Source organism: Lagenorhynchus albirostris, chromosome 12, assembly GCF_949774975.1.
Source record: "Lagenorhynchus albirostris chromosome 12, mLagAlb1.1, whole genome shotgun sequence".
Taxonomy (NCBI): domain Eukaryota; kingdom Metazoa; phylum Chordata; class Mammalia; order Artiodactyla; family Delphinidae; genus Lagenorhynchus; species Lagenorhynchus albirostris.
In genome coordinates this window covers 57,100,407-57,222,302 of record NC_083106.1, presented here as the reverse complement: position 1 = coordinate 57,222,302, position 121,896 = coordinate 57,100,407, and the positions used below count along the sequence as shown (strand labels likewise).

At 40.0% G+C, this 121,896-nt stretch overlaps 1 long non-coding RNA gene across 1 annotated transcript; it reads left to right on the top strand.

The window, feature by feature from the left end:
* Positions 1–9,814: 9,814 nt before the first annotated feature.
* On the top strand, positions 9,815–114,873 carry LOC132530560 (uncharacterized). The gene is made up of 3 exons (XR_009543819.1): positions 9,815–9,926; positions 81,429–81,542; positions 113,719–114,873. It is a non-coding gene; the product is annotated as an uncharacterized LOC132530560 (long non-coding RNA).
* The last annotated feature ends 7,023 nt before the right edge of the window (positions 114,874–121,896 follow it).

Below are 121,896 nucleotides of genomic sequence, written 5' to 3'. Positions count from 1 at the left end.
TCCACTGAGGGTGTCGGTAAAGGTATTAAGAGATCAAGCATTGTTGAGGAAAGATGAACATCCCATTGTGACACAAACAGAATACATTCTAGAAATTAAGGTCTTCACACTTCAAAGAACTGAAGAAGTAATATCTTTAGATTGAAATAGGTGGAAATGGTTTTCAGATCACTGTTTTATACTTCACACATGGAGTAAATTATGAGCCAAACTGTTACTCAATTTATAATATCAGAGGTGTATTTTACTTTCATGTATTTAATGTGATCACTCTAATGCCTGTGGTTACATTTGTGCTAAATTTACTGTTATAAAATCTGATTTTCAGCAGAGTAAGTTTAGCAATAAAATGTTCTCTGTACCCAAGAATAAAAGGAATGTCCTCAGGCAATAAGGTAATGGTATTTTTCCTTAAAATTTGTGTTTTTCAGTTTACTTAAACTAAAACAAAAAAACCCAAACAGTTTACCTATTTCTTCCACACCTCAACCCGCACCTCTGGCAACCAGCAATCTATTCTCCGTATCTATCAGCTTTTTGAAAAAATATTTTTAGAGTCCATGTATAAGAGAGAAAATACAGTATTGTCTTCTTCTCTCTGACTTATTTAGCATAATGCCCTCAAGCTCCACTCATGTTGCTACACGTGGCAAGATTTCATCCTTTTTTTAAGGATGAATAATACCCCATTGTATATCTATATCACATCATCTTTGCCATTCATTCACTGATGAGCACTTTGGTTGCTTTCATGTCTTGGGTATTGTAAATAATGCTGCAGTGAACATAGGGGTGCATATATCTTTTTAAATTAGTGTTTTCATTTTCTTCAGGTAAATACTCAGAAGTAGAATTGCTGAATCATATGGTAGTTCTAGTCTTAATTTTTTGAGAAAGCTCCATACTGTTTTTCACCGTGGCTGCACCAATTTACATTCGCACCAACAGTGCAAGAGGGTTCCCTTCTCTCCACATTCTCACCAACACTTGTTATTCCTTGTCTTTTTGATGATAGCCGTTCTGACAGGTGTGAGGTGATATTTCATTGTGGGGTTTTTTTTTGTTTGTTTTGTTTTGTTTTGTTTTTTTTGCGGTACGCGGGCCTGTCACTGTTGTGGCCTCTCCCGTTGCGGAGCACAGGCTCCGGACGCGCAGGCTTAGCGGCCATGGCTCACGGGCCCAGCCGCTCTGCGGCATGTGGGATCTTCCCGGACCGGGGCACGAACCCGTGTCCCCTGCATCGGCAGGCAGACTCTCAGCCACTGCGCCACCAGGGAAGCCCTTCATTGTGGTTTTGATTTGAGTTTCCATGATGATTAATGATGTGGAGCATCTTTTCGTGTACCTGTTGGCCGTCTGTATGTCTTCTTTGGAAAAATGTCTATTCAGGTCCTCTGCCCATTTTTAATCAGATTTTTTTTGTTATTGAGTTGTATGAGATCCTTATATATTTTGGATGTTAGCTCCTTATCAGATACATGATTTGCAAATATTTTCTCCTCCTCAGTAGGTTGCCTTTTCATTATGTTGGTGGTTTCCTTGCTGTGCAGAATATAGTGTTTTTTTGAGTCATTGTGTTTTCAAATGCATTTGGTTATAATAAACTCAACCACACATGGTAAAATATGACAACTGCTTTTTTATTGTTAGTATTTTCATCTGTAAGTAAGTTTGACATTTAGCCAACAGTTGTTCTTGTCAAGATGCCGAGAAGTGAAAGACATCATAAAAATGGTTTCTTTCTCACAGAAAATAACACTGTGTCGATCATGTTTAAATTTCTCTGAAAAAATAACAAAGAACCAGTCCTCTGTTTTCCAAGGGAACAAATACTGGTGCTTCCCTCAAATGGTGACTATTCCTTGTTCCACCGCTGCGTGGTGCTGCTTGCTTTTAAATTGTGTGTGTGTGTGTGTGTGTGTGTGTGTGTGTGTGTGTCTTTGCTTTTTACATTTAAGAAGCCTGATGTTAAAAGCATACCATACATTCTCATTTGGAAACATCAAGTGCTGGGATTCTATTTACTGAATCCGAGCACTCTATCTGACTATGGAGATTCAACTTTGCCAAATGATGAATAGTTATCTTAAGTCTGAAATAGCATGTATTTCCTGCTAAACAAATGCCCAGCATGATGGTAGCAGAGCTCAAACTAACCATATTGCGAATTCATCTGATTTCACACAGACATAGATTTGTTGTAGAAACATGACAAAAAAAGGCCTTTCAAAATCTGGAAGCATTTAACTTTGTTTCTTCCCAACTGAGACTCCTTATGTTTCACTATTTTACTGAAAGAATGATTAAACAAACAAATAAGACTGTTCTATATGGGTGATAATGTAGACTTGCTAGTTAGAGTTTGGTTAAAAAGAAAAAAAAAACCCACAAGCCTACCTGAACTGGCTTAGGCAAAAAGTGAGGGATTTAAGGGCTACAGGAATAGGTGAAGGAATCAAAGGAAGAAAATACAACCTCCAAGATGGGTGCTGAGAATCAGTCCTCAGGAAACAGTGGAACTGCTGTCTCTATTGCTCTGAAGCCACATAGCCTCTTACCTGTTTTTCTCTCTGAACTTCTTCATTTACTACTCAGTGTGGGTTTTCCCATAACATTCAACTTGCTTGTGGCTTTCACTTGCTGCATCACTAAGTCTGGCTCTGCTTCTATCTGACCTTTCAGCTCAACCCTCAACCTCCAATTTTCTTTAGTGTACCCGTGTCTGTGGTCAATTTCTTGGTGGAGAGAATCTGGCCAATCAGCAGGTTGATAGGCCTATGTGACATGTCCATCCCTGGTCCAGGAGCCTTGGTGGCTGGGGGAGCAACGAGGCCACCTTTCTGTTACATAGTCATCATGAGACCCTTAAAAATGCTAATCAATTAAGCAAAGTTCAACAAAATGTATTAAGCCATCAAACTGAAATGAAGAAAAAGACCTGAGTAGTATTAGAATACTTTTTTAAAAATATTTATTTATTTATTTTTGGCTGCATTGGGTCTTCGTTGCTGTGCACAGACTTTCTCTAGTTGCTGCGAGCGGGCGCTACTTTTCATTGTGGTGCGCGGGCTTGTCATCACGGTGGCTTCTCTTGTTGCGGAGCACAGGCTCTAGGCGAGTGGGCTTCAATAGTTGTGGTGCGTGGGCTCAGTAGTTGTGGCTCACAGGCTCTAGAGCGCAGTCTCAGTAGTTGTGGTGCACGGGCTTAGTTGCTCCGCAGCATGTGGGATCTTCCTGGACCAGGGCTCGAACCTGTGTCCCCTGCATTGGCAGATGGATTCCTAACCATTGTGCCAACCAGGGAAGTCCAGTATTGGAATACTCTTGATAATATAGTTCATCCCCTTATGCTGGAATAAGATCATTCCCAGTATGCATAAATCCAGATTGTCTATTCAGAGTGCGGCATCACTTAATGTAAAGAAATGTATTAGGGAAACTCTTTAATTTTTACCTCATGGGATTTTTTTTTTGTTACATTTTATTTTAAAAAAAATTTTATTTTATTTATTTATTTTTTAACATCTTTATTGGAGTATAATTGCTTTGCAATGTTGTGTTAGTTTCTGCTCTGTAGCAAAGTGAATCAGCTATACGTATACATATATCCCCATATCTCCTCCCTCTTGTGTCTCCCTCCCACCCTCCCTATCCCACCCCTCTAAGTGGTCACAAAGCACCGAGCTGATCTCCCTGCGCTATGTGGCTGCTTCCCACTAGCTATCTATTTTACATTTGGTAGTGTATATATGTCCATGCTACTCTCTCACTTTGTCCCAGCTTACCCTTTCCTCTCCCCATGTCCTCAAGTCCATTCTCTACGTCTGCATCTTTATTCCTGTTCTGCCCCTAGGTTCGTCAGAACGATTTTTTTTTTTTTTTAGATTCCATATATATGTGTTAGCATACAGTATTTGTTTTTCTCTTTCTGACTTACTTCACTCTGTATGACAGACTCTAGGTCCATCCACCTCACTACAAATAACTCAAGTTTGTTTCTTTTTATGGCTGTACCTCATGGGATTTTACCTTATTTAAATACAAAAAGGAAGGGAGGGAAGCATTTCTGCAAAGGCAGAAATAACCTAGAAAGGACTTCATGATAGGGAAGTATTCTTTGGCATTAGAAATTTGATTCCCTATCTTTGGGAAGACAGCATGGAGGGGGCATCTAATGATTGGAATGATTGGGTTATTTGCCTATTTGCCTTAGGAGTTTGAACTAAGGATTTGGGGACAGAGGGAGTATTCGTTTAAAGAAAGATACCCTACTTTAAAAGAATTTCCAAAGAAGTGCACCATGAGTATGGCTGGGTCCAGATGGTGAATCTGGCGCTGCCTTCTTCTCTACATCCCCCCTTCTCCAGGTTCTGCCCTGGTCCCACTGGCCCAGAAGTGGGGATGTGGGGAGGAACTGCGTCCTCAGCCTTGGGATGACAGAAAAGGTCAGGGACTATGGTTGCTAGTTCCTTCCTGACATTTTCTTTACCCTTGAATATTGATGGTAGAAAGAAAGGAAAATATATACAGTGTTATTAAAAATATAAGCCCATTGAGAGAAGCAGGGCTATGGCCTTTACTTTAGATACTTTCACTTCCGTGAGAGAAGAGGCATCATCCACTTCTAAGAAGAATTCTAAGAAATCGGTGATTCTAATTCTATCCTATCGCTAACAAATGTCATGAACTCAGGCAGGTCCCCTCCTCAACCTGGGCCTCAGTTTTCTTTCTTATTAAAAAAAAAATCAAGTCCCTTCTGGCTCTAATCATCCATGTTTTTATATGTCTTGTTATTCACATGGTGCTCTATTAAAGTGGCTGAACCCATCCCAAAGCAGATGAAAATCACGCATTACCAGCTCAAATCAGGATGGATAAATTCTGAGGAGAATATGCCAACTTTAGATTTATAGGAACCCATAAAACAAACAAACAGCATCCGCCTCTCAAATAGGTTGTGCTTTGGTCAAGCATTTGTTTTGAAAAGGGGGAAAGAGAATCCAGGCAATCACTCACTATTCAATGGAGCCAAACCATTTCATCACCCCCCTTCCCCCACATACACACGATCCCGATCAAATTTTTGCACATCCAAAGCCTATATTTAGAGGCAGGAGAGCACAAAGACCCTGGAGCCAGGTTGCCTAATTTCAAAGCCAATCTCTGCTACTTGCTACTATATGACCTTGGGCAAATTACTTAACCTCTCTGAGCCACATTTCCCATCTGTGAAATGGGGATAATAATGGTACTTTCCTCAAATGGTGGTTGTGAGGATGAATAAAAGCACCCAGGATAGTGCCTGGCACATAGCAAGTGCTCAAAAGCATTGCTTATGATTATTACCTATAAGTATGGGTAAAGATGGGGTTAAGAATCAGTGGGCTTTGATATGGTCTGCGAATGCTTTAAAATGAAGAAAAATAAATTACAGACAAACTTCGTTCAGCTTCCTGGAGGCATCTTTTTTTCCATGGTGGTATGCCCCCAAAGTTTGTTCTTGCCACCAAAACATCATCTGTGTCGTAAGTAGCCTCTCCTCTTCAGTAAGTTCCAAGAACCAAGGATGGAAGGACCTTTGTAGGCAACCCCAGTGATTGCCTATGCAGGTGGGCTGCTCAAGGTTTTGTGCATCCCCCAGTTTAGCCTCTCGTTTCATAGATGATTGCCCACCCACATTGGAGAAAAGGATAGGAAGATGGCTGAAGCAGCCCCTGTTCAGGGCAGGGCAGGGCAGATCATGGAGAAAGCTGTCTCAGAAACTCAGAGGCTGGGGGAAGAGAGAATACAGGAGAGAGCACCGTATAAGCAGGGTAGAAGGAAGAGGCAGAGAAACAAAGAAGTTATAAGAATTTTCCACAAATAGCTCCCACAACAGGTTGCGGTGCAGGTTGTGAGCTGAGAAATGTCTTTGGAGCTGGCGTCTGTCATGTTCTCAGTATTCCCAGCAGCTCAGATGGACGGTGTCCTAGAGACCCAGAGAACTGCACGACTCATAAGGGCCTCACCAGGAAGATGCCCAAGAAGGCAGAAGATATGGGTTGAGATGGGTTAACGCGTTAACAGGGAAGGAGATGTGAAAAAAAAAATGCAGCCGCCAACTGCTGACTCACTTATAGGTACTGTAATTTGTTTGGTGTTTTATTCAGTGTCTAATAAAGCTGGTTATCATTTTGTCCATATCACTTTGGAGTTATTCTCGGACATCTTTCTGTTAAAAATCCTGATGGAAGTGCTCTAATTAGTTTTTGAAGGAGAACTACCTGAATGTGGCTGGATCTCTAATGATCAGCAGCTGGTGGCTCTGCTGGGCCCTGGAGAGAAGGGCTGCCCCTAATTGGATTTACCTGCGTGATTTCATTATCAGAACAGAAGTAAAGAGCTGTTATCCAATAAATATGTGAAATAAGGCCAGGTACACGTGCACAAGAGACACAGTCAAACCTAAATCTTGTGCCATCAGTTGTATTTACAAAGTTATGATTTTAACATGTAAGGTTGGATAGAGTTTTAGTGATCACCTAGCATAAATCCTCATTTTTTTATTTTTTATTGAGTTATAATTAACATACAATATTATATTAGTTTCAGGTGTACAACATAATGATTTGGTCATCACAATAAGACCAGTTACCATCTGTCACCATACAAAGTTGTTACAAATTTATTGACTATATTCCCTATGTGTACATTACATCCCTGTGACTTATTTTATAGCTGGAAGTTTGTACCTCTTAATCCCCTTCACCTATTTCATCTGTCTCCCCACAGCCCTCTCCCTTCTGGCAACCACCAGTTTGTTCTCTGTATCTATGAGTCTGTTTCTGTTTTATTTGTTTGTGTGTTTGTTTTGTTTTTTAGATTCCACATATAAGTGATATCATACAGTATTTGTCTTTCTCTGGCTTATTTCACTTAGCACAATACCCTCCAGATCTATCCATGTTGGTGCAAATGGCAAGATTTTATTCTTTTTTATGGCTAAATAATATTCATATATTATAAAATATTCATATATATTTATATCTATATAAAATCTTCTTTATCCATTCATCTGTCAATGGACACTTAAGTTGCTTCCACAGAGGTCCAGAGTAGTTCAACGCTTGCTCAACGACACTGAGTCCAGTAGGCTGTCTGTGTCCTACTCAGGGTCCCTTTCCACCTTAGCCCACTGCCTCTCCCGGATGCCATTTAATCTGTGTCTTTGCGGGGAAGGAGTTATCTCTCTTTGTTTTTACTGTGTAGGCTGGAAGACTTCATTTTAGTAAAACATAGTAATGAAAGTTACTGTTGGCTATTTCCTAAAAAACAGTTGTCTTAGAAAGAGGGTTTCAAAGATGATCTGCAGTTTGTAGAGTTCTTTATTATTATGTATGAGTCAGATGCCCACCTTGAACATCCCAAGAATCATTTCTGATAGAGAACAGAGGCCGTGGGTAAGGAAGCTGAAGTAAAAGTGATGACATTTCGTCAGAAAGGGAATACGTTGATGAACGAGCTGGTGCAAATATATGAGAAAACGCACACTTAAAAGCTAGAGAAGAGAAGGTGGGTTTGCTTGTCTAAAAATGGCCAAGTAAAGTGTATGAATAGGCCAAGTTACTTATACTTGTTGGAGAGAAAAGGTAGCTTATCCACCTACTTCCAGGGCAGCAGTGTCTCAGTGTTCTGTGACTCTTCAAGTTTGTTCAAGTTTCTAAAATAGGATTACCAAGGAGTCTGACAGCAGTGGGAATAATGAAGTGCCCAGAATAAGCAGTGAGGTGGCTTAGGTCATGTTGTATGCAGTGTCATGGATAAGAGGTGATTTATCCCTTTCATCAGCCAGGCTCTTCACAGGCAAGGAAACATTCAAACTGTGCCCACATCCTAGATCATAAATGAATGTCCAAAGCAACAAAAAGCACCCTTGACCAAATATAACTTAAAATTAGACTGCATTCAGGCTTCCCTGGTGGCGCAGTGGTTGAGAGTCCGCCTGCCGATGCAGGGGACACGGGTTCGTGCCCCGGTCCGGGAAGATCCACATGCCATGGAGCAGCTGGGCCCGTGAGCCATGGCCGCTGAGCCTGCGTGTCAGGAGCCTGTGCTCCGCAACGGAAGAGGCCACAACAGTGACAGGCCCGCGTACCGCAACAACAACAGCAACAACAACAAAAAAGCCTCATAAATTAGGCTTTTATTATACCATCACAAAATTCCTAAGAGGCTTTATTTATTTTAAATACAGAAAAATAAAAAGATATTGCATGCCTGTCTTTACCAAGAAAATCTCTTAATAAGATCATTAAAACAACTTCCTAAATCCACTGTGCTTATTTTTTTTAAATAAAATGAAGGGAAATGCTCTCATAGCCACCTCTGCCCTCTGCTGTAAATTGACCTTGCACATGCCTGTCTGGTATGTGAACCGTGAAAAATTGGGGGGAACTCTTTCAACCCTATCTCTTTACCCGCTGTGTTAGTTAACATCTCCAATGAATGATAACTCTGTACAAGGCACACTGCAACGCCACTAATTCATGAGAACACGTTTTAGAGATTCGTAGGTAGATGGAGGCGATGAGGATCCGTAAGGGTAAGTTGAGGACAGCAGGTCTATGTTGCACCCATTGTTTTTCATATGACAAAATAATAAGGGACATACTGCCACTGCCAATAAAACAATGTTCTAGGGATCTCTTTTCCTAGCTCAATGATTAGTTCTAAAGCCAGCTATTCGCTGTTGCCAATATTATAAAACTACTAAAAAGTTTAATAATTTCTTCCTTAAGCTTTTTTTTTTGGTAAGATTTTTAATGGAGTAACAGAATGAATGCATGATTCAACTGCCAGGTCTTTCTCTCCGTCTTCCTTTTTTATACCTAAAAATTAGACTGCCAACTTGGTTTATCTAAAATCAAAGTCTTTTGACTGTTTAGAGATTGTGAGTTTAAATGACTGTTTCCTCATCCACTATAACTTAGAAAAACACAAAAACAAAACTGAGCAGATTCTTTTAGAACTTCCCTGAAATGAATTTAGGTGCTGTAGACACCAGAAATCACCGCTCAAAGGACAATATGAACCAAGGTTAATCGTCACCAGAAATAAGAATCTTGAAATGGAACTAGAATGAACAACCGATGCTAACAGGATGCTTTTCACTCTGTGGTTGCCCACAGGGTGCTTTCTGGTGTTGGACTCCAGGTGTTTGAATTCTGATCTGCCATTTCCTACTGTATCACTCTGGGCAAGTTGTCCTATCTCGTTAAGTGTCAGAGCAAAATGGAATAATAAGAGCAACTTCCTTATAGGGCTGGGAGGACTAAATGGGATGAAGGCTCCAAAGCTTCTAACCCAGTACCTGGTTTACAGTTACCATTATGCTATTATTATCTAAGGTTGGTGATAGAAATTCATATGATGAAGTTAGCGGCTTATCTTGAAATTCTTATTACTCTAAATATCTGTATCATACTTACCTTGTAAGTCATATTTTATTTCTGTTTTCAGATGAAGAAGAGAGATAGGACAGATAATATGTAATTAATTAATTTTGTCATTGAGTTAAATCTTGAAATATTTTTTAAAGTGTTTCTACTTTTGGGACATGATGACATGATTTGGAATGTGAATCACAGTATCTGTTATGTCTTGTGACTTAACCTGTCAAGAAGCTCAACAACTGCAGTTTTCCCTTCTTTTTTTTTTTTTTTTTTGCAGTGCGCGGGCCTCTCACTGTTGTAGCCTCTCCCTTTGTGGAGCACAGGCTCCAGACACGCAGGCTCAGTGGCCATGGCTCACGGGCCCAGCCGGTCCGCGGCATGTGGGGATCCTCCCGGACCGCGGCACGAACCCGTGTCCCCTGCATCGACAGACGGACTCTCAACCACTGCGCCACCAGGGAAGCCCTTCTCTTCTTTTATTTTTAGCTTTGCAAGGTAAGTTGAACATTTTGCTTTTAAAATTTCATTTGAAAGAAAAATGTCAATACTATGCTTTTTGCAAAGATTTGGCCTCTCTCTTGTATGGTAAAATCTATTCAATTCAGCCAAATACTTTATGGCCAAACTATTTCTCCATACTGGCAAAATGAATGTTGAATCAGACATTTATACTGATAATGATAGCTAAGCTAAGTTACAACTGCTAATAGCTAAGAGTAGCTAAGTTACAAGGGCTTGGTTCAGGAAGAAGAAACCGAGCCAAAAGAGGAGGTAAAGAAATCCCTGCCAGAATGAAATGGGAGCTTATTCCAGTGGATTTTGCATTCATTTCATCACTGTTTTTGCGTTGCACACATATAGAAATGGAAGTGGTTAATTCCTGGAAATACCACTCTGGGGAAGGGATAAAGATGGGCATCCACTGCCTGGCTCCTCCCCAGTGCCTAGAACTCTCTGAGCAATGCCACTGGTAATTACTAGTAGTGCTTAACCACTCTCCAGCAAGTACCTCTCTTTCTCTTCTCCTTTTTTTCCCTCTCATTCTTCTATGTCCTTGATCAATAAATAGCCACTCTCTAAATGGGAGGGTCCAGCTCCCATCCTCAATAAGCTTCTTATTGAATTAGATGTGCCCTGCGTTGAGCTCCATAGACTCCTCCACGTGGCTGTCAATGTCCAATCAAGATAGTCTGGGGCTCCTCAAATTAAACTACATTTTATGGGTCTTATAAGTACCCACTGGGTAGTGCCTTTGTAGTATAAGAATATGCAGAAGGAAAATGTGTATTTGTCCTATGATTACATTTTCTAAGGGAAAACTAAAAATATGCCATTTTATTTTCTACTATATAAAACAATGTTTCCGATGGAAGTGGATTCAGCAATCCAAGAGGGTGTTTGTAAGTGCCAGCAGAGGTCCAGGTTGCTTGGCACTACACATGGGGACCAAAAAACCACATATGGCTGCCATTCCGGGAGATGCTCAGTTCGGAGCAGCCCAGAATAAAGCTTGTGAATGAGGGGTGCAAAATGTGAGGGCGCCACTGTGTTTTATTCTTTAAACAAAAACAAAATAAACAAAAACCGAGCCCTAAGTGTATTATTTTCCCTCAAAAGGGAAAACACCAATAATGGGGTTTAGGGTCGTGGTGCCAAGTTCTCTCAAGTTATATACCACACTGATGCAAAGCAGATGAAATTTCATCTGTGGCTTGCAAATGAAAGCTTTTTAATGGGGGAAAGGGAACCATTTCTGCCCCATAGTTGTGCTGAGGCCTCAGGTTCAATAGAAGTTCAAGTCTTCCTTTTCTCAGCATGCCGGAAGCAGGCATCTCGGTAAACACCATGCCTAGTGAATTCATGGGGACCATACTAAAGGGTTAATGAGAAGGGCTTCTGAAAGCCAAGAAATACAAAAAAATCCTCCAAATGAACAGTCTACTGTATAAGTTTATTTTTTTTAATACATCAATCTAACGTACATAGAACTAAATCTCACCAAATGGGGACTAGTCAATAAAGAGTACCTTTAGTAATACATCTCATCGTCTTTTCATTTGTAGATGATAATGAATTTGGCAACCATCCTGCCCCTTTTCATAAATCTAAGAGCGAGATCCCATGCATCCTTAACTCCTCTGTTTTCTGAGCAGGGGATTTTTAGACCACTGTTGTCCTAGTTACACCTTTCATGCTGAAAGAATTGATAGCATTTGGAAGAGTTGGAAAGGTTAAGTTTTGTCATTCTCTTTCTGTGATTATAGCTGTACTTTTAGTTATTTATTAGTTTCATGTCAATTTCAACTTCAATGAAATAGAGTCCTATCTTCTTTCTCCAATGATTTTGTATTGCTTATGGGAGGTAAAGGTGAGGAAAGAAGAGGGAACTGCATGATAAAGTTCATGTGAGTCCAAGCGGGCACCAGTGAGGAAAATGTGAAAGACCACCTCAGATCAGTGTTTGTGTCACCTGATTCTGAAATGTATGGCTTAAGAGTGTAAAGTGCCGTTAGCCATCAAGATGTGTGTCTCCATGTTCTGCAGTATCCCAAATGGGAGTACTGTAGTTTACTTCAGTTTCTTTATGGAATAAAAGATACCACTGCCAGGCAACTCTTGCTTGGTATGATAAATGTCCAAACGGAAAGGAAGAATCCTCAAGGTGGCAGCACCTTCATAGCTTTCAAATCCTCCCCTGGTGAGGTTTTTAATTAGAAGTAAAGATACGGTAACTACATAATAACAATGGATCCAGAAATAAACATCTAAATGACACCACCAATCTGGAACTCTGCAAGAAGTATTAGATTATTAGTGATCTCTTCTAGTCTTGGATTAAATATACTTGTTTTGGCTTTCCTATGAAAATACTCCCTTCCAAAGAAATATTGCAAGTTTATAGACTTGAAAATAAAACAAAGCATAGAGTTTCAAGAACGAGGCTGTGGCCTGAGACTTCCACGCTAACGTAACACTGTGTGTTGGCCTGTTTCTCATCACCGCCTGGCCTTTCCTGTCCTTCACACCAGCCATGCTGTTCTGCTGTGACCATTGCTCTGATTTCCATGTCCCTGTGCTTAAGAAAGATGCTATTATGGGAGCTTTGAGCCAAAGCAATAACAGTAAAGAAATGATTTAAAACCAGGAGCAGGAAAAGAGAAGGAGTGACAGCTCTCCTGAAGGCTATGAAGGTGAGAAGATCTCCCCTGATGGAAACAGGCAAAACCGCATGCTGTTCAGTGAAAAGCTCTCTTTATTTTTGGCATTTGCAAATGAGCCCATGGAAGATATTTACTCACTGAAAACGTAGCTCAATCAAGTATCTTTTCTGTAAAAGAAGAATATGGAGGAAAGGTTAGCACGTCTCACAACCCCTAATATGGCTCCATCTTTCCAAGTTCATGAACCTAGGTTGCTACAACATCAAAGCCAACTAGGCAAGAAGGGAAATATTTAAAAGCTAGTTGTCTCTCCTATGTACAACTAAACTAACACATATGATTTTTTAAAAACTGGATTTACTGAATTAAATGAACTGACCTTGAGAGACCATAATTTCAATTTTGGGTCATCTCCGAGACAGTTAAGCCACTGTGTGGGTGACACTACTGTCTGTCATTTACTGTCTGTCTATCAATGTCTCAGTCACCCAGGCTCAGAATCTGAGCTTTACATACTGGCCATCCATTGAAACACCGTCCACTGAAAAACCGTTATCTGTCAGACACTGTCCTAGGGCCTGATCTGCAGCACTTTATTTTCCTTTGAACCCTATCATAAATCAGTCCTTCCCTCATGTTCTCAGTTTTGTTTTTCCTGTCTAGTCCCATGGACTCCAATCCCTTAACGAATCTATTACTGCAAAAGCCCTAAATTTTCAGGTTTGCATATGGTTAATCTTTGAGTTAATTCTCTACCACTGCCATTTGCTTGCATGATTCATTTTCACTGCCATAACCCCCTTGTCTACGAGATCAATTGAAAAGTTCCTTTCTCTGGGACTGAAACTTTCTTATCATCTAACCCCTCCTCATGGTAATAACTTTATTTCCCAAGGCTCTTCACTATGTTCTATACCCACCATGCTCTTTTGCCCACTGGCATTTCGCTCAGGTTGGTTTCCCTACCCTCTTGCCAAGCTCCAGACCTCCCCTAACATCCCTTTTCCTTTCATTGCAATCTCTCCTGTAACATTTATTATTTCTACTCCATATTCTACCTTGTCTTACTTTCTAGTTTTTAAACCTTTGTTGTTTTCCCAGAAAGATTATCTTCTTCTGAGAGGCAGATTCTGGATTTTTTATTCATTTTGTCTCACTGTGTTCAGTGCATAGTAGGTGGTCAAGAAATGCTTAGCAAATGGAATGATTTCTCTATAACGATTGGAAATTATTAGATTAGATTTCTCTAATCTCAACTAGGGATGTTCATCATGGTCATTAAATCCCCAAGGGAACACCTTTTAGAAAGACTAGATGTCATTCTACTCAGGAAAGATTCAATTTAAGAATGTTCCTAATAGGTACTAGAAAATGTTGAATCCTTCATGTTGTAAAAGCCACCTTTAGAGGATTACATGATTGTTAATGTAACAGAAAAAGCTTATACTTGATTTTCATTTGTAACAGGAAGGTCAGGTTACTGCAACATCTTCTGTGTTGTTATGACATGTTAATACTGGACAGCCTGACCTCTTACTCTAGCTTAATAATTTTATTTTCTCTAATAACACGGTCTCTATAATGGTGAATTATGATATTTAGAAATGTTTTGAAGACTGCCTGGTATAAAGTGGGTAATTCTGACCGCCAAGGACACTTCTCTGCACTAACGTAAAAGATCGCAAGACAGTTGCCCTTTGCCATCATCCCAGCTGACTTTGGAGAGCATAGTGACACAGCAAACAAGCTTTCCTTCATGGGACTTGTTAAATGTGTATCTTGCCTGTATCTGAGTGTCTCCATTACTGATATTGACTCAGCCTCCTGGGACTCGGGAGAAAGGGGAGAGAGAAGATGATTCGGTTAGTATTCCCAGCTTCACATACAAGTGGTTGCTTTAGAGACACATTTATTTCTGAAGTCGTCTCCTGAAGAAAAAATAGATAGCATAATTAGATATCTTAGGAAAAACATAGGATATTTAGGAACTAACCTTTTTAAGGGTGTTTGTTCTGTTACCACTTGGGACTATTATATATTTCATACTTGGTATGACTACCTTTAATTATAGACAGCCTTCAAATTTACAAAGATTACCTTCCACAGATGAGGAAGTTAACATAGACTGAACACCTGGTACTGCACTGGGATTTACAAAAATGGTCCACAGTGAAAGGTAGGAAAAGCTACGAGCAGAAAAGCCTGAAACTGCCCCAATTCAGTTTTTCTGCCATCTTGACTAAATGGTCTGTTTTGCATAACTAGCATATTCTGTGTTCTCTCAGCGTTAGCAACCAGGAAAATCTTTGCAACCTGCATTTTCTAGCATTCGTGAGAATTATTCCCTGTTCGGTGAGCTTTAATGACATGCTTGTGCTGTAGGCTTCAAAGGGTGCACAAGATGGGAGGGGCCTTCCTCCCACGCCTGTACCCTCTTCTTGAGGGCGATGGCAGGAGGGCGCTCACCTCTCTCCCTGAGCACTGCCCATGCCAAACTAGAGCAATAGAGGTAGATATCTGACACAGCTGAGAAAAGGGACCGTGTAATAATAACGTCCTGGCATTATGCTGAAAGAAGTGGTCATATTATAAGAAATACGGGTGTGTCTACCTATAAATAGTTTACTACAGAGTACCTGAAGAACCTGCCCTCAGCCTTCCCAGCTCTTTGAGAAGGAGGTGGAAGTCAAGACGGTGTAATGTAATCGAAATCCAATACCCTGGCGTGGAGAGATGAAAAGCGTGTCTGGTATTTTCGCTATGAACATCTTTGCTGCAAGCTTTTTTCCTGCACAACTAATTGGCCATAAGACAGTTTTGCTGTAAAAGATAAAATAATGAAGGACTTCCTGGTGGCGCAGCGGTTAAGAATCGCCTGCCAGTGCAGCGGACATGGGTTTGAGCCCGGGTCCAGGAAGATCCCACATGCCGCAGAGCAACTAAGCCCATGTGCCACAACTACTGAGCCTGCACTCTAAAGCCCGTGAGCCACAACTACTGAGCCCGCGTGCCTAGAGCCTGTGCTCCGCAACAAGAGACGCCACTACAATGAGAAGCCCACGCACCACAAGAAGAGTAGCCCCTGCTCGCCACAACTAGAGAAAACCCATGCATGGCAATGAAGACCCAATGCAGCCAAATAAATAAATTTTTTAAAAAATATAAAATAATGAAAATAAAATAGAAGAGAGACATTAAAAGGGACGTAACAAAACATGAAAAATTAATAATGAAAATTTCAACAGATTTTATTGTGAAAAATGAAAATACAAAAAATATTTGAATACACTTAAAATATATGTAGATTCATGGTTATAGTTGTATTCAAGTATATCTTAGGAAAGCAATGATACTTCCTTTCTCAAAGTTGATCATTAAGGATTCAGGATCTAATGATAGATGTAAGTTCTTTACAATATTAAAAAATCTGCTTTAAGTCTCTTTAGATTTCCCTGAAGTAAACTGAACAGAGGAGGGATGCTGGTATTTTTTATCTATATGTCATGTGTATAATTGGTAGTACATATCTGGACTACATTTAAATGCTCCATCACATGCCCAGTCTCTATATTTCACCAAATCGTCTAAGCCAGATTCTGTGCCAAATACCAAAATTCTGTCTACACGATAGTCTCCACTATCAAATAGCAAAAAAATGTTCACCATTTTCAAGAAACTTGTACTTATCAGGAATCAGTAACCATTGCTTTTTGGGATTATAGGAGGAGCTTCATCTTCTTTTGCCCCCAACTTCTAATATTGTGTGATAAATTGGGTAAAGGTGGCATTGGAGGGCAAGCTGCTGTGTCGAAATCAGCCAAAGAATCAGTGATTAATGCTCTTGAAGACTGTTGTCGATTACTGGCTGCCTCTTTTATAGTTTTTACAGTTCTGTAAACTTTTGCTTTTAATGGGTGAGAGGGATTTGCTCACTGAAGGATTTGCAAACTGATATGTTATTTTCTTCTAGTCTAATGTAGTATGCAGGCTGGCTTTACACTATTATTTCACAAATCCAGTAAGTTTTCTTATCACTGTGTTTTTATTAAGTCGATATAAGTAGTTGTTATCCACTATTTGAAGACTGTCATGTCTCCTCGTCACTGTCTTGACCATTATGAGGCCTAAAATGTATACACTATAAAAAATGGGAGTACTGTATTTATGGAGACATGAAACCAAACTGTCAATCAGTTGCAACCAGACTGTCAAACCAAACTGTCAAACCAGTTATCTTCTCTGTTACAGCAAAATTGCCTTATGGCCAATTGGTTGTGTGGTGAAACTGCTTATGGCAAAGATTCTCACTGTAAGGATACCTAGAACCAGTGAACAGGTGGTCTGGACTATCAGGGGAGTTGAACAAGAGGGAAGGAGACAGAGAAGGAGAAAATCCTTGACACGGAGCTGAGATGGCATCACTTTGGAGTGATGGGCAATTTAAGAGGAAAAATACAAAGTTGTTTTGCTCCACCCTCCAACTAGATGTAATCTTGTTTATCTAATAGTATCATCTCCTGTCTGACAATGTATTCTCCATCCCTTCCAAACATTAGGGTATCAAAAATACACACACAGAAAGAGAAACAGAACTCATAAAGTGGCCGGTCACTGGAAGACACAATCTATGAATGAAACGCATGCATTTTCCACAGATGCACCTGGGTGGTATTTCACTCACAGCACTACCTCTTCTTTCCTTTCCTGATGTCATCGCTCAGAACCTACTCCTCTTCATGACCCCTTTCAGGAGCTTTATACTCTACCTTGCATACTTCCATTATGGCAGTAGTTGTACGCTGAGGGGTCCCAGAGAAGACGTGTGTGGAGGAGAGTCTACCCATTCTCTCCTAATCGTTTCTACCTTGCTGTTCCTCTGTACCCTCAAAGTCTACAGGTTTTGCAAAGTCTTTAAGATGTATAAAAGTCATGTATTCTTTCTTCTAAAAAAGTTTATTTCAGGAAATGTATGTTTAAAACTCTCTTACCTGCTCTGTAGACTGCTTGGGGAGATGGGCAAATAAAAAAGTGGAAAACATACCGGAAAAACTCAACAGACAAGGGCAATACCAGCAACAGCTTAGTTCTGCAGAAGCTGCTAGTTGTGAAGTTTTTCGTGGCTCTGTCTCTATGGGGGCCTGAATTGCTTTCTGATGTCTGTCTGAATTAACCCCTGGTTATTGACAGTCAAGACCCATTTGCATGAGTCAAGAAAGAAGTTGTTCTCCTGAACTTGTGGTGGCCTTCAACCACGCAGGAGCAGCCCAGAGTTTCTGGTGAGTGAGAACGCTGATTTTCCTGCTGCTTGTACAACTCACCTTTTCACACTCCAGAAAACCTGGCAGAAAACATGTTGGTGCTCAGGATCAAGTGACTGAATTAAGGTTTCCATGACTCCCTACCTACTTTTGATGCCATTTTCTATCACTGGTGTAAGTGGAGAAAAAACTACGTGGAGAGAAAGCTGTGTGACAAAGAGGGTGTTCTAGTTTGACTCATATGATGTGAAAAATGACCAAGGATTGCATTTAACTCTGCTCTGTAAATCCCATATTAATTTTCAAATGTGTCTTCTACCCGAATGACAGTACTTGAAAAATAAACTTTGCCCTCTAAACCATTTTGGAAGCTATTTCCTTTTGATATTAAATGTTGGAAGACAGAATAGACTAGTAGATGACACCCACTTACCTCTGGGCTGGTACCCACTTAGCTCTGTGCGACCATGAGCAAGCTATACATAACCACCTTATGCCTCTGTTTTACCATCCATAATATGAAGGTAATAATAAATTCTACTTTATAAAATTAGTGTGAGGGTTAAATTAGTTAATCCATAGCAATCCAGTAAGAACAGTGCTTAGGACATGTAAACATTCAAAGACTATTAATTTATTTAGAGGAAATCTGAGACCCATTGGGGTAGAGGTGGCAACATGATTTTTGGATCTTCCCAGATACCACGTAAAAAAGAAATAGACAACTAGATAGCAAGATAAAAAACCCATGAACAGCCCAAAAAGGTGACAAAGTATCCCCATTAACTCCAGAATACAAGGAGATGGGAACAGATTACCAACAGCCGCAAGACCTAGATGTTTTCGGCTTCCATGCGGGGGGAAGCAGAGGGAAAGAGCAGACGTCTCTCAGACCTGAGAATAGGGGAGTCCCCACACCGTCAACAGACATTCGCTAAAAGGGCAGAATGCCCATTTGAGAAACTCAGAGAGACTATGCCCAATCCAATAGGAGTGCAAACAGCCTATGGATAAGGACTGGAGGGACCGGAATGGACCAGCCCCCGTGAGCTCTCAACATGGACTAGTCATGACTCCATTCATAACAGAAGAGAAACAATAAGATATGAATAAAAATTGAGGACTGAGACAATAGAGATGAAGGAAAGAGAAGGTCCGGATAAAAATGGGGCAAGAAAAAGAGCTAGAAAATCTCAACAAAAAGAAAAAAATCTGCCAATTTTTTTAACACTACACAAGAACATGAAGAGAATCTGTGCAGTTATTAACTCTGTCTTGAAGCTTACTTCTTTTTAAACATTCAGGAAAACTAAATTTACATTAAAATGAGCAATAGTAAGTTAAATACTATATACACATTTAGAAGCAAAAAATTATAGTATTTCAAAAAATCTTTTAAAACTTGAGAATATGATACAAGAGATAAGTGAACAATGTAAGTCAGAATGGGAAAAATTTAGACATGAAGTGACCGAACTCAAAAAATGATTAGAAATAAAAGATAATTTTTTTCTTTAAAAATTTTTTTGGATTTTTAAAATTGAAGTATAGTTGTGTATAATATTATATGTTCAAGTGTACAGCATAGTGATTCACATTTTTAAAGGTTATACTCCATTTATAGTTATTATAAAATGTTGGCTATATTCTCTGTGTTGTACAATATGTCCTTGTAGCTTATTTATTTTATACATAATAGTTTGTACCCTTAATCCTCTACCCCTATATTGCCACTCCCCACCTTTCCTCTCCTCGCTGGTAACCACTAGTTTGTTATCTCTATCTGTGAGTCTGTTTCTTTTTTGTTGTATTCACTAGTTTGTTTTATTTTTTAGATTCCACATACGTGATATAATCCAGTATTTGTCCTTCTCTGTTTGACTATTTTACTTAGCATAATACCCTCCCTGTCCATCCATATTGTTGCAAAATTCATTCTTCTTTATGTCTGAGTAGTATTCCACTGTGGGTGTGTATACATATATATACATACACACACATCTTCTTTGTTCATTCTCTGTTGATGGACAGTTGGGTGAAAAGCTAAAAGCTTTTCCTCTAAAATTAAGAACAAGACAAGCATGCCCACTCTTGCCACTTCTATTTAACATAGTATTGGAAGTCCTAGCCACAACAATCAGACGTAAAAAATAAATAAAAGCTGTCCAGATTGGAACGGAGAAAGTAAAACTGTCACTATTTGCAGGTGACATGATACTATATATAGAAAACCCTAAAAAACACTCCACAGACACAAAAAAAACTATTAGAATCAACAAATGAATTCAGTAAAGTTGCAGGATACAAAGTTAATATACAGAAATCTGTTGCTTTTCTATACACTAATAATGAACTATCAGAAAGAGAAGTCAAGAAAACAATCCCATTTACAACTGCATCAAAAAGAATAAAGTACCTTGGAATACACTTAACCAAGTAGGTGAAAGACCTATACTCTGAAAACTGTAAGACATTGATAAAGGAAATTCAAGACAGTGCAAATAAATGGAAAGATATCCCTTGTTCATGGATTGGAAGAATTAATATTGTTAATTTGTCTATACTACCAAAACCAATCTACATATTTAATACAATCCCTATCAAAATACACTTGACATTTTTCTCTGAATTATAACAAATAAAGCTAAAATTTACATGGGACCATAAAAGACCCTGAACAGCCAAGGCAATCTATAGAAAAAAGAACAAAGCTGGAGGTATCATGCTCCCTGACTTCAGACTACACTGAAAAGCTACAGTAATTAAAACAATATAGTACTGGCACAAAAACAGACACATAATCAGATCAGCTTCTCTTAAATCCATTGTTCACAAAGCTGTACTACTCGAGCCTCTATTCTGTTTCCTGATGGTCACTAGCTTGAGCTTGAACCCAAACCAACATTTCTCCTTAAGGATTCTACCTCTCTTCCTCCACTCTGACAATAATAGCAAACACCTCTCAAATTTTTCTAGATAAGTTTTCTAGGCTCCACACTATAATAACTCAGAATTAAACTCCCTGGGCTCTTTGGGGGCTGCTCACAGGATCTAAGTCTTTGAATCTTGTGAGACTTGGCCATGAATAATCTAACGGATCCTTTCACTCAGTAGTTGCCCAACTCACACTGAGCTGCAGCGTCAAATCCAATGTGATCACAGAGATCCACCTGGCAGGCCCGGAGGAAGCTGGCCAGCGCTTCATTTTCCAGCTGGATGATTTGGTTCCTCACGCATCACATCCCTCCTGCCGGGCAATTTGCACAGCACCATGGAGTTCCGGTTATTTTTTTTAAAGCCTTTTGGATATCCTCAGGAGCTGCTGTGGAAGCTTCAGCTGCACAGGAGATAAGTCTGAAACGTCAGAAATAAAAAATACAGGATGAATGACTAGAAAAATACAAACTCTAGTTCTTGACCTGGTAATAGTGTAGAGGGAATCGTGAAAGTGTTAAGCGGGGGCAGTGATCCTAATATAAAAGGAAAGCTTTCTTCTTTATTTCCCATGACCTTGAAGCTGTAGTTAAGGAACAACTTTGAAATGAATTACTTTGGCTATATGATTGCATTCTTCTCATGTGCTTGGCCAAGACACCGGCTGGTCATTCAGAGTTCTAGTAGGTGCTGGAGAGGGCACAGAGGAAGGAAGGAAACTAACATTTATTACATGCCCAACACTGTGTTAGACACTTCCCCTTTACCGATGGGGTCACTGGGGCTCAGACAAGTTACCTCATTGCCGTGCTTTATAGTGTCAGAACCAGGTTGAAGTGCAAAGCCCATATTCTTTCCATACAGCATTTTCTACTCTTAAGGAATTTTAGAGGCTCATGCTTGACTAGCTCTGCCCAAGCACCCTAAGCCTGCATCTTAAATGTGAGCAAATAACCCCAGGTCATCAAAACTTAGGGAAAAGCAACCACAACAAACCATGTGAAAGTGTTAATAAAACTCAGAGGAAAGGTGAAACTCAGAGGCAAATAAAATTTCCCTAAAATCTACCAGTATCCTCAGAAAAGTAAGATTCATGAAATGCATGAATAAATGCCACAAAAAGAACTTTCAGAGAACTAACTAGAATTCTTAGAAATTAAAATTGTGATGACAGAAATGAAAGGCTCAGAAGACTTATGAGATGATGTTCAGGCAGTCCCCCAGAAAGTAGAACAAAAAGACAGCAATAGGAAAGAAAATACAGTAGAATTAGAGCATCATGCAGGAGATCCCCAAATCTTTAAAGTATGAGTTCTATAAAGGGAGAGCAAAGAAAATAGAGAAAACTAATTTTTAAAAATGTGTCAGAACTAAAGGTCAGGAGTTTCATGACGGGAAGTGTCCCCGGCGTGCCCAGCCCCAGGGCTGGAAACAGACCTTCCCTGAGGCACCTCAAGAACCCACACTCTCTGGCACAAAGTGGAATGTGTTAGATCCGGATAAAGAAGAATGTCTGCAGTTAGCAACACCTACCACAGTGTGCCTATCGTTATTACAGGTGTTGCTGGGTCCTAAAAATAGGTGTGAAATGCAATTTTACCCTCAAAGAAGTTTCTCTTGCAGAAGAGATGCTAGCAGAGAGCCGGGAGAAACAAGGAGAGACTGGTAATCATCAGGTGGGGAAGGGCGGTGCTAGCAACAAGTGTTTCATTTCAGCTGCAACAGAACTCCAGCTCCAAATAGAATGAGTGCAAAGGGAAGTTCTGGCCTGTGTAACTGGGAAGTCCGGGGGGGCGCTGCCATGAGCACAGTATGAGGCAGGAACTCGGGTGCCATCAGGATCTGTCTCTCTTGCTGTATCTCAACTCTGCCTTCTCTGTGTGATAGCTTCATTCCACAGGCAGAGTCTCTTGATATGGTGGAGAGATGGCTGAGGGCATCTATAAGCCTACATTCTCACAAGGTATGATTCAAGGTGGAGAGACCTTCTATGTCCTGGTGCCCTTAGAGCAAATCTCATGGAAGACTGTAATTGGCTCTGCTTCATTCCACTAAATTACTGCGCTGGGCGAGTGGCTAGTCTGATTAACCGTCATAGGTCAAGTGCATCTCACTGTGATGAAGAGATGTCATTGACAGCCGCACTTGGACCACCTGGAGAGGGGAAGTCAACTTTGACAAAGAAAAGAATGCTGCTGGGGAAACAGTATATATCTACTAGGGAAGAAGAGGTGAGGCTGCAGACAATATGTAAGGTACAAATGTAAGTAATGACAATGTAAGAGAGATTTGTTTTTATTAACAATTCCCTGCAGCTCTGCTCGATATTTCAATGGAGCACCACAGTGGCTCTAACCTGTTCCCTCCTCTACAGTTTTTAGAAGTTGGGTTCTCTCCCATATCTCTCTCCCTAACTGCGACTGCTCCAACCAGCAGACTGTGGATGAGAACAGAAAGGATAAGGAGTTGCCATGTGGGGAGTTGATGTTGCATAACTGAAAATAGTCTTTCTCAGGTTATTCTTCAAAAACATTCAGTTGCTCAGAAAAGAATTAAGTACCCACTGTGTGCTCAGGATGGCCATAGGCACTGAGGATACCAACGAGAGCAAAGGAACAGTTTCTGTCTTCGAAGGTCTTAAACTTTAGTTGGGGGTTGCTATGGACTGAATGTTCGTGCTCCCCAAATTTGTATGCTGAAGCCCTAATCCCTAATGTGACTGTATCTGAAGGTGAGGCCTTTGGGAGTTAATTAGGTCATGAAGGTGAAGCCCTCGCGATCATTCATGAGTAAGAAGAGATACAAGAGAGATTCTCTCTGTCTCTCTCTCTCTCTCTCTCTGTCTCACTGAGCAGTTATATCTTCTGCATGTGAAGTTACAACAAACCAGGAGGAGGGCTCTCACCAGACATCGAATCTGCCAGCACCTTGGTTTTGGACTTCCTAGTCTCCAGAATTGTGAGAAATAAATGTTTGTTGTTTAAGTCACCCATTCTATGGTAATTTTTATTGCAACCCAAACTGACTAAGACAGGCATGAAAAACATGTACACAAAGGTAGAAATCAATTTGAAGAAATTTATAGAACTGTGGCCAGTGTTCCATAGCCTATAACTAAGTAAGGACTCTTGTCAGTGGCAGGAATGAGAGACATTATGCTTCATGGGGAGCTGGTGTGCCGAGCGTTGCCTGCTACCAGTGCCCAGCTCTGGGGCATCAGTTGAAGTTATGCAGTATTTGACAACGCCTCTAGAATATTTCGCTTTTATTGCAGATACAGCATATCTGTAAAACTACAATTCAACTGTGTATTTGATTCCTTTCAGTAAAGTCTATCCACCTTCTGAATTTCTATGTTGAAAGCCTGTCAAAAGGGCAAGAGACCGTCTCTGCCCTAGTGTTCTTGTATGAAATCTCATGCATGGAGGTTATGCAGATGTAGGCTCTGCAGCCTGAATGCCTGGTTCTATCTTTATCACTCAGTTGCTACGTCAGTCTCAGCAAGACAATAATTTCCCCGTGCCTCACCTGTGAAATATGGTTAATAGTACCTACCCTTAGGGCTGTTATGAATATTAATTAATGTAAATAAAAGGACTTAGAATCACACGTGGCTAATAGCTGACACTGTATGTTAGATAGTATTATAATTTTCCCAATTATTCCAACAGCACAATGATTCTCTCAGTCTTTTTGAATGACTATATATATATATTTTTTATTGAGTTCTGTCATGCCCTCTTTCACAATATCTCTGTCTTGCATTTAATAAACTTTTATTTACCATATAACATGTTCTAGCCAAACTGTGGAGATTAAAAAACAGAACCCTCTTATTAGACACTTCCTCTCCATTCCTATGACTACAGCTATGAAATTTGGACTGCCATAATCAGATCAGCTTCTCTAAAATCCATTGTTTACAAAGCCATCCTACTCAAGTCTATTCTGTTTCCTGATGATCACTAGCTTGAACTTGAACCCAAATCAGCACTTCTCAGTGAGAATTCTACCCCTCTTCCACCACTCTGACAACAATGCTGGTCCGATGCCGTCTCCAGACATCAGTAAGCATACCATGCTTCTTTCTTTCTTTTTTTCCCTTTGTCTTCAATTAGATTCTAAAACTCCTTAAGAGTAGACAATGCTGTTATGGAAAGAATATGGGCTTTGCACTTCAACCTGGCTCTGACACTATAAAGCACGGCAATGAGGTAACTTGTCTGAGCCCCAGTGACCCCATCGGTAAAGGGGAAGTGTCTAACACAGTGTTGGGCATGTAATAAATGTTAGTTTCCTTCCTTCCTCTGTGCCCTCTCCAGCACCTACTAGAACTCTGAATGACCAGCCGGTGTCTTGGCCAAGCACATGAGAAGAATGCAATCATATAGCCAAAGTAATTCATTTCAAAGTTGTTCCTTAACTACAGCTTCAAGGTCATGGGAAATAAAGAAGAAAGCTTTCCTTTTATATTAGGATCACTGCCCCCGCTTAACACTTTCACGATTCCCTCTACACTATTACCAGTTCAAGAACTAGAGTCCAGATTTTTCTAGTCATTCATCCTGTATTTTTGTTTTTTGGGTTTTTTTTGCGGTACACGGGCATCTCACTGTTGTGGCCTCTCCCGTTGCGGAGCACAGGCTCCGGATGCGCAGGCTCAGCGGCCATGGCTCAGCCGCTCCGCGGCATGTGGGATCTTCCCGGACCGGGGCACGAACCCGCGTCCCCTGCATCGGCAGGCGGACTCTCAACCACTGAGCCACCAGGGAAGCCCCATCCTGTATTTTTCATTTCTGACGTTTCAGACTCATCTCCTGTGCAGCTGAAACTTCCACAGCAGCTCCTGAGGTTATCCAAAAGGCTTTAAAAAAAATAACCGGAACTCCATGGTGCTGTGCAAATTGCCCGGCAGGAGAGATGTGATGCGTGAGGAACCAAATCATCCAGCTGGAAAATGAAGCGCTGACCAGCTTCCTCCGGGCCTGCCGGGTGGATCTCTGTGATCACATTGGATTTGACGCTGCAGCTCAGTGTGAGTTGGGCAACTACTGAGTGAAAGGATCCGTTAGATTATTCATGGCCAAGTCTCACAAGATTCAAAGACTTAGATCCTGTGAGCAGCCCCCAAAGAGCCCAGGGAGTTTAATTCTGAGTTATTATAGTGTGGAGCCTAGAAAACTTACCTAGAAAAATTTGAGAGGTGTTTGCTATTGTATTAATATGAGCCAAAAATGCCAAAAGAAATACCTTTCTGAGATGTATTTTCATGAGCTGAAAAGACCAGATATGAGTCTCAAGGGAGGAATTCTTTGAATCGAATATATTGAGCATCATATTAAAAAGTATACACAGTAATTTTATCATATATTGATGTAAAAATGTATTTTGTGTCTTACCTCATGTAACAACCTTGATAGAAAGTATTACGGAATAACAACATGACGCATAGATGGACATAACGTGTCAGTTACTCTTGAATTAGCCTTACTTGAAGTCACTGAGAGTAAATGACACAACATCTGATGTTTTACTCTAGATGTTATTCTACAGAAGAGGTCCTTTCATTTAACATAACCCAAATTCAGGGCCATACCATTCACAGGGAGAATATGTAAGGATTTTTACACATACACACTATTATATATAAAACAGATAACTACTGAGGACTACTGTATAGCACAGGGCACTCTTCTCGATACTCTTGTAATGATCTCCATGGGAAAAGAATCTAAAAAAGAGTGGATATACATATATGTATAACGGATTCACTTAGCTGTGCAGCAGAAACTAAAATGACACTGTAAATCAACTATACTCCAATAAAAATGAGAAGAAAATATTTTTTTCATTTAACGATAAATCTATTTTATCGTAAAAGGAGATTCAGGAGTGAATCCTACGAAGGCAGCGTTGAGTGACAAAGGCAAGTGCAAAGGACATCAGAAGACAGGATATCCTTTCCAAAAAGCAACTAAACTTAAACAATATATCCTTTAGGCATATGCATGATAAAAGGCCTGCGGATGACAGATAATGACAAACTTCAGGACAGTAGCTCCTGTGCATTGGAGCCAGGGGCTGGAGCACGCGGGTTGGTCTAAGTCATTAGCAATGTTCCAGGGTTTGTGTGGGGCTGTGTGCTCACAAGGGCTCACTCTGTTATTGGATAAATAAACAAAGGCATTAAAATGAGACTGTGCAGGAGCCGATAGTGACAAATGCGTTTCAAACTAAGAATTTGGATCAACCCAATTCAGTACACCTGAGGTTCACTTATAAAAAACTTTAATTTTTTTATGAAATAATTCAGGAGGAAGGCACAGGAATTATATATTTTTTAAGTTCAAAAAGTTGGGCTTCCCTGGTGGCGCAGTTGTTGAGAGTCCGCCTGCCGATGCAGGGGACACGGGTTCGTGCCCCAGTCCAGGAAGATCCCACATGCCATGGAGCGGCTGGGCCCGTGAGCCATGGCCACTGAGCCTGCGCGTCTGGAGCCTGTGTTCCGCGACGGGAGAGGCCACAACAGTAAGAGGCCCGCGTACCACACACACACAAAAAAAGTTAGCTACATACATCTTCATCACTAGCTCTGAAATCGTATCAGTGAGGTAGAAGATAATTCTCCTAAAATTATCAAAGCAGCCAGACCTGGACCCACACACTGTACTGGGGGATGGAGGTGGGGAGGGGCTGGGAGGGAGAAGAGGAGGATGAAGTAAGAGAGAAATGAAGTCTGTCCGTATAGATAGGAAAGTGTCCAGAATACAAAGGCACAAATCGAAAAGGTCCATTGGTTGACAGTGGCCTCATCGGCAAGGCCATTGCATAAGACACACACCTAACACGAATATGTAGTTATTTACTGAACACCTATTACGTATGCTAGGAAAGAGATACGGTACCCTCTCAAAGAGGCTTACAGCCTGATGGTCAAAGGCCTAAAAGATTATTAGGTTCAAAGAGATCATTACCTTCCCCCATCCGAGAAAAGAAATAGGGAATAAATGGTGAACATATCAGACTGTCAGCCAGTGATATTTGTTTGGCATAAAGACATCAGACGGAAGTCTGGGAAACTTGATTCCATTTCCCAGAGCAAAATAACCACCTTTTCCCCCTGCTGGTCACAGGTCTTTCTCCCCCGTTGTTTGGAGGCACAAACTGAGCCACAAGGCTGATAGAACACTCTTTGAAACGTGCACTTTCCTCTTCATGTCTATAGGATTTGTGTAGCTCACATCACTGGGTACCTGCTCTAGCCAAGGCATAGAGTTGTAGATGAAGGCTTTCCAACAGGCATTGAATTAAAATGGAGCCCGTTTTCTTTGTCTTTTGTTTTTCTGGAGACTACTGTCAACTAAAGCAGTTTTTAAAATCCAGTCTGTCTGATTTCATTCCAACCAGTCTCAGCATACCCCTTGTGAACATTTAGGTTTGATTTTGATTTGTGATGCCTTGCTAGGAGCATCTGTCCTTGCCGCTTGTGGGTGCCCTCCCCCTTCGGTTTGTCGTATATACTACTTAGGATCGGGCCTGATGGGCATCTGTAACCAGCACTTTTCTGTTCACACACGGCATCTTTACTGGAACTGCAATCTGTTTTGCAATAAAACTTACTTTCTGGTATTTACTGACTTTAGCCTGAAAACCAATTCCAGTAATGAGGCTGAAACCATGGCATGATTGATTTAGAGGGGCTGATGTTAGCTGCTTAGATCGGCACGTTCTAGGGACCTTACATGAAATCATTTTTCTACCAACCGCCATCACTTTATGGTAGGTGAAAAGCAAGGTCCACAGAAGCCCTCTGACATACTTCCAACTTTCGATTATTCATGGTAATGAGGAACAGGCAGGCTGCCCTGCAGTTCCCAGTGGAGCATCAAGTCCTGATGGCCTAGAAATAACAGCAGTCTCCGGCTCCGTGTACCCAGAGGTCAGTTAGGCATTTGTCAGGGGTACTTTCTGCATTTTTCCAGGGTAGTAGGTGGGAGCTTAGAGTAGTAGCCACCTGCTGAACTACCCATTCATCCCCACTGGCCTCCAAAGATGTCAAGATTCTAAAGAGCGCTCCAAGAACCACTTGGAGTTCCAGCATGGATGCAGGCCAGTTCATCTGCTCTGCGGAAACACTGGCAGCCCTGGCATCCAATCCTATCCGAGGGAGGCCTTCCTCCATCCTCTTCTGCAGCTTTTTTCTCAAGGGGAGGCAGACCCACTGACGATGGAGGCTCTGAGGGGTGGTGCAGCAGCTAGCAGCAGGGAGAACCTGCTGTGTGAGGTGGGGCTCAGAAGGTCAGGGATGCAGCTGGTGAAGGGGGCAGGTGGGCCATCCCAAAGGGAACGAGTCTGCTGGCTGCGTCCCTGGGGGAAGATGTGGAGAAAGTACTTTCTCTTCACTTGCTTTTGCTTCTTATTTTGTAGTGTCTCAAAGCACTGTCGTGGCCCAGGACATGGAGCTAGCACACTTGTTTAAGGATTCCTCTTTCTGTTTTCTTTTGGAAAAACCATTAAAAAGGTTTTGTGTCCCATAGTGGGTTGGATGTTGGAACAGATGCGTAAAAACCACTCAGTGGATTCAGGAAAGACACTGAGCCTGGGAGTGAATAACATGCCAAGAGGTGGTCTTAGATTTCAAATAAAAATTGAGGAAAACACTTTTTCAAGTGAAAGCTTATGGGAAACAGCCTATTAATTAGTGCAAATGAACAAAGTGATCTGGGTCATTGACAGTGAATTAGCAATGCCATCTAAGCTTGCACAGGCATGTTTTCCATTGATTGTTTGATCCTAAAATGACCCTTGTCAAGTACGATTGACAAGGTAACAGAGAGGTCGTGTGACTTGCCCAGTTCACACAGCCAAGGAGAGAGGCCTGGGGAGGCAGTCTACATGGTGAAAGGGCACTGGTTAAGAATCAGAAGATCTGTTTTCTGATTTGAACGAACTAATTAATTTTGCACAGTAAGCAAGTAAATCACTTAACTGCTCAAGAGTTTCCTCACTCATAAAATGAGGACGTTTGTGAGAAGATTAGTTGTCCTCAACCCTGTCGGCACTTGAGATCTTTCCTCCCCACTAGAGATTTTAAAAAAAAATTTTATTGGAGTATAGTTGCTTTAGAATGTTGTGTTAGTTTCTGCTGTACACCAAAGTGAATCAGCTATACATGTACATATATCCCCTCTTTTCTGGATTTCCTTCCCATTTAGGTCACTGCAGAGCACTGAGTAGAGTTTCCTGTGCTATACAGTAGGTTCTCATTAGTTATCTATTTTTATACATAGTATCAATCGTGTATATATGTCAATCCCAATTCATCCCAACCCCCCCTTTCCCCCTTGGTATCCATACATTTGTTCTCTATGCCTGTGGTTCTATTTCTGCTTTGTAAATAAGATCATCTATACCAATTTTTTCAGATTCCACATATATGCATTAATATACTATATTTGTTTTTCTCTTTCTGACTTACTTCACTCTGTATGACAGTCTCTAGGTCTATCCACATCTCTACAAATGACCCAATTTTGTTCCTTTTAATGGCTGAGTAATATTCCATTGCATATATGTACCACATCTACTTTATCCATTCCTCTGTCGATGGACATTTAGGTTGTTTCCATGACCTGGCTATTGTAAATAGTGCTGCATTGAACATTGGGGTGCATGTGTCTTTTGGAATTATGGTTTTCTCTGGGTATAGGCCCAGTAATATTTTTAAAAATATTAAATCCCAGACGTTAGACTTGACCCTAGATCAACTGAATCTAAATCTTTGTGTGCTGAACCCTTAAACCTTGTTTGTTTGTTTGTTTGCTGGTTTGTTTGCTTCCAAGCTGCCCAGGAAAACTCCCAAATTGGATGATTTTTGAGGTGACTTCCAGCTCTTACATTTGACATTAATCTGTTTCCAAAGCCCCCTATTTAGAGCCAGGTATTTTTATTTACTTATTTATTTTTTAGGGGGGTGGTATATTTGTTTTACAATGTTGTCTTAGTTTCCACTGTAGAAAGAAGTGGAGTCCCCTGTGCTATACAGCAGGTTCTCATTAGTTATTTATTTTATACATATTAGTGTATATATGTCAATCCCAAACTCCCAAATCATCCCACCCCTCCTTTCCCCACTTGGTGTTCATATGTTTGTTCTCTACATCTGTGTCTCTATTTCTGCCTTGCAAACTGGTTCATGTGTACCATTTTTCTAGATTCCACATATATGCATTAATATACAATATTTGTTTTTCTCTTTCTGACTTATTTCACTCTGTAAGGCAGTCTCTAGGTCCATCCACATCTCTGCAAATGGCCCAATTTCGTTCCTTTTTATGGCTGAGTAATATTCCATTGTATATATGTACCACATCTTCTTTATCCATTCATCTGTCGATGGACATTTAGGTAGCTTCCATGTCCTGGCTATTGTAAATAGTGCTGCAATGAACATTGGGGTGCATGTGTCTTTTTGAATTACGGTTTTCTCTGGGTACATGCCCAGTAGTGGGATTGCTGGGTCATATGGTAGTTCTATTTTTAGTTGTTTTTTTTTTTAACATCTTTATTGGAGTATAATTGCTTTACAATGGTATGTTAGTTTCAGCTTCACAACAAAATGAATCAGTTATATATATACATATATTCCCATATCTCTTCCCGCTTGCGTCTCCGTCCCTCCCACCCTCCCTATCCCACCCCTCCAGGCGGTCACAAAGCACCGAGCTCATCTCCCTGTGCTATGCGGCTGCTTCCCACTAGCTAACTACCTTACTTTTGGTAGTGTATATATGTCCATGCCTCTTTATCGCTTTGTCACCGTTTACCCTTCCCCCTCCCCATAGCCTCAAGTCCATTCTCTAGTAAGTCTGTGTCTTTATTCCTGTTTCACCCCTAGGTTTTTCATGACATTTTTTTTTAAATTCCATATATATGTGTTAGCATACGGTATTTGTCTCTCTCTTTCTGACTTACTTCACTCTGTATGACAGACTCTAGGTCTATCCACCTCATTACAAATAGCTCAATTTCGTCTCTTTTTATGGCTGAGTAATATTCCATTGTATATATGTGCCACATCTTCTTTATCCATTCATCCGATGATGGACACTTAGGTTGTTTCCATCTCTGGGCTATTGTAAATAGAGCTGCAATGAACATTTTGGTACATGACTCTTTTTGAATTATGGTTTTCTCAGGGTATATGCCCAGTAGTGGGATTGCTGGGTCATATGGTAGTTCTATTTGTAGCTTTTTAAGGAACCTCCATACTGTTCTCCACAGTGGCTGTATCAATTTACATTCCCACCAACAGTGTAAGAGGGTTCCCTTTTCTCCACACCCTCTCCAGCATTTATTGTTTCTAGATTTTTTGATGATGGCCATTCTGACTGGTGTGAGATGATATCTCATTGTAGTTTTGATTTGCATTTCTCTAATGATTAGTGATGTTGAGCATTCTTTCATGTGTTTGTTGGCACTCTGTATATCTTCTTTGGAGAAATGTCTATTTAGGTCTTCTGCCCATTTTTGGATTGGGTTGTTTGTTTTTTTGTTATTAAGCTGCATGAGCTGCTTATAAATTTTGGAGATTAATCCTTTGTCCGTTGCTTCATTTGCAAATATTTTCTCCCATTCTGAGGGTTGTCTTTTGGTCTTCTTTATGGTTTCCTTTGCTGTGCAAAAGCTTTTAAGTTTCATTAGGTCCCATTTGTTTACTTTTGTTTTTATTTCCATTTCTCTAGGAGGTGGGTCAAAAAGGACCTTGCTGTGATTTATGTCATAGAGTGTTCTGCCTATGTTTTCCTCTAAGAGTTTGATAGTTTCTGGCCTTACATTTAGGTCTTTAATCCATTTTGAGCTTATTTTTGTGTATGGTGTTAGGGAGTGATCTAATCTCATACTTTTACATGTAGCTGTCCAGTTTTCCCAGCACCACTTATTGAATAGGCTGTCCTTTCTCCACTGTACATTTCTGCCTCCTTTGTCAAAGATAAGGTGACCATATGTGCGTGGGTTTATCTCTGGGCTTTCTATCCTGTTCCATTGATCTATATTTCTGTTTTTGTGCCAGTATCATACTGTCTTGATTACCGTAGCTTTGTAGTATAGTCTGAAGTCAGGGAGCCTGGTTCCTCCAGCTCTGTTTTTCTTTCTCAAGATTGCTTTGGCTATTCGGGGTCTTTTGTGCTTCCTACAAATTGTGAACTTTTTTGTTCTAGTTCTGTGAAAAATGCCATTGGTGGTTTGATCAGGATTGCATTCAATCTGTAGATTGCTTTGGGTAGTATAGTCATTTTCACAATGTTGATTCTTCCTATCCAAGAACATAGTATATCTCTCCATCTGTTTCTATCATTAATTTCTTTCATCGGTGTCTTATAGTTTTCTGCATACAGGTCTTTTGTCTCCTTAGGTAGGTTTATTCTTAGGTATTTTATTCTTTTTGTTGCAGTGGTAAATGGGAGTGTTTCCTTAAATTCTCTTTCAGATTTTTCATCATTAGTGTATAGTAATGCAAGAGATTTCTGTGCATTAATTTTGTTTCCTACTACTCTACTAAATTCATTGATTAGCTCTAGTAGTTTTCTGGTAGCATCTTTGGGTTCTCTATGTATAGTATCATGTCATCTGCAAACAGTGACAGTTTTACTTCTTCTTTTCAGATTTTGATTCTTTTTATTTCTTTTTCTTCTCTGATTGCTGTGGCTAAAACTTCCATAACTATGTTGAATAAGAGTAGTGGGAGTGGACAACCTTGTCTTGTTCCTGATCTTAGAGGAAATGGTTTCAGTTTTTCACCATTGAGAACGATGTTGGCTGTGCGTTTGTCATATATGGCCTTTATTATGTTGAGTTAGGTTCCCTCTATGCCTACTTTCTGGAGAGTGTTTATCATAAATGGGTGTTGAATTTTGTCAAAAGGTTTTTCTGCATCTATTGAGATGATCATATGGTTTTTATCCATCAATTTGTTAATATGGTGTATCACATTGATTGATTTGAATATGTTGAAGAATCCTTGCATTCCTGGAATAAACCCCACTTGATCATGGTGTATGATCCTTTTAATGTGCTGTTGGATTCTGTTTGCTAGTATTTTGTTGAGGATTTTTGCATCTATGTTCATCAGTGATATTGGCCTGTAGTTTTCTTTCTTTGTGACATCCTTGTCTGGTTTTGGTATCAAGGTGATGGTGGCCTCGTAGAAGGAGTTTGGGAGTTTTCCTCCCTCTGCTATATTTTGGAAGAGTTTCAGAAGGATAGGTGTTAGCTCTTCTCTAAATGTTTGATAGAATTCGCCTGTGAAGCCATCTGGTCCTGGGCTTTTCTTTGTTGGAAGATTTTTAATCACAGTTTCAATTTCAGTGCTTGTGATTGGTCTGTTCATATTTTCTATTTCTTCCTGATTCAGTCTTGACAGGTTGTGCATTTCTAAGAATTTGTCCATTTCTTCCAGATTGTCCATTTTATTGGCATAGAGTTGCTTGTAGTAATCTCTCATGATCTCTTTTATTTCTGCAGTGTCAGTTGTTACCTCTCCTTTTTCATTTCTAATTCTATTGATTTGAGTCTTCTCCCTTTTTTTCTTGATGAGTCTGGCTAGTGGTTTATCTATTTTGTTTATCTTCTCAAAGAACCAGCTTTTAGTTTTATTGATCTTTGCTATTGTTTCCTTCATTTCTTTTTCATTTATTTCTGATCTGATTTTTATGATTTCTTTCCTTCTGCTAGCTTTGGGGTTTTTTTGTTCTTCTTTCTCCAATTGCTTGAGGTGCAAGGTTAGGTTGTTTATTCGAGATGTTTCCTGCTTCTTAAGGTGGGCTTGTATTGCTATAAACTTCCCCCTTAGAACTGCTTTTGCTGCATCCCACAGGTTTTGGGTCGTTGTGTCTCCATTGTCATTTGTTTCTAGGTATTTTTTGATTTCCTCTTTGATTTCTTCAGTGATCACTTCATTATTAAGTAGTGTATTGTTTAGCCTCCATGTGTTTGTATTTTTTACAGATCTTTTCCTGTAATTGATATCTAGTCTCATGGCGTTGTGGTCAGAAAAGATACTTGATACAATTTCAATTTTCGTAAATTCACCAAGGCTTGATTTGTGGCCCAAGATATGATCTATCCTGGAGAATGTTCCATGAGCACTTGAGAAAAATGTGTATTCTGTTGTTTTTGGATGGAATGTCCTATAAATATCAATTAACTCCATCTCGTTTAATGTATCATTTAAAGCTTGTGTTTCCTTATTTATTTTCATTTTGGATGATCTGTCCATTGGTGAAAGTGGGGTGTTAAAGTCCCCTACTATGAATGTGTTACTGTCGATTTCCCCTTTTATGGTTGTCAGTATTTGCCTTATGTATTGAGGTGCACCTATGTTGGGTGCATAAATATTTACAATTGTTATATCTTCCTCTTGGATCAATCCCTTGATCATTATGTAGTGTCCTTCTTTGTCTCTTCTAATAGTCTTTGTTTTAAAGTCTATTTTGTCTGATATGAGAATTGCTACTCCAGCTTTCTTTTGGTTTCCATTTGCATGAAATACCTTTTTCTATCCCCTTACTTTCAGTCTGTATGTGTCTCTAGGTCTGAAGTGGGTCTCTTGTAGACAGCAAATATATGGGTCTTGTTTTTGTATCCATTCAGCCAATCTGTGTCTTTTGGTGGGAGCATTTAGTCCATTTACATTTAAGGTAATTATCGATATGTGTGTTCCTATTCCCATTTTCTTAATTGTTTTGGGCTCGTTATTGTAGGTCCTTTCCTTCTTTTGTGTTTCTTGCCTAGAGAAGTTCCTTTAGCAGTTGTTGTAGAGCTGGTTTGGTGGTGCTGAACTCTCTCAGCTTTTGCTTGTCTGTAAAGGTTTTAATTTCTCCATCAAATCTGAATGAGATCCTTGCTGGGTAGAGTAATCTTGGTTGCAGGTTTTTCTCCTTCATCACTTTCAATATGTCCTGCCACTCCCTTCTGGCTTGCAGAGTTTCTGCTGAAAGATCAGCTGTTAACCTTATGGGGATTCCCTTGTGTGTTATTTGTTGTTTTTCCCTTGCTGCTTTTAATATGTTTTCTTTGTATTTAATTTTTGACAGTTTGATTAATATGTGTCTTGGCGTATTTCTCCTTGGATTTTTCCTGTATGGGACTCTCTGTGCTTCCTGGACTTGATTAACTATTTCCTTTCCCATATTAGGGAAGTTTTCAACTATAATCTCTTCAAATATTTTCTCAGTCCCTTTCTTTTTCTCTTCTTCTTCTGGAACCCCTATAATTCGAATGTTGGTACGTTTAATGTTGTCCCAGAGGTCTCTGAGACTGTCCTCAGTTCTTTTCATTCTTTTTTCTTTATTCTGCTCTGCAGTAGTTATTTCCACTATTTTATCTTCCAGGTCACTTATCCGTTCTTCTGCCTCAGTTATTCTGCTATTGATCCCATCTAGAGTACTTTTAATTTCATTTATTGTGTTGTTCATCGTTGCTTGTTTCATCTTTAGTTCTTCTAGGTCCTTGTTAACTGATTCTTGCAATTTGTCCATTCTATTGTCCATTCTATCTCCAAGATTTTGGATCAACCTTACTATCATTATTCTGAATTCTTTTTCAGGTAGACTGCCTATTTCCTCTTCATTTGTTAGGTCTGGTGGGTTTTTATCTTGCTCCTTCATCTGCTGTGTGTTTTTCTGTCTTTTCATTTTGCTTATCTTACTGTGTTTGGGGTCTCCTTTTTTGCAGGCTGAAGGTTCGTAGTTCCTGTTGTTTTTTGTGTCTGTCCCCAGTGGCTAAGGTTGGTTCAGTGGGTTGTGTAGGCTTCCTGGTGGAGGGTACTAGTGCCTGTGTTCTGGTGGATGAGGCTGGATCTTGTCTTTCTGGTGGGCAGGTCCACGTCTGGTGGTGTGTTTTGGGGTGTCTGTAGACTTATTATGATTTTGGGCAGCCTCTCTGCTAATGGGTGGGGTTGTGTTCCTGTCTTGCTAGTTGTTTGGCATAGGATGTCCAGCACTGTAGCTTGCTGGTCGTTGTGTGAAGCTGGGTGCTGGCGTTGAGATGGAGATCTCTCGGAGATTTTTGCTTTTGATATTATGTGCAGCTGGGAGGCCTCTTGTGGACCAGTGTCCTGAAGTTGGCTCTCCCACCTCAGAGGCACAGCACTGACTCCTGGCTGCAGCACCAAGAGCCTTTCATCCACAGGGCTCCTTAATTTGGGATGATTCGTTGTCTATTCAAGTATTCCACAGATGCAGGGTATATCAAGTTGATTGTGGAGCTTTAATCCGCTGCTTCTGAGGCTGCTGGGAGAGATTTCCCTTTCTCTTCTTTGTTCTCACAGTTCCCAGGGGCTCAGCTTTAGATTTGGCCCCGCCTGTGCGTGTAGGTCGCCGGAGGGCGTCTGTTCTTTGCTCAGACAGGACGGGGTTAAAGGAGCCGCTGATTCGGAGGCTCTGGCTCACCCAGGCCGGGGGGTAGGGAGGGTCACGGAGTGCGGGGCGGGCCTGCAGCGGCAGAGGCCGGCGTGACGCTGCAGCCTGAGGCGAGCCGAGCGCTCTCCCGGGGGAGCCGTCCCCGGATCCCGGGACCCTGGCAGTGGCGGGCTGCACAGGCTCCCCGGAAGGGCGTGTGGCTAGTGACCTGTGTTCGCACACAGGCCTCCTGGCTGCGGCAGCAGCGGCCTTAGCGTCCCATGTCCGTCTCTGGGCTCCGCACTCTTAGCCGCGGCTCGCGCCCGTCCCTGGAGCTCTCTCAAGCAGCGTTCTTAATCCCCTCTCCTCGTGCACCAGGAAACAAAGAGGGACGTAAAAGTCTCTTGCCTCTTCGGCAGGTCCAGACCCCTCCCCGGACTCTCTCCCGGCCAGCCGTGGCGCACCAACGCCCTGCAGGCTGTGTTCACGCCGCCAACTTCAGTCCTGTCCTGGCGCTCCGACAAAAGCCGGAGCCTCAGCTCCCAGCCCCGCCCGCCCCGGCGGGCGAGCAGACAAGCCTCTCGGCTGGTGAGTGCCGGTCGGCCCCGATCCTCTGCGCTGGAATCTGTCCGCTTTGCCCTCCGCACCCCTGTTGCTGTGCTCTCCTCCGCGGCTCCCAAGCTCCCCCACTCCGCCTCCCGAAGTCTCCACCCGCGAAGGGGCTTCCTAGTGTGTGGACACTTTTCCTCCTTCACAGCTCTCTCCCGCTGGTGCAGGACCCGTCCCTATCCTTTTGTCTCTGTTTAGTTTTTTCTTTTGCCCTAACCAGGTACGTGGGGGGTTCCTTGCCTTTTGGGAGGTCTGAGGTCTTCTGCCAGCGTTCAGTAGGTGCTCCGGAGGAGTTGTTCCACGCGTAGATGTATTTCTGGTGTATATGTGGAGAGGAAGGTGATCTCCGCGTCTTACTCTTCCGCCATCTTCCCGGAAGTCTTAATAAATAAATATTTTTTAAAAAAAGTATCACTGACTGGATGGCTTAAGCAACAGGAATTTATTTCCTCACAGTTTTGGAGTCTAGAAGTCTAAGATCAAGGTGTTGGCAGAGTTGGTTTCCTATTTTTAGTTTTTTAAGGAAACTCCATACTGTTCTCCATAGTGGCTGTATCAATTTACATTCCCACCCACAGTGCAGGAGGGTTCCCTTTTCTCCACACCCTCTCCAGCATTTATTGTTTGTAGATTTTTTTTGATGTTGGCCCTTCTGACGGGTGTGAGGTGATACCTCATGGTAGTTTTGATTTGCATTTCTCTAATTATTAGGGATTTTGAGCATCTTTTCATGTGCCTCTTAGGGCCAGGTAGTTTTAAGTCCATCTGCTTCTCATTGTGTCAGTTCTTGCGATGTGAAAACTTGGTGAGAGACTCATGGACTTGTTTACTCACAAAGCAAAAATGGGACAGGAATGCGGGATGCCGATGCTTATCCCATGCTATTATTTCCTCTACTATCCCAAAGGCTTCTGAAAATGTCAATCCCATGTAAAGTAAGAACTCACCTATGTAAGAGGAAAACAGTAAATTTTTGCTGAAACATAATATCAGTTTAAGGAAAAGTCAAAACAGAGCAAGGAACAACTGTCATTTTTTAGTTATAAGTAGGTATAACTAAAGTATACATACTTATGTGTACATACATAAGTATGTATCTGGCAAGAAGGATGATCTTTAGGAAGAAATAGAACTTAAAATGGTGCCAGCTCATTGAGGGAAGAAATATTAACGCTCACATCCCTAGGGACACTAGTCCTTTCAACAAGAAACTAATAGTAATTTTAAGGATGTATAAATTTGATTTATAACTTATTGAAAATGCTAAAAGCCTGGGGAACATTTCATTGTTGTACTTTTTCTCAACACGCAAATTTTAACCATCTGGCATTATTTGCTAGATATCAACGAGAAAATTTTCTGAATGGAAGAATATGCCATTTAATGGGGAATCTACATTGTATTTTAAAGTTAGCGCATAATTTGCTCGTCGGAAGGGAGCTCTTTTTTGTGCTGTACTTTTAACATATAGTAATTACACAGATGCTGGTAAACATGCTTTAAGCATTGAAAAAAGAAAAAGCAGTGTTTCTTGAAATGTGTTTTTTGGAATACTATTTCCATCGGGGAGGAAAAGTTTTTCTGAGTAACTGTGGGAAAAACTTGAATAAGTTGTACAAGTTACTTTACATCAAGTCTACTCTGTCTGTAAAATACTAACGCTCCTTGGACATCTCCAGTGATGAGAATACAATGCACCGTTTTCTGATCTCAGAACGATTTTTCTTTTGTGAAGTATCCTACAGGCTTGGGATACTTAGAAGAACTTTGGAAAACAATGAACTAGAACTAGAAAGATGTATCCCTCATAATACTTACATGGAATTTTTCCATTGTAAAGCATCTCTGTTGAATTTTGATATTAAATGTTTGCATAAGGTTACAAAGATTAGAGCAGAATAAGTCATTCTCTGTCTACTTCCAATGTATTGAATGTCTTCCACAGAAACTCTCAGAGGTGATAACCCTAAACACCTACTTAACAACTGAGATGTCATGAAGATAGTACAAATCAAGAAACAAAAAGAGCAGGGTTGCAGAAGGAATAATGGATGCAGTGAAAGTTATCAGTAAGTCACCTAGCAAGGGGCAGATAAGTCAGCCTCTTATCAGTTAAAGTCAGAAATAGTGTGCCATCAGAAGACTTGCTTAACTTAGGGAATGATAAGTATCTATTCAAAGAATGCTCTGTATTTATACTTAGCTGTAAAACAGTTTCGGGTGATGAAAAATATATTTGTAAAACTAAATTGAAACTCAGTTCTGTTTTGATACCATTACCAGTTTAATTAACGACTACATAAGTGATGAAATTATGGGCAGCATATTTTAAATTAAGATTGCCAACCTAAATGTTCGAGAAATAAACACAATTTATGCTTGTTCAGATTTGGCAGGAAGCATTTGAAACTGGTGCATGTTTTGCATGCAACTTTTCCCCAGCTCACAGAGTTCTTCCCTGGGGTTAGGAATCACAAGGATGAGTGAAATCTTCAGATAATTCAAAAGTTTAATTTTAGTTCACAGTTCCAATTCCCTCCTGTAGTAAATCATATCACTGCTGCTAAAAAGTAGGAAACATGACTAATTTTAGTTTTATTATTTTTCCTACTCCTGTTCATACATTAATTTAGTGAGCAATGAAAGTCCATAAAGCAGGGGCACAGGGGAGAGAAGTTTACACACACACACACACACACACACACACACACACACACACACACACACACACACACGAACATCAGGGAAAAGAGTCTACTGGCTGAGCAGTGGTTGCCTGAATTAAACAAAAGAGTACTGGCAAAGTTCGAAATCAAAATCAATGTTGACCGACCGAAATGCCCCTTTTGATGGTATTGTTGAAATACCTAATGAAAGAATGCCCACTTTTTATTCACAGACCCAGACTCCTGGGAAAACACACACACACTACTTAAACTACTTAAGAGAATCAATCAGTTAATACGTGTTAGTAACAATATTCTGTGCGTGGGGCGCTCTGGATCATTCTTTACCTTAAATAAAAGGAACTGGAGGATTCCAGAAGAGGACTCTGAACGCAGAATCACATTGCCAAGCACCAAATCGGTCTATGGCAATTGTCACTGCGTGGACAAAAGGATGACAAATCGAAGAAATGGGGATGTCCGTTTCAGCGTTCGCCTGGTTCTCGTTTTTACGGTTGTTCCATTATGCCTGGCTTCTTCATTTTGTGAACTTCCAAATACCTCAGTCCCTCTAGGACTAGGATCTTCCTTCCCTGCCCTCTATTTTGTCTTGCCCCTGTCCCCTACTGATGGAATTCCCTGATGCCAATTGCTTTCCCAGCTACCTGGTTTCCGAGTCCTGCCTACTCTTGCATCCTGTGTTGCAGTCTTTCTTCTATCATCCTCTGACCGCCGTGTGTCCAGCCGATCAAATCCACAGCCACTGATTTCCTGGGCGCCCCTCTAATGTTCTCCCACTTCCTGCCGGCTTGGTCTGGCCCCGTAGTTCATCTCTGTGACTCCAGCTTCTCTGTACACCCCCAACGCTGGAGTCAACTGAACACGTGCAGGGGTCCTGTCCCAAGGTATCATCATGAATGTGAATTTATTGAAACGAGGTATTTTAAAATAAATACTAACCGGTTGTTCCTCTCCCCCAGCCCCAGTGCCATAAGCACCAAGACAAGTGCGTGGACTTACTCAGAGTTCGTGAAAAGACTCTTCCCATACACCCAGGCCATATAGCCAAGGGAGGGGCTCTGTGTAATGGCAGGTTCCTAGAGGTTCTAGCTCAGGATATCTGGTGGGAGGATTCTGAAGCACAGCCAGGCTCAGGAACTCCAGGGCTACGGGTCATAGTCTTCACATTGAATTGGCTTCCAGACACCAGCTGTGATTCATCTGACTGAAGCAGCTTGGATCTCAGAGCTGCAGTTTCCATTATATTTTACTTCAGGTATTCTGTTACATCTTAGGCTTTCAGAAAAAAGTTTGAAAAGAATCTCACTTTCGAATACAAAATGGTGCAAATGCTGTGGAAAACAGTATGCCGTTAAAAATGAATTACCCCAACAATTAAAAAAAAAAAATCGAATTACCATATGATCCAGCAATTCCACTTCAGGTATATACTCAAAAGAATTGAAAGCGAGGTCTTGAAGAGATATTTGTACACCCATGTTCATAAAAGCACTATTTTTTTTTTTTTTTTTTTTTTTTTTTTTGCGGTATGCGGGCCTCTCACTGCTGTGGTCTCTCCCGTTGCGGAGCACAGGCTCCGGACGCGTAGGCTCAGCGGCCATGGCTCACAGGCCCAGCTGCTCCGCGGCATGTGGGATCTTCCCGGCCCGGGGTATGAACCCATGTCCCCTGCATCAGCAGGCGGACTCTCAACCACTGCGCCACCAGGGAAGCCCCCCATAGAAGCACTATTCACAATGGTCAAAAGATGGAGGCAACCCAAATGTCCATGGATGGATAACTGGATTAAAGAGAATGTGGCATAATACAAAAGAACATTATTCAGCCTTAAAAAGGAAGGAATTCTGATATATGCTACCACATGGATGAACCTTGGGGACATGATACAAAGTGAAATTAGCCAATCATAAAAAGACAAATACTGTATGATTCCATTTATATGAGGTACCTAGAGTAACCAAATTCATAAAGACAGAAAGTATCAATAGAATGGTGGTTCTAGGGCCTGAAGGAAGAGGGACGAGGGGAGTATTGTTTGATGGGTGTAGAGTTTCACTTTTGCAAAATGTAAAGAGTTCTGGAGATGGATGGTGATGACTGTTATGGCAACAATCTGAATGCACTTAATACTAATGAACTGTATACTTAAAACTGGTTAAGATAGTAAATTTATGATAGTAAATTTAAGATTGTAAAAAATGTTAGTGTGTATTTTACTGCAATTAAAATTTTTAAAGATGCTGCTTGCCAAAAAATATTTTTAAATGAGACCCACTTTCCTGGGTTTTGGTTCCCAATTCCTAGATATTGTGTTGCTATATATACAACTTTCAAAGTCAAAATGAACTTTCTAAGCTAAGAGACTATATTGTTGTCAGATTTTGCTCACATAGTATGACATTCAGTTGAGCAACCGCCATATTCAAGGCACTCTATTAGGTACTGTTGGGGGCAGAGTACTAGACTGTATAGGAAACAATCTCGGGCATGGGGAAATTTAAAGTCTGCTTGAAGGGGTAAAATACATACACTAGTAACTACACTGTGGAATTGGAGGCTGTATGAGAGAGAAAATCAAATGCGATGGGAGAACACAGAAGGAGGAGGTCACAGCCAATTTGGGGGATAAGAGATGGCTTCATGGAGAAGGTGACAGCTGATTTGAGCCTTAAGGGCTGGGGAAAATATTACCAGGCAGAAATGGGGTGGTCTTTCCAAACAGAAGGAGCAGTCAGTGGAAAAGAGTGGGCAGCATTCTGAGGACAGGGAATTGGAGGCAGTCAGGCACGGAGGGTTGGATCCACTTTTGACCGAATTTGAGGCAGTAAGAAACCATTAAAGTTTTCTGAGTTAGAAGAATGACAAAAAAAATAAAGATCTTTAAAAAAATTTTAAGATGTAATCTGCAGCTGTTACCTTAGAATGAATTTGAGAGCAGGTGGGATATCAGCCAGGAAGCTATTACAAAGACTGTGAAAATTAAGACCCCCTGGAATACAGAGTGACTGTAGACATCAAAGTAAGGGGAGGGGATGAGCTATCATGAGAGGCATCAGAGACAACCTGGAGGGGTGGAGAGAGCACTAGATTGGGAGTCAAGGGTCCTGGGTGTAATCTCAATTTTTACTAGCCCCTTCTTTGTATAAGCTTGAAAGGTCGCTCACATCTCAGAGCTTCAGGACCTAGAGATTGTCATACTGAGTGAAGTAAGTCAGACAGAGAAAGACAAACATCATATGATATTGCTTATATGTGGACTCTTAAAAAAGGGTAAAAATGAACTTATCTACAAAACAGAAAATAGAGTTACAGATGTAGAAAACAAACTTATGGTTACCAGGGGGTAAGGGGGGGGAGAGGGATGAATTGGGAGATTGGGACTGACATATACACACTACTATATATAAAATAGGTAATTAATAAGGACCTACTGTATAGCACAGGGAACTCTACTCAATACTCTGTAATGGCCTATACGGGAAAAGAATCTAAAAAAGAATGGACGTGTGTATATGTATAACCAATTCACTTTGCTGTACACCTGAAACTAACACAACATTTTAAATCAACTATACTCCAGTAAAAGTTTCTAAAAAAACTTGCAGAGTAGACAGCATAATTTCAATGGTTACTTCCAGCACCAAAGTTCCAGGATTCTAAATTGAAGTTATGGTTTGGGTTCAGTCATCTCAAAACGACTGGTGCCTGCACCCTGATGTCAATAAAATCACCAGGGAGGAGAAAGTCATGGAGGAGATATGAACCATCATTGAAGACTCTTATCTCCCTTCCCTGGATACGGTAAACAGGCTACGTCTGAGCACGATTGTGTTGACAAGGGGAAATGACAGATGAAAACAAAGAGAACGGGCATTTGGTTTAGGGATTCCCACGCACGATGCTCTCTAACACTCAGGTTACACTTTTTCTCCCACGGGAAGTTAATGAAACTGTCTGACCCAGTTTATTTTGTGTCTCTCCGGAAGGTCTGTCTGTCCCTTGTGATGCTCTTTGTGTCCATACCACAGTTGTGAGGCAAATGGGACTGGACGTTGGTCTGGCAGGAGGGCAGCTCCAGGGAGAGCAGCTGAGCTATCAAGGGCGTGTGTCTGTGTTTCATGGCCCCGTTCCTCCTGGCTGGGATGATGGTACCACCATCACGCTGGCAGGTGCAGGACCATTGTTTGCGTCGTCCAGCTCTGCAACAATAAAAGCTGGGCCAGGGAAATGGCAGCTGCTCAGCTGTGCAAGGCCATGGCAAGGGATTGTTTCTAGATGACTTTGCAGCTGACATCAGACACAAATCATTATTGTTTATGAAGAAGCTTTCTCCTGTCATTTAGCATTCCACTGTTGGACAAAAAGATTAAAGGACCAAATGAACACAGTATTTGGTTTGGCGCTGTTCTTATCCAGAGTCTAAAATTTCAAGAAAGTGAAATCTGGAGCCAGCTAATTCGTGCCATGTATTGCTGCTTTTAAGCTTCCGCATTAATGAACTGTCTTCATCCAACTACTAAAGTGGGTCCAACTGGCCAAGACTTCCTTCTTTGAGCTAACAAAGTATTTATATACATTCATTTCACCCCAGTGGCAGTAACACCCTACCTTATAATAGTTTTTCACTGTTGTTAAAATATTGATATGGGCCCTATTTCTTCTCTCAAGTAGGATCTCATATCTATTCCAGTGTAACAAAAATGTCATTCTTAGTAGATCTCAATAAAAAGTCCATTTATTTTTGCTATTCCTGAAATCCCTTTCAGAACATTAGACTTAGGAGGTTATGAAACTGGCAGTTTGGGTTAAAGAGGATCTACTATACAGTGAATTCCATAAGGGCAGGGAATCATTTTCTATTTTGTTCATTAATGCCTAGAACTGGGCCTGGCACATAGTAGGTGCTCAATCATTATTGTTGGATGAATAGAATAGATGGATCGTGATGGTAACCTGACCTTCACAGCAACCTGATTACAGGTCAGAAACTTCTAGAAATTTATTAATATTGCTAGACTAAATATTCAGGACATACTGTCTCTTTCAGAGCTAGAGTTCTCTTTCAGCATCCATAGTTGTGGTCCAGTAAAGGCTTGTTTCAAAGGAAGCCCCTAGTAGATCTCCTAACTCTACGTTCGTGATGACAGTGATGTAGAAAAACTCAAGGGAGCTCAAAAAGCTTATCATAATATTTATATCTAGGGACAGCTTTCCTGGTGACCTCGCAGAAACACAGTTGAGAATGAGGCCTGGCATACTTTTGTGTACTTTATGTCTAGAGATAACAATGTTTATATATATAAAAAATATATAAATATACGTGTTCATATATAAAATAATGTACACCCAAAGAGTTCTAATGTCCATTTGTCCTAATATTACTTAGCTACTTCACATTCTAAATTTCATTATATAAGAGATAAAAGCTATTGATAAAGGTGATTTGTTCTGCCAAAAATGGTTTTTATTGTATTGTTTTAATGTTTACTTAATTTAATGTTAGCCTATTAAGTTCTATGTCTTCCCAGCACCCAGAAGTCCAGATCCAGAAGGAATATTTTCACTCAAGTATATTTAGCAACTGATTGAAAATCATCTTTTCCAATTTCACTGTTAAGTAGATTCATATTAAATGTATATATCAGTTTGAAGACCAGCTTAAATCTGTTCTTCAAAGTGGCACTTATACAATTCAGAAAATATTGCAGTGGATGAAATTTCTTTGACACAATAATTTTTAGTGGGATATACAACCACCCAGAATCTTTAGTAGAAGTACACAGGTGTCCAGAAAAAAATAACTGGTACTTGATAAATTAGCATACAAGTCTATGCAGAGACGTTTCAGGTGGGATAGAGAGGATCATAGTCTTAGAGGCTAAAATATACATGTTCTTTACTATTGTGGAGAATCAAAGCACAATAGATTCCAGACTGTAACAGCACAGTCAGCAAGGTAACCCAAGGAGGAGACCTATTGAATGCTAGTAAAATGGAAGAATTGAATGTGAATTACAGGAAAATACGTGGAGACAAAGAGTCCTGCCAGTATAACCTCTACAGGATGAGGAGGGACAGTATGGCAATGAATAAAGCCAGAGCACTGAGTGGAGTGTCCATGTGCCTGAAAGTTGGATCTGAGGGAAAATGTGACATGAGAGCCATCACGTGAAGTCATCAAAGGGAAAAAAATGCCGACGGGTTTCTTGTACTACAAATCTCTTCTGTTCAGCTGAGAACCTCTTGATAAATCAGTGTGTGATTTCATCCATATAAAACTGTGAAAATCTTATCCTTGGAGGAAGAGGTAAGAATTATAAGTATTGAGATTTCCAAGAGTGAGGAGTATTTATTAGGCAATGGGCGATGGAAATCAAACATGGTATTTCTTAGGCAAGTTCTGGGTCATTAAGTTGTCCTTTTACATTTTTCTTATTTCTCTCTGTGTGTGAAACTGCTGGGTTTTTACTTAAATGGTCCATTTGGTACTTTACTGTTTCATTACCACTTGAAAGAAATGGAAAGACTCTTAAATTTCAAGGTAATACACCCCAGCCTGAATGATTATTACTCATTGCATCAGAAAGCAGTGGAGATCCAGATGGATTAAAGAACAACATAAAAGTAAGTACATACATACATACATAAAGCATATAGGTGAGGGACTTCCCTGGTGGTGCAGTGGTTAATAATGCGCCCGCCAATGCAGGGGACAGGGGTTCAGTCCCTGGTCCGGGAAGATCCCACATAGCATGAAGCAACTAAGCTAGTGTGACGCAACTACTGAGCCCGCGTGCTGCAACTACTGAAGCCCGTGCACCTAGAGCCTGTGCTCTGCAACAAGAGAAGCCACCACAATGAGAAGCCTGCGCACTGCAACGAACAGTAGCCCCTGCTCGCCACAACTAGAGAAAGCCCTAGCGCAGCAACAAAGACCCAACACAGCCAAAAATAAAATAAAAACAAATAAATAAACACACTGCTTAAAATTTAAAAAAGAACAGATAGGTGATATTTTTGTGACCTTGGGTTACAAAATTACTTTCTGTGCTGGGTTGAATAGTGTTCTGCAAAAATTCATGTCTACCCAGAATCTGGATATGTGACCATATTGGTAAACAAGGCCTTTGCAGACATTATCAAGTTAAGATGAAGTCATGTTGGATTAAGATAGGCCCTAAATCCAATACGACTGGTGTCTTTATAAGAAGAGGAAAATTTGGACACAGACACGGACATAGCTGGGAGAAGACCATGTGGAGATGAAAGCAGAGATGAGAATTCCGTATCTACAAGCCAAGGAATGCCACGGGTTGTAGGCAATCACCAGAAGCTAAAGAGAAGAATGGGGACCGACTCAATTTATCCTCAGAGTCTTCAGAAGGAACCAACCATACTGACACCTTGATTTGGACTTCGAGCCTCTAGAACTGTACCAGAATAAATTTGTTATTTTTAAGCCACCCAGTTTGTGGCAACTCGTTACAGGAACCACAGGAAAATAATATACTTCCTAAATATAAAAGAAAAAAACACAAAGAGATTGGTTATTTGACTTGATAAAAAAAATTAAACATCTGCATGTAAAGAAAGGAATGTGAAAAATTTAAAATGAGAACAGAGAGAAATATTTGAAACAATATATGTCAGTTAAAGGGTTAATATCCTTAGTATACAAAGAACACAAAATGAGTAAGACTAATCATGCAACCATTAGAAAGTTGTGTTAAAAATCTGAATAGACAATTAGTGAAAGTAGAAACAAAAATGTACAATAAATGTATGAAAATGCATTCCATATTACTAATAAATAAATATGAAAGAAAATGAGACACTATTTTAATCTACAAAATTTGCAAATAATAATAGCAAGAATGTGCATGGAATTGCTCTAAATACTTCACATATTGCTAACTCATTTAATATTTATAGCAACCCTGAGAGGTAATAGGGTTCTTGTTAGGTGATATTATTATATTCATGTTATAAAGAAAAAAACTGAGCTGCATGAATCTAGCAAGGATATACTGAAATGGCCAGCCACATATATTACAGATTGGAGGGTAATTTGGCAAATTATGTTTTAAAGATAATTGTTATCTTTTGATGCAGGAATTCCACTTTTAGGAATTTGTCCTTAAAACGATAAAACTGGAAAAGAACAAAGCATTAAGAGGTATTATCTCTTTGTGATTAAAATTCATCTTATACTCTTTTGTATATTCTTTATATTTGTTCTGTATTTTCCAAATTTTTTATTTCTAACATGTAGTCTGTGAAATAGTATGCCCTAGTTCGCCAGCGGAGAACTTGGCGGCCCTGATGATTTTTAAAAAGCAGATGAGAATTTCTGGCTGTAGATAATTGACAATCTTCCTATGTTACTGAGAAATCAGACATGGCAGATGGGAGGTCTGAGGGGGATGGGGCAGAGGTAAGCTTTATGGTATGATGCTTTGTCTTCTCTTTAAAGGAGTCACAGTCGTATAAAGAATTATTTGATATTATTTCTCTTTATCCTAGGTAAGTATCTGGTAAATATTTTTTTTATCAGTTTTTGGTGGGGAAAATGAGGCATAGGTTGCCTGCCCTTCCTAGTATTCAAAACTGAGCTTAGAGTCAAATCGGTGACCTGTTTCTGGTCAGAATGTGTGCACACATGGCATACATTACCTTACATATCTTTTTCCAACTTATTTCCTTATCTTTACTTTCTCTTTGAGTTTTTCCTTAATTTTTTTAAAATTTATTTTTAAAAAAATTTATTTAAAATATTTTTAAAAAATTTATTTTATGCATACTGTATGCATCTTTATAGGCTTCTTAAATCTTTTCTTTAGACTATAGCAGAGTATAAATAGAAATGTATTATATTAATTTTTGGAAAACTTGGATCCAATGCTCATTAGTAAAACTGTGGAGGAAAAAAAGAGAAGCCATTTCTTTTTAAACGTCTAGAATTTAAAACTAGAAATAATGTAAAAATGTAAACTAGTTAATAAAATAAAAACTAGTACAAATGACTTTTAGATAAATGTAAAGTCAATGTTTTAAGTTAAGTGATCACCAAGTACCAACGAAAGGCGAATTGTGTCATATTTCGTGTGCCATTCTGTCGTAAGCCCTAGTAAAATCTGCCTCCCTAGGGTTGCTCCTTTCCTTTAATGGCTACACTTTGGAGACAGGTGATGGTATGCTGAATCTCCTTGGCTAAGTGTTTGATTTATTATTGATTTGGGAATATTCTGTGTATGAAGTCAAAAAAGGAACAAATGAAACAATGACATTTGGAAAGCAGTAAAATCTGAGGGTAAGAGTTCAGAAGAAATTAAATATGCCCTGACAGCCACTAAAATCAAATAAGAATTAAAATGCGCAAATGCATTTCAAACAGTTCAAAAAGTAGAGTTTCACATGTCTGAAGAGGAAATAAATCATTTTATTCAATATGGCCTACATCAAGTGGCCCAGGGTATCATATATAATTTTACACTTACCAGAGAGAAACATCAATACCTTGGCTAGAAGCCAAAGGAACCCAAAGAGGGCAACCAAGATGATAAAAGGGTAAGAGGATTGAGTCTGGGAAGAGAGATTAGAGAAAATTGATGTGTAGAACAAAGAGAAAAAGAAGAGAGACAACTGAGAATTGCCCTTAAATATTTGAGAAAATGTACCAGAAATGAACAGTTGGCGCCTCAGACAGGAGCAGGACGCAAACTGGGGCTGCCTTCTCTGCTAGGCTCAGTAGGCATTGAGGATGCCTACGACCCAAGATACTTTTAGGAGCCCTCAAAAATGTTTTAATTCCTTTCAAAATTCCGAAGAAAAATGAGTATTATAACAATGAATATATAACAATGGATCAAGCCTGGATCGTACTCACCTTTACGCCAGCACAGTCACAAAACCTACTTTTCAATATGCTTTTACAGAGGAAGGAACCCATGGGGACAAAAGTGCCCAGGGCTGGTGAAGTTCAGTGTGGAGCCCTGGAGCTAACCCAGGACATTTTAGAGAAATATTGCATCAAAGTAATTTCCATGGAAGGTTGTTAGAGTGTTGAATGATTTGGGGGGCTGGCAGAGAGACACCCTGAATTGAGAGGAGGAGGAGAAAGAGGCTCACTTTCTGCATCTATGAAAATCCAATGGTGCTCTCTTGAGGATGTCTTTCCATGTGTAAAACTCTCAAATAAACAATGCTGGGCTTCCCTGGTGGCGCAGTGGTTGGGGGTCCGCCTGCCGATGCAGGGGACACGGATTCGTGCTCCGGTCCGGAAAGATCCCACATGCCGCGGAGCGGCTGGGCCCGTGAGCCATGGCCGCTGAGCCTGCGCATCCGGAGCCTGTGCTCCGCAACGGGAGAGGCCGCAACAGTGAGAGGCCCGCGTACCGCAAAACACACACACACACACACACAAAAACAAAAAACAAAAAAACCAAAAAAACCCAAAAAACAATGCTGACAAGCTCTGAGGCAGAATTTGTTATCCCTTTTTGACAGATGAGAAAGTCAAAGCTGAAAAGATGCCATATCTTGGCAATGCTAAACGGTTAGAGCTATTCACACCTGAATCTGTGACTCTGAGTAGCTTAAATCTTTTTTCTTTTGCCAAGTTAACATGGTGTCACAATGCACAACTAGAAAGTCAAATGGGCGTCATTTCCACCCAGCCTACAGCCCCCTTAACCCCTACCCCTCATTACTCCACCAAGGTCCTTCTTAGATTCATAATCCAGTGCTCAGTTAATTTTGTCAGTTACATCTTACATATGTAGTTACACCTTTAACACCCATATTTGCAAGTTCAACTTTTCTTTGGTATGGTCTGTTACAAGAAGAGAGGATCTTTGAACAAGTTATTTCGCTGGATGAATCTGCTCCTTTTAAAGGTTTGGATACCGTTGATATGAACTTATGAGATATACAAACTTCTGAGACTTTTCTTCTAAAAAAAAGTGTGTATTCTTGGAGAGTAGAGTGGGGGAATGATGATGGGTGATAAAAGGTTGTTTTCAATCAAGGGTATCTACTTAAAATCAGGTCTTCTACATAGACCAAAACATTTGTGGCAATTTAGACTTTGAAATTAGAATTTTCTGGAATTTATTCTAGGAGAGAACTCTCCAGGGAGTTGATGGATATGTTTGTGGACTGTCACATTCCTTGGCATTTCTTACTGTGTAGTTATAGGCTATTTGGATTGCTGAATCAGGGAAAATGACTCTTCTACTAAAATAAATAGAGAAATTTATATTCTACAGAATTCCTCTTAGGGAGAACATTGCATATTTTTAGGGAAAAAAAAGCAGTTGGATGGACTTCTTTGTATGGAAGATGAAAATCCTAAAGAGTCAGTAAATTGCCTTATAAAGCAGGTAGGTATTGTTACCTGGAGGGCCTTTTGGCTGAATGTCATGCTGCATTTGAGTGTGCCATGTTTGGCATGGAAGATGGGCAGAGTTGAATGACTCTGCACAAAAGATTGGGGGGGGGTAATTTGAAATTTCCAGGGGAAGATCCGGAAGGAGAGCAGAAAACCTAGCCAGATGGTTAGAAAAAGAGAAGGGTAGCGGGTGTCCAAGAAGAGGGCTGAGGGGAAGATTTTGTATTAATTTTAAGTTGATTGCTACTGAGTTTGCAAAGCACATCTCCTTTCTGTTCCCTCAAAGTCTTCAATAAAGTCTATATCTCTCAATAATGCTTTTGGGAGGGTGGATTCTTTTCAAGGAACTCCGAAAGGTGCTTAGTTATGAATCAGGGTTGGCCTAAGGAAACCCAGAGACCACAGGACTGGAAACAGAAGTTGGAGGACTGAGGGCAGAAACATCTGGGTCCCGTTTAAGCTTTACTCCAAAGTCAATACCACATGCTGGGAAAAGTGAGAGCATCCACATCCCTGCCCAGCACTGGATACAGAAGGAAGTTAGTGTTTCTGACAGGGAAATTGTTTAAAAGGTCAGGATACCTTTTTCTCTAAAATTCTAAGAATGAAAACTTATACTATAGAGATTCACTTTCCATTAGTGTTTTTATTTTTAATCATCAGTGTTATAATCATATAAATCTTGTTAATATCACTTCATTTCGATATATCCAAAGATTTTAACTGTAATAAGATTAATTCAATGATTCAAATCAATATTGTCAATGAATACTGATTTTTCTCTTATTATTATACTGATTTGACCCTTATTGTCATTCGTGTAATAATGACGATGATAGGTATCATTTAACTATCAGCCTCTTGGGGAAATAACTACTCAACTAAATGCCGATATGGCTGGGACAGGTGACGTGATAATTCCCCTCTGAGTATCTGAGTTACATTCCTTGCTGCCCTACACAAATGTTTTCCACACTAGCTTCTATCTTTTAGCAGTGTACTTTCTATACCATCGGTTTCATAAAATTCAAGTTGTTTATTTAGTCCTTTATGTTTTCCTTAGAAACTCAGCAGATTGCTTAGGAAGCATTGGTAGGTCCACTCTAAGTAGGTTTTTGCAGGCAAAGTAAACATATCATAGAGACATATAATCTTGGTAATCCATGTGTCCCCAGCACCTTCTTTTTCTTCCTGTCGCTGGTCTTGATGAGAATTACTTTAGGTTTCCACTTCCTTTATTTTACAAAGCAGTCAAGAAGATAGTTGAGTTTTAGCATATAATCCCTGGAGCTTTGTTTTCTTTGCTGCAATGACCTAGAACCGTGGGGTCACATCTAATTAATATGTTGTTGGCAGAACACACTAAACAGAAGTTGTCAAAACCAAGTGATTAGAGATTGAGATTCAGAGTTGAATTACATGTGCTACTTCCAAGAGTTACTGCACGTAGAATAGAACTGCTTCAAGCTTACAAGTTCTAAGCCTATTAAAAACACAAAACCAAAAGTTAAGTAGTGGATTTTTAAAAAATCATAGAGTATGTTGCCAGCAACTTTTTCAAATGGAATTTCTTTTAATTTGGTCAAGTAACAAATATTTGATGTTTCACAAATTTGACACCTCTTCCCTTAAAAACCTAGAGGTGTGAGTTGAAATATTTTTCCCAGTAATTTTGACGCAGAAGCTTTGATAAGAAAAGGGAACTTTGGGGGCCTATGTTATTCAAATTGACTATCATCATTAATGAAGTTCACTGAGTAAGCTGGGCTTTTTCACTTTTCTGATGTAAACATGCTCATTGCCCAATATCTTTGCAAATTTTATACTATATCTGCCAATCATAAAACCTCTGCCAGCATGGGACAGGATCGCCTCTTTCTTCCTGGTAACAATGTTTATCAATGTATTTATTCAGACAGGATGGCCAAGTGCATCTACAAATATATTTCTTGAAAGAAAGTTCAGAAATCTTTTTGGCAACCTGAAATCTTCATTCCTTGTTCTGTGTGGGTGCTGCCAATGGCCAGATTTACACAGGAATAATGAAGAGAGGGTCTGAGTAAGTTAGCCATATAATTGTTTATTGTCAAAGTTCATTTCTTCAGAATACTTACATAAGATACTTTAATATAACTGAGTCCAAAATTTTTTTAAACATCAGTAACTTTCTGATTCACAGAAGGCTTTCGAAGTGTCAACATGATCATTTTGTTTTAATCTCTCACATTTTTCTCTGCCCACTACCTGAGGGACTCTGAATTCCTCCATTTACTTAAGGTTCATTTGAAGCAATTTTGCTCTTGACTCTGCTGCTGGCTCTGTGGGATGCTTTGATCTCTTAGGCAGTGGAGCTGATTTGGACTCTGTTCTAAGACAATTCCACAAGATTTCACCAGGGACTGAAGTCCTGCGCTTCCACTTGCCTTCTCCCTGGCCTTTACCTGTTTGAGGTCTGAGCTGGGGACCAGTCCTATGTGATTTCTCCGAATTGCTCCTTAACCATGTTCTTGTGAGCAACGCTTCAATCCAGGCCTCTTCCCCACATAGAGTGGATACCTCCACCTCTTTCCAACACGAGGGGCCATAAGACTCAGAGCTCAGCCCGTGTTCCCGCTCCCTTAACGTGGTCACTGACTGAGCCCTTGGTGACAGATCGAAGTGGGTCCAGTTGAATGCTCTACTGTGAGCTAAGTGCTGCAGGGTATAGATTCTTCCTTTGATTCTGATACTATCCTTCCCTAATCCAGAATCAAGTCAATTGATTCATCCTCTATTTTTACTGGTATTGGAACAAACAAACAAATAGAAAACTCCTCTGGTACCCAGTTCAAAGGTTTATAAGTGGTGAAAACGATATACTTGCCATCATGGAATTCTAAAGTATAATAGGAGAAATGAAAAAAGTTTTTAAAGTCCAAACTATTGCTTATGATGCGTAATAAACATCAGCAACTTTTAGGAACTTGGCAATTCCCAGTAAATGACCACAGCAGATGGTTTTCTAATTTGGTTAGTCACTTCTGGTAATGTTCATCGTGGGCAGCTAATCTGGTTATTAATTAAATTTAACTTTGCCATCACGCCATTGTATTACATAAAGAATATGTAAACATATTTACATTTTCTCTAATTCATGACCACATGGCTATAAATATTATATACATATGTAACATTATCAAAGCCAAAATAATTCAAGCTTAGAAGTAATCAGGCAGAAATCCTACTTAATATAAAACAATGGTTTTGACAATTATTAAAATGATTTCTTCTTGAATTAGACCATATATGTTCACAGAAGTCTTCTCATACAATTTATTGAAGCAGATAACTTCATTATATTAGTCTAGAAATAAGAAGCAGGAAAAGGGGGACAAAACTGCCAATTGATGTGTTGTGTGGAAACATTGCAGAATTTTTGCATGTATTTTTGTCCAGTAAAATATTTTGAAGTGTTTTCTTTCTTTTTTTTTTTTTTTTGTGGTACGCGGGCCTCTGCGGAGCACAGGTTGCAGACGCACAGGCTCAGCGGCCATGGCCCACGGGCCCAGCCGCTTCAAGGCACGTGGGATCCTCCCAGACCGGGGCATGAACCCGCGTCCCCTGCATGGGCAGGCGGACTCTCAACCACTGAGCCACCAGGGAAGCCCAGTGTTTTCTTTTTTAAATGCCTTAATTTGTGACAGAGAAATGATGTAAAATGTTTCACATCATGAAATAGTATTTCATACATATTTTTAAAACAGAATCTCTTGGTTGGAAGAAATTATAAATGGCATTCAATTACCTATCCCAACTCGGCCTCCCCTTACTTTTTTTGTTCCTCTCTTCTGAATATATTCTAGTTTGTTTTTGTCTCAAAATGTAGAGACATTGGGCTCCAAACTTAGCCCAATGCTCCAGGTGCAAATTGGCAAATGTAGAGAAGCATTGACCTGTTTCTTCCTTTCTTCTTTCCTCCTTTCTTTCTTTCCACCCTCCTTCCCACCTTCCTTCCTCCCTCCTTTCCACTCTTTCTCTGGTGAATACTGAGGGCCTAATCTATGTCTAGCACTGTATTGGGTGCTGGAGATTAAAATGAGCAGAAGAAAGCATGGTCCCTACTTTCATAGAGCTTACAGTCTAGTGACGGATACAGAGAGGAATCAAATCATCACACAAATAAATGTAAAATCACATCTGTGACAAGTCCTAGGAAAAGGTAAACAGTCTCAGGAGAACCTGTAACAGGAGAATGTGAACTAATCAGGGAGCTCAAAAAGGCGTCTTTTTAGCAGAAGGCTGAAGGAGGGTAGAGGAAATAAGGCAAAGAGAGGACAGAGAAGTTTCTTGGGCACAGAGAAGGGCATATGCAGTGGGGGTGGTAGAAGAAACCCTCATGAAAGTATGAGGGATAGAAGGAAGGCCAATGTGAAGGAGCAAAGCAAGGAAGTAAGGCAAGCCAGAGAGTAGAAGTTGCCAGGTCAAGCAGGATATTTGAGGCCATGTTTTATCTTCAGCCTAACACAACAAATGGGAAACAATGCAGGAATTTTAAACAGGAGGGAGGTGGAATTTTATTTTTTAGAAGATTACGCAAAGCATGGATTGAGGAGACACCATATACACCAGTATATGCATGTGGATCATATGGGAACGCGGGTGAGAGAAAATGGCAAGGTGGCCTGATGGAGCTGCAAGAAAACCATGGAGTAGAGAAATATTTAGAAGAAAAGTTGATAGAGTTTGGTAATGGATCCTATAAGGTGGAGGAAGGAAGGGGTGATAAGGGTGAGGAAGGACATATAGCCCCGGTCTCATGTGACTGGAAGGGCGGTGTGCCATTCACTGAGGTCGGAAACACTGGAAGAGGGCCAGACTTGGGAAGAGAGATGATGAGTGCAGTTTTGTAAGAAGAGTTGTTGAAAAGTCCACGAGGAAATATCAAGCAGGAAGTTTATGTGTGTCTGGAGCTCAGAAGCGTGTTCTTGGGTAGTGATACGAATTTGTGAGTCTTCTGCACATAGATGGTAATTAAATCAGTATAAAAGAACATCAAATGAAAAGAGGAATGGTCAGAGCACTGAACCCAGAGAAACTCAACAATTAAGATAGCCCTTGAGAAGAGGATGCAGAGAAAGACAGAGGAAGGAGCAGCCGGCAACATAGGAGGAAAACTTAGAGGGTGCTGGGTCACAGAAGCCAAGGGAGATCAGTGTTTCCATTAGGAGTGTAGAGCTGGATGTACATGGGTACTGCCTTGTGGCAGACAGCAGACAGACAAGAAATAAAACATGGGGGGTGCCTAGGTCTTGGTAACTTTAGTGTATCAAGAAATTAGGGTTTCGGGGTTTTCCTGGTGGCTCAGTGGTTGAGAATCCGCCTGCCATTGCAGGGAGCACGGTTTCAAGCCCTGGTCTGGGAAGATCCCACATGCCGCGGAGCAACTAAGCCTGTGCGCCACAACTACTGAGCCTCTGCTCTAGAGCCTGTGTGCCACAACTACTGAGCCCACATGCCACAACTACTGAGCCCACGTGCCACAACTACTGAAGCCCACACACCTAGAGCCCGTGCTCCACAATGAGAGAAGCCACCACGATGAGAAGCCCTCGCACTGCAGCGAAGAGTCGCCCCCGCTTGCCGCAACTAGAGAAAGCCTGCATGCAGCAATGAAGACCCAACACAGCCAAAAATAAATAAATAAATTTATTATTAAAAAAAAAGAAAGAAATTACAGTTTCATAGGTATGGAGTTTCGGTCTGGGATGTTGAAAACATTCTGTAGATGGAGGGCAGTGATGTTTGCAAAACAATGCGAATGTACTTAATGTTACTGAACTGTACATTTAAAGATGATTAAAATCATAAACTTTATGTTATATATATTTTACTAACATTTAAAAAGAAAAGAAATTATTAGCCTGGAGCTCAGATGGTGAGTCCTCATGACATGGCTGACACGTCCCCTGCTTGTTACCCTCCTTCCCCAGCCCCAAACTGTATGAAGGCAGTGCGCTTAAAGTTCTGGGGTCCTCCAACCTGGCAGAATCCTCACTTACTTCCCATAGGCTGCCGGGACCGCAGGATGAGCAGAGAAATACCAGCAGTTCGTATCTACTTGTTTCTTCATGAATCCTGGATCCAGGATGACTTTGGCTCTGCTCGCTGGCTGAAGTGATGGCAGACTGATTAAAACTAGACTAGGCTGAGTCCAAAATATCATTCTCACCAGTTCTCACCTAGACGTGCCTTTGTAGTCAGTCTTACGTACATAGCTCGGGGCTCTCCTAGCTTTAAGCCAATGATAATTAAAATAATCTAATTCACTCTCCTTGCTCTTATCATAACTACTTTGACTTTATATGATACGCATACAGAATTTATGTATCATTCAGGATTTATAAATCAGCCCAAATAAGAATAATCCACTTTGTAGATCTCATTAGAAATCAATAATTTGATACCTAGGCTGTGATACATGTAGTGATTTGTTTCAAAAACTTGTAAATCTAGCCTTGCTTAATTTGTGTAGATTGTTGAGCAAAGCAAAGTGAAGTTAAAGCCTTTCAGATAGCATGCCTCAACATCTGTCTCATATACTGAATGTAGAGGATGGTTTCTCTCTATGGTAAAGAAATACTATGCCCTGTTCTCTCACTGTGAGGATGATATACTTGCAGTGTGATGAATGTAGTGTGTAGTTTAAACCTGTAATACTGCTAATTCTGCAGGTCTTTTATAGGTGCGCTAACATCTCTCTTGGAAAGGCGAATAGACGTGAAAGTCTTTCAGACTACATGAAAAAGCTTTCTTCCTGTATAATCAGCATACGTGTTTTTTGCAAGCTAGGTGAAAAAAATTTTATGCACAGTGTTCTTTCAGTATATGGAACTTGTACCCCGAATTTGGAGTATATAGTAAAATGTTTGAAAGACCTGGGCACATACAGTTTCTAAAGTTTATTTTAAAGCTATGCTAGGCTTTGTGTTCTAAGGGTGAATAGGAATGAAAGACTTTCAGACTGTATGCAAGTGCTGGTTTCCCATATAAGAAATGTATGTGTATTTTGAAAGATAGATGAAAGAAGTTTTTTAGCACGGTGTTCTTTCAGTAAATGGAACTTAACCCCCCCCCCAAAAAGGAAATCAATAATTTGGCAATCTGATTCAGACATCACTCTTGTCAGGGAGAGACCTGAACTTTCAGATGTGCCAGCCATCTGGTGTCTCTGGGCACAAGGACTGCTGATCAGGCTGAGGCTGCTGAGAGGGGCAGCCCTGCACCCAGCTGACCTCCCCAGGGGCCATGCTTGTTCTATAACCACCACACCTTCCGGCCACCATGTCTCTGTCTTGTCCATTTGATACTGTTGTCAGATGCTTTGTTGAAGTTTGGCCATATCATGTCTCCTAAATTTCCGTAAGCATTTCGAGTAGCTAAACATTTCGAGTAGCTAAATCCTTCCTTGCGATCTTTTTATTCCTCTTTGGCTTCAGTTGCTTTTTTTCCAAGATTTTTTTCTACCCGTTGCTCACATTTCCCAACAGCTTTGCAGGGAGGTGAGGCCAACTGACTAGCTTCACCAGTTAAATGTGAACGGAAGTGCGCTGTGAGACTTCTGTGCTGAGGCATTTAAGAACTGCTCTGCCAAAGCCACAGACTCCCTTCTGCCCGAGAAAACTGAGGTCGAGGTCCCTGACTAGCTGTGGGGAGCAGAGCTTCCTGCTGACCTGCCTGGGGCATGAAATGTTATTGTGTCATTCTGTTTCCACAACTTAGCCGTGCCTATCCTGACTGATAATCCTGTCGCTCAGCAAGTTTCTCTTCTAAGGCGACCATTGTCACATACTTCACAACATGCACACCTGAAAGAGTCTACATTTTGTATTATGACCAGTAGTATACAAAGTGATGGTTTAGCCAAGTGTAGATTCTGGGGTCAGAGTGCTGGTGTTTGAATCTGGACAACACTATTTACTAGCTGTGTGATCCTGGGCAAGTTAATAACCTCTCTGAGCTTTGCAAAATGAGAATGAGAATATGCTCTACCTCTGAAGGTAGTTGAGGATCAAATGCGTTAAAATACTTAGAGTGGTGCCTGGCACGTAGTAAACATTTGGCAGATGTTTGCTATAACTACTGTAAGTAACAGGACCCTCATGAATATTGCTAGGATTAAAATGTGAAGAATTTTGATAATCTGATATATGTGAGCATTTTTGTTGCAAATCAAGATATATATTAAAATTCTGATCATGGATGCTTAATTTTATTTACCCAAAAGAAAAAATATTAGACCTAATCATGAAAGAGCTTATAAGTAATTTCAAAGAAGTCAGACTCCCCTATCCCAGATAATGAGCAGCTGTTCCACATCTGTCGTCCTGTTTTGAAGTATATATGTGTTTAGCAACTCCGCACAATAAACAGTTTTCTCTCTGACTCTTGTCTTCGCTAGATTATGTTACGGGCAGTCTTTTGAGCTTGTGCATGGACATACATTTCAAGTAAGCATGATTCCATTTGACTTTAAAAGCTGATTTGATTTATGATTTTTTATTTTTTTCAAAAGATACACAGCCAATAACCAGCATCTTATTAGCAAGAGTTTAATTTCCATTTCGTTATTTCCTTTATGAAAGGACTAATGAGGAAATGTATAGCCTCATTATATTTTAATCTTTGGCTACTATATTCTATTTAAATCAAAGGTATGGTCCTAATTTTAGGTCTATTGAGTTGCCTTTGCAGAAGTTATTTGCTGTACAGAAAGTGTATTTAAAACGACAGATTAAAAGAAAATGTCTACCTTTATAATTCTGATAGAATGTTACATTTCTCTCTTCCAGATGCCTTGTGGGTTGCACACTTGCACCTCAGTTTCTCACCATTGTAGCGGTCACTGTTGGTACTTGCCCAGATCCCCTTACATGGCTGGGACACCAGTCCTGCAGTTGCTGTGACTGGCAATGTTTCAAAGATGCCCCTTCTCCAGGGAATTACCTGAAGCCAAATGGGAGGCACTTCAACCCAGAGTACACCCCTCCCACAGTCAGTGCTGGATTGACACAAGACTACAAAAGTCTGGTCTCCTTGCCTTTAGGTAGAACCATCTCTGTGGTGCAGTTTATGCCACAGAGCTAGCTTCCCACGGGATCAGACTGAGCTGTCCTCCAGCTGAGTCCATATCCTTGTTTGCCTCCTTTCCTTCCTCTATCCTGCTTCCCTCTCTCCCTTTCTTCTGACAGCTCCCCCTCAATAAATCGGGGTACATGAATTTCTGTTTCAGGCTCTGCTTCTAGGGAACCTGACCTAAGACAACCATCATCCTGGGAATTCCTTTCACCTTCCTCTTGAGTTGGCTCTCTCATTTCTGGAACTGTGTCTTTCTCCTTCTTGGTTAAAGGCATACTTCTGTAATTTCCTAAGAAAGTTGCATGGGAGATAAATTTTTAGTTCTTGAATGACTTAAAATATTTTATTCTACTCTCACACATGATCAATAGTCTAGCTTAGTGTAGAGTTTTATATTGGAAATCATTTTCCATCAGAATGTCAGAGACAGGGCTCCATTACTTCTAATTTCCAGCGCTGCTGGTGAGAAGTCTGGGGACTTTCTGATTCCTGAACCCTCTTTCTGCTACCTTATTTCCTCTTTGGATTCTCTTAAGAAATATTCTCTTCCCTAGTGTTCTGCAGTTTCTCAGTGATGTGGATTGATGGGGGTCTACTTTTATTCACTGTGTTCAGTATACAGTGAGCTCTTTCAATCTGGCAACTTCTGTACTTTAGTTTTGAGAAATGTTCTTGAATTGTTTCTTAGAAATTTTTACACTCTTAGTTTTTTCTCTTTTCTCTTTCTGTAATCCCTATTATTTGGAGGTTGAAATTCTTGGATTGAATATTTTAAAAAAATCTTTTCTCTCACCGTCTTTTGTTCTATTTTCTGAGAGATTATTTTTCAATGTTATCCTCCAAGTTTCACTGACTTTTCAATTTCTGCAATCATATTTTTAATTTTAAGAGCCATATTTGCCTCTGTTCCATTTTCATGATATCCTTCTGTTGTTTCAGGAACTCAACATATTTATTTATCTGAAGAATTAATGATAACTTTTTGATTTTTTTCTTGCACAGTTTCTGCTTTCTCCAGAATTTTCTTGCTGTTACCATTATTATTTTGATTGTTGTCTCTGTCTTTTATGATAAGTCAAAGATCCTCAGATCTTTGGTGATCTTGGTTGACCTCTTAACTTCAAGAGTGAGGCTCTAAAAAGCTGTTTGTTTCTTCATGTGCTTGGGCAAGGCATTCAGACTGGGGCAGGTCTGAAGGCTCTGGGAGTGATGTCTTCAAGAAGATAAATGGGAGGGGATGCTTAATGTGTTTGAACATATTGAGAGGAAGTTTACACACCTGATTGAAAGTTTGGGGATAAATTAGTGATAGGCATATAGAGAACTTTGCAAACCTAAAACAATAAAAGAACTGCAGGGAAAAAGTTGCACAGGAGGGAATATTAATCAAAAGGTACTATATGGCTCAACCATGAACAGCATTTCAAATGATAATAATGAACACAATAAATGCTGATCTAACCAAAGTATGAAGTAGCTACCAGCAGGATGGGGCAGTGGAGTAACAGTACTACAGGGTTGCCTACCGGTGAACCCAGCCGTTCTTCCTGGTTACCTGGCAATGAGTTAACTGGGACGCATGCTCCCCTCTGCACAGTGTCTATCAAGACTGGTGTGTGACTTCCCGAGGCAGGTGGCACGGAGCTGCAAGGTGTGGATCTCCACTGCATACCACGTTCATCTGTATAAACCCCATTGTTGTGTTCTCCCCACGAGGCCCCCGCACAAAGAGAGCAACAGGGGCAATGGAGGTGCCCCTCTCCAGAGCACATCCTTGATGTGTCTGGCCACGCCTGGCTCGAGCACACCTCTCCGTGCACCCTGCCAGTCCTTCCACTTGTGGGTTCTAGCCTGCACTGTTTGACGCTTCTGGCATTGCCTGAGCCCTTTCCCCAACAATTCCATTGGCAAAGTCAGTAAATAACACCTAAAACCAAAAACTCGAAGAGTAGTAGTACGAGTGGTTGTTTAAGGCTATTAGAGGTATTGAAATAAATACCAGAAGAATCAGTCAGTGGCTCTGGGACTTCTCAAACGCTTAGTAAGTGGAAAATTCCTAAGGGTGGAAGAATGTGAGCAGATGTGGCCCCAGAACTTTAACATTTCTTTCTTTAAACAATCGCGTATTGACATCTCCAGAGGCACAAATGCTGCCATTTGATAAATCCTCTCTTACGGTAAAGCGCACACATGTATAGAAAGCAGACTATACTCGAGGCCTATAGGGGACACGTTGACGTGGCACTTGCTGAGCGCCCACCCTGGTCCTGGGCATTGTGTTAGATGTCTCGTGTGTGCTTCCTCATCTAACTGGATGCTGATCAGATGTGATGCTTTAATTTTGAATCGGTCTCACAACGCATTCATTCAAGAGAAATTCAGTGAGTGTTTACTACGTGCCAGGCACTTCCGAGGGGGAAATATATGAGATACATATGGTTCCTGACTTCTCCGTGAAGATTCCGAGGCCCTCTAGAAGAAAAAGAGAATGGGTAGATGTGAGGGATTCATTTCCTCCAACCATCCTGCATTGCATTTATGGGGATCCACTTCTGCATGTTTGAAAGTGACTTCTACGTTGACCTTCAGCTGCCACATGATTTGCTACAAGCTGGCTCAGTCCAAGAAGTTTAAAGCCAACTGCCCGCGTCTTGATTCAAAAGGCACGCCCATGTTCATCCTTCCCCTAGGGCTGCAGCAGTGAGGAGTCTCTGCAATTTCAGCTGTTTTCTCCTGCTTTTGGTCTTTGAAGTACAGGAATCACCGCTATGCAGTAATGCAAAGGAACTGATTCTGCAGTGGAAGCTCACCAAGGTAACAATGAGATTTCTTCAGGACATTCGAACTTTACCTTTTCCCAGTGATGGGCCTGGGTCCTGTTTTTGCGTAGACTTGGAAGATAGTTTATTGATAGCTTAAGACACAAACTCTTAGTTTATACTGAACTCCTGAAACCTAATGAGAGGCATGAACTCAGAATATCCAAATCAGAATTCCTTTTGCTTTATGAGATAAAGTTTATTCAATTATTTTCTTACCTGTAAAGTTATATGTATTCGTTTTAGAACATTTTAAAATTATGGCAAATACAATTTTAAAAATCAACCATAGTCCTTCACCTAAAAACATCCATCTTACTGTGTTTTCTTACAAGATTTTTAAAGAAGCTTTTACCATATAGACACTGATCTTAATTTCTAGTATATTAATGGAACCATGGTGGGTAGGAAGCCACTGGTGGAAAACCTGCATGTACACCGACTGCTTCCCCAGGCCCTGACTCACGACGCACTTGAATTCCAGGGAGCAATGCAGACTCATTGTGCTGCTGTGTCATTAGAGGCTCTGGACCACTTTATTACTCTGAGCATCTTCCTTTAGGATGTAAGTACTGAAGAGAAACAAATCATTTTAAAAAGGGAGAGACAAGGAGATGTGAGTTTTGACTGCTAAAACACACAAAGGACATGGATTGCTGGCAGAGAAAGCCTGCATCAGCGGTGTGCTTTGCTGTATAGAGAGCCACTCTCCCCCTGGAGCTGATGGAGTTCGGGGGGTGGAGGCGTGCAGGACTGTCAGCTGTCTGTCAGGTGGGGGAAGGGTGCGAAGCTATATAGATTCCTCAGCTAGGGGTCACTAGGCGCCCTTTATATGCTGCAGGAGAAGACCGTTCAGCAATTGTAAACAGCTATACTGAACAAATGCCTTTCCATATACTAGCTTTTTGGCTTTTCTCTTTTGTTTAACGCTCTTAGCATGCCTTTCACTGTACTGACTTAAAATCTTATTATTCAAACTACAGGTCAAGGGTGTTCATCACAATTTGTGTTAATTTCTTTTCCTTGGCTAAAATACCTCACCAGATTTTTTTTTAAATAAATAAGGGTGACGTTCTGAGTTATTTTTTACATTACACATTTAACATCATTAGAAATGTTTTGTGTCTCCTGCCAGTTTACATTAAAAAAAAAAAAAACTTAAATAGCCAGGACTGGGAATATAAATACTACTCTGAGAACTGCTTTACCATTTAAAAAAAATCAGCGCCAGTTTTCATTGAGTACTTGCTGGATGAGTCAGCGCTTCTTCGCTCTGGTTATAATATCATTCAGCTAAGTCACATCCCTCACATGGTTTCATTTCCTGTACTTCATCTAAAGGTGGTCAGAAAACCAAGACTGAGAAGGACAAATGATTTGGGCTTGGTTACCATAGAGTTGGGAGGGGTACCTGGGAACATCCCCCTTGGGGGACTGTGCAGGGGGCCCACCACAAATGCTACTTTGTAATAAAATTTATTTTTTTAGTCAGCAAATTATGGCCTGATTAGATGAAGCCTGCAGACCTTGCATGTAACCCAGCTAATGCAGCTGGATTAAAACCTCGCAGTTTGAATATAGACATCAAGGCCACGCTCAAAATGTAAGAGTGGCTTCTACCAATATAGTGTAGAAGGATTGATGGGTTCCCTTTGCCTCAGTGGCCAGGTTCCAGAACGCTTGGTCACCTCCGCAACATGAATTGGGTGCCCTGAATGGAGAAGAGCCAGTGACCATCTCTCCAGTGCAATCTGAGACAATAGCACACACACATGACTGCATGTACCGAGGTCTATGGCAGAAGGGCTGTTCCCCCACCGGGACCCACGGGTTCTTGGAGCGATGCCCACACCCCTTCTCCACCAGGAGTGGGGTGCGTCCTTGTTCAGAGTCGCCAGGTAAAATACAGGGCATCCAAATATTTCATGGGACATACACCCCCCCAAAATTATTCTTTATCTGAAATTCAAATTTAACTGGGTATCCTGTAGTTTTCTTTACTAAATCTGATAACCTTATTATGGTAGTAAAAAGAAATTACTTGCCTCTCTGGATAGGAATCCTTCATTTTCTTTTTCACTAGATTTAGGGAAAACAGGAAAAGATATAAAGTTTTTGCTTGTGAGTCTGTGTTCTGTACTTGAAGGTTGACTCATGTAGAGGAAAAAAAAAAAAAAACCCTAGAAAATTAGTGTTTGGTCAGACTAGTCCAAAAGTCTAAGAAGTCAAAATAATTGCTTTAGTCTGGAGTCCCAGGGTTATATATTCTCAGCATCTACTGCATTCCTTGCAACTATTACTAAATAAATCAGTATAACGGCTCAGGCGAATGAGAATCAGGAAGGTTCCATCTTTGCTTTGATTGTACTCTTTTAGAAAATAACTTCCGCATGCTTTCATTTTATCCCTAGGGATTTTAACGGCAGAAGGGATACTATATAGGATAATAGTCTAAGATAGACTTGGTTTTATTTTTAAAATCTGACCATGATTGAGCATCTCAAAGATAGGTAGTCTTAAATAAATATGTAATATTATTCATATTGTAAATGTTTTTCCAAAAATTTTTATTACCTTTTTCAGGTCAGGCATGTTCATAACTGGAGAAGTTGGTTGTTTAAATTATCTGAATTGAAGAATACTTGGAAACTCCTTTTATGTTAAATTATTTTCTCTCCCTAGATGCTATAATACTTAAAAGATCAGCATGGGGCTTCCCTGGTGGCGCAGTGGTTGAGAGTCTGCCTGCCGATGCAGGGGACATGGGTTCGTGTCCCGGTCCGGGAAGATCCCACATGCCGTGGAGCGGCTGGGCCCATGAGCCAGGGCCGCTGAGCCTGCGTGTCCGGAGCCTGTGCTCCACAACGGGAGAGGCCATAACAGTGAAAAAGGTCCGCGTACTGCAAAAAAAAAAAAAAAAAAAAAAAAAAAGATCAGCATGCAATGTTCTTTTTTAGCTGGTCTCTTTTTAAGTCTTCAGAAAGGGATTATTAAAGCACTAACACTTTAAAATAGACCGCTTTAGCGGGAGACTGGGCTTCAGACAGCATACGCAATAGGACTCTGAATTGGAGACACTGGAAAAAGAATGAGGTAGTAGTGGTAGGAAGTGGGGATCATACCCAAGAAAAATGTCAACTCCCCATACATGTGCCTATATGGCTGGTCCTGACTCATGCTCTTCCTCTCCTCCCAAGTGTGTCTTGTTTACAGTTGAAGAGAGGGCTGATTTTCTTTCTTTTTTTTTTTTTTTTTTTTTGCGGTACGCGGGCCTCTCACTGTTATGGCCTCTCCCGTTGCGGAGCACAGGCTCCGGACACGCAGGCTCAGCGGCCATGGCTCACGGGCCCAGCCGCTCCGCGGCATGTGGGATCTTCCCGGACCGGGGCACGAACCCGTGTCCTCTACATCGGCAGGCGGACTCTCAACCACTGCGCCACCAGAGAAACCCAGGTCTGATTTTCTTTAACCAAATCCCTTTCCCTCCTGCTCTCTGAGGGAAAGGACCTATTCACCCCCGGCACCCGGCACCCGTCTGTTCTAGCGTAGGCTGCCAAACAAGCCCAATTCAAATAACACAGTAGGATTCAAAAGAGCTTTTCCTGTTTAACCACTAATTTGCTGTGTGACCTTAGGCAAACCACTTAACTTCTCTGGACCTCAAGTTTTATCATTATAAAATGCCAGAGTGGTGTTGGTTGGTCTGTCAGTCTGATGAAAAAAGAAAACTTTCATCACCGAGACCTCATAATTTATTTAGCAGAGAACATATATTGTCTCATCCATCACTGTTCTACAGCTCACTAGCCATATGTTCTTGGGTAATTTACTTCATCTCTCTTTGCCTCTGTTTCTTATTTACAAACAGGGAAAAATAATACCTACTAGGTATTATGATGTTATGATAATAAAATGAGGTAGCACATGTAAAACACTTAGAACGGTTGACACATAATAAATGCTTGGTACATTTTAGCTATTATCATAGTTAACAATAGCCATTAGTCCTTTTAAGAATAATTTTTATTTTAAAGAGAACATTTAGATATATCAGCACTTCCCAAAGATTGCAAGCTCTCAAGTAAATTATTGTTATAGTTGGCATCTTCATGAAGACATAATTATTTTTGCTTCCCATTAATAATGTCTAACAAAAACCTTTAAAAAGTAAAAGTGCATATTATCAACACCAATTGCTCAGAATTCAGAGTGAATAAAGACATTCTTTTCACATATATTATATTCAACAAACTGGAAAAATAATCTTAATTCCCCCTCCCAAGTGACTCCCATACTTCAATATCTTGCCATAAAGCAGTTCTTAATATATTACAAAATACAAAGGAAATCCACACATCTATAAAGAAATGATTTTCAAATTAAATTTTTGAAATGCCAAATTAAAAATTTTACTTCACTAAACTAACTTTCAGTAGAAACCCATGTTATTTAATGGAATAGATTGTAGAGATCTGAACAAGGATTTCAACCAAACGCCCTTCCTTCAACTTCTGTATGAAACTTACTGTCAGCTGAAGGACCCTGTCCTCTTCTGTTACCTCTCATCTCTATCATAGCGTTCCTGGTGCATTTCCTAAATTCATCAGTTACTCAGTTTCTATTCATGCGAGTTTCCCCAGAAGCATATTAAAACATTTCAGTGTTGTTCTTAATAAGAAATGATTAAATCATTTATGACACTAATCCTGTCCTGTGTTGCAATGCATTTTCATTTGTCTTAAACATACATCTCCCTCGACTGTTGCATTTACATTATTCCATGTTATCTTTTTTCTTTTTGGAACGTAAAAAATATTAGCTCTGGAAGTGGTTAATGTGACGAAAAACACATTATAAAAAAAACATCCACCTCAATCCAAAGTGATGGTATTAAGTGGAATCCAGTGTACCATGGAATGCCTAATGCACACAAGATGTGGAGCGTGTCCCCTGGTCAGAACTTTTAAATACTAAGTAGCAATGAATGGGAGAAATAAATCAGATGGGAGGAGAGCTGGAATAATAAACAATGAAGATGCTTCATACTCACACCCCAGCAAAGCAATATGAAAAAGTGATCCTGGCTGTCGCGAGCTACTACTAAGTGAAGAACTTCTTTGTAGCCCATCTATCTTAAAAAAAGAGGCAGAAAATATACTGGAAGAGAATAGTGTCCTTTCTTTGAGTCTCTCAGATTAGTTGTCAGCAAAACAAACTGCTATGTATCATCTGCTTAGTGACAGAAAAAATACATATTGAGATCAAAGATAATCAAAGTACACCTGGTTATTATTTGTAAAGACTTAACAGTAAGTTTTTAATGATTAATTTATCTGCCACATAACGCCTTAATAGATCATGTGGAACATCAAGGGAGGAATGTGGTACTGCATTTCTAAAGCCTCTTTCTATGTCTCTGAATGATAATAGGCATGGAAGCCGTCATTAGTCTTGTTAGACGATGGTTCCTTTAGGAATCTCCTATGTGTTACCTTTTAGAGGGAAGGTCAACGAAGCTGCCCCCTGGGACTCCCCTGCAGGAGACAACCAACACAAGCATAAACTGTATGGAAATGGCTAAATTATCTTTACTGAGACCTTGGTCTTTCGCATCAATCAAGTCCTTCTGAACTAGTAAAACAGACAAGCACCCCACTGGCAAAAGTGTTACTATTCTTATGCTTGTCATGACTGGCACTACAAATTTAACAATAAACAGGCAGTTGTTTGTCTTACTTCTTTAAAAAACAAAACAAGTGTGCCGAAAGACATACAGTTGCAAGGACAATTCATTTCAACGGGGAGCAGAAGGAAGAAAATTATTGCTAAGTGGATTCTGTGTCACTCTTTCTCTCAGTCCCTCCTGAAAAGACCCTTTATCCAGGAATCCAATCATAAGTGCTATGAGAACACATGGAGAAGGTAATACACATCTGACAGGCCAAAACAAAGCAAACCAGGACCCCAAGGCTGCCGTGTGGGAGGAGTGGCAGATTTATCCACCCTCACGTCCCAGCTTCCTGAGAGTGGAGCTGTGTCAATGCCTCATCCTGACACCTAACTCATGGGGGAATTATAAGTCATCAATACCAATGACTGTAAAACACTTTGTAAATAAAAATGGCTTAGAAGTTCCAATTAACAACGGAAAGTAACCCCTCTGGGAGGAACCACAGAGAAATAACTACAGCCATAAATAAGCAATAGTGAGTTTAGTTTCACCTCCTATTTCAATGCCATTAAAGATGGGCCTCCTTCCCATCTCCAGTCTGGAGACCTAGCTATGATTTCCTTTCTTATCCACACTACAAAATGTCATGGCTTATGAGAGAAAGGGTTGATGAAACACAGGATTGAGCATTGCCTGCTGTTTTAATGTGAGTTCTCACATACTCGCACGCATATACCAACCTCTCCCCATGAGACACAACAACAAAAACCTGGGGAGATATAACTTAAAGCAGCCAACTGATGACCACGACGGATGTGTAGCAAAGTGGGCTCAGAAGCAAGAGTCCCAAGAAGTTGCTAGCATGCATGTCTTTAGCGTACTTTCATGCTTGCCCCATCTAGAACCTTCATGGGCACGCACAATGCATTATAAGTGAGGTGCAGGAAGTGTCCATGGAGCCTGCAGTATGCTCCATGCATTGTGCAGGTCACTTCCAATATAGCTCACTTGTACCTGTGAGGAAACAGGCTTGGGGAGCAATTTGATATGACCAAATTGAAACTAAATGAATAGCCATACAATACTTACTATATGTCAGGCATTATTCTGTGCATTATAAACATCAACTCTTTATTACTCAGAATAACTCTGTGAAGCTCACGCTATTATCATCCACATTTTTCAAATGAAGAAACCCAAACAGAGAGAGGTTGAATAACTTGCCCAAGGTCACGGCGATCTGAGACTCGGCAGTTGGCCTCCCGAGTCCATGCTTTTAACCACTTTTCAAAGCTCGAACAAGAGCTCAAGCTCCCCGCTCCGCAACTCAGTGTCTACGGTCTCTGCTTGATTATAAAAATTAAAAAATAAACAAATAAGATAAGACAGGGCTGTGTATCCTGCAGGTGCTCACATACCTGGGCAATGACAGACAGGCAAACACTACAAGGTGATGGGAATCATAGGAATGTGAAAATAGTTGGGAAATACAAATAAAGAGCATTTAAATCAGACTGGGGTCTTAAGAGAAGTCTTTTTCAAAATGATAATAAATTTTGGTTTCCATTTTCTTAGAAAATCTTGTTGTTTGTGCCCCTGTTTTATTGCAAGGCTTCTTGTAACCTTTGGTGTAACTACGCACGGCATGTCTACAAGTGTAACTTCAGATGTCAAATGAAACCAAATTAGCACCACCCTTAGCTTCCATTAAGGCTCCTGAAAGATCAGAGCCCACAGCAGCAAACACAGGCTTTCGGAGCTTGTCCAGAAACCAGGGCCAATCCCGGGGCTCCAGCCGCCTCTATGAAATGGCTTTAACTGTCAGGCCCCAGGTGTTTCCAAAGCAGCCTGAGGGGGATGGTGGGTTTGGCTGGCTCTACAATCACCGCAGAGGTCCTGGCAGACAGAGGCACAGACAGAGGCACTGACAGAGGCACTGACAGAGGGCAAGGCAGTGCTTACTCCCCTGCAGGGACCACCTCTAGGAATAATGTCACCTCCAACCTAGGAGAAAGATCCACTCACAGGGAAAGAGAAGCCATTGTAAATTTACCCCCCAAAATACAATGGAATCAGGACTTTCCTGGTGGCGCAGTGGTTAAGAATCCGCCTGCCAGTGCAGGAGACACGGGTTCGAGCCCTGGTCCGGGAAGATCCCATATGCCGCGGAGCAACTAAGCCTGTAGTACACCGCAACTACTGAAGCCCACGCACCTAGAGCCCGTGCTCTGCAACGAGAAGCCACCTCAATGAGAAGCACGCACACCGCAACAAAGAGTCGCCCCCGCTCGCCACAACTAGAGAAAGCCTGCGTGCAGCTACGAAGACCCAACGCCGCCAAAAATAAATTAATTAATTTAAAAAATACAATGGGGGCTTCCCTGGTGGCGCAGTGGTTGAGAGTCCGCCTGCTGATGCAGGGGACACGGGTTCGTGCCCCGGTCCGGGAAGATCCCACATGCCGCGGAGCGGCTGGGCCCGTGAGCCATGGCCGCTGGGCCTGCGCGTCCGGAGCCTGTGCTCCGCAACGGGAGAGGCCACAGCGGTGAGAGGCCCGCGTACCGCAAAAAAAAAAAAAAAAAAAAAAAAAAAAAAAAAAAAAAAATGCAATGGAATCTATAGGCATTTCTAAACTTCATATTTCTCCGTGGAATCCTTTTTTGCCAAAGCATCACATAGGACCAGAGACCAGTAGAACACACTTAAGATAATGCTGTTTTAAAGTAATATTCTAGAACCACCTATAAACACATGTACTGTTCTCCTGGAGATAATTTAGAAATGATTTGGCAAATATAAATGTATTATTTTCGCCAACACTAATGTCAAAAACAGTAACATTAGTGAGGACATTAAATCAATTCCATCAGGTTGCCTCACCAGAAGCACCAGAGTTTCATTCCAGCGAATAAATGTCTGAACTTCAAATAAAATCTGTGAAATCACTTTCAAGTCAATGGGACCAGTCTGTAAACAAAATAAAATGTACACCTGTTACTGCCATTCATTTAAGTAATCACAGTTTATAAATTTACACACCATGAAAAGCTTTATTCATGTTCATATGGTGTGAAAATTGCAAGAAAAACTTCAAATTAATTACCTTTTTTAAAACAAAGCAATTGAATTTTATCACAGACAGAAAGGGAATTTATTCACATGCCATAAAACTTCTGGAAATACAGTCACGAAATATGACTTAGGAAAAGTGGCTCATGCCCTAACATGTCCCCAAAATGCAGAAGCAAATTCACCGGCCACAGCTGCAATCCATGGTCTTACAGCTTTGGATCTGGTCCTCTCCCCAGCTTAGCCTTTGGAAGATCTCAAAGGTAGATTTGACCCAACAATATGTTCTGTTTTTCTGGGTTTAGTCAGAAATATCCCCCAGGATCTACATAATCTGGTGACTCAGACCAAGAAGCTGAGCAGGTAAGGCAGTTCATCACACGTTTCCCCTCACACAACAGGAGTAGACACTGATTGAACCACATCTCAGAATCCATCTGACTGAAGGTGACAGGGACTTCTGGGACTGAATCACTTTTTTTTTTTTCTTGGAAGTCTCTTTTTATTTCGCACTGAAATAAGCTGATTAGTATGTAGAAAAGCAGCAGTCCCTTGATTTTCACAAATGTGTTTTGATTTTTTTTTATTCTGGGCTTCAAGTCCCTTCCTGCATACATTTAACTCCAGCCCACTCCGCCAGGGGTGCATGTATTGGGTCGACGATTTGGGAGGGAGATGTACTTCTCCCTGGAATCTTGCTTACATTTGCATCTGAAAAAGACAAAAATGCTTTTGAGTAATTAGTCATCTGAAATTCTGCACATGAGGAAAAAATTTGCTTTTGGATATTTATGGGGAGAAAAAAATCTATATGGACAATGAATACAGTATTGATGTGTTGGGGGCAGGGATGGGGGTGTAGCACATTGTGTTGAATTTCATGCAAACAGTGCTAAAAAGTAACATTGCCACTTTCTCATAAATAGTAGCTACTGTGGAAAAAATAGCACAAAGCTTTTTTTCCCACAACTTGAATTTCTTATATTAATTCTGTGATTTTAAAAAAGCCCTTTCTTTTTGACCTGATATTTTCATGCCATATTGAAGAAACTCATGATCAATATGTATTGATTTGATCACTAATTGCATTAATTTTGCTTTAGAAATTAGAAAGGCCCTAATGAGAATGTGAAGTCGCTTCAAGATAGTACATTACGGGTGGGCTAATTTAGCTGGACTCTGTGCATCAGATGATTTCATTATGAACTGTCAATTACCATACAAACGGATGAGATAAATAGCTTTTTTTCTGAGCAGATTTACATTTTTGAATTCATCTATAAATTTCAAGAGCTTAAGTTAATTTATATCCTACAACCATATTTAATATACAAATAGTTCAATCATGAATGCATTATCTGCATAAACCTTTACTCCAGGCTTTCAGATTATGCTTTGAACATGGGAAAACTGTTTTTTTTTTTTAAAAAAAGTGTGCTCCTATTGCATTTACTCTCTTAAAGAAAAATACGAAATGAACATTTTTGCTAAAATTTTCCATACCATTGCTTAGCAACTGGTGCAATAAAACCAAGAGACCAAGATGTATAATGTTATTCAAGATTTATAAAATCATAAGGATATGAAATAGTCAAGCTGATTTTGAAATTGAGCGCAGATGCTAAAATAACATCCCAAGAAGCAAGAGACCATAGAGGCTTTTAAATTCTGTGAGTGTATTTCTGCTGTTCTTAGGAACCTACCTGTTCAATGGAATTAAATGAAAAGACTCCAGAAGGAGAGTTCTCTATGGTAAAATTCTATCTAATTTGGTCTTTGGGAACTTGAGTGCAGTATTGGGGTATTGGGGTATATGGGAGAAATGTGGTGAGAGGCAAAAGTGGAGAAAATTTTAAGATGTCCAGAATTCTGGGGTATTTTGAAGAGAATCAATGCATCAAAATAAAATCCATGAAACATTTCACATATAAATATTTGAAAGCTCATTCTATTCTCAGAATGTGTATCTATCCACACCAAAGAAAATGAAATAGCAAACACTAGTGGATCCTTCACGCAGCCCTATGAAGTTCTGAAGCGGTACTGATGATGAAGATGCTTATCTACTTTGTTGAGATTTAGTATTTGATGATAAAAATCATGGGCACACAGCCTTGGCACCTAATTCCTACATTTATTATTAGTTTATAAGTTTTTAAACTTTAGAAAATAGTCCAAGGGCTGAATTTATTCCTCATTCATTATCTTGCCCACTGGCATTGTAAGACCCTATAACATGATATGCAAAAAAAAAAAAAATCAATGGATTGTGAACTTATACATAGTCTAGGATAAAGTATATTTCACAAGCAAAGCCCTTATGAGACAATTTCAAGTTGATGGGCTCACTAGAGATCAGCGACCTCCTGGGTACTCACTATGTGGTCTTGGATCAGCACCTAGGAGCCAATGTGAACACTCTGTCCCCACTGTAGACTTACTGAATCCATATCTGAATTTAATACGATGCCCAGGAGATTCGTGTGCCCATTAAACTTTGAGGACACACATCTAGTCTTTCATCATCTTCTTACAAACATGGCAACGGAGGCAAGGAAAGCTTAAGAATTGTTCAAGGTGACAAAAGCCAATTCTCATAGGTCTGTAAGGCTGAAAGCTCTGGTGGTTAACGTGTGATGCTAAGTAAACCCAGTCATGGATCAGGTCACAGTTCACTTTGTTGATGGTTGGATGCTGGCTGAACTACCAGGCAGCTTTGGGAATTGCTTGCCGTGGTTACAAAGCGCGTTTGGAGTATGTTGATGGATTAGTACTGAGGTAGCACCACTCCAAGCACAATCATTCTGAATTTCTGCTCTTCAGAATCATTTCATCAGTCCAGCCCATAAGTGTCCCCACACCCTGAGCCACTTTCTGTGTAGAAAATTCAAAATATGGGAGAATAGTTGTATCCTCAGTTTACCTACTCACAGAACAAAGTGTGACAGACAACTGTGACATATTTGTCAATATTTCACCACGTAGAAATGAGAACAGCAAGCGATGTAGTAAGTGGAGGAATTTTTAGTGTGGTTACCTACAGCTGAGTATGTGGAAGGCAAGTCAATAGTGGCCCAGTATAGACACAGCTGAGGGCACTTAATTAGTCACAATTACAACATTGTTCTAAGCTGCCTGCAACCTTGCTCTTTCCCTTTAGATAAACTCTTTTGAGTAAATACAATGTCAAGAAAATGGACAAGCCCTTTGACTTGCTAGAGCACCATGAAAGTGGTGTATTCTTCTTTCAATTGAAACGTGCTTTTTTCAACTGGACTTATTAAGGGGAATTAGACCTAACATTTACTAAAAATTCATACAGCCTACCATCCATACATTATTTATATTAGTTATGTAGTGTTAAATATGCAGCAAATAGTCTTTCTATAAAAAAATGTATGCTAATAATTATACCAAATCTTACAGTTAGAGCCTTTCAGAGAATAAATACCTATACATATGTTTTGAGAAATACATATTTATGTACATCACTATTTATACCAACTCACTGATGTTTAATCATTTATAAAGGAATAAAACAATCCGGTCTGGCTCACATGGATTAGACATGATGTAGAGATTGTAACAGATTATATATACATTTTGCATCTAAGGTAGTGTTCCTGTATGACATAAGAAAATGTATGTTAAAAAATGATATTAACAGACAATTGAAGTTGTGGGCGGGAAAAAGTGTCTAAATGACTTGGAGATGGGGAAGTCAGTTTCATAAGTTTTACAAAGAAAATTCAAACATTAGGGTTAGCATAACTTTTAAATACAAAGGAATAAAAAGTATGTAATTTTAATGAAATTTGGCGGAGAAAGGAAACATCAATATCATAAGTAATTATCTTTAAAAACATTTAAAAACTGTACTTTTTCCATTCTGCCACCTATGAAGGCTTAAGTCAGTATAAAGACTGTTCTCAAGAAACAGAAGCCATAGCAATTTTCTTTTCTAATTTTGCAGCTCTCATTTATTGCTTCACAGCAGCCAAAAATAAATGCTATAAATTTGCAATTCCATGATTTCCCAGTGACAACCTGATAATTCTGTATTTCAAAGACAAAGTGAGGGCTTCCCTGGTGGCGCAGTGGTTGAGAGTCCGCCTGCTGATGCAGGGGACACGGGTTCATGCCCTGGTCTGGGAGGATCCCACATGCCGCGGGGCGGCTGGGCCCGTGAGCCATGGCGGCTGAGCCTGCGCGTCCGGAGCCTGTGCTCCGCAAGGGGAGAGGTCACAACAGTGAGAGGCCCGCGTACAGCAAAAAAAAAAAAGACAAAGTGGGATGTATGTTTCCTGTTCCCGCACTGGGACTGGAGTTGGGTTTGGGGTTGGGATGAGATTAATTTGCTCTGACCCATTCACCTGCTCTACCTAGTTCTTTTGAGACCTGTGGTACAAGAAGGGCTCTAACTCATACTGGTCCCTCTGCAAGGTGTTCTAGCCAACTCCGCTAACCAGTCTCCATCAATCCATCAAAATTCATCAATGCCTTATTTTGCCCTTAACTAAACATTTTATGTTTAGTCGTATGGATTTTTCAGTGAAAAAAAATGTCTGGTTATCTGTTAAAGCACTTAGTAATCTTCACCTGGATTTCTTCACTATTTAAAAATATATATATAAGGCATTGCATTCACTGAAGATAATTAAAAGTGTGAACGGAATGGGAAGTATAGGGGACACGTAAACTCTTCCCCATGCCATCCCTCCATCACTGTGCCTCCGCTCCCCCACTTCCTCTTAGCTGCCCTTTGAGACACCTCTCAAATGTCCTTTTCCCTGGGGAGGCTGTCTAGATGGGTCTCCGGTAGCACTGGGGGTTGCCTGTTCTAAGCTGCCATGTTGCTTTTTACACACATATAATTAAGCCCTCAGCACACTGGGTTTAATGGTTTAATCATTAGAGCTGCGGTATCTCAACCATCTCTATCTGCAGTACCTCACAGCAAGACATTTTTATTAAATGAATAAAAATGTTGTAAAGGCCCTACAAAGGCATTCCAGATATTTGAATCTCTGTAAATCCAAAGATATTCATACTCTAGTCACTAATATGGTTCTTGATTGTTCTGTTTTGGAAAGGTGGCTTAAAACACAGTTTCAGCAGAAACAGACTCACAGATACAAAGAACATACTTATGGCTGCCAAGGGAGAGGTAGCAGGGGAAGGATGGATTAGGAGTTTGGGATTAGCAGATGCAAACTATTATATAGAGAATGGATAAACAACAAGGTCCTACTGTACAGCACAAGGAACTATACTCAATATCCTGTAATAAACCGTAATGAAAAAGAATGTATATGTATAACTGAATCACTTTGCTATACAGCAGAAATTAACACAACATTGTAAATCAACTATACTTCAATAAAATAAATTTAAAAAAATAAAATAAAATACAGTTTCAGGTTAGCAGAATGAGATTCCATTTTCCTGGTACTACTGCCCCTTGTGGCCAAATCATGTCATAAGAGAATAATCAAAGATAATGTAAATAGGTTGGGGCACAGTCCTTAGCCAGGGAAATTTGAACAGTAGTTTAATCGCTTTAAGCCTCAGTTTTCTCATCTGTGAAATGGGGATAAATAACTGTGACCTACTTCATCAAGTTGTATAAGTGTGAAAGTATTTGTAAAGCAGAGCACAGTCCATGACACATTATAAATGCTTAACGCACATAGCTAACATTATTAACAATATTTTTATTGGCTAAAGGCAATCCACAGCTTCTTGTATGCTTTGGAAAAGTCTCCAGTGAATACCTTTATTCTTTCATTCAACAAACATTTATTCAGAACCTAGTATATAACTTCAGTTATTCAACAAATAATTGGTACATACTAGGTGCTCTAAAAAAATAAGACATTGTTTCAGTCCTCAGGGAGCTTATAAGCAAGAAGGTCGATAAGGAAAGTACACAAATAACTGTCATACAAGGAAGAAGGCAAAACAGACCATGTGACTGACTTACAAGGCTAACTATGTCAGTCCTGCAGCCAGCAGTGCTCGCAAGAGACAAGGGCCAAGCATTTTCTTCTTTCTACCACCTGCATCAACACAGTACACATGTCACCCAAGGAAGGGAGGATGGACACAGCAGCCACTCCACCTCCCTGCCTCCTGCAAAGATGAGCAGGGGCGCAAACACTCTGACCAACGTATGTCTGGTATTTGTTGGCTTTTGCAGGAAATGGGGTATATGTAAAGTGAATCTCCTTTTATTTGGGGTGTTAGTCATCAGATGTGCGGGAGTAGAAAATGCTTGACCTATTAAAATAATAAGTATACAGGGACTTCCCTGGCAGTCCAGTGGTTAAGACTCCACACTTCCGTTGCAGGGGGTGCAGGTTCGATCCCTCCTCGGGGAACTAAGATCCCGCATGCTGCTCGGTGTGGCCCAAAGGAAAACAAAAAAGTAAGTATACAAGTTAATTTCTTCCCAAACTACTTCCAAGCTTCTTTGATTTAACTCGGCACAGGACCCCAGGTCACACCAGGCACACCCGAGAACTTGAAAATAAATGCTTTGCTGGTGGTGATGACTCCCTCGCGGTCTCACAGAAGAAAGGCATTAAAGCCCAAGAAAGGCTTTAGGACTCAGTGTTTATTTTTATGGAACTAGATTCAATCAGGGTAGTCATTTAATGAGTTCAGAGAATAACTGAAATGACTTTGGGCTAGAATGTCACTGCCCTACTATCGTATTAAGAGATGAACATTTTCTGCCTTTTATGGACTGGAGATAAACCGTCTCCCACCAGTTATTAGTTTGAGATTACAATCAGCTCCGCAAAAAGCGGTGCTCCAAATAAAGCTACCTAAACTCTTCCTTAACAGCACAATCTCACCATCCACGAAGCTTTCATGCTTACGACAAGTCCTGAGAGCACTTCTCAAAGCCCCGATTCTGCCCTAGGTTACCTGTGCACCTGGAGCCAAGCCGGGCCCTGAGTGTCTGGAATTCATCCTCCGCATTGCACCTGTACCCCTGGGGGCTGAAGTGCTGATTCCAGAGCTCCATCACGGGCAGGGCAGAGGATGAAACTTTCCCTCCACAGGTCGTCTGCTCGATGCCCAGTACCCGCTTGACCGGCTTCCTCCTCTGGCTTAGACGGGAAACCGGGAAACCGTAGAACCACGTCTGGCAGGTTGCTCTGGAACTCTCCTAGCAGGGCAGCGTTAAGAACGGTGGTTTTTCACATTCCTCACAACCAGCAGAGGGAGTGAAGGTTCACAACAAGTCAACTGGAACAAAATAGAGACTGTCTTTTAAATTCTCGTTGATCAAAATAAAATCTGCTGGCTGTGTCTGGGTGGAGAAGTGTGACCTGTGTGGTATAGGTGCTGGCGGCCTGCTGATGTTTTGCTGGGTGAGGGTCCAAATGTAAAAGTCACAAGGGGAAAGAGATAAAGTCCAAGAGGAGGCAAAGGGGCCCGCGGTGGCGGCGAAGAACAAGGGATCGGGGCCGCGGGGAACAGAACTCGGGTCTCCCTCACGGGACCCCTAGTTTATCGTTTCCAGTCATTCCCCCGAAAGCAGGCTGGGAGATAATCGATAAGCTTTCAAGAAGAAGAAAAACAGATTAACCAGCCGTGTTCTGGGTCCACCACCACCACCAATTCTTCCCTCCAGCTAGCTCGCCTCCATCCCCGCCACCCATCGGCTCGGCTACTTTCCCGGGAGAGAACGTGCCCTCATCCCAGAGCCAGAGCTGAACCTTTCACGCAGGTTACAGCAGCAGCCCACCATCACCTCGCTGATCTCCCGATCAGAGGCTGCCTTCTCATTCTACTCCGGCCCCACTGGCTTCCTGGCCATTCCTCAAAGGAGTCAAGTTTGTTCCCACCTCAGGGTCTTTGCACTTGCTGTTCCCTCTGCCTAGAACATCACTCCTTGAGGTAACTGCAAGGCTCATTCCCTCTTCTGTTTGCCTCACCAATGTTAATTTCCTTGACGACCTTATTTCAATTGCAACTCATCCCGTTTCCACTGTCCCTCCTGCTTTATTTTTCCCCATCTACATACCCTATTGTATGTCTTACTCTTTGTTTCCTGTCCTCCTAAATGCAGGGATTTCTGTCATTTTGCTCACTGCTGCTGGATAAATGAATATGTGAGTGAATGAATGAATAAAAGAGTGAATGAGTTGGAAATTCAGTTATATATGCAGCATTCCAAGAAAGAAATGCAAGTATTTTCTAATGAAAGAGACATTATGTGCACATTGGGATTCTTTCAGCTTTACCTAAAAATGACTTGTTTCAATCACTAGCATCCGTGTTGCTATATTGATTGAAGTTCTAATTATTTGGCTCTTAGAACAAGTATATTCATAACTTTACCGTATTGTCACAAATATCAGTTCCTCAGTAAGATAATGCTCTAGTCACTTCCTTCTACCATAATGTCTAATTACCTCTCTTGGGGTCTCACATTTCTTTGTGAAAAGCTAACATAGCTGATATATAACACTCATTCACAGTCTTTGTATGTTTGGTATGTGTGACCAAATGCCTTTTAATATGTTCCATACTGATATTACATGAATATTAGTGAATAGTCTAGTATAAATATCTATGAGACCGCTTAAGTAAATATGTGTTTAGTTGGTTATGTTTTATGCATATTTAGAATTCGTTTGCATTATCCAACTTCACATGTATTATTTACCTAGTGGGAATACTCAGCTTTCTGCCACTCTATTTTATCCTATGTACAAATTCACGTATGTTTTACAATATGCATAACGCTTCCACTAAATCATCCTGATGTTTGGTATATTTATCATATTTTATGAGGTGCTTATCTACAGCTAGGCGTTTACTTAATCACTCGTTTTTTGTTTGTTTTCTTTTTGCTTTTCCTCACTGTAGACAAGTATCTGTTGGGAAAAAAAAAACAATTTGTGAGAGTCCCCAGAAAGCGAGTAAGCTCCACAAAGAAACTTTCATAGCAGATTTCCTGAAGAAAAACTTAATGTGTCAAAAGTAAGTAAAGCATAATTAATTTCTTGAAAGTTTTGTTTCCTTCTCCAGCTCATAAAAAGAAACCTCTCTTGAATAGCAGTCAGAGTGAAATCTAATTGCATAATATTTATTATTTCATTCTCAATTTTAATTGCTGCAATTAAAATAGTTAAGTGTTTAATGGCTTTCCACTTCACATTTTAAAAATCTGGTCATTTATTTGAAAAGGTTAAATCTGAAGAACTAAAATTGAGAATAATTTAGAAGCTAAGGGCAGGGACGGGGGGGGGGGTGGATGAATAATTTGGTTACTTTTTCCTGTTCAATCAGCGCCTCATGAGAGTTTAGGAATAATTCTATTTATTTGTCTTTCTTATGTGAAGCTAACATAGGTGACCTAACGCAGGCCCTTATATCCAACTAGTTTGCTGGCTTGTTTGCAGACTATTTGATTATGTTCTTGATTTTTTTCATTAAAACCTTTATAAAGGCTAAGTGGCAATTTCATGTTGGAGAAATAAAGCAGTGAAAATTACTGTCACATATCTATCACCTAAGTGGAGTACTCGGGACGCCGTGCTTCAGTACCACAGCTTAGTATGTCAATGCTGTCAAATAATGTAAAAATCTTTTAATAGATACTTTGGACAGGAATTTCTCTGCTATGTTTAACCTAGAGGAATACACGTGATTGCAATTTAAATTGCAGGAAAAAAGAATTTTTTTTTTTTTTTTTTTGGCTGCGCAGTGCGGCTTGAGGCATCTTAGTTCCCTGACCAGGGATCGAACCTGGGCCCGGCAGTGAAAGTGCCAAGTACTAACCACTGGACCACCAGGGAATTCTGCAGAAAATTTTTGTATCTGTTTGGAATTCAAAGGAATTTATTTTGATGGATTGATTCTCTGCCTTAGAAGAGAGGTATTTAGAATGTTTTCAGTTTTATTTAGAAGTTGCCAAAAGAGAGAGGTCTTGTGTACCCTTCACCCAGCTTCTCCCGTGGAAAAATCTTAGATAATTATAATACTTTAATAGATTTTAAAAGTGAAGATACTTTTGATAGGCCTGTGCCTTCTGAGGCAGGACAGTTATAATGACACAGAATCAAGCCCACGAATTATCTCTGAGAACCAGAAACCAAATGCCATGATTCTTGGGGCAGCCCCAAGAATTCAGCTGCAATGCTCTGTATTTCCATCTGGTTTACTTAAATGAGTCCAGCCTATAATTTGACCTATTAGCAAAAGAGAAAAGCAGAAAGAATAAAGCAGAAAGGAACACACCTTCCCCTCCCCCTTCCCACCCATATCTGTTCCCCTTACCAAAAACAGTATTACTGGAGAGATGTTTACGAAACCTGTGATTTCTCAGGCTTATTCAGCTTTGTAAGTTTTGGGGGTCTTGTTCTCACTGTCATTCAGAATGGACACTCCAGGAGGATGAGAACCAAGTCTGTCACAGATCTGTCCATCACCTAACCATTGTTTTTAATTTTATAGTCAAGTATTATGTAGCCATTTCTCTATTAAAGACTGCAGATTAAAAAAGAATCTCCTGTTTTTCTTGAATAGAGTAGAAAGAGTTATTCTATCTGAAAAGATGGATTCTACCTTGCCTGATGAATTGCTGGGGGAAAAATAAAGTTGATTCAAAAGTAGACTTGCTGCCCTCTTTTATTTTTTCTCTTTGGTTCTGAGTCCAAGAACCTTTAACCTTTGAGTCTCTTGGAATGAATTTGGTCTCTTGTCTCATTCTGTACGTAATCCCCTTGGGTAGTTGCCTCCAGGCTTCAGCATCAGACATGACATCAAAACCTTGTGGCTAGAGCAATTAAAAACAAGGTAATCTCAAGGAAATATAAATTAAACTACATTCAATATATATCCACCAGAATGGCTAAAATGAAAAAGACAGAAAATGCCAAATATTAGTGAGGAAGTAGAACATTTGGAACTCTCTTATATTGCTGGTGTGAGTATGAGTACATACAACCACTCTGGAAGCTGGCTTATCTACTAAATCTGAACATAAGCACATCCTATGACCCCGAAAGTCTACTTTCAGCTTTATATCCAACAGGAGTGTGTGTGTGTGTATACTTTCACCAAAAGAGATGTACTAGAATGTTGATAACAGACGGTTCACAATAGCCCTCACCCCTTCCTCCAAAAGGGAAACTATTCAATTGCCTATCAGCAGCAGAGTGAATAGATTGTGTTGTATTCATCAGTGGAACACGGCACAGCAGCAAGAATGAACAGACACAGTGTATGATAAATGCGGATGAATCTCATAAACAAGATGAAGAATGAAAGGAACCAGACCCAAAATAAGACGTCGTGTATAATTCCATTTACATAAAGTATAGAAACAAGCAAAACAGGAGACCAGCTATTCTTGGTGAGGAGGGTTAGTGAGAGGAAGGGGCCACAAGGAGACCTTCCAGCGGCTGGTCATGTTCTGTTTTCTGATCTGGGTACCAGTTACACAGGGGTGCTCAGTTTGTAAAAGTTCATCTTCGTATACACTTTACTTCTCCAAGAATATCACCCTTGAATAAAAAGTTAAAAAATAAAAACAAGGTGTCGTCTCCTGCTGGCTTCCTCTGGTTTCTAGCCTTCCTTCAGACTGGCGCCCACCCTTCTCCTACTTCTGTTATGCGCAGAGCAGGTGCAGCTCAGTGCTTGTTTTTTTCTTCCAATTGCTGTTCCCCTCCTCAACGTGACCATCTGTTGGCTGGAGGAGAGGGCAGGGCCACTGGGAAAGCAACAGGGAAGGGGAGCAGGGACCTTCCCTGCCCAAGTGGGAAGGTCTCCCCCCACCCTCCAAAGAGTTATGCAGACCTGACAAGGAAATAGAAAAGTCCTTCTGCATGTAAGGTTTAAAATCTTGTTTATGAGAATCTGCTTCAAAATGAAATTCTCCCCAGTGTAAGTCACTTATCCCAGTTCAAAGGCTAAAAATAATCTTTACTAAAAAAGTCATTTAAAGTCTCCTTAAAATACATCTTTTAACTCTTTAACCATTTCAGCAACACCATCTCTCTTTTCCTTTGTTTTCTCCTTCTCTCTTTAAAAATTATACTTTTAAAATGATTTTTCTCCATGTCTTTTCAGGCATAACAATTTAAGAAGTCTCCCATTTTCCTTTAAAGCAGTGACTGCAGATAGAACAATTGAAAGTCCTTTACCCTGGTACGAAGTAGTCGCTTGTAAAGGATTTTCCAGCTTCATTTGCCCGGGAGAAGCCCCTTCCCCTCCAATTTTTGTAACAGTTCTGTATCTTTTCTCTGTGATCTTGGCAGTAATGGCAACTTTTTAACACATATTCAGCCAGTATTTCTTTTCTGAGCACCTCCTTGGGACCCGGCACCATTGTAAGTACTGAGGACATAGTGGTGACAAAAGAGATAATTAAGCAGAGCTTACATTGTAATTGGGATGAGTGGAAATAAACAGGTAATTGACAAAAAGAAATATACTATCAGAAGGAAATTGGGATCATGAAGAAATGGAATCAGAATGATACTAAAAATCATATGTGACTCCTTGAAATGGGTGCAGAGGGAAGGCCTCCTTGAGCATGGAATGCCTGGGTTGAGTCCTAGGTGACAAGAAAGAGCAGCCATGAGAAGATTATATTTGAGAGAGCATGAGAAACAGGCTGCAGAGAACATCAACTAGCTGCCTCCTTCAGACCAGCCATTTCCCCCAAATACAGACGCTAGAGCATGTTGTCTTGTTGACTACTTTCCAAGGAGAGAATTTTGCAATTTGATGTCCATATCTATATTTATATAGATCTATATAAATACAAATATATATGTAAATCCATGAAAATACTTCTGAGAGACCAAGATTTAAAATAAGTTAAATTTAAGGAAAATATGGGCATAAGATATGAGATAATAAAAAAGTTTAAATAACCTTATTTGGTTAATACTCTATTCCTATATTAAATGAAGAGAAAACTTGTTACCATTTATAATTTTAGGTACCTATACATAAATACATAGAAAGTTATAAGCTATCTCAGTTCTATTAACTAAGGAGAGTTCTTGAGGGCTATATCTGGATAAAAATACAAATTCATGAACTGGTAATTTTTATAGTTCCCCATCACAAGCCATAACTCAGGGGATTTACATGGGGCATCTGGTAATCAAACTAAACATTCCCAGTTCCAGATGCAAGACATAATTAATTGGCTAACTGCCTTAAAATTTTAGGCCTTAATGTTTATTAAAAATAGATGGTGAAAAAAAGGAAAAAAGTTTAAAATTTTTTTTCATTTTTTCTGAAAAATATCTTTATTATCACTATCTTTAGCAAATTTGATTTTAAAATCACTTACTTTCTCCAAGTTTTGAGGTGGAGAAAATATAATACCGTAGTATCATGGGGAGGGGGAGAATTTCAATATTGGCCAAGAGAATTTTGAAGCAGTGAACTGGGATAAGAAAGGAAGTGAGGGGTGAGTGAAGGTCTCAAGTCAAATGGGGCAGAAGAAAGGACCCAAGTAGTTGTGACAAATAGAGGGAGGACAGCTGCTGACCAGCCTGGTGACCTTATTTATTATATGCAGAGGAGAGCTGGCCAATGACTGAAAGGAAGAAAACCATATCCTCCCTTGGGGACAAGGTATAAAGATCAAGGGATCTGTGAAGTCTTGTGTGTCTCACAATGATGATGACGGTGATAATGACCCAGCAGTCCCTAGAGTGTGACACCACAGTGAAGGGGAGGAAAAACATACCCACAAGGAAATGAGGAGCATTTTGCAGTAGATGGAAAGGCTTCATTTGATTTCAAACACTTTTGACAAGGAACCCACGCCTCTCCCAGATTAGAATTGTCTCCCTTCCTGTCACATCCCTTGAGTAGAACAAAATTTAGGGAATGTCCATAGGGTTAAGATTCTTTGTATTAGGGAATGGGGGGGGCACCCATGCACTGGCAGCTTTTCCTATCCTCCTGTGAAAATGTACCATATCCCTCTCTTAATAAAAAAACGGAGGAGGACAGAAGAAGTTTTAGACAGAGGTTATTACCATAATGCAAACAGTATTCTGAGTAAAAGGAAAGACGACTCTAGAAGTATGCTGTCTCTTAACAATACAAGGAGTCAGAGGAAACAGATGTTCCGGCTGTTATTCAGTCTTACACACCCACTCTCTTTCCTCATCACCTTCTCCATCACTTCTCAGTCATGAATAAGTTACAGCACTGACCACATTTTACTGTGTTTTGAATTCATTTTCATGGATCTATCTATCCATTTGAATAAAAATGCCCTGCTATATATCTCACAAAGAAAAGACCTTCTAAAAATGTAAAACCTTAAGCACAAGATGAAGAAAGGCATAAGGAGAATTTGGGTTTCAGGACTAATGCTATTTTTGTGGATTCTTCCAAAACAAGATGAAGCATGCACATCACCAGATAAATGTGGGTTTCATTCTATCACAAAAAAATTAGTCGTGAAACTGCATAAAAATTATTATCTTATTTTGGAAGCAGTAACACTCAGAAAGCATGCTAAGTGTGGACGACAGAAGGCCACCCATGCCCTGATGTGTAATGTGAAATGAGGACCCCGCAACAAAGTAGAAACTCTATACACTGAAACCCCACCTCACATGTAAAAGCATAAATAACAATTGCTGAAAAACTCTCTTCTCTGCAAGGTGTTTAGGACCCAAGATACTACTGAGATGAAGAGTTAAGAAAAGCGGTCACAGCCAGTGTTAGATTGCACATAACAGCTGCCACTGAGTCTGCCTGTGAAAGGTGTGAAAGCAAAGCTCACACATTGGTTCCCACATCCACAGCCTCCCTTAAGGGCCGCTGTTGGCAGCAAGAGTCAACTATGCAAATGAAGTGAGTCATACTGAACAGAAACAGGCAGCCAGGGCAGGAAGCCTGTGACATGTCACAACCTCTCAGATGCCCTGGTCTCCTTCTCCTTCCTCCTAAGGTAAACCATTTGGAAAACTCTGAATTTTTTCTCATTATGAATTAATCTCAAAAAAATAGAAATTTTATTGATATTTCTCCAATCATCATTCCACTTACTCGTATAGACTGTTATTTTGGAGGCTACATTGCTAAAGCAACTGAGAGTCCCCAGATAGAGAATGATTTTGGAAATAAGGCTAATTCTGCTTAAGTACCATTTCATTTCAATTGAAGAAGACACAAATAAAGGGAAAGATATTCGTTGCTCATGGATTGGAAGAATTAATATTGTTAAAATGTCCATATTATGTAAAGTGATCTACATATTCAATGCAATGCTTATCAAAACTCCAATGGCATTTTTCACAGAAATAGAATAAACAATTCTAAAATTTGTATGGAACCACTAAAGACCTTGAATAGCCAAAGCAATCTAGAGAAAGAAAGACAGAGCTAGAGACATCATGTTCCCTGATCTGAAGGTATACTACAAAGCTATAGTGATCAAAACAGTAAGGTATTGGCAGAAAAACAGACACATAAATCAATGGAAAAGAACAGAGAGTCCAGAAATAAACCCACGCAAATATGGCCAACTAATTTATGACAAAGGAGGCAAGGATATACAATGGGAAAAAGACAGTCTTCAAAACATGGTGTTGGGAAAACTGGACAGCCACATGCAAAAGAATAAAACTGGGCCATATATCTTACACCATATACAAAAATTAACTCAAAATTAAGTAAAGACTTGAATGTAAAGCTAGAAACCATAAAACTCCTAGAAGAAAAACAATCTCCCTGAGATTGGTCTTAGCAATGTTTTTTTGGATCTGACTCCAAAAACAATTGCAACAAAAGCAAAATGAAAAAAATGGGACTACAGCAAACTAAAAAGCTTCTGCACAGCAATGAAACTATCAACAAAATGAAACTATCAACAAAATAAAAAGACAGTTACTTAATGGAAGCAGATATTTGCCAACCATGTATCTGATAAGGGGTTAATATCCCAAATATGTAAAGTCATACACTCAATAACCACAGCGACAGCAATAACAATAACAACAACAATCTGATTTAAAAATGGACAAGGATCTGAATAGACATTTCCACATCACTAATCATCACGATTATGCTTCTGCCTCAAGGATCTTTGCATTTGCTATTTCCTCTTCCCAGAATCTTCCTCCAGATTTTCGCATAGCTCACATCTTCACTTCCTTCAAAGCTCTGCCGAAGCCTTTATAAACTATCACCCACATATCCCCATTCCTTTCTAGCACTCATCTTTCTTTTTATAATAACGCATATCACCAACTGGGGGAATAGGGCAGTGGACACAGGACATAAAAGCCAAAGTGGACCCCGAGTGAGTGAGCCCCTCGGGAATCAGTAAGAACTTTCTCGAGGATTTTGGGGCCTGACTCACTCCTCCATCCTCCATTGTACTTGTGGGGTAGAGAGGCTTCAGTGGCGCCCTCTGTGTTACTTGACCAAACTTCCCTTGTATATAAAGCCTCTTTTAATGCTAACCTTTACAGAAATGTAGTGACTTGAAGACAAATATTAAGTTACTTACGAACTATGTCCAGGCTAAAAATAAAAAGGTAATTTCACCATTGTCTTCTAGAAAATTATTTCTTCCTTTCTGTTAAAAAGGTTTTCTTTCCCCCTCTGTGTTTGCTTCGGTGCCTCAGATTTCTTTTATTTCCCTTAAAAACAGAAGAAATCTAGAGTTAAAGCGGGTCTAAAACTGAGTAGTGAGGAATGTTCCTCATTGTCTACATATATTCATTCTATTTAAAACATAATGAACTTTATGTACATTAAACACGGACTTATCTTGCCAGTTCATATGTAACTTTTAAAAAAAATTTTTTTTACCTGGACCATTTTTAAAGTCTTTACTGAATTTGTTACAATATTGCTTCTACTTTTTATGTTTTGTTTTTTTGGCCACGAAGCATGTGAGATCTTAGCTCCCCAACCAGGGATCAAAGCCACACCCCCTGCATTGGAAGGTGAAGTCTTAATCACTGGAACGCCAGGGAAGTCCCCACATGTACCTTTTAGTATTACTCTGATATTAGAATTTCTAAGTTCAAAGAATTATTTTTATAAAAATTTGGAGATGCAAGCCATATTATTCTTTTTTTTTTTGCAAGTCATATTCTTGCTACCCAGTCCATAACAATATTTCCTGGTTAGTATCTTCATATTAAAGTACATAGGAAATTTATCAGACCTTATTGCAGCAATGTCTAAGTTACTGTTCAAAGCCTTTCTGTAGAAATGTGGTAAGAAACATTATTTGAAGCAAGCATGGCATTGTCTGGAGCTCAGAAGTCTATTTTGAAACAACAGACTTTCATGTAAAAACAATTTGATACCCTAATGCGTTTGAAGTCATAGTTAAACACACTTAACCCATCACACATCCCAGAATTAGTGTGCATACACCACGATTATGCTATTGTTGAAAAATACATAATGCAACTTGCAGATCTACGAAGGTGGTCTAGAGGAGAGCCCCCTTCCTTTACACTGCTCATGCTGTTGATCAGCTGCTCCAGTGAACCCAGAAAAGTTGACAATTAATGATAGGGACCCCAGGGTTTCACGAGGGTTTGCAGCTGTGATTCTCCTGGGCTCTGGCAGTGCCAGGATTAAGGCTTATTGGAGCTGCTGATGCCTGTGCTGTCTTGTCTAGCATCCTGGAAATGAAAAGGAGACAGAAATTGAAGAAAGGAGGGCTTGTCTCAGATAGTAACTCTTACCTCCATCAGCGGAAATGAGGTCTCTTCCCCAGCCCCTTCAATGAAATAACTCACTTCCATAACCACTGCTCCCCACTGCCAACCACTGACCCCTCTCTGCCACTCTCTTTTACATGGTCCTCCAATTCAAGAAATAAAATATTTAGAACAATGACACAATCCCCCACTTTCATCAAACTTTCTGCTTCATGTGATGCTACCCACTAGAATACCTTAAGCCGAAGAAAGGTGATAGTTTGTTTTTGTTTTTTTTGTTTGTTTTTTTTGCGGTACGCGGGCCTCTCACTGTTGTGGCCTCTTCCATTGCGGAGCACAGGCTCCGGACGCGCAGGCTCAGCGGCCATGGATCACGGGCCCAGCCGCTCCATGACATGTGGGATCTTCCCAGACCGGGGCATGAACCCGTGTCCCCTGCATCGGCAGGTGGACTCTCAACCACTGCACCACCAGGGAAGCCCCTTCTAGTGTATTTTAAATTTCAGTTATTGCATTGTTCATCACTGTTTGTTTGCTCTTTAGTTCTTCTAGGTCCTTGTTAAACGTTTCTTGTTTTTTTTCCATTCTATTTCCAAGATTTTGGATCATCTTTACTATCATTACTCTGAATTCTTTTTCAGGTAGGCTGCCTATTTCCTCTTCATTTATTTGGTCTTGTAGGTTTTTACCTTGCTCCTTCACCTGTAACATATTTTTTGGTCATTTCTTTTTTGATGGGTGGGGCTGTAATCCTGTCTTGCTGGTTGTTTGGCCAGAGGCATCCAGCACTGCAGTTTGCAGGCAATTGGGTAGATCCGGGTCTTGGAGCTGAGATGAGGACCTCTGGGAGGCCTCACTCCAATTAATATTCCCTGGGGTCTGAGGTTCTCTGTTAGTCCAGTGGTTTGGACTCAGTGCTCCCACAACAGGAGCTCAGCCCTGACCCCCGTCCTGGGAACCAAGATCCTGCAAGCCACGCGACATGCAAAAGAAAAGAAAAAAAAAAAAAGGAGCAGTACAATAACAAATAAAAAATAAAATAAAGTTAGAAAGATAAAAAATATACTAGGAAAAATAAAAATACAGTTGAAACAACTACAACGAGGTATAACAGAACCACAACAGAAAAAAGAAATTAAAAAAAAAGGGAACACACCAAAAGGAGCAGAACAATAACAAAGGATAAAGGATAAAATAAAATTAGAAAAATAAAATATTTATTAGAAAAAATAAAAATATAAATGAATTAGCAACAAGGTAAAACAGAACCACAACCTAAAAGAAGAAAAAAGGCTGGAAAAGGCCTTGGCTGTGGGTGGTGGAGCTTAGGCAGGGGCAGGGTTTATGGTAGGGGCGGGGCCCAGGCTTAGGACCTGAGCAGCAGCGGAAAGGTAGCACATCCTGAGCCAGGCCTCTGGAGTGTGGAATTCCAGAGTTTGGAGGTAAGGCCCTGGGTGAGGGTGTGTGTGTGGAGTTTAGGCCCAGCACAGTTGGAGGAGGTCTCCGAGTGCCACCTCTAGAGGTAGGGCCCTGAGTGGGGATGTAGGGGCAGGGCTTAGGCTCTGCGATGCTGGAGCGAGCCTCCGAGGGCAGGAGATTAGGTCCACGAGCCCAAGAGGCTCCCCGGTGCCCAAGTGGGCAGAGAAAGCACTGGCCACACCCCCTTCTGTTTCTCTGCTCTCCTGAGCGTCTGCCCCAGTCACTGCTGAATTGTGGGTGGGTCCCACCAGGTGTGGGAACTCCTCCCCTCCCCCCACTGCCCCCTGTTGGTCCGGCCTTTACTTTTGCTCCCCCTTCTCTCCTTCCCACTCCCTCAGGACCCGCACAGATGTAGGGGACCTCGGTGGGCAGAGGATCAGGCCTGGGATCTCAGCATGCTGGCTATGCTCCCTTCTGATCCTCTGCCCTCCCAACGGTTCCCCCCTTTCCCACTCCTGGCGTGGGATCCCTTCCCCCCCCCCCAAGCTGCCCCTCAGGGGGACCGTTCCAGCCCCACCTCCACTTCTCCTTACTGCTCATTCCCTCCCACATCCTACCTGGTCCCTGGGGGTTCCTCCTATCCCCCTAGGCGTCCGTGGTCCCCCACCAGTGCCTGGTAGGTGCCCTAGTTGTGCAGAGACTCGAATTCCACATCCTCCTAGTCCGCCATCTTGACTCCGCCCACTATAATAGCCATTTGATGTCCAAAATGGTTTCTTTCAAGATCAATAATAACTGACATTTATTGAACATTTACTATTGAACACTTAACCACTATTTAAGCTTTTTACTTGTATTTACTCATTTAATCCTCCCAGTAACCCAATACTTAGGTATTATTATATTGGGGATTGTTATTCGTATTTCTCAAGTGACAAAAAGATTAAGTGATTCAACCAAGGTCACACAGAAAGTAGCTGAACAGGAACCAGACAGACTGGTTGCAGATTTGTAAGATTTTTTATAAGCTTTGTTTCTTTGAAACAAAAAGATCTATAATTGTAAAGCGTAAACAAAACTTAACGGCACACCTACTTTAACACAAAAACAAACAAACAAAAAACAAAAGAACAAAGGCAAAAGCCATTCAACGGTGTGCTGACCATGGTTTTCACTGTTGAACTCTTTCAAATTGTGCAGAGCACTCCAAAAGGAGACAACTGAACCCGGACCCAGGTATGACTTACTGGGCAATCACATCTCATCCATTCATTTACGATTTGACGGATAGGACAAGGAACAGAAACTTAACAGTTAAATGGCAAACAGCTGCTGTGAGTGCCCCTCACCCCCAAACAACTACAGAACTCCTACTCTCACACCTTGCTATGATCTTTGATCACAGCAATAAGACTAAGATATTTCTGATGGAGTTAAATTTAAATTTCCCAGACAGATATGTAGTAAAAATATAGAGTTCATCTTTCCTTTAAACTATGTGAAACAAAGTAGGACATATTGACTTCACTAAGCATGGGATTTCACAGTGGATGGGCCTAACCAACCCTAAAATGTAATAATCTTCTGACCAGTTTACAAGTGGAAGGACATCTTATAGTTTGGTCCATAAGTGAACTTGGACAAAGAAACAAATACAGGGATATAAAAATACAGGGATATAAAAGATAAGAGTAAATAAAATAGGTATAATACTGTACTGTTGCTTAGGGAATAACACACACACTCACACATGGAAAATTAATGCAACAATTATAAATTGGACTATGGTTTTAAAGAATCAAATAAGGAACTCAGATGGGAAATGCAGGGGCTGGCATGGAAATGATGAAGAGATCTATTTTAAAAAGAGATGACAGGGTAATAGAAGAACTCTTGTGGGTGAAACCCATACTGTGAACATATTTCCATATCAATAAACATAACTCTACAAGGCTGTTCTTAATGTTGCCCAGTAACTCGTAAAATTGTACAATGCTTTATGTGGTATCAAGGTGTCTCTGGCTTGTTCATTTTTGTAAACACATTTTGTGTGTTTGTCTGATCCTTTCCTTAGGGTAAATTACTTAGGCTACAGGGTGGAAATTGCCTTACTACAACTTGGTGTGTAAAAAAATACTAACTTTCTTATTTCTTACTGCTTATTAATTTTCTTCTTCTTATTTAACCTAGCATTGATATGATCTTGCTGAGGAATCTGTATTCCCACTCAATATTTGAAAAACCTAAAATTAGCTAATTAAAGATAATAACCTAGTCACTAGTTTAACTCAATCCTTTTCCGGCATAAATACACTCAGTTCAAAATTGAAGCCACCTATCTAGGCAATACCGTCTGCCCTCCGTATTCATGAGTTTCCCAGCCATGCATATGGAGGCTGATTGCCTTCTTTGTGCTGTGCATTTTATGTAAGGGACTTGAGCATTCGAGGATTTTGGTATCCACAGGGGTCCTGGAACCAATCCCCTGTGGATACCAAAGGACGACTGTACCTCTTCTCTTTTTAACTTAAAAAAATTTTTTTTACTTTTTATTTTATATTGGAGTATAGTTGATTAATAATGCTGTGTTAGTTTCAGCAAAATGATTCAGCCATACATATAAATGTATCTTTTCCTTCTCAAACTCTGTTCCCATTTAGGTGGTTACACAATATTGCGCAGAGTTCCCTGTGCTAAGCAGTAGGTCCTTATTGGTTATCCATATTAAATATAGCAGTGTGTACGTGTACCTTGTCTCTTGAGGTTTTTAAACTTTGCCTCCTCCTCCCCAGGACGCCATCTGGGTGCAGGGGTAGCTTGTAAATGGGAATAGCTCTGTGGGGGAAGGTCTCATTCTACTGGTCCCTGGGCACCAGCCTGACGTTGTGTAGCCCCATAAGCGGAGTCCGCAGCGAATAAATCCCTTGTTCTACTCTCTGGCCTGGGCCATTCCCAGAGACTGGTCTGGGAGCTTATCCACACCCCACCCTCAGCGCACTGGTACCTTCAGGTTGCCCCTTCACCGGCTACCATCCTTGAAAGATGCACCACTTTAATTCTCAGTTGTGTACAGAATTCTTCCCCGGGCCTTTGACAATCGCTGCTTCATTTCTCGCTATGTACAGCCCGTGGAGACCCACCCCTCTCTACTTTAAGCTACTCGTGTTGCCATTTCTACTCTCCACTGGCACAGGACACTCTGCAAGTCTCCTGAAAGGGTAGCAAATGAAAAACAGAGGACATGCTTTGGTTTCCCATTCAAAACACTCCCTTTCTGTGATGTTCAAACGGGAAGGGTGGAAACAAGGACATTTGCCTTTGACTCCTTGCCTTCTCTCCCTTTCTCTCTGGCTTCTCCTCTTTAGCCCCAGGAAAGGCTTACATAATATTCTAGATTTTTCCCTGCTTTATCATCTATTCTGTGGTCAGGCCTTGAAGTTCTAACTCATTGAAATGTACACACTTTTCCCGTTTCTCATTAAAGTCTGGCTTTTGAAAAATCAAAAGAACTCGCTTTTAGGCTATTAATTCACAGTGGATTCAATATTCTCCGTTTTGAAATTTAAAGTTGGGCAATGATTCCCTTTTTTTGGCAGCCTCCCTCCCCACTTCCCCATGGCAATGAATTCCACTGATCCACTGGGTGGAGCAGCTGCCAAAGAACTCTAGAAAGGGGCTTGCCACATAGCACAGAGGTTTAATGTCTCACAAAACGCATCCCTCATACCGCTAGGAGTAGAATTGTTGAGTCAAAGGAAATACATGTTTTATCTATTCCTTATAAATTTGGCAGTATTTTAACTCTAACCATTTTCATCTTCATCTCAGCCATTATTCCTTAAAGACTTTTAATACCTTTACTAAATTATCTTCCAGTAACGTATGATGCATGTCCTTTTAAAATCCAAAATGTGTTAATATGAAAAATGAGTATTAACATGTTTTAATATTTTTCAAATTGATAAATAATAAATAGTATCTCATTGCTTTAGCTGCTAAAAACTATGAACAAATTGGATGATAATTTGGTGGTTATATCCATTTATTCATTCGATAAAAATGTATAGGATTTTATATGTGTGTTAGGCAACGGAAAACATCCGCAAGACGTGACTCTATGACTCATATTCAAGAGGCTTACAGTCTAATGGAGACTGCTTGAAAATAAACAATTACCTTTGAGCATCAAAATGAAGAAGGACAAGAATGGGAATAGCACGTTAAATATTTTTTAAAAGTTCACAGGGCTTCCCTGGTGGCACAGTGGTTGAGAGTCCGCCTGCCGATGCAGGGGACGCGGGTTCGTGCCCCGGTCCGGGAAGATCCCACATGCCGTGGAGCGGCTGGACCCGTGAGCCGTGGCCGCTGAGTCTGCGCGTCCGGAGCCTGTGCTCCGCAACGGGAGAGGCCGCAACAGTGAGAGGCCCACGTACTGCTAAAAAAAAAAAAAAAAAAAAAAAAAAGTTCACAAACGCAAAATGATACTTTAGAACCTTATTTTTTACGAGAGAGATGGAGAAAAGGAGAAGCTTTCTTTATTAAAATTTTTAAAATGCAGCTAATAAATGTAGAAGGAATGATAAAAACAGAAAGTCATCGTTTTACTAGCACTATAAAAAAAATTTGCTCAGTTAGGATCATCCTTGGATGCTAGAATTATTGGATGAAAGCTTGTTGGGAGCAGTATATGGAGAAATTCAGTTGAGAGACACTATATACTAGATTACCAAATTTAACAACACTAATAGCAAAGACTGGCATCGTGTGCCTTTGATATGATTCAGTAAAGGATATACGATGTCATCTATGTAATATTCTTGCCCAAAATAATTAACCTAAGATAATCATAAAGAAACATTCAAGCTGACAAATTCAAATGGAGCGATATCCTGAAAACAACTGTCCAGGGTTCTAAGAAAACGTCAACAACACAAAAGCTCCCTCTTTATCTACCCCCATCCTCCTCAAAAGACTAGGAAACTGTTCTAGATTAAAGAAGAAAAAAGAGATATAACAACTAAATAAAACAAGTGACTGTTGATTGGATCCTGAATCCAAGAAAACCAAAAAAAAAGCCATTTAAGAAATAATTGGGCAATGGGGGAATATTTGTATAGGAGCATGCATATTAGATAACAATACTGTGTCAATATTAAATTTTCTGGTTGTGGTTGTGAAGGAAAATGTACTTATCATTAGGAGATGCATATTGAAGTAGTTAGAGGTGAAACATAGTAGCGTTTACCGATAATTCTCAAATGACAGATATAAAAATGAGGGTGGAGGGAGACAGAAAGCAAATATGGCAAAGTGCTAACAATCCATGGATCTAGGGGGAGAGTATATGGTTATCCATGGTGCCATTTGGTAAGCTTTTCATAGGTTTGAATTATTTGAAATAAAAACTTGGGAAATTTTTTTAAATGATTGTAAAAAGAAAAATAAATAATTGTTGTACCTTATAAAAATGCCATGAGAAAGGTAGTGGTAATGGACAGTATGCCACAAAGAACAGGGTGGCACCAACCATTCTGCACCAAAAAATCCCTGAATAGTCAAAGCAATCTTGAGAAAGAAGAACAAAGCTGGAGGCATCACATGTCAGTATTTCAAACTATATTGCAAAGCTATAGTAATAAAAACAGTATGGTATTTACATAAACACATGCACATAGAGCAATGGAACAGAATAGAGAGCCCAGATATAGACCCATGCATATATATTCAATTAATTCATGACAAAGGAGCCAAGAATACACAATAGAGAAGGGATAGTTTCTTTAATAAATGGTGTTGGGAAAACTAGGCAACCACATGCAAAAGTATGAAACTGAACCCCTATCTTATGCCATATAAAAAATCAACTCAAAATGCATTAAAGACCTGAATGTGAGACCTGAAACCATAAAATTCCTAGAAGAAATGATAGGTGGGAAGCTTCTTGACATTGGTTTTAACAATGAATTTTTGGATTTGACATCAAAATCAACACAACAAAAACAAAAATAATCAGGTGGGACTACACCAAACTAAAAATGGGTAAAGGAAGTGAATAGACATTTTTGCAAAGAAGACATATAAATGGCCAACAGTTACTTGAAAAATCCTCAACACCACTAGTCATTATGGAAAAGCAAATCAAAACCACCATGAGATATCACCTCACATCTTTTAAGATGGCTATTATAAAAAAGACAAGAAATAACAAGTGTTGACAAGGATGTGGAAAAAAGGGGAATACCTGTGTATTGTTGGTGGGAATGCAATTTGGTACAGCTACTATGGAAAACAGTATGGGGGTTTCTCAAAAAATTAAAAATAGAATTACCATATGATCCAGCAATTCCACTTCTGAGAATATATTCAAAGGAAATAAAAACAGGATATCAACAAAATATCTGCATTGTTATGTTCACTGCAGCATTATTCGCAAGAGCCAAGTTATGGAAACAACCTCAGTGTCCATCAATGGATGAATGGATAAAGAAGATGTGAGATATATACACAGTATGTGTTTAATATGGGTATCCATATATATAAAATGGAATATTACTCAGCCATGAGAAAGAAGGAAATTCTACCCTTTGCGCCTACATGAATGAACCTTGAAGACATTATGCTAAGTGTAATAAGCCAGGCCAAGAAAGACAATACTGTATAGTATCACTTCAATGGGGAATTAAAAGAAAAAAATCAGCCTCATGGAAAAAAGAGTAGAAAAGATTGATTGATTGATTGATTGCCAGAGGCTGGGGGATGGTGGAAATAAGCAGAGGTTGGTAAAAGAGTACAAACTTTCAGCTATAAGGTGAATAAGGTCTGAGGATCTAATGTAAAATATGGTGACTATAGTTGATAACACTGTATTATACAATTGAAATTTGCTAATAATAGAGTAGAACTTAAGTGTTCTTACCAAAACAATAAATAAATAACTATGTGAGGTTATGGACGTGTGATTTAACTAGATGACAGGAATCCTCTCACGATGTATAGTTATATCAAATCACCAAGATGTATGCTTTAAATATCTTACAATTTTATTCATCAATTATGCCTCAATAAAGCTGAAAAAAAAAGAAGAAGAATGTGAGGCATGTTGCTACCTACTTGCAAACTTCTCTAGTAAATTGTTGAAGCAGCTGCACACCAGGAAGTGTGGGCCAAAGAAGCAAAATTCAGCACTTCTCTAACTGTGGATGTTTTCAGACAACTTCTTAGCTTCCTGGAACTCATAGACCCCAAAAGTGAGATGATTTGGTGAGCTCATAAGAATAAACAAAGTTTTAGCAGAAACTGAGTATCAAAGTTTTTCAAAACACCTGAAACTCCCTTTGTAAAATTCTCACATGTAGACATTTCATAAATAAAAGATGCTAAGGATACTCCTTTGAGTAACTCAAGTTATTATGATAATATAACACAAGGCATACTTCACGCTGATTTTAGGTACTTTTTTTTTTTTGCTGTATGCGGGCCTCTCACTGTTGTGGCCTCTCACTGTTGTGGCCTCTCGCGTTGCGGAGCACAGGCTCCGGACGCGCAGGCCCAGTGGCCATGGCTCACGGGCCCAGCCGCTCCACGGCATGTGGGATCTTCCCAGACCGGGGCACGAACCCGTGTCCCCTGCATCGGCAGGCGGACTCTCAACCACTGCGCCACCCGGGAAGCCCTCTTAGGTACTTTTTAATCATAGAAGGGATTTCAGAAAGTTTTTGCATCAGTGAGAATGCTTGAGTAAATCACTTGTGTGAATTAACATGTCACGGCAGAGAAGCAGACTCCCGATATAACAGATTGAAGGGACCAGGAGGGAGGACAAAATCCTCCTTGGAGGATTTGACATCTTAATTTTTCAGTAGACCCTGTGACTTAGGTGTCCACATTCTACTTGAGGTAATGTAGTTAAATATTGGTAACCAAGCTACTTTGGTTTTCCCATCACCATAACTTCTAGACCATGTCTGATACAAGAGTCCTGTGTTGTTGCTGCTGCTACTACTAGTACTAACAGTTAATGTATGTCACAACTTTAGTTTTTAAAGTATTTATGTAAATAATCTCCCCCCCTCAATTCTCCAAAATAGAAGTGGAAGTGATATATAAGATAACCAAATCTGAAGATATACACATTTAACACTCATGCTGCCATTTCTTTTCCCACACCAAAGGTAGACATTACTAATCAATCCTTCTTACTAAGCATAGATTCCCCTCAGAGTCTTTCTCAACTTTTAGTAGATGTGTAGGCATCCACTATCAATCTCTCATAGTTGGCATTATAAGAAGTATATTTGCTATTTGGGATGGAGCACAACCTATCTTTTTACAGATAAAGAAATGCTCACAAAGGGATTGTACAGCAAATCTGTGGCAGAGTTAGGGCAACAGTATGTCTCACCTGCCCACAGTATGTCTCACCGGCCAGTGCTCTTTCTACAGCCCCACCTGTAGTTTGCCAGAATATGCCACCCAAATGACTAATCAGATTCTGGTTTCAAAATTTAAAAGCTAACAATGACTTTTAAATGTCATTATTCAGAAAGCTATTCTAAGAAAGAGACTTTGGTCCAATATATTTACTACCTCAGCTGGCCACCATTCTTTACACAGCAAGTATAATCAGTTATCCCTGGGGGGCAGATGATGATTTCAGCAGTTGGCGAAATACATGTATTTATAAAGACTGCTAGTACGTTCACATCCTACAAAAGTGCACACAGTCAATCTCAGAACGTCACCAGCCCTTCAAATAGAAGGATTCTAGCTACGTGTGAGGGGTAGCTAATCAAAGTCAGCTAAGACTAATAAACATGAATAAGAAGAGCCCAAGAGAAGGACAGATGCTGGTGAGTACTTCTTACCATTTTAGACAACTCAGAATTCTAACCATTCTGCTAAAAACAGACAATGGACTCATTGCTGTTGTTTTACCGATGAACTATTCTCTCTGCTTTTTCCCAAAAGGCACCCTGGCAAACTTTGCTTAGTAAATATTGACACCTGTAAACCAAGCTGGCTAATGCCGTTGGCTCCCCAGCTATCTTCCCATCTGTTGCCTGAGAATTTTAAGCTACGTATTTGGGGACTCTTGCTCTCCTTCCATTGTAAACTGTAAAAAACGCTACCCAGAAACTAATCCGAAAGCCACACGGCCCTAGAGGGGCCTGGGGTAAGTTAAGGGAAATGTAGTCTAATATGTAAAATGCGTATCCCACTGGCCTCCTCGGCCACCCCGTCTTTAGTTAACAGCATGCCGGGGTAATCTGCTTAGTTACCAAGTGGGGCTTTTTTCCCTCTTCCCCATGAGATCACCCAGACCACGATCAAAGCCCAAACACACTCTCTGCCAGCTCTATTGTTCCCCAGAGTGGGATTAATGACTAATTATGTCAGGTCACTCATCCAGATGGCCTCTCAGATGTTCCTTTGTCATTGTCTGACCTTCCATATGCCCCTTTGACCTTGAGGTTTATTTCCATGGAAACATGAAGCCTCAGTTTCCTTGCTGAGACTGCCAAGAACTGGCCAAAAGGAGGGATATGGGATAATCTACCCACACTTTGTATTCTGCTTCCATCTCATGCCTTGTTAAATCCAATGAATAGATAAAAAATGCTATCTGGTCCCAGCTGAGTGATGACCATGGTCATGATTCTATGTTACATGCTATGTTTTTTAAATTAGCAGACAGCTTTGTACATGGAAACGTGCATTCAATTTGAAGAACATCAATGGCCATAATGTGATCTTTTTATCTCATTAATGTTAAGCAAGGGTAATAGAATGGAATTACAAAATATCACTGTGAAAGGAATACAATTCAGAGAATTATAGATATCCCCCATTAAAGCCCTAGAGATGTTTGGATAAGTCAACTTGTTCAGTTTCATAAATTAAAGATTTCTTTACTTACTACCTTTTCTGGGGTTTAAATTCTAGCCTCAGATGTTGATCTTAATCTGGAGAAGGATTTTAAAGTGGTTAGTAAAATGGAGAAATTTCCTCAAAACTACCAAATAAGTAAATAAAAATAGAATAGGAGACTGACTCATGAACTCAATTATATAAAAGAGGTTGAATATGTATTTGCATGGGATGAAATGTATTTCCCTTTGCAGTTTAAAGAAGACGAAAGAATAATTCAACTGTCTAAAATGTGGAGGCTAATTCACCTCTCCCGAGTTCATCCAAGAATGAAATGTCTCTCTGCTCTGTGCGTGAATTCATACAAGCACAGAGCTCTCGCGGGGAATGCAAACAGAGTGGGAAGTATTCACACCTGCCCAAGTTTCCCTGGCAGGGTGGTAATTTATCAATCTCCTCTCACTAATGGTCAGGAAGCTGCAGATTCCAGCTGAGAGTTATCAGTTTTCTTAAGAAATTTAAAGAGCTAGGTGAAAGAAAGGATTGTGTTCCTTGCATTGTTGTTTATGGGCCATTTTGCCTTCTGAACCCAGAAAGGAAGACTTGGGTCAAAAGGAAGATCTCACCCTGGTTAATGGCATCCAATCCCTTCCAGCCCCCTCTCCCAGAGCTCGAAGGCCCTTTGGAAGCAGCGATGGTACCTTGCTCACTACTTACTCTGGCATCTCCAGTACTTCCATGCCCAGCACAGTGCCTGGAGTAATCTAGGTTTCTAAAAACTTTGCTGAATGAATGAACATTAGTGCCAATTTATGTGTACCAGAAAGCTTGACCTTGCTCTCCTTTTGTTTTCTTCCAATAATACTGTCAGGAATTGTTTATTTAAAACACCTCTCTGTGTATGCAAATTCAGCCTCAAGGAACACAAATTCAATAAACAGTGAAATCCTTTCCTTTCACTGAGAGAGACAATTTTATTTAAAGAATGATAACTACACAGTAGACTTCCACAAAGCGTAAAAGGACAGCATGTTCCTAATCATTTGAGAATGTGGCCAGAAAACTCCTGTCACATTTCAGGCAGTGTTCTAGGCCTTTTGCAATGGCTCCATTCCACATGAGATACTAACTGCATCTTCTGGGTTAGCCACAACACCCGCAGATGAAGATTCTCTCCTTTCTCAAAATGGCATTGCTCAGAGACATGGCAAACTGATAGCCCACAAGGTGGACAAGGAGGGGTGGCAGGTGACCTGTCGACAGTCGTAGCTATAAATCTGCCACCTTCCAGATTTTGCGTTAGTGTAATTTAGTGGTTTTTATTATCTCCATTTGCAGAAGACAAATGTTTTCCTAGGAACAAATCTATGTAAATAATCTTTTAAATTTCTAAAAAATGCTTTGTCATTCATAAGATTTACAGACATAATCATCTTAATTAGCAACATATCCCAAATGTTGACATTCTATCTCAGTAGAAATATGAACCAAACATAAATTCAAATCTTCCATTAACCAAGGCGCATCACAACATCGTCTGACACTTGTCTGGGTCCCAGTTTCCTCATCTGCGAATCACAATGATGTGCCCTGTAAGTCCTTGCAATAACAATGAGTTAAAATAATTTTCCCAGCAGGAGGGGCTTGGGATTCTCACAGGCTGGAACTCAAACTCTCATGGTTGCCTACAAGATTCATGAGAGTCAGCTAGTATATTAGAATATTGCATCAAAGGGGAAATTACTGTATCAGGGAACTGGAGATCAGTGTCATCCAAGTACTGCTTGTTTGATTTTTATGGTCCTTGTAAATTGCCTTGTAAGTAATTTTATACCAATGAAAAAACATTTGTTAAGTGTCTGCAATGTGCTAGGTCCTGGCTTAGTTTCTGGAGATAAAATAATGATGTCCTCAAATTGCTCTTAGCCCAGTAAGGAGACTGAGGCGTAAACCCAGAGTGACTCGGGAAGGCAAAGGACAGCTTCCTGGAGGAGGTGACATCTAAATAAGGGCAGACCTAGAAAACAGGGGAAGAGTGAAGAAAAGTAGCCAGGTAGAGGGAACAATTTATGCCAGGTCCTCTGGGGAAAAATGGACAGGCCGAATTCAGAGATCTGCAAGTAATCCAGTATGACTGAGGTTGGGTATGAGGATGAGGCTGCAGAGAAGAGTGGGAGCCCCATCTTCAAAGGCCTCATATACCATGTCAGGGAATCTTCAGCACAGAGGCATCCAAGCAGACACTGCCAGGAGATCCACTGTGAACTCTATCCTTGGGTGGCTATGCCTTGGACTTCTGGCTGGAGTTCAAGGGAAGGATTCCAGTCCAGAGAAAGGAATGACCAGGACCAGCCAGGGCCCCAGTCCTGGAAGGACTAGATTGGTAGACAATCCAGGCAGAACTTGGGCCCTGGGAACAAGAGGGTGAAAATTATCACAAGGGGACTGGTTTTAGACACAAGGGAGAAACCCAGAAGTCTCTCGTTCTCCCAGACAAGCATTGGAGGTAACTGGGAGCCAAGTTTCAGTGTGCCATTCTAGAGTATCTTAAATCTCCTCTTTCTAGAGAGAGGGATTGGGTAGGGCTGGAGGGGCCAGGCTGAAGCTTTAAGAAGGAAGAGGCCTGGGTTGTAGAAAGAGGAGAGAGGCAGAGGCAAGAATTAGGTAGGTCTTTCTCTTGCAGCTATGTGAGACTGTGGATCTGGAGTTGGTTAGCTATGTGGCTTTGAGAAAATTTCCTTCTTATTCTCTCTGAACATTCATTTCCTCAACTATAAAATGAGAAAAATGATGTTAACAATCCTCGCTGGATTGTTGAGTAAATTAGAAATAATAGAAGCCAAATACCTGGCATCTACAAGGCACTTCGTGATGGTAGTAAATAAGTAGTAGCTTTTATTAAGAGGGTGTATAGACCTTAATGTAGCTGTGGGAGACACGCATTAGCCACAACAGGGAATAACTAACAATTATCTTTGCACTTACTTTATCTGGATCTCTTTCATAGTGTTTTCATTCCACTTAGCATTAGTAATTACACAAATATTATGATAATTCAGTTATCAGTATGTTTTATATTATGATTTATCCACTTTAGTATCCCCTGGGGTGGCTATTACAGCTTTACATGGGATGGGTGCCTAGTAAATAATTGTTGAATGACTAAATAGCCCCTTTGGGGATAAAATATGAATCACAGGGCCACTCCTAAAAGTTGCTTAAGTTATTTGTAGTTAAGTATTTATTCCTCCACTTAATTCAACACTTATTTATTGAGTACAAATTTTGTACCAGGCATTGTTCCAAGCCACGCCATCCATCACCAATCCCTAATTGTTTCAGCAAAGCGGTCAGGATTTGTTTTTATTTTGTTTTGCTTTTCATTAATGCCGTGGTTCCAAGGAAAGATCAGTTTTTGGATTCTGTCAGCGCGCATTTGTCAGAAGCAGCCACAAACGTATCCCTCATCTTAGCTGTTTGAAAGGAAAGAAATAAAGAATGGGAAAGTCTCCCCATGGTGCTGTCATATGAACCCAGATGGCATGAGAAACCAGCAATGGAGATAACCCATGACAACTGCCAGCCAGTGGACCCCTCCCAGTGCACAGCCATGGACTCTGTGTCCGAGTATTATCTTTGCTTTAGATTTTTAAAATTTGCTGCATTAGAAGCTCAGGACATAGCCCAGAATAACTGTTTAATGAACTGACTTTTCAAAGGGTCAGTACAAGTGCAGGAGGCCCTATAAGACATTTAGAGACCTACATTTCATTCCACTTTAAAATGAAGACATCTTTCTTGAGTGAGGGGAAGAAATCTTGAAAAAGAATTCTTTTAGATTTAACAAAATTTTATAAACATATTCTCATTAGCAAGGTAAAAATTACATAGGTAAATACTACTTTAATAATAAATTTACTAAGTTTAAGAATAATATGAAGTATCCAGGATGATTTTATGTTTGGTACAGTAAGTAAAGTACCAAAGGAAATATAATTACATCTTGCTGAGGCATCACTCTTATTCGTCTATTTTCCCATCTTGGACAGCAGAGTAACTTTCAGCTCTCCTCAGCTACTCAGACTCTTATTTGGCACTTTATTTGATCTGCTGTCTAATCTAAATAAACAGATTAACTCGTACTTGAGAGAAGAGGAGATGGAGAAACAGCAGAGAGAATGATTCAAAAGTAAGCTTCAAACATACAAATGGGATAGTTCCTTTATGAAAACATTTCTATTCATAGCTTTGCTAAAGCTCATGTGCAAAAATACTAAAATTCAATATGGTAAGTTTCTAGCTGCTGTGTATGTAATCAACTTACTGACGTGATATCCGTCACAACAATTACAGATACCCAACAAAATCCACTTCAGGCTGGATTTCTGTTTAACAGAGTCTGCCTCTTCGGCATAGAAGTGATTAGCAACCTAATTCTGAGTATTTCTTGACTTCTGAAGTTATTTTTTTCAAGATACCAGGTTTTACTAGTAAAAGAGAAATGCCATGTTTTAATAATAATTATTTTTGTGAAATATAAGCATATGATAGAAGAGAAGAAATGTATGAATGAATGGTAGTCAAAGCCTCAAGTAGAAAAGAATCTGTGAATTTAATATGCTATCCCCCAGAGATAGGGAACACATGACTAGCCTGTTTAAGAGAAGCAGCTTGATAAATTCTACCACAATTAGTGTTACAGGAAAAAAAATTCTAATGTAAAAAGAAGTGAAATTGGGCTTCCCTGGTGGCGCAGTGGTTGAGAGTCTGCCTGCCGATGCAGGGGACAGGGGTTCGTGCCTCGGTCCGGGAGGATCCCACATGCCGTGGAGCGGCTGGGCCTGTGAGCCATGGCCGCTGAGCCTGCGCGTCCGGAGCCTGTGCTCCGCAACGGGAGAGGCCACAACAGTGAGAGGCCCGCGTACCGCAAAAAAAAAAAAAAAAAAAAAAAAAAGAAGTGAAATTCCGAAGCAAAAGAATTATAAGCTGGACAAAATTGATTCTTTGGCAAATCTGTTATCGCATCCTTCATTTAAATATGCAAAACGTCCATATAATTTTTTCTTTCAGGAATAAAGATAGCAGACGTAATTAGCTCTTGAGCACCAGGACATTTTACGTACTTACGTACTTTATAACAGGGGTCTCCAACCCCCGGGGCCACGGACTGGTACCACTCCTCATCATCCCCCATCTACGCTCGCATTACTGCCTGAACCATCCCTCCACCCCGCCGCACCCCCGGTCTGTGGAAAAAGCGTCTTCCACAGAAAAGGTCCCTGGTGCCAAAAAGGTTGGGGACCGCTGCTTTACAGGACAAAAAAATGTGTTGCAATTTGAGATGTGCTTATGAAAGGATAGCTCTTTCCCTACCACCTCCTTGCCCCTGCTACTTAAGTCACATCTGCTTTTCTTACTAAAGAAATAAGCCCGTGGAACAAGGGAGCTTATGCAGCTGAGGAGGAAAACTGCATTCCTTTTTGTCTGGTGCATCATCAACTAACCTGTCAGCTACATTCCAAACGCAGAATCTTTATTTTGCATGATGATTCTAGGAGGCAGAAAGCACAGCTTGGCTGACTGATCCCAGGTGGAGTCTGAAGTGCTGACAGCAAGAGAACTAATGTTTAGATTTATAAACTGAGTGAAGTTGATGTGGAAATCATTGCAAATGAATAAATATAGAGTCTTGCATTATCATTTTTATCAACTCACTTTGCTCACTATAACCCTTTCTATGTAATTACTTGCAATGAATGTAAGCTGTACCTACAGCAGACATATGTACCTACAACTGCCACATATGTATGAAATATGTAGCCTCTTGAAGGGAAAGAAACACACCGATTTATTCAGCATACAGATTGCAAATATGAAAGGCAAGCCAGCATCCTATGTAATAGGGAAGAAAGAGTCCATGGCTTGTATAATTCATATCCTTAAATGAGTCAAGGAGTATTCATACCCAGGAATGAAGATAAAACCGGTATTTTACTGATGACATTATATAAATGTTAAAATGTATATATTTTATATACTAAAAAAGGAAGATAAATAAAAGCTAAATCAAAGAAAAATGGGTTGTTGGTAGAGCACTCTGTCTTTCATATTGACTGGAGTATATAGTAAGCTGAGCTACTGAAATTACATTGAAATAATTATTAAAGGTGAATACATTTGAGCAAAAATATGTATTTACTAATATTAATAGGTTTTATCTATTGATGGCTATTAATCTTACCCTTTATCTGTATCTTTTGTTTCCATGAGTTAATATATACTTTATGCATACAAACATTTCCTTATGAATAGTTTTGTATTTTTATGCCTGGATGAAGCCACTGGTGGCCAGACTTCACTAAAAATCCTTTTGGTGTGAAAACAGAATCCAGCTACAGAGGACACCACCACTCAGATGCCTTTGGATCTCTGCCATCCACAATGTGCCCATTTTTGATGCTCTCCCTTGGCGATGGCTGATTTGCAATGTCATGGCCAGAGTGCATGATGGCATGTCGACTGCAGTTAGGGGTGAATGCTAAGCATCCCTAACTTTTCTGAAGAGGCTGGTTTTAGGTTGCTTGAAGGTACATCCAAGGGTACATTTTGCACTATCAACACTAAATGCATACGTAAATGTATGAGTAAAAAATCATTTCTTCCTTCTAATGCATAGAAATAGTAAGCTGTGGGCATTCCCTGATGGTCTAGTGGTTAGGATTCTGGGCTTTCACTGCCGTGGCCTGGGTTCAATCCCTGGTCAGGGATCTGAGATACTGCAAGCTGCACGGTATGGCAAGAAAGGAAGGAAGGAAGGGAGGGAGGGAGGGAGGAAGGAAGGAAGGGAAAGCAGGAAAGCAGTAATATTTATAACATTTTCAATATAAAATTCCATAACTCAGCTAGGATAACACGAAGTTTTATAGATAGATAACACCTTGTATATGAAGTACATATTCTTTATCCTGGCATATTATCAAAGATTCTTAATACATGAAAGCTATAAAAGAAATTTATAGCTCTCCCTACTCTAATTAAGTAAAACAAAATGCAAGTTGTTTTTGGGGGCATCGCTTGAGTTTTTTATTTAACTTTTTTATAGGTAATACTATTCTATACTTCAAATATAATGTTTCACCAAAGTTTGTACTTACTAAGAAACTGTAATTACCAACAATGTATTACTATGAATAACATTATAAATTATTTATTTGAAAGTGACACAGTAATTAATATTCACTTTTTTGGATAATGAGAATATTTTTGTAATTTCTCTTCCCTGGTTTTCAAACTATATAACCCAACAGGATTTCATGCCGTTGTGTCAAAAAAAAAATATGTGATATCTTAAAGGTTTTCTCGATTCCATAAAACCAAGTTGAATGGATCCAACATTTATTTTAGCCAATTCAATCTGGGGCTAGACCAAACTCTGGAAAGACTACAGAAAAAAAAAATTGATTCAGTGGGTCACCCCCACGTTCTGTCTGATTCTACAGAGATGTGTCCAAGACAGATTAGGGATGCAGTACATAGTGAAATGTAGTGGAAAAAGCACTGCTACTAGCCCGAGAGGGAAAACATCACAAAGTTTTCCTCCAAGTTTATTTAAGAATGTGACTTTTGACAGACACTTAAGCTTTCAGTGTCTTGGTTAAAATATATAAATAAGAAAAATAAATCTTAAAATGCAAGACTACAGGATGGTCAGTTTAGAGTAGTAAGTAAAACTGCTATATAAACTGCAGGTGCTATCTGCTTCAAAGAAATGGTATTTATCACAATCATTCAATAATATTCATATATTAATGAAACTCTTGCTCCCCTAAAAGGCCATGGCAAAAAGTACAAATGGGATTCAAAAACATTAGAAAACTCAGAACTAACTGACCAATGGCATGTCTTTAAAGGACACTGGTTTGGGGATTACAGCCCTAACCCCTGAGACAGACATTAGCCATTATCATGGCAGCCTACGTAGACAGTCATTGATCAAGGGCTGAAATAACCACAACTTCTATTGAGGATGTGAGGCTTGGTTTTGAGTAAAATAAGACCAATCACAGAGCCCGGCACATAATTACTCAGTAAATATTTACTGAATTAAGGTTAAAAAGTGCAAGTTGTAATTCCTCTTACTGTGGCCTCCCAATGCAGTAGGAGAAGTTTCCAGTAGACAGAGTACACCTGTGTGAACTGTAAACCTTACTCGGGAAAGCTGACTGAGGTCAGCATGACTAGTTCAAGTTCTTATTCAGCATTCCCTTCAAACCTCACTCCCAGGCAGCCATGGGAAGCATGGGAATGAAAAATAATTTCCTCCAGCCTGACCCCCAGAAGAAGGAGGAAAAACACAACATGCACTTTGGCAGGTGACTGCTTCCTTCCTCTGCTCAAAAAGCCCGAAGGAGACATACAAAGGTCAGAGATATCTCTGTGGGTTATTCCTTAACTAGTACTTTTTAAAGTTGTGGTAAACTCTGGATAATATAAAATTTACCATTTTAGCCATTTTTAAGCATACAGTTCAGTGACAATAAGAACATTCACACTGTTGTGCAACCATCACCACCATCCATCTCTAGAACTTTTTTCCATATTCCCAAGTGGAGACTCTGTACCCGTTAGACAATAATTCCCCATTTCCCCCTTCCCCCAACCTCAGGCACCACCATTTTACTTTCTGTATCTATGAATTTGCTCCGGACACCTCATATATAAGTATTTAGAATCATACAATGTTTGTCTTTTGTGATTGGCTTATTTCACTTAGCATAATGTCCTCAAGGTTCACCCATGTTGCAGCCTGCCTCAGAGTTCCTTTCTGAAGACTGAATAATATCCCGTTGTATTATATACCATATTTTGTTTATCCATTCATTCATCGATAGGTACCTGAGTTGCTTATACCTTTTGGCTATTGTGAATAATGCTGCTATGAATGTGGGTGTACAAATATCTGTTCAAGTCTCTGCTTTCAATTCTTTTGGATCTATACCAGAAATGGGATTGCTGGATCACGTGTTAATCCTATTTCATCCTATATTCCATAGTGACTATACCATTTTACATTCCCACCAGCAGTGTACAAGGGTTCCAGTTTCTCCACATACTTGCCAACACTTATTTTCTATATTTTTAACAGTAGCCATCCTAATGGATGTGAAGACCTCTACCTAGTATTAATATTTTGTAGTGTTTTTCTTATCAGAGCCACTTCCCTTCCTGTAAGCCACGTCACGCATACATGCTTCAGTGAACCACTCATTCCTACCTTTTTGTCTTGATTAATCAACAGTCCTGCACAGGATAACACTTGAGCCATCTACTGGAACCAAGTCATCGTCTAGCCCACTGGAGCTTTCGAGAACATAAGCACTTTGGGGAAGATGAATCTTCTCATGAAGATGAAAGCAGGCAAAGGAGCATGGCTTTCATTCTCATACTGACGTGGGCCACATCAGGCTGTAGAAGGTTTAGCTAGAGCCAAAGGAAACAGATTCTGAAACATAACTATCTTCAAACTGATGAGAAATATCACATTAAATCTTCAGTATTCACTGTCATTAAACCTAACAAGGAAGAGGTAAAGTGAGACAGTTTAGAAAACAAACAGATATTTTTATTTTAAAGAAAAGTATTACTTAGAAGATATATATATACTTTAGATGATGTTCAGTTTGTAAGAGATTCAAATGATTACATCTATCAAGTCACTTAAGATGTTGTTTTCTTCCCCAAGCAAAACAATCACAAATTCCCAAACGAGTTATTGACCATTGGCAAATTTCTTTTTTGCCTGTTGTCATTCTCCCTTCATTCTCAGTTCTTCCTGCAGAAGAGCGTATTACAGAATCAGACACAGTGACAAGCAAGAACCTTGTCCTCCAATGCTTTCTATCTTAAATAATTATAATCATTATCACCCAGAGCCACACAGCTGGTTCTTCTTGGAGAAATATTTATGACATTATTTAAAGCTTCAAATTAATAACACTACAGAGGAGTGTTAGTGTTACAGAGGAGAGTAGAATCATGTCAGAAGCATTAACCAGTAACATCGCAATAAGGGTTTTATAGCACTATAGTCACCTGTCTTACGTTTATGAGATGCAGAATATTCTTTAACTCTGTTTAAGGTTTTTGGTGAACATGTGATTAATTAGAGTGGCTTTTACTGCAAGTTCAAAGTACATTGCTTCTTACCATGAATGTAATCACTGATGGCTGAAAGAATTAATCTTGTAGCATAGACTGTTATATCCTTACACCATGTGCCACTGTAGTTTAGGCTGCATGAGATGCCAAAGATTTGTCATTTATTTACAGAATCTCACCAATGGTAAAGTGGTGGGTAGATTCTACGAACAATAAATGTGATGACTTCATAGTTTCATGGACTGCCATATTTAAACAGAGTTAAGCTCTTCCACTGTAGATTGCTAGCTTCCTGTACGTTATGCTTTGGTAGGCACAGAAAAAAGGTACTTAAAAACACAGACAGGGCTTGTGACACGAGGCACCACCACAGAGGAATGGGTCTGAGAGGACTGTCATCACTGTGATCATTGACTATCAGCAGATGTATTCAAAAGGAACAATAGTTCTCATAGAAACATCATTAGGTATTCTTGATGGCATTGAACTTGGGTACAAAAACGAACATAGGAAGGTATAAACATTGAAACTCACCAAACGTGGGGCAAGTGGGAAAATCTGCCTACAGCACCCCTGAGGTCCTAGGCGGTTCAGCCTCAGGCAAATCAACCTTGGTTCACCTTGGCACTGACAGGGCTCCATCAGATATTACATCCCCTGCCTGTGCTTCTCTTATGCTGATTGACAGCCTCTCCCCTCCCGGCCCCCAGCTCCCTGGGCCAGGCCGCCTGTTTTGTCAGCTGCCGTCTGCCTCACCTCACCGAAGGCTCGGCTGCCACTCTGCATCCGGGCCCTGGGAGACCTTTCGAGTCTGCAAATAACACTGGAGAATTCAGACTAATCGGTTCAGCTTCCCTCAGGCAAAGGGAAAAAAAAGATTTCTTAAAAGGAAAAGGGTTCAGAGAAAGTGAGCAAAGCCTTGCCTGGTCTCCACTTAGGGAATCAGAAAGAGCACAGTCAATTGAATAAATGGTTCACCTAATCATGGGGAAAGCAAGGAGGAAAAAAGCTCTGCTTTGTGGCTTTTTACTCTTGTGAGGTCACTTATAGAATCGTGTAATAGAAATAAGTTCTGAAGGTCTAGGAAGTGGAAGTCATTTCCTTCATTCCTCCACGTCCTATGTCATGTAATTTTCTCTCTTGTTTTCTTTTTTGAAAGCTCACTTCTGCTGTTGGCCACAATCCTTCACGCTGTGCACTTGGTACATGCACACATGCACACACACGCACACACGCACACAGATGTCTCTCATTACTGACCCATTTTGAGGCTGAATTAGTTAAGATAGTAGCTTACCTTAAAACAAAAGTGTAAGTTGGGAAGACATCTATGGTTCTGATAAAGATCAAGCACATTAGATCCTGTCATGAGAGCGCTCTATATATCCAAACTAGGCATCCATTTACCAAAATTTTATTGGAGAAATATTAGTGACTATTCTGGTGTTCTTTGTGTTTGCCCTTTCTGAAATTTACCTGGGTTTTCCTAAAAGTTCTCTAGGCTATTTTTTCTGGACTGCTCAAGCCCTCTTCCTCATGAGTGATACTTGCTTGGAAATTGGGTGTCCCAGTGCAACTGCTTGCTAATTGTAATTTAATTTGAATCTCACTTAAGAAAGCATTTTCTTTGGCGGGGGGAAGAAATCTTCAAGGAAAAAAAATACCTTCAGATCTTGATTTGTATAACTAACCCCTTGCACTTGGCGGATCATTAGATCTCACTAGTTTGTAATGCAATCAGAGTCAGCATTCTGCTCTTAAGGGCTGCTCTGTAATTTGCTTGTTAATATATTAGCACACAGCATTGATCAAATGGCTAATCCAATCACACGCTTGTTATTGATCCCTTATTGATTACCCAGCCTGGTGATCACTTTTGTTGGGTTCAGTCAATAGCAGATGCCCAGTAGCCTTTCACACACCTAATTAGCTTATGAAATAAACCAAACATTTTGCTTGGCCCCGAAGGCAAAGATCAATGGAAAGCTTTGGGGCTGAATTCAGATGAGTTTTTCATCAACTTTTCTTCTTCTCTTCTGCAGCCGCTCAAGTTCACATGAACACTCTCCCTCCGGTTTGAAGACATCTGAAAATCAGCTGCCACGGCTGAGACACTGAAGCAGCTGGAAGCCATAAATCACGAGGGTGAGGGATTCTGGGTTGCACGTTGGCATGTGGTCTGTCAGGCCAGAAAAATAGAGACATAAAAGAGCCAAAGGTCGGAGGTATGTAGAGTTTAGAAGCCTGAACTTGTGCTATATTTCATGCAAGGAAACCTTGGCATTGGTGGTTCTTTCCAAATGCTCTTTCACTTTACTCTGCGGATACGGCACTTGGTTAGATCTTTACTCCTCTAAATGGGCTGAATTCAGCTTCCTGCTATTCACCCTGCTACTATTAACTGGATCATGTGCCTCCACGCCATCATGCAGGGGACCAATTCCTTCAAGGGAACCTGGACTAAATAAGAACTTTCCAGTTACATCAAAAATCCCTGACCCTTCTGAAACAATTTATGCTACCTTAAACTTTAAAATGAAAGCAATATTTGAGATGATTTGGTTGTTCCTTTCACATGACTCTAAAAACTGTCCACTCCCCTGGGCCGAACCCTATTTCCCAATTTCCTTACCCCCCAGGCTGGACCTCATCATAGAGATATTTGCCCAGGGGCCTGAGTAATAACAGACCCGTTTATTGATTCAGAGCAGGAAAGTGAGAAGAATGGCTTTCCTGGAAACTACCAACAGCTACACAGTTAATTTTCCTGAGCAGTGTGTGGTAATGACCCCCAATGATGGGAAGTTCCAAGTTCCAAAACACAGCACCAGGCTGGTGGAGAGGGATCAATGTCTACTGGCAAAGTGAAGGTAGATACAACTGAAGCATGATTCCAAAATCAATCAATGTTCCTGCCCAAACTGCCAATGTTAGAACAGAGAATTCACCAAATGTCTTTCAATTTAAAAAAGAAAAGCAATTTTCCAGATACCACAGTTGACTTATATACTCATGACAAATTATCCTATGGATTTAGGAGAACAATGGATTTAAGGACAAAAATCAATCAGTCAGTCAGAGAAACCTACCTACATGGTAGGGAAGACTAACTGTTCTTCTCCTTGTCAGGGCATATAGACACAAGTAATCTTTCCTTAGGAATCACCTAGACAATTTCACCAACTTTTCACCTTACATTGGAGATAAGATCTATGTATACAATAAAAATGAAAGTTTACCTATTTTTAAAGGCTTTTTAACATTTTATTCTCCAAGTTATTTTTATTTAGAGTTGTTTTATTTGGGCTACTTGCTTTTTTGTTTGTTTCCATGTTAAACAAAAAAGTTATCAAAACCAGTGACATGTACCACCATACAGAATGATGACTTCACATTTAAAAATACCTATGCTCATTTATTTTCTTTTGTAGAACCAATTTATTTATTTGTAAATTAATCTGAGATGTAGAGAAAAGGTAAATTTATCCAACGTAGCATGACTTAGCAGAGCTGAGATAAAACACAGATTCTACCTCTGGGAGAGATCATGGGATCAAAGCTATCTCCTTCCCTGAACAGACTGTAAAACTGATCTGAAGCAAAACTGAAGTTTGTGAGGTAGATGGTGGGACTCCTACACTCCTTTTTTGGGCTCTTGTCCCCTCACAGGTTCTCACCCCCAGGTCTTTACTGTTCTCCATATGGAACCAGGTAAATAGACAGTATTGCTTAAGCTCTAGAGCTAGGCTAGCTGGGTTCAAATTCCCACGCTGTCATTTACTGTGTCATTTACTGGGACCTTTTATTGTCTGCAGAAGGGGGGATAATTATAGAATCTACTTCATCATACTTTTATGAGAATTAAATGAATCAGTATATATAAAAGGCCTTAGGACCGTACCTGGCACCTGGTAAACACTCTAGAAACTCTGGTTCTTCTGGCCACTATGATCCCTTCCTGCTATTTCTCCAACCCCTCATGTTACCCAGCTCAGGACCCCTTCAAGATAGATCATCCCCATCCAGTACCACCCACAGGTTTCAAATTATCTGACAGTTTATCTCAGAAACTCCACCTTAAGCAGTAGGACGTGGAAGAAAGAAATCTAATAAATACCTTTGCAGGTAAAGAAAAGATGACCTACAACAGTTCAACTTGTCATCCAGGGTTATTTGTATTTAAAAATAAGTTGCTCAGAGGCAAGAGTGAAGTCCCTTCACATTTCCAGATTTAACTCTATGGATTCAACTATTCAATGCCTGGTCTCAAACCTGAGCATTGTCAGTGGGTCAAATTTGACATCAGTGTGCTAGGTGGGGACATGGGGAGCTAGTTGGAGACAGCTATTGAGTGAACTTAGCAGACTGGATTGCCTTACTCGTCTTAACGCTGTGCCCCCATGAAAGATGGCCAACTACCGGAGATTTTGTTGGGAGTGAAGAGAAGGTAATGGTTGGAAGAAAGTGATGGATTTTCATTCCTCCAAAAGTAGTCTTATGGGGAGATTGCTGTATTTTGCCCAGACTGGGACAACCAGGTAGAAAAGACAGTCTTGTGAGCTTGCCACTGAGGTGTTCCTCTTTAAATGAGCCAGGGATAGTTTCGTACCTAGTTTCTCCCACACTGAAATGAAAATGGACATAAGCAAGTCATATATAATTATTAGTCTTCTTAACACTTAATCAGTGTAACTAAAAAGAATAAATTATGTAATATCCTTCTGTGGGAAGCTGTAAAAATAGGACAGAGCACTACCTTTGGGTACTTTCATAGCTACAATGTGCCTGAAAGATTTGTTTCTAGAGAGTTTCCCCCTCTGCTGTAAGTCTGTGGTTCTGTCATTTCAAGTTTTATTCTTCCAGTTTTTCATTCACTGCACTGGTGAATTCAAGCTAGGAAAAAAAAAAAAAAAAGGCACACCATCTCTTACTACTATTTACAACATTTAATCGCCCAGCACTAGCAATAAGTAAATGTATAAGGGTGTCTCATCTTGTAAAATAATCATAACCTGTCTACCGCTGGAAATAGTTGCTGATCCTTTGGTAAACTATACATTATTTCCCTCACATGTAAATAACATTCCCATTGGCCGTAATCTTCTAGAATATAAGAACTGCCAGTTATATATAAAAATATCAACAAACTTTAGTGAACCTATCAGAGCTAGCAGGATCATGAAAATCTGTTTTTCTGATTTGAAATCACCAAATATATTGTGAGTTCTCAACTGTTGTTTTAAACATAAAATAAATATACAGGATTTTTATTATTGTTTCTAAATTGGAGTTAGTTGTTTGCGAATATAACTACTGAAAAATTTTAATGAATTTGGTTAGTTTTAAATGTAGGCAATCACTTAAATGCACTCAAGAGAAATCAATAGACTTGACGAGAGTGTACATTTAAAAAATATTAATAAGTAGTTGTAATCCCAATGTCAAAAATTATTACATTTTGTGTAAATATTTCTTTTAAAATGATATAATTTGCAGATGTGAAGCATATATGTTCAGTCTACTTAAGGATAATTGTAGCATTGAACAAAATAGTAGTTATAAGAATGTATAAAATGCACATAGATACCAGTTTTCATATGATAACTCTAATCATTTAAAAAAAATTAAGAGTGTGAATGTCTTTCTCCTCCATAAATACAAATGGAAAGTAAATCATGAGATCTATGTGTATATTAACAACTAAAAAATGCTTTAATGCCTGGTTTGATTTTGGGCAGGGCAGGGAGAGGAGGTGATTTGTTTTATTATTAATGAATTAGCTTTGGAGGTTAAAGGATGGAAGAGTATTTTAAACTATTAATTAAAACATAAAGAAATAAACATTCAAAAAAAATAAATGTTTCAAAAGTTAAATGTAAAATATATTTATTCATTTTAGTGACGCCAAAATTGTAAGCAATATACCATTGTGTATTTAATAAGGTAAAAGCAAACACTTTCAAAGCAATGAAAGCTGGTTTAAATGAGCAAAACATACACTTGATGTTCATACGAATCAACTCTTTGATCAAATTGCAGATGTCTTCCAATCAATGAAATTCAAACACACTTCCTAAGTGAGTTCATTACAATGAATGTTTCATTAATTGTAACCTTGTTTTAGATATAATATAATATTTAGATATCATATGCTAATAAGGCATTAACCTGTAAATTCTAGGTTCCTGCTGTAGTACTGTATTTCAAATATACTTTCAATTTTTAAGAAAGAAGTAAAGAAAGTTCTTGAAATGAGGCTGGAAACCAACTTGTATCCATCCATTGTGTTTGCTTTTAAAGAGCACACATTTTAACCAAGAAGGAGGTGACACACAACATCAGGTTTGCCAGACCAAAAGTTCATAAAAGTGACACTTGATCTGGCGACACTTTCTGGAAAAGTGATTTGGCAGTGAGGTCACAGTGTTTAATGTAGGGGCCCTGGATGGTGACCTTTGTTCACCGACCTTCCACCATGGAGAGTATAGTCAAAGAGAGGGATGAGAGAGTGAACAAACAAGCTTTTTCCTATTTCCCTTTGTCATGCCCATCTAGGGGAAGGTAGAGCGGGAGAGAAGGAAAAGAGGGACAAATAGGGGGTCTAATTAGGTGCAAACTTTGGTCATCAGCCACTTCATTGTGGAAAGCCATCAAAGTAACAAGGCAGATTACTAAAGAATTTTGTTAATCCAAAAAATAGGAATTTGAAATTCGTCTTCTTGAGTCAATCAAGCAGTCTTACGTTTACATATGCATTCATCAAACTTCACCAAGTTAATTTTACTCTCTATAAAATAACTATTACATCTGTTAAATTACACAAAACATTTTACGTGCCCCCCAATCCAGAGCCAGTCAGCTACAGTAGTTTTCCCTCCTCTACAACTAAATTCTCTTTTCAAAAGAAAGAGGCAAAGGGCAAGAAAACTATTTATGTGGTATTTACCTAAAGGAAAGCAATTTTCAAAGTAGGTGTTGAGATCAGAAAACACTAAAAGTGAAAGAAGGTGTGTTAATGACGGCTAAGACTTAGCACTTGCACTCGCCAGGCCAGGCGTTGTGCTAAGACATTGATACGAATTAACTTACTTAGTCTTCACAGCCTCCCTTTGAGGTAGTTACTATTCTTTATATAGATGATAAGACTGAGGCTCAGAGAAAATAAAGAACTTGCCCAAGATCAAATAGTACCTAAAGAAACTGGGATTTGAACCCAAGTAAGAAAGGGCTCAGAGAGGATGAGTGGAGGGTCCACCAGCGGCCGCTTTGCAGAGTTCTGTCCAGGATCTGCATTCAGATAATGAACTCAGATCCTGAGTATGTGTCAGCCATCAACGATCGGGTAACATGCCATTTGCTACGTTTACAAATCAGTTTTTAAATGTTGTTCTAAGACTTAACCAAAAGGACTTTCGCATTAAATCTAAATTAATCAGGATATTGGCTCAACCAGAAGGCCCTCTTCCTCAACCACCTAAACAAGGCTTGGTGGCTTTAGAGCTCAATAGAACAATATTAGAAGAAAGAATACTTACCGCAACTGGAATACTTTAAAAGAAGTAAGAAGTTTCAGCAGCTGGAGTATAATTATCTTAGAGAAAATTTAACTGCCATATAGCATCCCCCTACATAAAAGGACAAAATGCTTTGTAAATATTATACAAGAGCTGCTAACTCTGGGCGGAAGAAAATACTGCTGGCATCCTTTCCTTCAGCGCTGTATTGGGACTTCAGTTACAAGCCAGGTTTAGAAAGAGGGGGCACTGGGCAGCCCCTTCTGATACCTTCTGTTACATAGAAGTCATTATTTATTAAATCAGATGCAGTTGAAATCAGGGCGCAAAACATTTTGTCATTTCTGAAACAGAAGATCAGGGATGGCCATAAATCTGGGGATAGGGATAAGGAGGGATGGGAGAACAAGAGTGAGATCACACTATCATAGATTTTTCTATTTTAAATAAAATTTCTACATCTCTAACCACAGCTAATCCAGTTTGTAAAAGACAAAGTGCTGGGAAGTCATCCTTGCTCCGGTAATGAGATGCAGCCACGGTCAAAGCAGGGTGTCTGCAGGCACCGGGGTGGGGCTCGGCTGGGAGAGCTCAGCACAGTTTCCAGATCCTTCTCACAGTGCTGCCCTGACTCAAGCAAGCCCCTCTGGGGCCATCAGCAGGGTTTGGCAGACTAACATAGGGCAGATTTCATGCTGGCTTGAACTTAATACCTCTCTGTTTCCATTGCATTTTTTATTTACAAAGAAATTTGCACAAAAAACTTAGAATAAGATTTCAAAGTTGTTTTGGGGGGAAGTGAGGGTCTGGCTGCAAGTTGTCAAAGGAACATAAAACCCAAAACACCAGGCCTGGCCTCATTCTGAGTAATTTCAGAAGAAAACAAGCCCTTTTGAAAATTTATGCTCCTAACCGAGGTGGTGGCAATATGGATTTGCCATACACATCGGAGCCAGGCAAACCTTAGCTCATGTCACATTTCTGCTGTTTATTAGTTGTGTAACCTTGTAAAAGCCACTTAATTTCTGTATTTCTTGATTTCTTCACCTTACAGAGGGCATTAAGAGACTGCTTACTTCATAGGAATTCGTTATTAAGTGAGACAAATCATGGAAGACAATGTTTGCAGTGCCTACTATGTAGTAAGTGGTCAATAAATGCCAAGTAAGATTTGCAATTTGGTTAAACTTCATTAAGATTCCAGAAGATCCTCTCCCTCCCTCCCCTGTCTGTCTCTCTCACCTACTTCAGCTATATTCTTTGCCACCATATGTAGGCTTTTACAACAACTGATCCAAAACTACTTCACAAAAGGATGCGTAAGTGATTCTAGGAAGCTAACATGGTAATCTCATCAGGTTTGGCGTGTTACTGGGAAAATGCAACGACTGAAGAGATTTGAGGAAAACATGCAATGGAATTTGAATTCTTATTGGATCAAGTCATTCCGAATGTGTTCATAAGATACGTTCAGAGTGACTTGGAGAAAAAGTAAAGACAAGTTTAAGGGAATGCATGATATGTGTCATTCACGCACACAAAAATCTTTTTTTACTTTGGGACATTTTAAATGACACCATGAAAAGATTTTTGGATTTAATATTAAACTATTCTCACTATTTTGCAAGGTAAAAGGGAGAAGGGGTGAAAGTATATAATTTTCTATAAAGTAAAAATGAATACAAATTAAAGAGTTAAATTCTTAGGTTTAGAAATGTGCTTGACTTCAGAAAGAGTTGTGTGATTCACTCATATGCTCACATTTATTTAATGAAATGTAACAGGCTACTAAAACGTTGCTTTCCACCAATACTTTATGCCAGAGTCTAAGAAAAGCTGAAGATTAATAGCAGAGAAAAACAGCTCTCTGTTTGGCTGAATAAACATTGCACAAACACTGAACTCTGTGTGGGATCATTAGTTTTTTCATCATACTATTTCTAGAATTGAAAAATCACAAATCCCTCTCCAGCTTAGTTCTTTTATGCAACAAAAGCATTACCCAGACCAGCTAAGATGTATTCTTCAGGATTCTGACATCCTTGGAATGTCAAACAGGTTCAGTAGACACCAAATACAGATTCTCTCTTTCATGTAGAAAGGTTAAGTAAGAAAAGACTTCATGTGAGGCAACTGTCCAATAATTCACAGCTATTTTAATTTAATCTGAGTGTGTTTCAATTTACATATAGACTGGAATGCAGTCTCAGAGGGAAAAAAATCTATTTTGAGTACATCAACCTTTAGGGAGAATAAAACTGACCATTTAAAAAAAGCGAAGCACATTTTAAAGCTCTATATGCATTTGAGAGACGTCAACATCCATATAATGTAAGATTAGCATTATTTAAAAATGAACTACCCATAAAAGCGTTATGAGTATATTCACTGATTAAAAAGGTTCAGCAACCTTCTGAAATTTTGAAAGACTTACGGTCTTTAATACTCCATAGCTTTTAACCAGACGAGCATATTCTTCTGGAAGTTATTCCTTCGGTAGAATATAAATGAACCACAAACATGATGAAATGGCCAGAGCTGGCAAGAATGAGAGAGAGCTGGATGATATTCAAAATTAAATGAATAAAATATTGTGAACCTTTATCAACAAATATTTAACCATAAAGTTATTTTTATTTTAACCTTGAAAGAGGAGAATATAATTGATAAGTAATATATTTGTATCTGCTTCTTAATTACAGTTGT